General features: G+C 46.7%; 6 protein-coding genes across 11 annotated transcripts in view; 5 read left to right on the top strand and 1 right to left on the bottom strand.

The window, feature by feature from the left end:
* LOC133339157 (uncharacterized) overlaps window positions 1-33,606 on the bottom strand; it is a 59,719-nt gene extending 26,113 nt beyond the window's left edge. Inside the window, exons 1-4 of the mRNA XM_061547298.1 lie at window positions 33,571-33,606; window positions 28,066-28,192; window positions 2,451-2,774; window positions 1-104 (exon numbers count right to left, since the gene is read on the bottom strand). The exon at window positions 1-104 is cut by the window's left edge and continues 175 nt beyond it. Of these exons, the coding sequence (XP_061403282.1) occupies window positions 1-104; window positions 2,451-2,774; window positions 28,066-28,132 (495 nt within the window). The 5' untranslated portion in view covers window positions 28,133-28,192; window positions 33,571-33,606. The remainder of the gene's footprint in view (window positions 105-2,450; window positions 2,775-28,065; window positions 28,193-33,570) is intronic.
* A 1,394-nt stretch (window positions 33,607-35,000) lies between these two features.
* On the top strand, window positions 35,001-41,684 carry LOC133339168 (ly6/PLAUR domain-containing protein 2-like). The gene is made up of 3 exons (XM_061547317.1): window positions 35,001-35,143; window positions 37,066-37,191; window positions 39,583-41,684. Exons 1-3 carry the CDS (start codon window positions 35,080-35,082, stop codon window positions 39,789-39,791), a joined length of 399 nt encoding a protein of 132 aa, XP_061403301.1. The 5' UTR covers window positions 35,001-35,079; the 3' UTR covers window positions 39,792-41,684.
* Window positions 41,685-62,493: 20,809 nt separating this feature from the next.
* LOC133339063 (uncharacterized) lies at window positions 62,494-77,424 on the top strand. Its single transcript, XM_061547185.1, has 8 exons — window positions 62,494-62,503; window positions 63,745-63,915; window positions 63,947-64,321; window positions 65,541-65,582; window positions 66,044-66,109; window positions 66,793-66,849; window positions 73,383-73,424; window positions 76,719-77,424. Exons 1-8 carry the CDS (start codon window positions 62,494-62,496, stop codon window positions 76,793-76,795), a joined length of 840 nt encoding a protein of 279 aa, XP_061403169.1. The 3' UTR covers window positions 76,796-77,424.
* Window positions 77,425-85,364: 7,940 nt separating this feature from the next.
* LOC133339167 (lamprin 0.9) lies at window positions 85,365-92,456 on the top strand. The gene is made up of 8 exons (XM_061547316.1): window positions 85,365-85,528; window positions 86,395-86,454; window positions 87,492-87,605; window positions 88,352-88,408; window positions 90,032-90,106; window positions 90,327-90,371; window positions 90,999-91,040; window positions 91,722-92,456. The coding sequence occupies exons 1-6, from the start codon at window positions 85,468-85,470 to the stop codon at window positions 90,359-90,361; spliced, it is 402 nt and encodes a 133-aa protein (XP_061403300.1). The 5' UTR covers window positions 85,365-85,467; the 3' UTR covers window positions 90,362-90,371; window positions 90,999-91,040; window positions 91,722-92,456.
* An 8,248-nt stretch (window positions 92,457-100,704) lies between these two features.
* Window positions 100,705-107,003, top strand: LOC133339165 (lamprin 1.8-10-like). 2 transcript variants are annotated; one of them, XM_061547315.1, is made up of 7 exons: window positions 100,705-100,885; window positions 101,668-101,727; window positions 102,499-102,651; window positions 105,027-105,101; window positions 105,290-105,334; window positions 105,981-106,022; window positions 106,704-107,003. In XM_061547315.1, the coding sequence occupies exons 1-5, from the start codon at window positions 100,825-100,827 to the stop codon at window positions 105,322-105,324; spliced, it is 384 nt and encodes a 127-aa protein (XP_061403299.1). In that variant the 5' UTR covers window positions 100,705-100,824; the 3' UTR covers window positions 105,325-105,334; window positions 105,981-106,022; window positions 106,704-107,003. The 2 variants fall into 2 exon arrangements, with proteins under 2 accessions (XP_061403299.1, XP_061403298.1); XM_061547314.1 differs by having other exon boundaries at window positions 102,499-102,672.
* Window positions 107,004-113,808: 6,805 nt separating this feature from the next.
* On the top strand, window positions 113,809-143,571 carry LOC133339164 (lamprin 1.8-10-like). 5 transcript variants are annotated; one of them, XM_061547313.1, is made up of 7 exons: window positions 113,809-113,989; window positions 114,771-114,830; window positions 115,654-115,806; window positions 118,185-118,259; window positions 140,726-140,770; window positions 141,410-141,451; window positions 142,157-143,571. In XM_061547313.1, exons 1-5 carry the CDS (start codon window positions 113,929-113,931, stop codon window positions 140,758-140,760), a joined length of 384 nt encoding a protein of 127 aa, XP_061403297.1. In that variant the 5' UTR covers window positions 113,809-113,928; the 3' UTR covers window positions 140,761-140,770; window positions 141,410-141,451; window positions 142,157-143,571. The 5 variants fall into 5 exon arrangements, with proteins under 5 accessions (XP_061403297.1, XP_061403294.1, XP_061403296.1 ...); XM_061547310.1 differs by having other exon boundaries at window positions 115,654-115,827; XM_061547312.1 differs by lacking the exons at window positions 140,726-140,770; window positions 141,410-141,451; window positions 142,157-143,571 and adding exons at window positions 118,448-118,492; window positions 119,139-119,180; window positions 119,862-121,171.
* The last annotated feature ends 608 nt before the right edge of the window (window positions 143,572-144,179 follow it).

Genomic DNA, 144,179 nt, shown 5'->3' with positions numbered 1-144,179 from the left:
GCCGCTTCCGCTGCTTCCGTCGGGCACGCGACAGCTGAGGGTGACGTTGTCGCCCTCGACGATGCGGTTGGGGTGGACGTCGATAGACGGCATGGGCGGTGGTCCTGCAAGGGGAAGGAAATTAAATCAAATGGACAATGACCGTGCGTCGCACGCACTTTCATATGCATTGTATACTACTATACTACACTACACTACTACACACTACACTATACACTACACACTACTTTACACACTACCCTATATTATTATACACTACACACTACTATACACAACACTACACACTACAATATATACTACTTTACACTACTATACACTATACTACTATACACTACACTTTAGACTACATTATACATTTTACATTCCACTACTATACACTACTACACACTACACTACACTACTACACACTACACTACTATACACTACACGCTACTATACACAACACTACACACTACAATATATACTACTATACACTACTATACACTGTACTACTATACACTACACTTTAGACTACATTATACATTTTACCTTACACTACTATACACTACACTATAAACTACTATACACTTTCGTATACACTACACTACTATACAATACTATACACTACACTATGAACTACTATACACTACACTATACACTTCACTATACATTTTACATTACACTGCTTACACTACACTACTATATACTACACGATACACTACACTATACACTTTACATTACACTACTATACACTATACCATTATACACTACACTATACACTACACCATACACTTTACATTACACTACTATACTACGATACACTACACTATGCACTGATGTAGAGACAGTACGGGGCGATAGTGGGGCAGTATGGCTCCCCGGGACCATGGTTACCAGTGGACGTGCTCCTGATGTTCTAGATTTGAAGTTTTCGTGACTGCAAGGATTCATACTCTTTGGTTTTTTCGGTAAAGTCACGTAGGTAGAAAATAAAACAACTAAATTAATTCACGAAAAAATAAAACAACTAAATTAAATCACGACGTTTCGGGCGCAACACAAGCATCCTTCTTCAGGTGGGGACGATGTAGCGAAAGCACAACCGCTTAAGTGTGTCGGTTGTGCTTTCGCTACGTTGTCCCCACCTGAAGAAGGACGCTTGTGTTGCGCCCGAAACGTCGTGATTTAATTTAGTTGTTTTAGTTTTTACCTACGTGACTTTACCGAAAAAACTAAAGAGTATGTGCTCCTGATGATTGATGAGACAAACGTTGACAGGGTCACGTGACGGAGGAGCACGTGATCCAATCGCGGGGGGAAGTGTAATTAGGGCGGCCAGCGACAGAGCCCGGTGCGGCGAGGAGGAGTCGGGGAATAGGGGCGTGGCCGGACCGGGCGAGGCTTAACGGCCGGAGCTGGTGGCTGTCGGTTTGGGGATTCGTCGGGTCGTCTCCGTCGTCCGCGAGTTGTCTTGAGACCGGAAGGGACGTTGTCTCCGAAGAGAGTCGTCCAACTACCCGAGTGCGCAGAGTCACTCCGCGCTTGCACGTTGGGTCGTCACTGGACTTTGTTTATGATAACTACAGTAAAACCTTGGATTGTGAGTAACTTGATCTGCGAGTGTTTTGCAAGACGAGCAATTTTTTAAATAAATATAAATTTGATAAACGAGCGAGGTCTTGCAATACGAGCAGTACGTATACGCTTTGTCTGCCGAGCGTCACATGATCACAACTGATATACGTGTGCTTTGATATACGAGTGCTTTGGATTATAAACACGTTTCCGGAACGAATTATGTTCGCAATCCAAGGTTTTACTGTATACGGAAGACAAGACGGTGTCTCTGAGAGCTACATTACGACTATACACTACACTACTATACACTAACGGTTGGTGCCAAGTTCAACATACATACGTATGTGTAACAGCACTTGCCCTCAATAGCCTGTTAGAGGCTACATGGGGGGGTCCTTTGTCTTTGTGGACATGTTACCAGCGTCGTGATGGCTAGGAGATGTTAACTACCTCGCCTGGTATGCAGGAAGTCGTGGGTTTGATCCCATCCCAGACCATGCCTACTGCTGTATATTTGGAGTTTGTATCTCTCTCTGCGTGGAGATGTTAACTACCTCGCCTGGTCTACAAGAGGTCGTTGGTTCGATGCCATCCCTGACCATGCCTGCTGCTGCTGTATATGTGGAGTCTACGTCCCTCTTCCCGTGGTGGTCACGTGGATTTTTCTCGGTTTTTTCCCTCCACATTTAGAATGAACATCACCACGCGTTTAGAGTTTTTGACTGCTGCTATGTATTCCCACACGATGATGATGATATCAGCCACTTGGTTGAGCTGCTATGATTGGGTCGCTTGTCTGAAAGAGAAGCTACACAGCTGCTCAGTGGTGGGGCCTCTTTACACCTGGCACAAGAAAAAAATACCAATTAATCAATAAACCGACGTGAACGTACCTGTGACGCGCAAATCATACGACTGGCACGTTGTAATATCGTAATTTAGTTTATATTCCGATATGTAGACTCCCCGGTCTCCCTCGCCCACCCCTTTGAGCCGCAGAGACATGTCAGCGGTGAGCTCCACTCGCCCCGTGTAGTTCGGGTTGGGTTCTTGAGACGACCAATCAGACGCTTGGAACAGATCGTAAATGACGGTTTTTTTTTCCTTTCGCATCACGATCCAGCTCAACTTGGTTCCGTCCGGAATGGTGCACCTCCGTGAGAAGGTGACGGACGCTCCGAGGCAACTGGCGACGGATTCGAGAGCGCCCACGGGACCTGCGGAACGAAAGGGGGGAAAAAATTACACGGCACGCATTTGTACGTTACACGATACACTACTATACACTACACTATACACTACACTACTATACACTACACTATACACTACTATACACTACACTATACACTACACTACTATACACTACACGATACACTGTACACTAAACTACTATACACTACAATATATACTGATATACACTAAACTACTATACACTGATATACATTACACTACACACCACTATACACTATACTAAACACTATACACTACAATACTATACACTACACTACTGTACACCAGAGGTGTGGACTCGAGTCATGTGACTTGGACTCGAGTCAGACTCGAGTCATGAATTTGATGACTTCAGACTCGACTTGGACTTGCATAACAATGACTTTGTCCCACCTCTGCTGTACACTGCTGTACACTACACTATACACTACACTATACACTACATGATACACTACACTATACACTACACTATGCACTATACTCTACACTACTATACCACTAAACTACTATATACTACACTACTATACACTACACTATACACTACTATACCACTAAACTACTATATACTACACTACACTACTATACACTACACTACTATACACTACACTAACATAGATTGTTATACATTACACTGTACACTACACTATACACTGCACAACCATTACCAGAGAAATGTCACATCTACTCGAATTTGTAAATGTTGTGGATTTTACTCTCCAACACACAGCAGCCGGTTAGTGTTCTTGGTTGTTTCGGGAAAGTCACGTAGACAGAAAAGAAAAATCTAAATTATAAGCAAAAAACCCCACCGTGGGGTTTTTTGCTTTTGGTTTTCTATCTACGGGACTTTACCGAAAGAACCAAGAATATGAATTCCTGCAGTCACGAAAGTTTTTTAAGTTAAAATGTAGCCGGTTAGTGCTGAACTGGTAAACTTGTCGGCACGTTTTGCTTACGTGACAAACCCCTGACGGATTGGCTGTGTGCCGGGTGGTGGCGGGGTTAACGACACATCTATATACTTACGCGATCTAAACCATAAAAAACTTTTATTATTAACAATACTTGTCGTAAAAGCCTTACTATACACTACACTACTACCCTATACATTACACTATACATTACACTATACACTACTATACACTACACTACTATATACACGACACTACTATATACACTATAATACGATACACTACACACTATATACACTACTATACACTACACTATAAACATAACACTGCACTACACACTACTACTATAAACTACACTACTATACACGACACTATACACTACACTACTATACGCTGATACACTCTATACACTACTATACGCTGCTAGTGGACCGGTGGTTGCCTCAACCAACCACAGGCTGATGTGATGCGCCTAGTGTAAGTGTAGTAGTTTAAGGGGGGTAATTGTACACACGTGCGGGTTGGGAACAGTGGGATCGAATGGGGACATGCTGCTGTTGCTGGGGGCCAACGAGTGAGTCGGAGACGGCCCGTTGGGCAATTAGGGGGCAGGGCAGTGATTGGCCGGTTGTTGTTGTTGAGTACAAGGTGGCGCCTCCAAGTCTGGGAATAGAGACAGGTGGCAGCGTGGGCCTGGGGCGCAGGGCGTTAGGGGGGACACCAACTAATTAATTGGGAATTCATGAGGAGGGGGATAAATAAGGCAGCGTCAGAGAAAAACCGGGAGTTGTGCTGGGAGCTGGACGCAGTCGGTCGGGGCAGAAGAGAATAAGCATAGAGTAGCAGCGGAGAAGAAGAAATGTAGAGTAGCAGCGGAGAAAAAGAAGTGTAGGGTAGCAGTGGAGTAGAAGAAGAAGCATAGAGTAGCAGTGGAGAGGAAGAAGATGTGTAGGGTAGCAGTGGAGTGGAAGAAGACGTATAGGGTAGCAGTAGAGACAGAGAGTGAGACGGAGAAGCCGAACGAGAGCGACAGTCGGAGTGAGACGGAGAAGCCGAGAAAGAGCGACGGCTAGAGTGGGACGAGGAAGCAGAGAAGGGAGTCGGGAGTGACGGAGAGAGAGAGGGAGGAACGGAGCGAGCGAGGCCGGCGGGGCGCGGCGAGCGAGCGGAGAACGCGTTAAAGGATGGCGGCGAAATGTGCTGTGTTGGATAAATAAAGTGACAACAGAAAAGAAAGAAGTTGTCCGCATAAAGTTCAGCACTACATAAGCAATCACGATTAGCTTAGGTGCATGCCCGCCCGCCCGCCTGCCTGTCTGCCTGCTGCTGTGCTTGCATGCCCGCCTGCCAGTACAGAGCCTCTCGACCGCCAAGACTCCTGCTGTGTGTTAGTTACAAACCGCACCTCTCCATAACAAAGGCTCAGTCCTTTGTTATGCAGTCTACTCTTGGTCTTAAGCCTCACCTTACCATATTAATAAAAAAGTGTGCCGTTCCTGGCCCTTCCCCCCTCAACCATTATATATACGGGGTAGTATTTCTTGTGATCTCTCATTTACTTGATACAGCTGTCGTGGCTGTGACGGTTCCACCTGAAGATGGAGGCTTGTGTTGCTTCCGAAACGTCGTGAATTTTTTAATTTGTTTTTATTTTACTTTTATTAATTACATTTTTTTACCTACGTGACTTTACCGAAAAAACCTAAGAATATGAATATCCTGCTGTGCCGTTGGCAGCCCACGGTAACCGGTGTCCCGCAACACCGGGCCAAATCGGTAAGGAGGGGGGAGATATCTCGGAGCTAAAGTGGTCCCTCAGAGGCATCTACAACTTGGCAACCACTGCCCCTACTGCCTTGTGGGTAAACATACGGCTAGGGGAGAACCCACCCTCCCCGCCGACTCCAAATCTGTGGTTGGGGGTCCCGCAACGGCGATGTTCAACAAACCGGATCTCTGGCAGTCCCCCGCAGCTTTGGAAAGTCGTCTGGCCAGAGCTGCGGGGGACTGCCGGAGTCCGTCTGTGCCAGTCTGTCTGGCTGGAGTGAAGACGGCGAGTGCAGGGACTGCGCAACCCTCTAACCCTTCCCTGTTTAAATTGCGATTTAAAGCTTTCGTGACTGCAGGGATTAATCTTCTTGGTTCTTTCGGTAAAGTCATCACGTAGAAGGAAAATAATAAAATAATAAAAATAAAATAGAATAGAATAATTCTCACGACGTTTCGGCCACAACGCAAGCAGCCGTCCTCAGGTGAAGAACAGGTCTGTCGGAAAGACAGCGTCTGAATGAACGATACCAAACTTGGCAGCGTATATTTAAGCTGGGTTGGAGGGGGAAGAGCGCCTTGCGTTGTGGCCGAAACGTCGTGAGAATTATTTTATTATGTTTTATTTACATTACACTATTATACACTACACTATTATACACTATACACTACACTATTATACACTACATTAGTACACACTATACATTACACTATTATACACTACACTATTATACACTATACACTACACTATTATACACTACATTAGTACACACTATACATTACACTATTATACACTACACTATTATACACTATACACTACACTATTATACACTACATTAGTATACACCATACATTACACTATTATACACTATACATTACACTATTATACACTACATTAGTACACACTACACATTACACTATTATACACTACACTATTATACACTATACACTACACTATTATACACTACATTAGTATACACTATACATTACACTATTATACACTATACTCTACACTATTATACACTACATTGGTATACATTATACATTACACTATTATACACTATACACTACACTGTTATACACTACATTAGTATACACAATACACTACACTATTATACACTATACACTACACTATTATAAACTACATTAGTATACACTATACATTACACTATTATATACTATACACTACACTATTATACACTACATTAGTATACACTATACATTACACTATTATACACTACACTATTATACACTATACACTACACTATTATACACTACATTAGTACACACTATACATTACATTATTATACACTATACATTACACTATTATACACTACATTAGTACACACTACACTATTATACACTACATTATTATACACTATACACTACACTATTATACACTACATTAGTATACACTATACATTACACTATTATACACTATACACTACACTATTATACACTACATTAGTATACACTATACACTACACTATTATATACTATACACTACACTATTATACACTACATTAGTACACACTATACATTACACTATTATACACTACACTATTATACACTATACACTACACTATTATACACTACATTAGTATACACTATACATTACACTATTATACACTACACTATTATATACTATACACTACACTATTATACACTACATTAGTATACACTATACATAACACTATTATACACTATACACTACACTATTATACGCATTAGTATACATTATACATTACACTATTATACACTATACACTACACTATTATACACTACATTAGTATACACTATACATTACACTATTATACACTACACTATTATACACTATACACTACACTATTAAACACTACATTAGTATATACTATACACTACACTAGTATACACTACATTAGTATACACTATACACTACACTATTATACTCCACACCATACATTACTATAAACTACACTATACACTACACTATTGAGATTGCGTAGTTAAAATACCGCGTGCATGGCTACCCTGGCTGGGGGGTGGTGGTGGCTGTGGACACAGACGGGGCTTATCTCTCCCAGTCACACACAGCCACTGACACCTGCGGAAAGGAACCGACAAAACAGGGGAACTTGCAACACGGAGTTCTCGAAACAATGAACGTCGGGGTGGCTTTGGCTGAGCCTTGTCAACGATTATTTTCGAGTGATTATTTCGCCACGTGCACTTTCCCCCGCTGAGCAACGTATGAGCCTTTTTTAAATCCTTTATATTAAGTTCGCTTGCTTGCTTGCGTACTTGCTTGCTTGCTTACGACCGTGCAAATCTTTCGGTCGTTTTTTAACCCACTTCCCGTGATCCAATCGAGCTGACATTTTGCACACAGACTCGTTGTGCGAGACAATTAATGTTCGTGAAATTTTTTTCCCAAAATTTTACACTGTTTAGGGAAAACAAATTAAATATTTAATTACCAATTGCTTAATACTGGCAGACAATCATCTGACCCATAGGTGGCAGCCATCTCAAGCCAGCGGACGAGAGGACTCTAGCCGCCACGCATATAAAGAATTTAGAGTGAAAAACTTTGTTTTTACGGGTTATACTTATTTATTGTTTTTGTCGCTCCGTGGACAATGTCACAGCAGCATTGGCCAAATACTCCCAAAGCTAAGTTTCTACAGACTCTCAGAAAGACCCATAGAGACCCACGAAGACCCATAGAGACCCATACTCATAGACCTCCTACAGAGATCCAGAGACTCACATAGACCCACGGAGACCCATATAGACCCATACTCATAGACTCCCTACAGAGATCCATAGACTCACATAGACCCACGGAGACCCATACCCATCGAGACCCATACTCATTGAGATCCACAGAGATCCAGAGACTCACGTAGACCCATAGAGACCCATACTCATAGACCTCCTACAGAGATCCATAAACTCACATAGACCCATAGAGACCCATACTCATAGAGACCCATACTCATTGAGATCCACAGAGATCCATAGACTCACATAGACCCACGGAGACCCATACCCATCGAGACCCATACTCATTGAGATCCACAGAGATCCAGAGACTCACGTAGACCCATAGAGACCCATACTCATAGACCTCCTACAGAGATCCATAAACTCACATAGAGCCATAGAGACCCATACTCATAGAGACCCATACTCATTGAGATCCACAGAGATCCATAGACTCACATAGACCCACGGAGACCCATACCCATCGAGACCCATACTCATTGAGATCCACAGAGATCCAGAGACTCACGTAGACCCATAGAGACCCATACTCATAGACCTCCTACAGAGATCCATAAACTCACATAGACCCATAGAGACCCATACTCATAGAGACCCATACTCATTGAGATCCACAGAGATCCATAGACTTACATAGACTCATAGAGACCCATACTCATTGAGATCCACAGAGATCCAGAGACTCATATAGAACCATAGAGACCCATACTCATAGACTCCCTACAGAGATCCAGAGACTCACATAGACCCATAGAGACCCATACTCATTGAGATCCACAGAGACCCAGAGAAAATAATAAAAGTAAAAAAAAACACAATAAAAATAGTTAAATAAAATTATGAATGAAAATAAATTGCTTTTATTATTTTCAATGTATTTTTATTAAAAAATTAATTTTACGATTTTTTTTATTTTTATCTTGGTTTTGGTTTGCTTTTATTATTTTAAATTTATTACGACTTTTTTTTTATTATTTTAATGAAACAAAATTTTTATTCAAATGTTTTTTTGGGAATTTTTGTTTTCAATCTACGTCAGTTTACCGAAAGAACCCAGAATACTAAATATACACCTTTTGTAAGGAACCACGAGGCTGTATTTTCCACATGTGGTGCTTGTGGTGAGAGTCTACACACGCACGGTTCTGATAACGCTGGTCTACAGTGTCTAGACATTAACCCTTTGGTTCTTTCGGTAAAGTCACGTAGAAAGAGAAAATAATAAATTAAAAACTAACATACGACGTTTTCATTGCAACACAGGCAATCATCATCATCAGGTATAAATGAAAGAGAAAACAAACTTAGTGAACTTAGAAATCTAATGCAATACAACACAGACAGTCGGCTAACATAACATTTAACACCCTCCTTGGTTGATTACGTTCTTCCAAAGATTGCTAAATTTGAGAGAGAGACAAAACACGGAGACACATAGACAGACAAAAAAGCAGAGAGAGATAACACAGAGACACACAGAGAGAGACACACACATAGGCACACAGAGAGAGAGAGACAACACACAGAGACACACGGAGACAACACAGACAGACACACAAGCAGAGGGAGATAACACAGAGACACACAGAGAGAGACACACACAGGCACACACAGAGAGAGAGACACACACAGACACACAGAGACACACACACACAGACACACAAGCAGAGGGAGATAACACAGAGACACACAGAGAGAGACACACACAGGCACACACAGAGAGATAACACACAGAGACACACAGAGAGAGAGACAACACACAGAGACACACGGAGACAACACAGACAGACACACAAGCAGAGAAAGATAACACAGAGACAAACAGAGAGACACACACACACAGAGACACAGAGAGAGACACACACAGAGACACAGAGAGAGACACACAGACACACAGAGAGAGACAACACAGAGACACACAGAGAGAGAGAGAGACACACACAGAGATACACAGAGAAACAACGCCTCTGTTTCGAGGCCTTAAATAGAAAAGAGAGGGGGGCAGAGAGAGAATGGGGGGGTAGATAAATTAGAATGTCAATGAGAGATTTGGAGCTTTCGTGACTGCAGGAAATAAGATCAACAACACGAGGGGAGACACAGAGAGAGAGAGAGCAAACACATTAAATCAAACAAACTTAGTAAAATTTGGAAATGCAATGCAACACAGAGAGTCGGTCAACACACAATTAACGCATAGCCCGGTTAAATTTCGATTCAAAGCTTTCGTGACTGCAGGGATTCACCTTCTTGGTTCTTTCGGTAAAGTCATGTAGTTAAAGTTTTGTGGAATCCCACCCCGTAGTGGCGGTTAAATTTAGATTGAAAGCTTTCGTGACTGCAGGGATTCATCTGACTTTACCGAAAGAACCAAGAAGACATAGCCCGGTTTATTACGTTCTTCGAAAGTCACGAAAACTCCTAGTCAAGTTTTAGACATCGTCTGGCTTTCTTCAAGTCATTGGCACCGCAAAAGGCAGACATTTCCTTTTCATGTTTAACCACTGACCGAAGATTTGTTTTTTTTTTATTCTTGGTTCTTTCGGTAAAGTCACGTAGAAGGGAAGTAATAAAATAATAAAAATAAAACATAATAAAATTATTCTCACGACGTTTCGGCCACAACGCAAGCAGCCGTCCTCAGGTGAAAACCAGGTCCGTCGAGGCGACAGCGTCTGAATGAAACAGCACACGAGCTTGGAGCATATATATAAGCTGGGCGCCTTGCTCCAAGCTCGTGTGCTGTTTCATTCAGGCGCTGTCGCCTCGACAGACCTGGTTTTCACCTGAGGACGGCTGCTTGCGTTGTGGCCGAAACGTCGTGAGAATTATTTTATTATGTTTTATTTTTATTATTTTATTACTTCCCTTCTACGTGACTTTACCGAAAGAACCAAGAAGATGAATCCCTGCAGTCACGAAAGCTTTAAATGGAAATTTGATGTAAGACTAGTTATGATTGCATCATCCATGACTTATAGGAATAACACGATGCAATTCATATCATATATGACGCAATACAAGATTCAGATTGCATCATTCATTGTGTTGCTCAAAAAGCACGTACAGTCCAAACCCAGTCATAAATTGATTCACAGTTCCAGTCAAAGATGTATATTAGTCATTTCTGGTATTAATTGAGATCTCTTCCCTTTATAACTCACTTATCCTCCGCCATTCCCAAGTCAAGGGCCGTATATACTGACTCAGTAAGCATATCTTGAAAACTGGAGCCAATCAGCAATGTTAAGCATCATTTTCATTCTCAGTGACCCAGAATTAATAAAGTTGGATAGCATTTAATTCTAGATTTGAAGTTGTCGTGACTGCAAGGATTCATACTCTTTGGTTTTTTCGGTAAAGTTCGGTGAAGTCACAGTGTGCTTTCGCTAAGTTGTCCCCACCTGAAAATTTAATTTATTTTATGTTTTTACCTACGTGACTTTACCGAAAAAAACAAAGAGTAGGGATAGCAATTATTTCGGAAGCATTTTGGCTTTAGACAAGTGATGAATTGTCTTGAATAATAATGAAACAGAGGTTGATGTGGCCTTGTCGTTGAAATGGATTGGTCTACACCAGTGACAGTAGCCTTCTTCAGGGCCTAGTCTCACCACCAGTGTCTCACTACCCAGTGTCTCACCACCAGTGTCTCACCACCCAGTGTCTCACCACCAGTGTCTCACTACCCAGTGTCTCACCACCAGTGTCTCACTAGCAGTGTCTCACTACCAGTGTATCACTAGCAGTGTCTCACTAGCAGTGTCTCATTACCAGTGTCTCACTACCCAGTGTCTCACTAGCAGTGTCTCACTAGCAGTGTCTCACTACCCAGTGTCTCACCACCAGTGTCTTACTACCCAGTGTCTCACTAGCAGTGTCTCACCACCAGTGTCTCACCACCAGTGTCTCACTACCCAGTGTCTCACTACCCAGTGTCTCACTAGCGGTGTCTCACTACCGGTGTCTCACTACCCATTGTCTCACTACCCAGTGTCTCACCACCAGTGTCTCACTAACAGTGTCTCACTACCCAGTGTCTCACCACCAGTGTCTCACCAGCAGTGTCTCACCACCCAGTGTCTCACTACCCAGTGTCTCACTACCCAGTGTCTCACTAGCAGTGTCTCACTACCCAGTGTCTCACCACCAGTGTCTCACCACCAGTGTCTCACTACCCAGTGTCTCTCTACCCAGTGTCTCACTAGCAGTCTCACTACCCAGTGTCTCACCACCCAGTGTCTCACTAGCAGTGTCTCACCACCAGTGTCTCACTACCCAGTGTCTCACCACCCAGTGTCTCACTAGCAGTGTCTCACCACCAGTGTCTCACCACCAGTGTCTCACTACCCAGTGTCTCACCACCAGTGTCTCACCACCCAGTGTCTCACCACCAGTGTCTCACTACCCAGTGTCTCACCACCAGTGTCTCACTAGCAGTGTCTCACTACCAGTGTATCACTAGCAGTGTCTCACTAGCAGTGTCTCATTACCAGTGTCTCACTACCCAGTGTCTCACTAGCAGTGTCTCACTAGCAGTGTCTCACTACCCAGTGTCTCACCACCAGTGTCTTACTACCCAGTGTCTCACTAGCAGTGTCTCACCACCAGTGTCTCACCACCAGTGTCTCACTACCCAGTGTCTCACTACCCAGTGTCTCACTAGCGGTGTCTCACTACCGGTGTCTCACTACCCATTGTCTCACTACCCAGTGTCTCACCACCAGTGTCTCACTAACAGTGTCTCACTACCAGTGTCTCACTAGCAGTGTCAGACCAGAGAACAACCTCAAACGACGAGCAGTACAGATGTAGAGGTGATACGCGCTGGGATTAAGGATCGTATGCACAGTGCGTGATGATTGGCTGTGTAGGTGGTGACGCGCGCTGACGGTGGAGGATCAGGGGTCAGCGCGGGGTCGTGGGTTACGGGGTACCGATTGGCTGTGGGCGGTGACGCGCTGAGAGAGAGTGCGTCGTGATTGGGTCATTAAGGAACGACGCTCACGTCGACGCCGCATCAGCTCCGTCCCTCGTGAGCAGGGGCTATAAAAGGGGATGCACACAGGCGTAAGGGCAGTGTGTAACCAGCGAAGAAGGAAGACGGGGATGAAGACCTAGAGCCCTGCGGTACCTAGCCCCGCTGTCCTAAGGGGACCGGGACTCTGTGTAACCCAGAGGCGAGTGTAGTGGGTGTAGCCATAGGTCTACACGAGCCGAATGTACTATGTGTAGCCAGGGCATAGGGCTTACACGAGTCGAGTGTATTGTGTAGCCAGAGGCATAGGGCTTACACGAGTCGAGTGTATTGTGTAGCCAGAGGCATAGGGCTTACACGAGTCGAGTGTATTGTGTAGCCAGAGGCATAGGGCTTACACGAGTCGAGTATATTGTGTGTAGCCAGAGGCATAGGGTCTACACGAGTCCAGTGTATCGGGTGTAGCCAGAGGCCTAGAGCTTACACGAGATTAGTGGAGTGTGTCGGAGGAAGAAGAGAGACCACACGTTGTATTGTGATACCTAAAGGATTTAATAAAAGTGTGTTACCCGTCAAGAAGTTCCTGCCGTCAATTCCCATACTTCAACTGGCGTCAGAAGTGAAACGGTCCTCCAAGCATGGATACAAGGAGGAACCGTCGGACCCACGGGATTGACCACGAGGACAACCTCGACGACGCGGGCCAGCGGGCATCAGGGGGTGAGGAAGAGGAGCTGCCCACGGGGCAGGATCCACCGACGGCGCCGGTCGAGCGACGGGGGACTGACACCGTGCTTCGCGAGGCACACTCCCGTCTGGCGGAGCTGCTGCTCGCCGCCGCGTCCATCTTGGCGGAGATCAGCTCGTCGGGAGGAGCGGGGACGGCGGCCGACGTGCTACAGGATCGCCCTGCAGATTCCCGCCAAAACGATTTGGCGATTCCCGCCATTTCATCCGCTCCAACTTTTGGCGGGAACGGCCATCACCACGTGGCAGCGGTTCTCCATGCGCGGCCGCTGACGTCACCAACGCGCGCGGCGGACCGCCATCACACACCCGCCACTGGGGCCGCCATCTTACACACCGACGGGGGGGCAGAGAGGAAGCACGAGGAGGAGGACGACTTTATCTTTCAGCAGCGCCTTCCCACGTTGTCAGCATTCAAGGCGGAAGGCGGGGATTGGAGCCAATTTCAGCGCAGATTTTTGGCGCATCAAGAGATGTCCGCCTGGTCCGACGCTACGGCACTGCGGGCACTGCCTGCCATGCTGGACGACAACCCGCTCGCGGCCTTCACGTCCGCACGCAGGTCGGACCGCTCCACGCTCAAGGATGCGCTGGCTCTCATGGCCAAAGTCTACGGTCCTCCCTCGGCGTGCCGCCATCATTTCTACGCAAGACGGAAGGCGGACACGGAGACCGTGCTCGCCTACCGCACGGCGTTGCTCGCTCTCGCTGACGCCGCGTTCCCTCGTATGGACGAGGAGGGCCAAGATGCGATGGTTTTGGAGCAGCTGCTCAAGTTGGCGCAGGACCTGGGGGTCCCCATCAACACGGCCGACGACACCGATATTTCTTCATTACGGGTCGCCACGAGCATGCAAGCGCACGAGGTCCTTCAACGAAAGCAGGGGGTCGTCTGCAACGCTGCCGTGGCCTCAACTCCGGGTCCGGTTGACACCGTGCCCCAAGTCGTCAGCCCACGAGAGGACGCGTTCATCGCGGGACGAGCGGGGGACTGGAGGTCGGGGGGTCGTTCGCCTCTGCGAGCGGCCCGCAAGCTGGAGCAACCGAGATCTCCGACTACTGTCATCACCTGCTATAACTGCGGCCTTCGTGGCCACGTGGCCTCCGGTTGCCGCGCCCCACGTCAGCGCGCCATGGGACCTCGGCTGGACGACGACCAAGGCCCCAAGTCATCACTGCAAACCCCGGCAAGTCGCGGCACCTCACATGCTTGGCCCGCATACTCGACACGTATGGGTCGTCGCGTTGCGACGAGGGAGAGCCGAGTAGAGTTCGGGGATTCGGTTCGGAGAGGGGGGTTCGGCCGGGACCGGGGAGACATTAAATGGTCGGAATTGGGGCACAGAATAGTGGCTGCCTCAGCGGGTTCATCCGTCGTTACCGGATCGATTGATGGGGTCGAGGTCAGGGTGTTAGTGGACACGGGGGCATCGGCGACTATTATTTCGGATCTCATTTATAATATTCTCCCGGTACAATGTCGTCCGCTTCTTCCGGTGGATGTGCCATTTTACGCCGCAAACGGGGGATCGTTGGGCATTATCGGTCAGATTAGGGCGTCCATTTGCATTGGTGATATCAAATTGTCGGGACCCGTTTTCGTTTCATCTTCCCTGGCGGTTCCTTGCCTATTGGGCACTGATTTTTTGGCGAAAATGCCCATCAAAATTCTCATTGATCAGCGTTGCATTGAACTACCATCGGGTCGCCGTATTTCATTTTTGACGAGCCCTAATGTAATTCGGACGGCGTGCGCTGCCATTCAGGCGTTAGCAACACAGACCGTGCACGTGCCCCCGGGTTCACAAATGTTGATTCCCCTCCGGTTACGGAAGCCATGGGGGAAGGAGGCCTCGGAACAGGCCATGCTTTTGGGTCCTTCTAATAGGGCTGTTGGAGGTCTCGATTTATCGGTGGCTCACACTTTGGTTGGGGCAGACAGGGATCCGTTTGTCATGGTTTTAAACGCTGGGGCGCGGCCGGCCGTCATTCAGCAGGGCACCGTGCTGGCTCACGCGGCACGGGTCCCTGCGGAGGAGAGGCTGGTTGCGCAGGCTGATCCGAGCCCCACGAATAGCGTACCATCAAAGGAGGACCTAGATTGGATTGATATGCTGTGCGCGGACTCTGACGATTTGTCAGCGCTACAGTTGGGTGCGTTGCGCGGGTTGCTGATTGAATTTTCGGATGTCTTCAGTAAACATAAGTATGATATCGGATGCACGGACCTGCTACGCCACCACATTGAAACGGGCGATGCGGCACCGGTCAGGCAAAATCCCTTCCGACTGAGTCCTGCTGAGAAGGAACATGTTCAGTCGGCAGTTAACGATATGCTGGAAGCCGACATTATTTCGCCTTCTTCCAGTCCTTGGGGAGCACCTATTGTGCTCGTTAAAAAGCAGGACGGGTCCCTGCGATTTTGCGTCGATTTCCGCCGCCTGAATAAGATCTCGGTGGCCGACGCGTATCCGCTCCCCAGGATGGACGAGTCTCTCGACGCATTGTCCGGTGCGCGATACTTTTCGACTCTTGATTTATTGTCCGGATTTTGGCAGTTGCCACTCGACGAGGAGTCTAAGCCTAAGACTGCATTCCGGACTCCAGGGGGCCTGTTTCAATTTAACCGGTTACCCATGGGACTTCACTCCTCTCCTGCGACGTTTCAGCGTCTTATGGAATTGGTTTTGTCGGGCTTGCAGTGGGAGACGTGCCTCATTTACCTTGACGATGTCATTGTTTTCGGTAAAACGTTCGAAGAACACCTCCAGCGATTGAGAGGGGTGTTCTTGCGAATGCGATCGGCTAAATTAAAGTTTAAACCGGCCAAATGCCATCTTTTTCGTAAATCCGTGAGGTACTTGGGTCACATTGTCGACTCTTCGGGGATTTCTACCGATCCTGCGAAGACGGACTGTGTCAGTTCGTGGCCGACGCCCACGTCAGTGTCAGACGTGCGCAGTTTCATCGGTTTTGCTTCGTATTATCGCCGATTCGTTGAGCACTTCGCCACCATTGCAAAGCCCTTGCACGCTCTAACGGCAAAAGGAGTGAAGTTCCGGTGGGGACCGGAGGAGGAGGCTGCATTCTGCTCCCTCCGGGACGCCTTGGTAAGGGCCCCACCCTTGTGCTATCCAGACTTTGAGAGTCCCTTCTTGCTAGACACGGATGCTAGCAACACGGGCATTGGGGGAGTGCTGTCCCAAGTCGTTGGAGGGGTCGAACGGGTGGTCGCCTATGGTAGCAGGGTGTTGTCGCCGGCAGAGCAGCGCTACTGCGTCACCCGTCGTGAACTACTTGCCATTGTTTTTTTTGTACAACAATTCAGGCCATATCTCTATGGTCGTCATTTCACGGTCCGGACGGACCATGCGGCGCTCCAGTATTCATTACGGGTTGCCCAGCCCTCGGGCCAATTGTCGCGGTGGTTGGAAGTCCTCCAGGACTATCAGTTCACGACTACGTACCGTAAAGGGTTGCGACACACGAATGCCGATGCCCTGTCGCGGTTGTTGCCTTGTCACAAATGTGCGTGCTTATCGGGATCGGCGCGCTGTAAACCTCCGGTTACGGAAGGTAGGGAGGCGTTGGTTGCGACCGCGAGCACACCAATTGGGGATGGTCCCGCTACCCCAGGGGGTCAGGACTCGCTGCTCTCACTGTCGTTGATTGAGTGGGGCCGTCTCCAAATGGCGGACAGCTCCCTGCTGGCATTGCGCCGAAAGACGGAGGGTTCCGAAGGTAGCCACGACCGAACTGGCTCCTACGAGCTTAAGCAGGGCCTGTTGATGAGATGGGACAGTTTGTCCCGGCGGCATGCGATTGTGGTGCCTTCTGCTGTGAGGGGGAAGGTTGTCTTGGCCGCACACGAACGCCTCTTGCATTTGGGAGTTAACAAAACGCTTGCCCTGCTTCAGCGTGACTATTATTGGCCGGGAATGGGGGGTGACGTGGTGAATATTCTGAAGGGTTGTGTTGAGTGCGCCAGACGGAAACCACCGCCCGTGGCAGCTAATCCACCGCTGCAATCTATTCAGGTCTCGCGCACTAACGAGCTCGTTGCACTCGATATTCTGGGGCCCTTTCCGGTCACGCCTAGGGGTAATAAGTACCTGTTGGTGGGGGTCGAATATTTTACCCGGTGGCCTATGGCGTGGCCACTCGCCAACCAGTCGGCGGCGGCTGTGACGGACGCCTTTGTCCAGGGCTACGTCCTGGACAAGGGGGCTCCCGAACGCTTGCTGACTGACCAAGGGAAAAATTTTTCGAGTAAATTACTGCAGGAGGTGTGCGACCTGTTGGGTACCAAAAAGGTGCATACCTCCCCGTACCACCCGCAGACGGACGGGATGGTGGAGAGGCTTAACAGGACATTGACCTCTATGCTGTGCCAGCAGGTGTGTGAGTCGCATGTTGATTGGGACCTGCAGGTCCCTGGGGTCCTTGCCGCGTATAGAATGGCCCCCCATGCAGCTACGGGGTTTTCCCCGTTTTTTCTAATGTACGGTCGGGAAGCCGACCCGCCCATGGAAACGCAGCTGGGTCTGCCCGCACCACGAACTAATTCTAAATTGGCAGAGCATATTAAATTTAATATTCATAAACTGACAGAGGCAAGGGAGGCCGCACGGCTTAATTCGCGGGCTCGCCAAATTGCGAACGAGCGGTTGCGGGCACGGAAGGTGTCCGTGCACAATTGGGAACCAGGTGACAAGGCCTGGCTGCATTGCCCTCAGGCACCTTTGGCCACGTCGCCTAAATTGTTGAAGCCGTGGCGGGGACCCGTGGAGGTCGTGCGGGTGGCACGCCCCCAGTGCGTTCAGATAAAATGGGGGAAACGCCGTTGGTACGTCCACCCCTCCCGACTGAAACCGTTCTCGCCTCCGTATGGCCTCCCCTTGTGTCGTGAGGGCCGAGCATGTGACGTGACCGACGACCCTGAGGGGGAATTGTCCTTGCCTGCTCCTCACATGTCTCCGCCTGATCCGCTCCCAGGTGTCTCGGAACTGACTGCTGCCGACCACCGGCGGCCGGATCTTCACGGCGGGGCCGGTCCTTCCAGGCCCGACCCGTGCCGTCTAGAGCTGCCGGAGACACCGGACGGTCGCCAACGTCCCGTTCCATACGACGGACCGGCCAGACGGACTCGCGCTAGGTCGCGCTACTTTGTGTAACCTACCACGTGCGGAGTCGAGGCAGCCGGAGCGCCTCGGCACTGCGTGGGTCACAGTGACACTTGGCGCGTTCGTTTTACGGTGTTCGCTTTTATTGTGTTGTTCGTCGGGCTGTATATTGCTTCATATTTAAGGTTGTGTTATGTTGTTGTTGTTGTGTTACGGGGCACACTGGGATGTGGAGTTCTTTATTACTGCGTTGCGTTATGTTGTGTTGTAGGTTAACAGCCGGGCCGGCTGCAAGCTATGTGGGAGGGGGTGATGTAGAGGTGATACGCGCTGGGATTAAGGATCGTATGCACAGTGCGTGATGATTGGCTGTGTAGGTGGTGACGCGCGCTGACGGTGGAGGATCAGGGGTCAGCGCGGGGTCGTGGGTTACGGGGTACCGATTGGCTGTGGGCGGTGACGCGCTGAGAGAGAGTGCGTCGTGATTGGGTCATTAAGGAACGACGCTCACGTCGACGCCGCATCAGCTCCGTCCCTCGTGAGCAGGGGCTATAAAAGGGGATGCACACAGGCGTAAGGGCAGTGTGTAACCAGCGAAGAAGGAAGACGGGGATGAAGACCTAGAGCCCTGCGGTACCTAGCCCCGCTGTCCTAAGGGGACCGGGACTCTGTGTAACCCAGAGGCGAGTGTAGTGGGTGTAGCCATAGGTCTACACGAGCCGAATGTACTATGTGTAGCCAGGGCATAGGGCTTACACGAGTCGAGTGTATTGTGTAGCCAGAGGCATAGGGCTTACACGAGTCGAGTGTATTGTGTAGCCAGAGGCATAGGGCTTACACGAGTCGAGTGTATTGTGTAGCCAGAGGCATAGGGCTTACACGAGTCGAGTATATTGTGTGTAGCCAGAGGCATAGGGTCTACACGAGTCCAGTGTATCGGGTGTAGCCAGAGGCCTAGAGCTTACACGAGATTAGTGGAGTGTGTCGGAGGAAGAAGAGAGACCACACGTTGTATTGTGATACCTAAAGGATTTAATAAAAGTGTGTTACCCGTCAAGAAGTTCCTGCCGTCAATTCCCATACTTCACAAAGACCAAGGCGCTGTCAGGGCATTCATAGCTCAGGCTGAGAAGCTACAAAATGGGACCTTTTAACCGGCATCAAAGTTTGAAAACAACAGGAATAGGTTGTGTTAAAATGTTCCAACACCAGATACAAACCTTTTTTTTCAAGGAATCGTGTCTGCGTTAACCACACACGGTCCTTGTGGCGAACATTCAAATAAAACATGCTCTAGCCCCGAAAGAATGCTTGTCTCTCTGGTGTAGAACAATCAGTTTAAAAGACAATGCATCATCTATAATCGAGGTTTTTTTTGGGTTAGATCGCGTAAATATATAAATGTGTCGTTAAAATCCGAAACCACCCGACACGGAAAATTAGTAAGGGTTGTCACGTAAACAGAACGTGGCCAATTCGTCACTAGTACAGCACTAGTGTGTACTGTAGTAGTGTATAGTAGTGTAGTTTATAGTGTAGTGTATAGTGTAGTGTATAGTAGTGTAGTTTATAGTGTAGTGTATAGTGTAGTGTATAGAAGTGTGTAGTGTATAGTGTAGTGTATAGTGTAGTGTATAGTGTAGTGTATAATGTAGTGTATAGTAGTGTAGTTTATAGTAGTGTAGTGTATAGTGTAGTGTATAGTGTAGTGTATAGAATTGTGTAGTGTATAGTGTCGTGTATAGTAGTGTAGTGTATAGTGTAGTGTATAGTAGTGTAGTGTATAGTAGTGTAGTGTATAGTAGTGTAGTGTATAGTAGTGTAGTGTATAGTAGTGTATAGTGTAGTGTATAGTAGTGTAGTTTATAGTGTAGTGTATAGTAGTGTAGTGTATAGTAGTGGAGTGTATAGTGTAGTGTATAGTGTAGTGTATAGAAGTGTGTAGTGTATAGTGTAGTGTATAGTGTAGTGTATAATGTAGTGTATAGTAGTGTAGTTTATAGTAGTGTAGTGTATAGTGTAGTGTATAGTGTAGTGTATAGAATTGTGTAGTGTATAGTGTCGTGTATAGTAGTGTAGTGTATAGTGTAGTGTATAGTAGTGTAGTGTATAGTAGTGTAGTGTATAGTAGTGTAGTGTATAGTAGTGTAGTGTATAGTAGTGTAGTGTATAGTAGTGTAGTGTATAGTAGTGTAGTGTATAGTGTAGTGTATAGAAGTGTGTAGTGTATAGTAGTGTAGTGTATTGTAGTGTAGTGTATAGTAGTGTAGTGTATAGTCGTGTAGTGTATAGTGTAGTGTATAGTGTAGTGTATAGTGTCGTGTATAGTGGAGTGTATAGCAGTGTAGTGTATAGTGTATAGCAGTGAAGTGTATAGTGTAGTGTATAGAAGTGTGTAGTGTATAGTAGTGTAGTGTATAGTGTAGTGTATAGTGTAGTGTATAGTGGAGTGTATAGTAGTGTAGTGTATAGTGTATAGCAGTGTAGTGTATAGTGTAGTATACTAGTACAGTACACCGGTGTGTTGGAGAGCCAAGCCACAACAATCTGAATATGACGTTTCGGGTTGAACGACGAGTTAATGTACTTACGCGATCTAACGCAAAAAAAATAACCTGTATGACCGACGAAATTGCTCAAGAAAGCCTCCTACATGTTAAACAATGCATCATATCACCATTGGAACCTCCTTTGCCAGTAGCAAAATATAATAATAGTTTTTTTACCCTTTTATCTGGCTACAAAACTGACACCTTTTTAACAAGGAGTCATGTTTGCATTCCGACCGCAGGTATTGTGGTCAATGCAAACATGACTCCTTGTAAAAAAAAGGTGTCAGTTTTGTTGCCGGAAAAAAAGGGTAAAAAAAAAACAATTATCAATGCATCATATATTATCACAGCATGTATTGTCTACATGTTCACCACAAAGTACGTGCGGTTATAGCAGTAGCTTCCTTGGAAAAAAAGGTTTCTATTTGATGTTTGAACATCTTAACACAATTCCTTTTTTATTATGTTTTATTTTTATTATTTTATTACTTCCCTTCTACGTGACTTTACCGAAAGAACCAAGAAGATGAATCCCTGCAGTCACGAAAGCTTTAAATCGAAATACAATTCCTGCAGTTTTATTGCCAAAAAGGGTAAAACCCCGAGCTATAATTATCCCAAGAGTGGCATTATCGTAATAGGTTTTTACCTATTTATCTGGTACAAAAACTGACACCTTTATACAAGGGATCATGTTTGCAATAACCACAACACAAGCAGTCAAAATGCAATAAAAAAGAAACAACTCTGATAATGATATGCACTGTTGATTGGTCCACACCCGAGACAGCTTTTCTTAGAGCCTAGTCTCCATTGGTGTTGGACCAGATGACGCCTTTTGGCGCCTTTTGGCGTCATCTGGTCCAACACCAATGAAGACGAGGCTTTAAGTAAAGCTGTTTCGGGTGTGGACCAATCAACTTCAAGGACAGTGCACATTATCATTATCAGAGTTGTTTCTTTTTGTTTGCATTTTGACTGCTTGTGTTGTGGTTATTGCAAACATGATCCCTTGTATAAAGGTGTCAGTTTTTCTACCAGATAAAAAGGTAAAAACCTATTTCTATATTTTGCTATTGTTTAAGGAGGTCTCATAGTGGCATTGTCTTTGTGCTGTTCGCCTTTTGGTGTCCTCTGGTCTAACACTGTTTGAGACCAGTTTCAAAGACAATGCCATCATCTATTATCAGAGCATGTTTTATGTTTGCATGTTCACCCAAGTTTGCGTGGGTAATGCAGGTACGATTCCTTGCAAAATGTTTCCATTTGGTGTTGGAACATTTTAACACAACTGATGTTTTATTGACAGAAAGGGTAAAACCTATTCTTATCGTTTTCATACTTTGATACTAGCAAATAGTTCCCATTTTGTTCAGAATATTGTTGTTTTGTTATTATTTTCTCCTCTCATGAACTCAAAGGTCTGCCCGCCTTTGCAATTCATACCATTGGTGGTTATTGTTACAGCACAATGCCTAACCGTAACAGCAGCGTATCTACCACCACAAACCCCCAACACCCCACCACCACTACCCACCCACCACCCACACCACCCACCTACCCACCACCACCCCACCTACCCACCACCACCCCACCTACCCACCCACCACCCATCCCACTACCACCACCCATCCCACTACCACACAACACCCCAAACCTACCCACCACCCATCCCACCTACCCCCCGACCACTGCAAACCCACCACCACCACCCACCAGCCCCCACCACCACCCCCACACCACTATCCACCCACTGCCACCACCCACCACATCTAATCTTCGCACAACCTGCCACAAACAAGGGGAACTAGTATGGAGGCAACGATAATGTTGTGGTAGATTTTTTTGGGGTTTTGCTCGTTCCTTTCCGATACACTTTGCCAAAGTTCGCCAGCATGTTGGTTCTAAACTCGAACTACGTTTTGTTTTTTGAACCAGGTATAAATATATGGAGGAAGATGAGAATTCGTCGGGAGATGGGAGAGTAGCAAAATGGCAATTTCCGAAGCTCCGGAATGCCGAACGTGCGTTCGGTTTGAGCGAAAAACGGGAGATGTTAACTACCTCGCCTGGTATACAGCAGGTCGTGGGTTTCATCCCGCACATTATCAGAGTCATGTCTTTTGTTTGTATTATGACTGCAGGTATTGCGGTCTATGCAAACATGACTCCTTGTAAAAGGGTGTCAGTTTTGTTGCCAGATAGAAAGAAGGGTAAAAAACAATTATTTCTAAATCATCTCAATTCGCAAAACCCGGCCATCCAGTCCACCATGGAAATCGAGGTGAATAACACTCTCCCATTCCTGGATATTTTGCTCAGACGCGGCCTTTATGGTAAAATAGCATTTAACGAAAGGAAATGCACACTGATGCCTATTTGAAGGCGAATTCGTATCATCGCCCCGCACAGAAATCCTATCTCATCAAGACGCGTATACGTCGGGATAAAACCAATGGTGAAAGTCTGAGGAGAGAATTTAAACATGTGAAAGAAGCGCTACGATTAAATGGCTACAATAATGCTCAAATTAACAGAGCATTAAATGCCAAACCAAGATCGAACGGCAATACTGCTGAAAGCAATCAGGTTATTAAAACAATTAAAGTACCATGTATCGCGGGAGTAACTGACAAATTAGCTCGAGTTTTGGAACAACTAAAAATCTAAATTCAAAAACTAGTATCTTGTACTATGGGAACCTCATTTGCCAGTAAAAATATGATAATTGGTTTTTTACCCTTCTATCTGGCAACAAAACTGACACCTTTTTACAAGGAGTCATGTTTGCATAGACCGCAATACCTGCAGTCATAATACAAACAAAAGAACATAACTCTGATAATGTGCACTATCCTTGAAGTTGATTGACGCCTTTTGGCGTCATCTGGTCCAACCCATGTGAGACTAGGCTCTAAGGAAAGCTGTCTCGGGTGTGGACCAATCAACTTCAAGGACAGTGCACATTATCAGAGTTATGTTCTTTTGTTTGTGTTATGACTGCAGGTATTGCGGTCTATGCAAACATGACTCCTTGTAAAAAGGTGTCAGTTTTGTTGCCAGATAGAAGGGTAAAAAACAATTATTTCTAAATCATCTCAATTCGCAAAACCCGGCCATCCAATCCCCCATGGAAATCGAGGTGAATAACACTCTCCCATTCCTGGATATTTTGCTCAGACGCGGCCTTTATGGTAAAATAACACACAGCATTTAACGAAAGGAAATGCACACTGATGCCTATTTGAAGGCGGATTCGTATCATCACCCCGCACAGAAATCCTATCTCATCAAGACGCTCATACATCGGGCTAAACCAGTGTCCGATGGTGGAAGTCTGAGGAGAGAGATTCATCATGCGAAAGCGCTACGATTAAATGGCTACAATAATGTTAAAATTAACAGAGCATTAAATGCCAAACCAAGATCGAAGGGCAATACTGCTGAAAGCAATCAGGTTATTAAAACAATTAAAGTACCATGTATTGCGGGAGTAACTGACAAATTAGCTCGAGTTTTGGAAAAACTAAAAATCTAAATTCAAAAACTAGTATCTTGTACTATGGGAACCTCATTTGCCAGTAAAAATATGATAATTGGTTTTTTACCCTTCTATCTGGCAACAAAACTGACACCTTTTTACAAGGAGTCATGTTTGCATAGACCGCAATACCTGCAGTCATAATACAAACAAAAGAACATAACTCTGATAATGTGCACTATCCTTGAAGTTGATTGACGCCTTTTGGCGTCATCTGGTTCAACCCATGTGAGACTAGGCTCTAAGGAAAGCTGTCTCGGGTGTGGACCAATCAACTTCAAGGACAGTGCACATTATCAGAGTTATGTTCTTTTGTTTGTGTTATGACTGCAGGTATTGCGGTCTATGCAAACATGACTCCTTGTAAAAAGGTGTCAGTTTTGTTGCCAGATAGAAGGGTAAAAAAACAATTATAGTATCTTGTACTAAAGATGAATTACCGAAATTATCAACAGAAGGTGTGCATCGGTTTGATTGCTTATGTGGCAGATGCTATATTGGACAGACGGGAAGTCATTAGCGTAAGACTAAAAGAACACCACAGAAATATTAAATACTCTCATACAGAGCTGTCGGCAGTGGCAGAACATGCTTGCCGACAAGGACACTCAATTGATTTTGAAAATGTTGAAGTGTTGTGTAAAAATAATTGTTACTGGCCGAGACCAATTCGAGAATCCATTGAAATCGACAGAAATACAACTTTCGATTTAAAGCTTTCGTGACTGCAGGGATTCATCTTCTTGGTTCTTTCGGTAAAGTCACGTAGAAGGGAAGTAATAAAATAATTCTCACGACGTTTCAGCCACAACGCAAGCAGACCTGGTTTTCACCTGAGGACGGCTGCTTGCGTTGTGGCCGAAACGTCGTGAGAATTATTTTATTATGTTTTATTTTTATTATTTTATTACTTCCCTTCTACGTGACTTTACCGAAAGAACCAAGAAGAGAAATAAAAATTATTTTGACCGCTCTGACAGCTACAGGCTTAGTGCGGCCTGGAAGCGTATCATCAAGTAATACATCTTACAACTACAATTCCTCATAGAGGAAACACATACTAATTAACTGATTACTAATCTAGTATGTAATTACAATAACCCCTTCTGGAATGATGTTGCCAATAAATTGAAACTTGAGTCACTACCTATGAGATCTTCACTCAAAACTGCTCTAGAGGAGTTGTACACCCCTTGCTGCCAGTGCAATTTAGTGACCTAAAATACAATGTTTCGCTCCGGATGATCGCTACAAAGTATGACCTGTGTTTTGATTTAGTGTGCTGATCTTAAAGGTGCATTGAAACATTATAATACTCCGACTGATGCTCCTGCTGTTGTGGAGTTACTCATGCAGCCAGCTGTGGCTGCAGGGTTTTGGTAGTACACGTTGTTTATGCCATTTATTGTGAAAATTCCGTCACAGTTCCTATGATCACTGTTTTATTGCTTTCATGGCTTTATTTTGGTGATTTCGAAAAGTGTATTGGTTTAGCCATGTTTGTGTTGTTGTAGTACAGAGTTAGACTGATGGCCTTAATCTAAGTTGTCTTGTGGTTGTTGTTGTTTGACTTTCATGGCTTTATTTTGGTGATTTCGAAAAGTGTATTGGTTTGGCCATGTTTGTTTGTTGTAGTACAGAGTTAGACTGATGGCCTTAATCTTAGTTGTCTTGTGGTTGTTGTTGTTTGACTTGCATACCACTGGGATTTTTGCACACAGCGTTGGTGTACGGTGTTTGTTTTGCAATATTTTGCTGTATTTTCTTGGATTTTCTGTTTGCACTTAGTCACATATTCACTTTAAGATGTTTTTTGTTTGTTGCGGTTGCACCCGATTCAAGAGTCGAATGGCTCACAGGGCTATACCTAATACATGAACTTCAACTTCCCTCCTCCTTTGATCTCTGCACCTGATTTGGTTCAGTTATTAAGCCATACGTATTACAATTCCGTACAGAGGAAAAACATACTCATTAACTGATTACTAATCTGTCATATTATTACAATGACCGCAACCACCTCTGATGTCTGCAACTGATGGGTTCAGTGATGACATCATCCTGTTCTATTTAAGACCAGAAGCAGGTGGATGGCTTCACTATTCTGGCAAACCGTCCTATGGTGCTGGATGTGATTACCAGCGAAACGTCGTACTACTCAAATTGTAAATATTGTGGATTCATTCTAGATTTGAAGCTTTCGTGACTGCAAGGAGTCATATTCTTAGGTTTTTTCGGTAAAGTCATGTAGGTACCGAAACAACCTAAGAATTGTAGATTCACTCTCCAATACACCGGTGGGCTAAAGTAGTAACTAATTGGCGCGTTGTTTACGTGACGAACCTTACTGGCTGTGTCGGGAGGTAGAGGATCACGACACATTTATACTTAAGCGATCTAACCCAAAGACCTTGAATGTGAATACCGCTATAAGTGTTCACTTGATATAAGTGAATTTTCTGTTTCGATTTAAAGTTTTCGTGACTGCAGGAATTCATCTTCTTGGTTCTTTCGGTAAAGTCACGTAGAAGGGAAATAATAAAAATAAAACATAATAAAATAGTTCTCACGAAACGTCGTGAGAATTATTTTATTATGTTTTATTTTTATTATTATTATTTTATTATTTCCATTCTACGTGACTTTACCGAAAGAACCAAGAAGATAAGGCTACATAGTTCAGTGGGTTCCTACCTGGTAAAATAAAAATGGTTTAGTTTGACAGTATTTAGCTGCATGATGATAATCTACTTCCGTTGAGCTGCGATTATCAGCAAATGGCCGGGTAGCTTTGTTTACAAAATGTAAAAGAAGTCGCACAGCACAGTGGTGGGTAAAATAAAATGTGAAAAAAAAGATTTACACTTAATTGTAATAATGTGGGTCCACTCACCTGCGAGATTCCCCGTCAGGACGAAGAAAACCAACATTGTAGCTCCTGCCGACATTTCGCAGCCCATTTCGCCGAGCGTGCCAAAGAGCAACTAACCGCTCAGTTGCTGTGTGGGTGGGTGCTGAATCTGCGCATGAGGAAGCAAATCAGCGTTCAACTGACGTTGGCTGTAGTTGGCCACGGTCCCTTACGTTATGGCAAGCTTCAGGGCCACTTCCTGGAGTCGTGGAGTTCTGCCATTACTCGTACATTTCATAAAAGCGTGTTTTTAATAAAGTTTGTTTTAATATTACTTATTAAATGTAGGCCACGGACTGCGCGACGGAGCTTTTAGCAGTAAACAAGGCACCGTATTTACCGGGTAATACTTCGCGCTTCCTTTACCCTACCGGGTAATTCTTCTGAGCTACCTTTACCCTACCCTTTACCTTGCCCCTTGGCATGTCGACACCTTTACGCTTTAACCCGGTAAGAAGGGTAAATTACCTTATCTTGCCGAGGCCTAGACACCCATACTAAAACTATCAACGGGGAGTGACAGAGATGCAGGGCCCGGGAATCGGACCCACGACCTCCTGTCTACCAGACGAGGTAGTCAACATCTCCATAGGATAAAGGAGAGAGATGCAAACTCCAAATATTCATCAGCAGGCATCGTAAGGGTTCGGGAATCGGACCCACGACCTCAGTTATGCCAGGCGAGGTAGTCAACATCTCCATAGAAAGAAGGAGAGAGATGCAAACTCCAAATATTCATCAGCAGGCATCGTAAGGGTTCGGGAATAGAACCCACGACCTCCTGTATACCAGGCGAGGACGTCAACATCATGTTAACGTGTACAACGTGGATAACGGTCGGGGCGGGATGCTGTTTTCGTAGCAAATAAACAAGTCAAAACCACTGCTATTAATATCAAGAGGAATTGTTGTTGCACACGTGCTAATTATTTATTTTCTATGTTCCGTATTCGGCGCAAACAGTTCCAGCACAACAACAAAACTTATTTACAATCTCACTGTTGTGTGCATTCGAGTCAGCGATTTCTAATGTTTCTACCACAGAATGCATCAGTCACCAAACAATGCATCAGTCACGAGACAATGGATCCGTTAATAGGAAATGCATTAGTTCACTCACCCACACATTCACTCACTCACCCATTCACCCACCCACCCACACACTCACTTACTCACCCAAAAATTCACTCATCGACCCAGTTACTCATTCACAAACCAAAAAGGACAAAGATCCCCCGCATAGCCTTAACAGACTGTTGGGGCAAGTGCTGTTAGCGAGCACCTATAAAGGTCGGCACGGCACACGAGGGGGTGAGTGGCCAACACCACGCCCGGCCACCTTTATCTCCCCAGTGGCAATGTTTACGCATCGCGCCAGGTACTGATTTGAGGCTGAGTCGACCTAGGGGAGGCCCACGACCGGTTCAGATAATCGTAACCGATGTTTACCGTGAACGGGAATCGAACCCGGGTCGCCAGGTTCGTAGCGCAGCATAGCGCTAACCGCTACACTACCGCTCCTCACCGACCAACACACTAACTCACCAACACACTCATTCACCCATCCACCCACTCACTCACCCACTCATTCACTAACCCACCCATTCACTCACCAATTCACACACTCACTCATTCACTCACTCACCCACCCACCGATTCACTCACTCGCCCGTACACTCACTCACCCAACCACCAACTCATTCGCTCACTCATCCATGTGTAATAATACTCTTGGGAGACGGCTTGTGGAATCGGTCCTTTTATTTATCTCAGTTCACAAGCACTTCCCGTTGCTGGCAGGCAACGGGGAAGTGGGCAGACAGATCGCAAGAGACGCACCGCCATGTGGCACTCGGAGCCCCGCTCGCGCGTGGCCCCTCTCTCTCTTAGTTCCTCGTCTGACCACGAGTCCCTCAGCTCTTCCCTTATTTAATGCCTGGGTCACGTGGTACGCTCCAGCCAATCCTTAATAGCCTGCGCTGAATGTTCCAGATTCTCCATCAACTCCCGGGACCACGCCCCTGACTTGTCTTCCCATTGGCTGAAGCCAAGACCAGCAGAACCAATCACCCTCGCTGACATCCCTCGATCACGCCAGGGCCATGCTCGCAGGCTCTCCCCCCATTGGCTGTAGAGCAGGACCGGCAGAGCCGATCACCACGTGAGCCGGACATAGGCTCTCATTACACATGCGTAGTGGTTCAACGCGCGCATATTCGAGAACTGCTGCATGTCCGCGCTCGGCAGCCAGAAGAGGCGGTTGGTGAGCATCATCATGGGAACATCGACAGCAGGCAGGGTCAGGATGACCGTTGGGGTAATTCCGTTGGGGTAAACAATGGGGGAGGGTTCGATTTAAAGCTTTCGTGACTTACAGGGATTCATCTTATTGGTTCATTCGGTAAAGTCACGTAGGAGGGAAATAATAAAATAATAAAAATGCAAACATAATAAAATAATTCTCACGACGTTTCGGCCACAACGCAAGCAGCCGTCCTCAGGTGAATAACAAGTCTGTCGGGCAGACAGCGTCTGAATGAACACCACCAAGCTTGGCAGCGTATATTTAAGCTGCTGGGTTGGAGGGGGAAGAGCGCCTTGCCAAAGGAATTTGCATATCAAGAGGAATTTAGTATATTTAGGGGAAATGCAGATATGGGATTAGTCACTACTTGTGGAATGCGTAGGAGGTGGGCGGGGGGTTTTCAAAGTCATATTATGCCCGTGCATTATGCAGGATTAGCAGCATCAAAGGGAGGGAGTAGGGTTAGCATTAATAAAGGGAAGGAATGTTAGTAGTATGGAGCTTCAAAGTCATATTATGCCCGTGCATTAAGGGGGGAGGTGGACCGCAATTCAAAAGATCGGTATCTGCAAATCATAGAGAGATCTTCTGGAGAATGTTCTGGAAGGGGTCGCGAGGGATATATAAGACGGGCAAAACGAGCCCGAGGGTCAGTATGATGAAGACAGAAGACGAGAGAAGCTGAAGCCGGACCCGCCAAGCTAGTTAGAGTATTCCTGGGCGAGAGTAGTCCTGTCTGGACCTGGGTAGACTAGGATAGGGTCGCTAGGGACAAGCGCAGTCCGTACGTCGGCACGCTTGACCCCCCCGGGGGCTACCGTGGTATCGACCCGCTGAGACAGCAAGACACGGGCCCCGTACAGATCAGGAGTAAGACGCTAAAGGCGTGAGCGCAGTCCGTACGTCGGCACGCTTAACGCCGCGGTTGAGAGGGGTGAAGAAAGGAGGGTAGAGGATAGGATAGGGACGCGGCGAGTGAGGGAGCGAACGAGCGACGGACGGCGGATCCTCGGCATAACTAAACCGAGTGGTTATATAAACAGACTGTAATGAAGTGATTTGAAGCTTTCGTGACTGCAAGGATTCGTAGTCTTAGTTATTTCGGTAAAGTCACGTATTAATTTTAATAAAAATTTTTACCTACGTGACTTTACCGAAAGAACTAAGAGTATGTAATGAAGTGGCCCGGGAAGAAGACAAGAAGTCGCCCGCCTTTATTTACAACACTACTACTACACGCGTGTAGTGACATAGAATCGGTCACGTAGCAGCATAGCACCGGCTGCTGGCAGGGAAGGGGATCTGCAGCTCACAGCAGCCCTGACTGACGGCAGGCCACGTGATAGGCCAGAGAGGGATCTAGGGGAGAGGTCACGGAAAGGGGGCATGGTCTGGGGGCGGAGCCAGGCCTACGCTGATAGTATAAGAAGAGCCCACGGAAGGGGACCTCGGGGCTGTCGCTTGGAGTGGGATCCCCGTTGTGCTGCTGGAGTCTTCACCGTCTCGGCGTCGCGAGGCAGGCAGTCTACCGGCTGCCCTGACTGTGGACCCTAGTTACCAAGTGTTAAGCTGTTAAGGCCGTGTTAATAAACAGAGTGCCTCGCACTCTTAGTGTCTCTGAGTCAGTCACTAACACATGCACTCACCCACTCATTCACTCACTCACCCAACCACGCACTCACTCACTCACTCACCCATTCACTCACTCACCCAACCACGCACTCACTCACCCATTCACTCACTCACGCACCCAACCACGCACTCACCCAACCATGCACTCACTCACCCATTCACTCCCTCACTCACCCAACCACGCACTCACTCATCCATTCACTCACTCACTCACCCAACCACGCAATCACTCACCCAACCACGCACTCACTCACCGATTCACTCAATTACCCAACCATGCATTCACTCACCCATTCACTCACTTACCCAACCACGCACGCACTCACCCATTCACTCACTTACCCAACCACGCACACACTCACCCATTCACTCACTCACTCACCCAACCACGCACTCACTCACCCAACCACGCACTCACTCACCCATTCGCTCACTCACCCATTTACTCACTCACTCACACACCCAACCACACACTCACTCACCCACTCACTCAATCAATCACTCATCCAACCACGCACTCACTCACCCATTCACTCCCTCACTCACCCAACCATGCACTCACTCACCCATTCACTCACTTACCCAACCACGCACTCACTCACCCATTCACTCACTCACACAACCACGCACTCACTCACCCATTCAATCACTCACTCACTCACCCAACCATGCTTTCACTCACCCATTCACTCACTTACCCAACCACGCACTCACTCACCCATTCACTCACTCACACAACCACGCACTCACTCACCCATTCAATCACTCACTCACTCACCCAACCACGCACTCACTCACCCATTCACTCACTCACTCACCCATTCACTCACTCACCCAACCACGGACGCACTCACCCATTCACTCACTCACTCACCCAACCACGCACTCACTCACCCATTCACTCACTCACTCACCCATTCACTCACTCACCCAACCACGCATTCACTCACCCATTCACTCACTCACCCAAACACGCACTCACTCACTCACCCATTCACTCACTCACCCATTCACTCACTCACCCAACCACGCACTCACTCACCCATTTACTCACTCACCCATTCAGTCAATCACCCAACCACGCACTCACTCACTCACCCAACCACGCACTCACTCACCCATTCACTTACTCACCCAACCACGCACTCACTCACCCATTCACTCACTCACTCACCCATTCACTCACTCACCCAACCACGCATTCACTCACCCATTCACTCACTCACCCAAACACGCACTCACCCATTCAGTCACTCACCCAACCACGCACTCACTCACTCACCCAACCACGCACTCACTCACCCATTCACTTACTTACCCAACCACGCACTCACTCACCCATTCACTCACTCACTCACTCACCCATTCACTCACTCACCCAAACACGCACTCACCCATTCACTCACTCACCCAACCACGCACTCATTCACTCACTCACCCAACCACGCACTCACTCACCCATTCACTCACTCACTCACTCACCCAACCACGCACTCACTCACTCACTCACCCATTCACTCACTCACTCACCTAACCACGCACTCACTCACCACTGCTCCCTTTTCGAGTTGACCAACTGGTTGAACACAAATTCCAAGTCTGACACCCGAAGCCTCGACACCTGACACAACCCATTAACCAACACGATCCATGCCAGGCCATCTTCGTGACTTCTTGCACAAAGGGCACAAAAGACAAAAGACAATATTTGTCGGTATGCTGACGATTGTTTACCTGCCCCGTAATTACCATCGCTTTCGTACACGCACACACACCTGTACACACCAACCAATATCCAACACAACCGCCATTCGCCACGAAGTGACGGTGACGTCACCGCGTCGCCTGTGCCAGGCTAGGTGCAGGAAGTCTCAGGACAGACCCTGCAGGTGCCATGGGTTGACTGCTGTGCCAGGCTAGGTGCAGGAGGTCTCGGGAAAGACCCTGCAGGTGCCATGGGTTGGCCGACTGAGATGACCGGTAGATGCACCACCAGCTGTACCCCCTACTGTGCCAGGCTAGGTGCAGGAGGTTTTAGGACAGATCCTGCAGGTGCCATGGGTTGGCTGACTGAGATGACCGGTAAATGCACCATCAGCTGTAACCCCCCCTACTGTGCCAGGCTAGGTTGCAGGAGGTTTTGGGACAGACCCTGCAGGTGCCATGGGTTGGCTGACTGAGATGACCGGTAGATGTACCACCAGCTGTAATCCCCAACTGTGCCAACTTGCTGCACTTAAGCCGCCCGGCGCTCCACTCGTTGTTGTGAGCATCGCTCCTCTGACGCTGCGTTGTTGTCGCTGGAGGGGCGACTGCCTCCAGCTGCCCAGCAGCAGCGTCCTCAATGTGCACCTAGCCTGGCACTAGCCCAGTAGCAGCGTCCTTCGCGAGCCTCCTCCTGCACAGAGGCCGATCTTGACACCGCTGGTACCGGTCATCGGCAAGTCCACTCAGCTCCACATCCTCCTGTACCACATCACTCAGTCTCTTCTATAGTCCACCTCCACCACCTCCTCCACCACCTCCACCACAACCGCCACCATCACCACCCCCACCTCCACCCCCAACCACCACCCCCACCACCACCACCACCCACCATTACAGCCACCACCACCCCCACCACCTCCACACCCACTCCCACCAACCCCACTACCACCTCCACCACCTCCACCCCCACCACCACCCCCACTACCACCTCCACCACCTCCACCATCTCCCCCACCACCACCCACACCACACCCACACCACACCACCACCGCCACCACCACCACCACCCCCACCACCACCACCCCCCCCGACACCGCCCCCCCCCCACGTTTATAAACCCTAGCGCCTCGCCTCGTCTCGCCGTCAACGCTCGCACCGCGCTCGCGACGAGACAGATCGACGACCGAGAACAGAGAAGCAGAGAGAGAGAGAGGAGGAGGAGGAAGAGGAGCAAGGAGGAGGAAGGAGGAAGGAGGAGAGGAGGAGGCAGAGGAGGAAGCAAGGAGGAAGAGGAGACCAAAGGACCAGGGGGGTGGGTGGGGGAGCAGAAGAGGTGGCAAGAAACAGCTTCCATGGCTGTGTCGAGAATTCTGTCGGTGGTGCCGCTGCTGCTCATCGCCATCTCGGTGCCCGCAGGTAACGGAAACTCAAGCGAGTGCACGAGGCAAAATAAGTGACATTTTAAAAAATGAAATAGAAAAAAAAGCAAACGTAAAATCTACACCGGTATTCATCGTACGCCACGTGTCATGTACGTCACGTGTCACGTACGTCACGTGGTACGTACGTCACGTGGTACGTATGTGACGTGTTTACGCATGTGACACGTTACGTATGTGCCATGTTACGTAACAATGTGGCATCGACTGCAAACTTGGTATACTTATGTCATACTGATGACAATACCATATTCTATCATTAAAAATGAAAAATATATTTTTTTACATTATTTTTTATATGTTATGTTTCGGCTTGGGTCTAATTGTCCACGCTTAACTGACGTTGGCTGTAATTGGCCATGGCCCCTTACGTTATGGCAAGCTTCGGGGCCACTTTCTGGAGTCGTGGAGTTCTGCCATTACTCGTACGGTACATTTCATGAAAGCGTGTTTTTAAAAAAGTATTTAAAAAATAATACTTATTCTACCTGGGTAACTTTACCGAAATAACCAAAGAGTTTACCTCTTTTTCTTGGTTCTTTCGGTAAAGTCACGTAGAAGGGAAGTAATAAAATAATAAAAATAAAACTTTAATAAAATAATTCTCACGACGTTTCGGCACAATGCAAGCAGCCGTCCTCAGGTGAAAACCAGGTCTGTCGGGGAAACAGCGTCTGAATGAAAAAAAACATGCGCTACTACTACGTGTAGGTTAATGCAGATGCGATTCCGTACAAAAGGTTTCTGTTTGGTGTTTTAACATCCACAGCGCGTGTCTTATTGCCAGAGAGAGGGAAAAACCAATTCTCATACCAATACAAAAATAGCCGCCATATCGCCACTAAGTGACGCTGACGTCACGTACGGCGCCCGTGCCAGGCTAGGTGCACTTTGAGGGAGCCACGTGAAGTGTCGAGGGCTCGCTGCTGGCAGGGAGGTCTCGGGACAGAACCAGCAGGTGCCATGCGTTGTACTGCTGTGCCAGGCTAGGTGCAGCAGGAGGCCACGGGACAGACCCAGCAGGTGCCATGGGTTGGCAGACTGAGATGACCACTGGTAGATGCACCACCAGCTGTAACCCCCCCTACTGTGCCAGGCTAGGTGCAGGAGGTCTCGGGACAGACCCAGCAGGTGTCATGGGTCGACTGCTGTGCCAGGCTAGGTGCAGGAGGTCACGGGACAGACCCAGCAGGTGCCATGGGTTGGCAGACTGAGATAACCACTGGTAGATGCACCATCAGCTGTAACCCCCCCTACTGTGCCAGGCTAGGTGCAGGAGGTCACGGGACAGACCCAGCAGGTGTCATGGGTCGACTGCTGTGCCAGGCTAGGTGCAGAAGGTCACGGGACAGACCCAACAGGTGCCATGGTTTGTACTGCTGTGCCAGGCTAGGTGCAGGAGCTCTCGGGACAGACCCAGCAGGTGCCATGGCTTGACCTTACTGAGATGACCACTGGTAGATGCACCACCAGCTGTAACCCCCCATACTGTGCCAGGCTATGTGCAGGAGGTCACGGGACAGACCCAGCAGGTGCCATGGCTTGACCTTACTGAGATGACCACTGGTAGATGCACCACCAGCTGTAACCCCCCCTACTGTGCCAGGCTATGTGCAGGAGGTCACGGGACAGACCCAGCAGGTGCCATGGGTTGTACTGCTGTGCCAGGCTAGGTGCATGAGTTCAAGGGACAGACCCAGCAGGTCCCATGGGTTGACCTTACTGAGATGACCGGTAGATGCACCACCAGCTATAACCCCCCTACTGTGCCAGGCTATGTTCAGGAGGTCACGGGACAGACCCAGCAGGTGCCATGGCTTGACCTTACTGAGATGACCGGTAAATGCACCACCACCAGCCATAACCGCCCCCCCACCCCCCGCGATCTCGCCCCCACAGTTCGCTCCCTGCGGTGCTACCAGTGCGTGTCCGTGGGCAGTCTGATTGACTGCGAACGGAACAGCACCGGGCCGTGCGGTGAAGGTCAGGACGCGTGCATGACCACGGCAGTGACGGCTCTGTCAGGTAAGGGGAGGGGGGGACCCGCACACAGAGACCCATAGATTAATCATGCAGAAACCCATAGACTAATCACACAGAGACCCATAGACTCATCACAAAGAGACCCATAGACTCATCACGCAGAGACCCATAGACTGAAAACACAGAGACCCATAGACTCACCACACAGAGACCCATAGACTGAAAACACAGAGACCCATAGACTCACCACACAGAGACCCATAGACTCACTACACAGAAACCCATAGACTCACCACACAGAGACCAATAGAATCATCACGCAGAGACCCATAGACTCACCACACAGAGACCCATAGACTCACCACACAGAGACCCATAGACTCACCACACAGAGACCCATAGACTCACTACACAGAAACCCATAGACTCACCACACAGAGACCAATAGAATCATCACGCAGAGACCCATAGACTCACCACACAGAGACCCATAGACTCACCACACAGAGACCCATAGACTGTCTACACAGAAACCCATAGACTCACCACTCAGAGACCCATAGACTCACCACACAGAGACCCATAGACTCACCACACAGAGACCCATAGACTCATCACACAGACACCAATAAAATCATCACGCAGAGACCCATAGACTCACCACACAGAGGCCCATAGACTCACCACACAGAGACCTATAGACTCATCACACAGACACCAATAGAATCATCACGCAGAGACCCATAGACTCACCACACAGAGACCCATAGACTCACCACACAGAGACCTATAGACTCACCACACAGAGACCTATAGACTCACCACACAGAGACCTATACTCACCACACAGAGACCTATAGACTCACCACACAGAGACCCATAGACTCACCACACAGAGACCTATAGACTCACCACACAGAGACCTATAAACTGGCATAGATTGAAAAATCCGTTAAGAGGCAAGCAGCACACAGAGTGCGCTGTCCAGGGGCTGAACTCTGAAAAAAATCCTTAACCTCGCCACGCTCTCCAGGAGACACGGGAGACCCGATCTTAGTTTTTATTGTCATAATTTTGCTACTTTAAAATGTTTTTTTTTTCATCACAAATGATCGCTCAGCGAGGTGGCATGGCTTGAGGCGTCACGTTGACTCGGGAGATGTCGACTGCCTCGCCTGGTGTACGGGCGAATCGTAGGAGAATAGGATTTTCCCCTTTTTAAATCCTTTATATTAAGTTCACTTGCTTGCTTGCTTGCGCGCTTACGACCGTGCAAATCTTTCGGTCGTTTTTTAACCCACTTCCCGTGATCCAATCGAGCTGACATTTTTGCACACAGACTCGTTCTGCGTGACAATTTATTTTCGTGAATTTTTTTTCTCCAAAATTTTACACTTTTTAGGAAAAAATAAATTATATTTAATTATCAATTGCTTAATGGTGGCAGGCAATCATCTGACCCATAGGTGGCAGCCATCTCAAGCCAGAGGACGGGAGGACTCTAGCCGCCACGCTTATAAAGGATTTATAGTGAAAAACTTTGTTTTTACGGGTTAATTTTTTTATTATGGCAACAAAAACAGCCGTTTTGAGATGTTAAAACACCAAACTGAAACCTTTTACGAGGAATCATGTCACTGCATTAACCACAATACTTGTGGTCGGAATGCAAGGCTTTTTGGCGTCCTCTGGTCTAACACCGAATTTGAGACGAGGCTCAAAAGAAAGCTGTCTCTGGTGTGGACCAATCAGTTTCAAAGACAATGGATCATTTACTATCAGAGCGTGTTTTTTCTCATATTTTCGTACTGGCAAAGGAGGTCCCATGAGTCGTAGGTTCGATCCGGACCATGACGACTCCTGCTGTATATTTGGAGTCTGCTTCTCTCTCCCCCCCCCCCCACCATCTCCCCCCACCACCCCCCACCATCTCCACCCACCTCCCCCCACCCAACCTCTCCTCCCTTCTCCCTCCCCACCACCACCAAGTCAGCACGTACACGAAATTCTACACAGCTGAGTTGCGGCCTTACTTAATAAAATAAAATTAATTAGTTGATGTTCTTGGGTTTTTTCGATAAAGTCACATAGGTAAAAAATATAAATTAATAAAAGTTAAATAAAAATAAAATAAAAATCACGACGTTTCGGAGGCAACACAAGCTTCCGTCTTCAGGTGGAACCGTCACAGCACGCTTGCTATATCAAGTAAATGATTTTACCTACGTGACTTTACCGAAAAAACACAAGAATATGAATCATTGCAGTCACGAAAGCTTCAAATCTAGAATTATTTAGTTGATAGTTTCACGTTACCTCGTTCTTGTTCTTGCTCCCACCACCTCCCCCCACCTCCCCCCACCATCTCCACCCACCTCTCCCCACCTTCACCCACCCAACCTCTCCTCCCTTCTCCCCCACCCCCCCACCAAGTCACCACGTACACCAAGAGCTGCTCCCTGGCCAGCCTCTGCATCCCCACAGACGTGCACGTGGCCGGGATCGGCACCAAGGTCACCTGCTGCACCACCGACCTGTGCAACGCGTCTGGGGCTGGGCCTGGCTTCGGACGTCGGACACCGACCACGGCGGGCCCCAGCCTCGCCTTGGCTTTGCTGGTGGCGGTGGCCGGCCGATGTTGACCACCTCGCCTGGTGTGCAGGAGGTCGTGGGTTCGATTTCCGTGACCCTCCCGACCCCTGCTCTATGTTTGCAGTTTGCATCTCTCTCTCCCCCCTCTTGGAGATATATTATGATTGTATTCTTGGTTCTTTCGGTAAAGTCACGTAGAAGGGAAATAATAAAATAATAAAATAATCAAACAATTACATTCTCAGAACGTTTCGATTGCAACACAAGCACTCATCATCAGGTGTGAAAACCACGGCAAGGATTTTTTTGTTTAAAAAGTGGCGTTTTTTTCTTAACGTCAGCACCACAGACAGCGACTGGCGGTTGTTCAGATGGACGAGTCCATCTATGTTCGGAAAAGAGGAGGGGAGAGATGAGAATGGAACGCGGTCTGAAAGTCACCGTGAGCGTAAACACAATCAATCAAGACCCCGAAATGTTTGATCACATCCTTCCAATGATTGCTAAGCCAAGAATCCATCTTCTCGGTTCAAATTGTCTCTGTGTTTGTATATGTGGATGGCCTCATGAACGAATCTCTCATGGAGATGTTGACCAGCTCGCCTGGTGCGCAGGAGGTCGTGGGTTCGATCCCGTGACCCTCACGACGCCTGCTCGATATACAGGTGTAATACAGGTCGTTGAGGCGACTTCTGGAATCCGGTCTTTTATTCACTTTTCATTACAGCTCTCCTTCACGCTGACAGGCAGCGTGAGAGGGATAGAGACGTGCCGCCACGTGGCAACCCGGAGCCCCGCTCCCGCGTGAACCCCTCCTCCGTTCGTTCCCGTTCTGACCACGTGTCGTTCGTCTCCACCCCTATTTAATACCCGGGTCACGTGGTACGTTTCCACCAATCCTGGTTAGCCTCTATGGAATATTCCAGGCTCCCTCGTAGGCTCCCGGGACCACGCCCCTGACTCGTCTCCCCATTGGCTGTGGCCAAAGCCAGCAGAACCAATCATCTACTTGCAGCTGTCACCTTCCCGTGACGTCAGGGCCACGCCCCTGACTCGTCTCCCCATTGGCTGTGGCCAAAGCCAGCAGAACCAATCATCTACTTGCAGCTGTCACCTTCCCATGACGTCAGGACCACGCCCCTGACTCGGCTCCCCATTGGCTGTGGCCAAAGCCAGCAGAACCAATCATCTACTTGCAGCTGTCACCTTTCCATGACGTCAGGGCCACGCCCCTAGGCTTCCCCCCATTGGCTATGGACCAGGACCGGCAGAGCCAATCATCGTGACGAGTTGTAATCCGTCAACGACCCGGATACAACCTTACATTACACAGGTAGTCCCCGACTTACAATGGAGATGCGTTACGACGACCCCATCATAAGTCGAAAATATCGTAAGTCGAAGATGGCCTAGCCTACCCAGGAGTCTTAAAGAACGGTGATAATTTAGCAAAACAGAGCAATTTACAGTAGCGTGCTGTATAAACTATATACTGTATGTATTTATTAATTACAATACTGTATTGCACGGTAAAATGTAAAGCAAAAAAAGACAAGGTAAATTCTTAGCCTACCTATATGAACTGCAATTTAATAGAAAGGTTTTGCAGGGAACAATCCTATCTGCTATATATATAAAAAAAAAGTTTTAACATGCATTGAACGTTTCGTATCGTGATAACTCTAAAATGAAATCGCTAAAGCTACGTATCATACATGCCTTGAACGCATCGTAACGTATCATATTGTGCTGTAGTTACCAAGTTTCTGTCCGTCGTCTGCATACTTGAACGATGTTAGGGTTTAATAGTAGGTTTTTACCCTTTTAACTGGTACAAAACTGACACCTTTATTCAAGGCATCATGTTTGCAATGACCACAACACAAGTAGTCAAAAAAGCAAACAAAAAGAAGCAACTCTGATAAGGATAATAATATGCACTGTCCTTGAAGTTGATTGGCCCACACCCGAGACGGCTTTCTTTAGAGCCTAGTCCCCATTGGTGTTGGGCCAGATGACACCAGAAGGCGTACAACTCAAACACAGTGCAATATCAGAGTATTGAGAGCTCGGGGTAAGCATTTACACTGAGATCTCTTTTACCAGTGGCAAAATATAATAGTAGGTTTTTACCCTTTTAACTGGTACAAAACTGACACCTTTATTATCCTTATCAGAGTTGCTTCTTTTTGTTTGCTTTTTTGACTACTTGTGTTGTGGTCATTGCAAACATGATGCCTTGAATAAAGGTGTCAGTTTTGTACCAGTTAAAAGGGTAAAAACCTACTATTATATTTTGCCACTGGTAAAAGAGATCTCATAGTGATGTTAGGGTTGTTGATGACATTTTTGTCGTATCGCTATCGCCATCGTAAGATCGAAATATCGCAAGTCGAACCATCGTAACTCGGGGACTACCTGTACATCGAGTTTGCATGTCTCTCTCTCCTCCTTGGAGATGTTGACTACCTCGCCTGGTGTGCAGGGGGTCGTGGGTGCCAACCCAGACGCTGACACCTGCTGCTGTATCTGTGGAGTCTGCACATCTCATCCCTGTCTCTCTCTCTCCCCGTGGAGATGTTAACTCCCTCGCCTGCTATACAGGGGCTTGCGTGCCTTGTAAACATTAAAACACATTTAATCGATTGAATGCAAGACTCCTCTAGCCTTTCTCTGGGCCCAACACGGTGCCTTGCATGTCAATCCACTGCTGGATGAGTGTGTGGGAAGGGTGCCACGGTGGCTGGGGTAATGTTAACTATCTCGCCGGGTATACAGGAAGTTAAGTGGGTTGTAGGGGCAAGTGCTGTTAGCTAGCGAATAGCAGCAGCAGTGTATATGTACTACACACACCACACACACACAGACAAAGCTACCCCAGGTAGCCTCTAGCAGGGCTGTAGGAGCAAGTGCTGTTAGCGAGCGAGTAGCAGTGTCTATGTACTACACACACCACACACACAAAGCTACCCTACACACACTACACACACTACGCACGACACACACACACGACACACATACTACACACACTCCACACACACACAATACACACACTACACACACACACGGCACACACACGACACACACACAGACTACACACACAAACTACACACAAACTACACACACACAATACACACTCCACACACACACACACTACACACACACACTACACACACACACCACACACACACACCACACACAGACTACACACACACACTACACACACACACTACACACACACACTACGCACACTACACACACACTCTACACACACAGACTACACACACACACTACACACACACACTACACACACACACTACACACTACACACACACTACACACACACACTACACACACACACTACACACACACACTACACACACACGACACACACACACTACACACACGACACACACTACACACACACTACACACAGACTACACACACACACTACACACACAGACTACACACACACACTACACACACCACACACACACTACACACGACACACACATAGACTACACACAGACTACACACACACCCTCTGTCGGCTCGGCCTGCAAGTGGGGAGGGAGAGAGGGAGGGAGAGAGCTGGCCAAGAACAATCCCAGACAACCCTCGTCTAGTCACGCTGCTGCCTCTCTCCTACACAGCTCCCTCCCCCTCCCCCCTCCCCCCTTCATTGCTCCCCCCCTCCCTCCATCCCCCCTCCCTCCATCCCCCCTCCTCCCTCCCTACTCCCTCCCCCTCCATCCCACCCATCCCCCTCCTCCCTCCCTCCTCCCCCCTTCATTGCTCCCCCCTCCCTCCATCCCCCCTCCATCCCACCCATCCCCTCCTCCCTCCCCTCCTTCCTCTCCCTCCCTCCCTACTCCCTCCCCCCTCCATCCCACCCATCCCCCTCCTCCCTCCCTCCTCCCCCCTCCATTGCTCCCCCCTCTTCCTCCATCCCTCCCCCCTCCCTCCCATCCCTCCTCCCTCCCTCCTCCCCCCTCCATTGCTCCCCCCTCCCTCCATCCCCCCTCCTCCCTCTCCCTCCCTCCTCCCCCTCCTCCCTCCCCTTCCTCCCCCTTCATTGCTCCCCCCTCCCTCCCATCCCTCCTCCTCCCTCCCTCCCCCCTTCATTGCTCCCCCCTCCCTCCATCCCTCCCCTCCATCCCTCCCCCCTCCCTCCCATCCCTCCCCCTCCCCCCTCCCCCCTTCATTGCTCCCCCCTCCCTCCATCCCCCCTCCATCCCTCCCCCCTCCCTCCCATCCCTCCTCCTCCCTCCCTCCCCCCTTCATTGCTCCCCCCTCCCTCCATCCCCCCTCCATCCCACCCATCCCCTCCTCCCCCTCCTCCCTCCCCCTCTACCTCCCTGACTCCCTCCTAATCCATCCTCCTACCCCTTTACCTTACACACCGCACGCACACGATCCCATGGCGAGGAAGACGTCAACTAAAACTGCTTCAAACTAAAAAATATATACCGTTGGAACCTCATTTGCCAGTTAAAAAATATGATAATTGGTTTTTTACCCTTCTATCTGGCAACGAAACTGACACTTTTTTTTTTACAAGGAGTCATGTTTACATAGACCACAATACCTGCGGTCATATAGCAAACAAAAAACATAACTCTGATAATGTGCACTGTTCTTGAAGTTGATTGGTCCACACCCGAGACAGCTTTCCTTAGAGCCTAGTCTCACATGGGTTGGACCAGATGACGCCAAAAGGCGCACATTATCAGAGTTATGTTTTTTGTTTGCATTATGATCGCAGGTATTGTGGTCTATGCAAACATGACTCCTTGTAAAAAAAAAGTCAGTTTTGTTGCCAGATAGAAGGGTAAAAAAAACAATTATCATAAAAATGTTTATTTCACCACCTCTAAGGTTCCACTGAGCTATATTTATACTTTTTCAAAAGTGACCCTGAACATCGCAAAATGATAGTAGTCGGGAAATGTCACGGTGGGCTACGTACGGTGCCAACGAAGTTCAACATACATACTACACTGCTATATACTACACTATACACTACACTATACACTACTATACACTGCACTACTATACACTGCACTTCTATACACTACACTACTATACACTACACTACTATACACTACACTACTATACACTACACTAATCACTGCACTGCTATACACTACACTACTATACACTACACTACTATACACTACACTACTATATACTACACTACTGTAATAAAAGGACTTAGACACTTCTTTCTGTCTTCGTGTCCTTTATTTGGGGTTCGCGTTCTCCTTCCCACACGGCACTCCTCCTGAGACTCTCTCCCTGGCAGCCCCACATCTGCCTTCGCTCCCGTAGCCTTCCACGCTCCTGCAGCTCCGCTGCAGGCTCTTGGTGCAGCCCTCCGGCTGCCCCCACAGCAGCTCCATCGCTGCTCCCTGTTCCTCCGTGCGTGGCCTTCGTGGCCTCTATGGCTATCTCGCCATCTCCAACCTCAATCCTCCACTCTCTCTTCCACCCCGCTGGCTGGCGCCGTCGTGAGCCCCTCAGCCACCAGGCTGAGGCACGGCGACCACCCAACGTGTTCACCACCCTTCACTCCCCCGACTGCTCCAGATAGCTTCCTGTCTCCCCGCTATAACTTCTCCCCCACGTCACCCTGACTCCTCCCTCTCGGATCGTCATATCCGCCCCGCCCATTTACGCCCGCATTACACTACCCTCCCCCGTAGAGAAAATCCCAGCCGTCCTCGGCTGAACCAGAACAAAATAATGCGGGCGAAGGCATCACAATCAGGAGTCCCCCAGACACAACGGAGATTATAACAACAACAACACAAGCAACGAAAGGGGAGGTATCAGGAACCGGAACAGAACACCGGCCTGTCCTCCGCGCAACAACAACAAGAATAAGAATGGCACAATGAACAACAACGGCAACTGACACGCAAGAACGGCCAACGCGCACAACCCAGAATGTGATGTTTTAGTGCGTGTCCATGTTGCAGTTCCATCCGCTCGGCTCAAGTCCAACGTCAAAGAGCAAGTGGTAGAGCAGAATGACGAACGGCGCTCAATTGCTCCTTCAAGTCCTCATCCAGCTAGCACACCAGGTAACACCCAGTGCGACGGGAGCTGAAGAATCTGTGACGAGAAGGAGAATCCAATCCCCTGAGGCACAGCACAACAACGCACATCCGCATGTCGTACACGACAGCCACCCGGCCTCAGGGTAGTGGAGATGATGTAAATCCAGCCCGCTTAAAAAAACTCCCCATAAATACCCAAAATAACGCAATGGATGCCCCATTATTTACATTTTAACAACAATATTATTTACACGTCAACAACAACAACAAAATTTTCTGCTCTTACCCACCAGCAGTCCTCCCTTGAGGACCAGCACAGACATCGCACGTACACAGCATGTACCCACGGTCACTCTCAGCAACCCAACAAAACGCCTAATCGCACACCCTCGCGTGGAGAGAGCCACGCTCCCCAGCGGTAATGTTTAACTCGCCCTAACCCCCACCGTGGTCGTCAACCCACAGCAACATCCACTGACCATACTCTCAGCTAGTGCAATTTCGGGGATGAGCAGCAACTCGGCCACGCTCCTCCCTTACTATCCCATCAGAGATGGACACACACCAGCCTCGTATAGTCCGATGCTTTATAGCCCAGGGAAGGTTCATCCCCCAGCAATGCCAGACCCCCTGTACTCCCCCCACGGGGCAATGTTCTCTTATAGAGACAATAACACCCTAACCCAGATCCCGTGAGCCCCCGGCACACCAGGTTCAGTCTGCCACCGCACAACTGAACCATGACTCCCCGAGCCATATGAGCACATGGCCCATTAGTTTAAGACATACCACGGAGGATTCGCCTCCGGGCTGTCAGGTCAGCCATCAGCCATAGCCCGATGTGACCACAACTCGTGCATCACCCAATCAACAATGGCAGGCATAACAGATGGAATATTTGCCCCACCCCGGTTTTTCCCGCGCGCTCAAAATGGCGTCCCCCTTCGCCCAGCGCGTTCGCGCAATATCTCGCGCGCACTCAAAATGGCGGCCCTTTCCGCAAAGCGCATCGTCGCCATACCCCGCGTGCGCGCAAAATGGCGGCCCAACGTGCGAACACGTGGCCAGTTTTCTCCATTCGTGCACCCCAGCTTCCCTTAGCTGGGGGTCACAAGACGCATCTCCCGTCACATTATAACAACCCCACCAACGATAGACGCACAGCCCCAGCTTGCTGCGCACAGCTGTCATATCGTGGAATTTTTAACCAATATTTTACCAACCACATTAGTTACACAACCCAACTCGCCAAGCAACTCGTGGCTGCATGCGATCAACCGAATACGCGACGCCACTTGGCGCCAATTTACGGTCCCATTAGCATTAACCTTTGAGACACCCACAACGGCGTCATCACGCACCCTCAAAGCGCGCTCTCTCTCTCAAAAAGCGCAATTACCCATAATATACACGAAATCTCGTGTGCACAACACCAATACAACCGAATTTTAGGGTCCCCCTCTATAATATACACGCAATCTCGTGTGCACAACACCAATACAACCGAATTTTAGGGTCCCCCTCTATAATATACATGCAATCTCGTGTGCACAACAACCATACAACCAATTATTTGGGTCCCCCTCGAATTTGTTACCAATTTCCAACAGGTACGCACAATATAATAACAATCCCAATTCCAATAATCAACCACTGCATCGCACCCCATAACCATACAGAACGGTATAACAGCACATACAATCAGCATATTGCGATCACACGCGTACATTTAAACACAATAGCAAGCAGATCTGCAGGCAACCAACACACCATTAATCCTGTCGTAACTTTGCAGCAACAACACAATTATTCTCTCTCTTGCAACAATCGCATCGCACACAGCACCTCGCAGCACAATACACCAAAAAAATATATGTTATTTTTTTCCAATTAAGCCCATCGCACAAGGTAACCCACAAATAATACAGCGCAAGATACCCGACGCTCCCAAGTTAATAATTAACTTCACCATTAAGATAACAACTCCACGCAGCAGCGCACACACACAATTTGACACTCAGCAAATACAGCAGACTCTCCGTCCATTCTCAACACACGCACACACTTACATTGACACCATTAACAAGCAGATAGCGCGTTCATCGCTATTACTCACACATACACACAGTCCGAACCGCGCTCCGCACAATCGAGTCATAAGAGAAAACCAAAATAGCCCCCCGGCCCTCGAAAGATGAGTGAGGTGTGTGTTAAGGCCGGGTGCGTATCGTTATGACTCGCCCGGGGCTGCAGCAAGAAGAGGACAGCAGGGTGGCAACTTGAGACGCCTCGCAGAACTCGTTCGGCGACTTGACGGCTCCGTTGTCACGCACCCGAGCCAGGACGGGAAGCTCCCGCCCCAGCAGCTGCAGCATCGGCGTCTTCTCCTCGCAGCACCCCCTCGAAAAACAGCAGCTCACAGCAGGCTCTCACCCCGCGGCACCTCCAGATGGCAGCGCAAGGCTGCCTCTCCGCCGCAATGTTGAAGATGGCGGCGTCCTCCCGCCGCGGTGAAGACAAGATGGCGGCTTCCCGCCGTTTCTCCCCTGCCACGCCCAAGATGGCGTCTTCGTGCCACGTGGCAATGGCGCTGGCAGCGCAGGAAAGGCAGAGGCCTGCGGATCACCACCGGGCCTCCCCGACGTCGTCCTCGGCGTGGTGAACTCACACAGTCGCGCCAGCACGATTTTCAAGGTCCCCATCTGCATCACCATCTGTCTCCATCGTAAGTTGGCATCCTTCGGCACAGACAGGTCCACCGACGCGGCGACACCTTGCTCACCCGGACCCGTACTCGTTCCAGAACGGATCTCCTCTTCCATCGCAGGCAGGTCCACCGTCTGAGGAAGGTCGTCGTCGTCGGATGATGTAGCAGGAATATTCTTTTTTTCTTCTTTCTCTCAGTTGTTTTGAGATGCCGTTTCACTTCTGACTCCAGTGTAATAAAAGGACTTAGACACTTCTTTCTGTCTTCGTGTCCTTTATTTGGGGTTCGCGTTCTCCTTCCCACACGGCACTCCTCCTGAGACTCTCTCCCTGGCAGCCCCACATCTGCCTTCGCTCCCGTAGCCTTCCACGCTCCTGCAGCTCCGCTGCAGGCTCTTGGTGCAGCCCTCCGGCTGCCCCCACAGCAGCTCCATCGCTGCTCCCTGTTCCTCCGTGCGTGGCCTTCGTGGCCTCTATGGCTATCTCGCCATCTCCAACCTCAATCCTCCACTCTCTCTTCCACCCCGCTGGCTGGCGCCGTCGTGAGCCCCTCAGCCACCAGGCTGAGGCACGGCGACCACCCAACGTGTTCACCACCCTTCACTCCCCCGACTGCTCCAGATAGCTTCCTGTCTCCCCGCTATAACTTCTCCCCCACGTCACCCTGACTCCTCCCTCTCGGATCGTCATATCCGCCCCGCCCATTTACGCCCGCATTACACTACTATACACTACACTACTATACACTACTATACACTACACTACTATACACTACACTATACACTACACTAATATACACTACTATACACTACAATACACTACACTACCATACACTACACTACTATACACTACTATACACTACACTATACACTACACTAATATACACTAGACTACTATACAATACACTACTATACACTACACTAATATACACAACTATACACTACACTAATATACACTACTATACACTACACTACTATACACTACACTACTATACAGTACACTATACACTACACTACTATACACTACACTATACACTACTATACACTACACTACTATACACTAGACTACCATACACTACACTACTATACACTACACTACTATACACTATACACTACTATACACTACACTACTATACACTACACTAATATACACTACTATACACTACACTACTATACAGTACACTATACACTACACTACTATACACTACACTACTATACAGTACACTATACACTACACTACTATACACTACACTATACACTACACTACTATACACTACACTACTATACACTACACTATACACTACACTACTATACACTACACTACTATACACTACTATACACTACACTATACACTACTATACACTACACTACTATACACTACACTACTATACACTACACTATACACTACTATACACTACACTATACACTACTATACACTACACTACTATACTGCAACTGAAGGTTGAGCCGCCACGTCGCCGATGGAGATGGCGGGGCAGCTGGGGCAGCAGGGGCAGCAGCGACGGGGAGCTCCTCTTGATCTTCAACACCGACCCAGGCCTCCGATTATATTCGCTCCCCGGCGTCTAAACCCCGCCTCTTGCCACGCCCCTCATAAAAACTTCGGGAGCGTTCCAGAGGCTTCCCGGGTCGCTCCACCATTTTACCTTTGGCCGAGATGTACTACTTCCCCTAAACCAGGGGTCGGCAACCAAAATAACAAGAAGAGCCATTTCTTTCCAATTCGGTACAAAATTCAGTATTTCAAGAGCCGCAATGCATCTGAGTACATACGTACTCATCGTCAAGAAGCAGCCCGTAAAGAGCCGCATGCGGCTCCGGAGCCGTAGGTTGCCGACCCTTGCCCTAAACAATCCATAACTGTATATCACCCCACACCCCACACATACTACAGGAGATGGCGCTCTCATTACACGAGTATAGAAAATTGGCTGTTATTGCGCCCCACAAACTTTGCTTTTGTGACCGGGACTTCGCGTGACGGAATGACACGAATGCACACCACGTTTTCTCAGTGACAATAGGAACATTTAAAAATATCCCTGTCGTGGTCACAAACGCAAAGTTTGTGGGGCACAATAATAATAGCCAATTGTCTGTACTTTTGAGGCATAAGCAATTAGAAAAAAACACTAACTACCCATGAACAAAAAAATATTATAAATTTGTTACAAAGTGCTCAAATCAACGTCGCCACGCTGCGGTTTAAGAGTAATTTTGTCCACTGCTATGCATGTCCACGCAATGATGATGACGATGATACCAGCCAATTGTTGAGATGCTGTCAAGGTGTGATGGCTTGTCTGAAAATTAAGCTACACAACAGCTGAGTGGGGCCTTACAGCTGGTAACGTAAACAGAGTTTAGTGTTCGTATGGGTCTCGATGAGTGTGGGTCTCTATGCGTATGGGTCTCTATGAGTATGGGTCTCTATGGGTATGGGTTTCTATGGGTCGATGTGGGTCTCTGCGAGTTTAAGTCTCTATGGGTCTCTATAAGTATGGTCTATATGAGTATGGATTTCTGTGTTTCTATGAGCATGGGTCTCTGTGGGTCTCTATTAGTATGGGGTTCTGTGGGTCTATGTGGGTCTCTATGAGTATAGGTCTCTATGTGTCTTTATAAATATGGGTCTCTATGGGTTTCTATAAGTCTGTAGGAACGTGGGTTTAGAGTATTTGGCTGCTATGAATTCCCACGTGATGAAATCCGCCACTTAATTGAGCTATCAAGGTGTGATGGACAGTTCGCTTATGAAAAAAAGCTACACAGGGCAGACTTAGCTGGTACAATAAATAAAATAGTTTCGTTTTAGTATGGGTCTCGATGAGTATGGGTTTTTGTGGGTTTCTGTGGGTCTCTACGAGTCTCTGGATCTCTGTGCGGGTCGCTATGAGGATGGGTCTCCATGGATCTCTATAAATATTGGTCTCTGTAGGTCTCGGTGAGTATGGGTCTCTGTGGGTCTATGTGGGTTTCTGTGGGTCTCCATGGTTCTATATGAGTCTCCGAATCTGTGGGTCCCTATGGGACTCGATGAGTATGGGTCTCGATGAATATCGGTCTCTGTGGGTCTCAATGAGTATGGATCTCTGTGTCTCTATGGGTCTCTTTGGGTCTCTATGGGTCTCTATTAATGTGGGTCTTTATGAGTGTGAGTCTCTATGAGTGTGGGTCTCTATGATTATGGATCTCTGTGGGTCTATATGAGTATGGGTCTCTATGAGTGTGGGTCTCTATGAAAGTGGGTCTCTATGAGAGTGGGTCTCTATGAGCATGGATCTCTGTGGGTCTCTGAGTGTGGATCTCTGTGGGTCTCTATGAAAGTGGGTCTCTATGAGAGTGGGTCTTTATGGGTGTGGATCTCTGTGGGTCTCTATGAGTGTCGATCTCTGTGGATCTCTATGGGTCTTAAAGAGTATGGGTGTCTGTAGGTCTCTATGGGTCTCTATGAGTATGAATCTCTGTGGGTCTCTATGAGTGTTGGTCTCTATGAGTGTTAGTCTCTATGAGTGTGGGCCTCTGAGTGTGGATCTGTGGGTCTCTATGAGTGTGAATCTCTGTGGGTCTCTATGAGTGTGGGTCTCTATGAGTATGGATATCTGTGGGTCTCTATGAGTATGGATCTCTGTGGGTCTCTGGGTCTCTATGAGTGTGGGTCTATATGAGTGTGAGTCTCTATGAGTGTGGGTCTCTGAGTGTGGATCTGTGGGTCTCTATGGGTCTCTATGAGTGGGTCTCTACGAGTGCTGATCTATGTGGGTCTCTATGAGTATGGATCTCTGTGGGTGTCTATTGGTCTCTATGAGTGTGGGTCATTTGTGATTGACAGGTCGCTTCTGAAAACCCGCTACACAGTAGCTCAGTGGGGAACTTACACCTGGCAAAATAAAAAATAAAACGTTTGTAGTTTTTGGCTGCTACTACAAATGTCCACGCGACGATTAGCCACTTCGCTGAGCCGCTATGATTCATCACCGAAAAAGAGGCTACTACATAACCCACTAGTGGGGTCTTGCACCTGGCAAAATAAAACACGGTTTTAGTATGGGCCTCCATGAGTATGGGTCTCTATGGTTCTGTATACGTCTCTGGATCTCTGTGAGTTTCTTTGGGTCTCTATATCATTATGGGTCTCTGTGGGCCTCTATGAGTTTGGGTATCTATGGTTATGGGTCTCTGTGGGTCTCTATGGGTCTTTATGAGTATGGATCTCTGTGAGTCTCTATGAGTGTGGGTCTCTGAGTGTGGATCTGTGGGTCTCTATGGGTCTTTATGAGTATGGGTCTCTATGGATCTTTGTGGGGATTATGTGGGTATCTATGGTTCTATATGTGTTCCTGGATCTCTCTGGGTCTCTGAGTCTGGGTCTCTATGGTAATGGGTCTCTGTGGGTCTCTATAGGTCTCTATGAGTATGGATCTCTGTGGGTCTCTATATCATTATGGGTCTCTGTGGGTCACTATGAGTATGGGTCCATGTGGGTCTCGATGAGTATGGGTCTCTATGGGTCTCTGTGGGTCTCTATAACAGTATGGGTCTCTGTGGGTCTATGGGTCTCTATAGTTCTGCATGAGTCTCTGTATCTCTGTGGGTCTCTATGAGTATGGGTCTCTATGGATGTTTGTGGGGATTCTGCGGGTCTCTATGGTTCTCTATGAGTCTCTGGATCTCTGTGGGTCTCTATCAGTATGGTTCTCTATGGATCTTTGTGGGGATTCTGTTGGTCACTATAATTCTGAGTATCTGGATCTCTCTGGGTCTCTGAGTATGGGTCTCTATATCAGTATGGATCTCTGTGGGTCTCTCTGAGTATGGGTCTCTGTGGGTCTCTCTGAGTCTGGGTCTCTGTGGGTCTCTATGAGTGTGGGTCTCTGTGGGTCTCTATAAGTGTGGGTCTCTGTGGGTATCTCTGAGTATGGGTCTCTGTGGGTCTCGATGAGTCTGGGTCTTTATGGGTCTCTGTGGGTCTCTATGGTTCTATATGAGCCTCTAGATCTCAGTGAGTCTCAATGAGTCTGGGTCTTTATGAGTCTCTGTGGGTCTCTATGGTTCTATATGAGCCTCTGGATCTCAGTGGGTCTCTATCAGTATGAGTCATTGTGGGTCTCCGAGTCTGTAGAAGCATCAGTTCCCACTGATGATGATATCAGACACAACAACTACACAGATCAGTATTTGGGGGCCGCACATCTGGCTAAACAAATGTTTTTTTAAACCATTTCTGGTTTAGTTTTTTTTTTAATTCGGGGCGACTTCGCGGGGGAAACTGGGGAAGGAGCGACCAGACGGAAGACATTGGAGGAGTGTCCACAGGGTGGGTGTGGTGATTTGAGTGGAAATCTACGCATGGTTCGACAGGGTAAAACATCGTATTCTTGGTTCTTTCGGTAAAAGTCACGTAGTTATGAAATAAAAATAATAAATTGAAAATAATAAAAGCAAAAAAAAACGCCCACGACGTTTCGATCGCAACACAATCATTATAAAGTAATAAAATATATAATTTTTTTAAAATTACATTTTATTACTTTTTAATTTTATTTTATATCTACGTGACGTCGTGGGTTTTTTTTTGCTCTTCTTATTTTCAACGTATTATTTTTTTTTATATTTAAAATTTAATTCTTTTTAATTTTTAATTTTCTATCTACGTCAACTTTACCGAAAGAACCGAAAATATGAATTCCCGCAGTCACGAAAGTTTGAAATCAAAGGGTAAAAACATTAATTTTTTTCAAACCCCCCCTCCCAGCCCAAACAAAACATTTCAGCGAGGCTTCAATGCCTCCCCTTATTGCCCCAACTCGGGGATGTTGCAAACGAAGCTACCGCCCGGGCACCACCATCACCACCACCACCACCGCCTCAACGTCCGTGAACTCTTTGAACGCAGAAGACATTGGACCCCCATTCAGACAGCCACCCATCACCCCCCCCCCCCCCCCCCAGAGTTGATATTTCGTCTGCCCACTTCCCCGGTGGAGGGGGGGGGGGGCATGGCGAGAAGTGGAGGGCAATTTGGGGGGGGGTGGAGGTAGTCAAAACAGCTACGGGAATAGGGGGTGCCCTTGTGTGCTTTTCTGTGTTTTTTTTTGGGGGGGGGGGGCAAGGGGAGAAAGCCGCCCACATCGATGGCCAAGGAACTCTCCGACGGCCGGGTTGGCAAAGGAGGGCGGTGGGGGAGGGTGTGTGGGTGTGGGTGGGTGGGTGTGTAGGTGGCTGTGTCGGTGTGTGTGTGTGTGTGGGTGGCTGTGTGGGTGTGTGAGTGTGTGAGTGGGTGGGTGTGTGTGTGAGTGTGTGGCTGTGTGAGTGTGTGTGTGGGTGTGTGGGAGAGGGTGTGTGAGTGTGTGAGTGGGTGTGTGTGTGAGTGGGTGTGTGTGTGAGTGTGTGTGTGGGTGGGTGGGTGTGTGGATGGGTGGGTGTGAGGGTGTGTGAGTGGGTGGGTGTGTGTGTGTGAGTGGGTGGGTGTGTGAGTGTGTGTGTGGGTGGGTGTGTTGGTGTGGGGGAGGGTGCGTGGGTGGGTGTGTGAGTGTGGGTGTGAGTGTGTGAGTGTGTGAGTGGGTGGTGTGTGTGTGAGTGTGTGAGTGTGTGGGTGGCTGGGTGGGTGTGTGTGGATGGGTGGGTGGGTGTGTGAATGAATGGGTGTGTGTGAGTGGGTGGGTGTGTGTGTGGGTGGGTGTGTGGGTGTGTGGATGGGTGGGTGGGTGTGTGAGTGTGGGTGTGAGTGTGTGAGTGGGTGAGTGTGTGAGTGAGTGTGTGTGTGGGTGGTGGGTGTGTGGATGGGTCGGTGGGTGTGTGGGTGTGTGAGTGTGTGAGTGGGTGGGTGTGTGGGTGTGTGGGTGGGTGGGTGTGTGGGTGTGTGGATGGGTGGGTGGGTGTGTGTGTGGGTGGGTGTGTGAGTGTGTGGGTGTGTGAGTGTGTGGGTGTGTGAGTGTGTGTGTGTGGGTGGGTGTGTGGGTGTGTGGATGGGTCGGTGGGTGTGTGGGTGTGAGTGTGTGAGTGGGTGGGTGTGTGTGTGAGTGGGTGGGTGTGTGAGTGTGTGTGGGTGGGTGTGTGGGTATGGGGGAGGGTGTGTGTGTGTGTGGGTACGTGTGTGTGGGTGGGTATCTGGGTATGTGGGTATGTAGGTGGGTGTGGATGTGTGGGTGTGGGTGGGTGTGTGGGTGGGTCGCTGTGTGGGTGTCTGGGTGTGTGGGTATGTGGGTGGGTGTATGAGTGTGTGTGGGGTGTTGGTGTGTGGGTGGGTGTGTGGCTATGTGGGTGGGTGTGTGGGTGCGTGTGTGTGGGTATGTGGTGTCTGGGTGTGTGGGCGTGTGTGATCGTGTGTGTGGGTGGCTGTGTGTGTGGGAGTGTGGGTGGGTGTGTTCGTGTGTGTGTGGGTGTTTGGGTGTGTGGGTATGTGGGTGGGTGTGTGAGTGTGTGGATGTGTGTGGGTGTGTGTGTGTGGGTTGATGTGTGGGTGGATGTGTGGATGTGTGGGTGGATGTGTGGGTGTGTGAGTGTGTGGATGTGTGTGGGTGGGTGGATGTGTGGGTGGATGTGTGGGTGGATGGGTGGATGTATTGGTGGATGTGTGGGTGTGTGTGTGGGTGTGTGTGTAGGTGTGTGGGCTGGTGTGTGGGTGTGTGTGTATGGGTGAGATCTGTCGCAGGCCTAGTGTGTGTGTGCGTGTGTGTGTAGGTGTGTAGGTGTGTGGGTGTGTGGGCTGGTGTGTGTGTTGTGACGGTGTTATGATTACGATTCCGAGTTACGCATTTCGCAAAAAGTTGGACATCCGTCCCCCCACACACACCACGCACAGACAAAGCTACCCCAGGTAGCCTCTAGCAGGGCTGTAGGGGCAAGTGCTGTTAGCGAGCACCTATGAAGGCTGGCACGGCACACGAGGGGGTGGGTGGCCAGCACCACGCCCGGCCGCCTTTGTCTCTCCAACCAGTGCTGGCTGGCGATGTTCACTCCACACCGCTCCACCAGGTAACTAATTTTGAGGCTGAGTTGACCTAGGGGAGGCCCAAGTACCGGTCCAGAGAATCGAACCCGGGTCGCCAGGTTCGCAGCGCAGCGCTAACCACTGCACCACCACTCACGATGCACCTGTAACTCGAGGCTCAAGAGAAGATCCCCAATTCTGTTGCTCGATTGCATTGTTCTGCAATCGTGACGATACATGATGGTGATGATTCGCTATAAATCACAGATTCATCGATACGAGAGTATCAGTTCCATCGACTTTGCCATCATCGGGGACTTTACATTTCGCTAAAGATGTATTTTTTGTGTATCTCTCTTTCTGCAAATGTCTGTAGTTACATGCACACCATAATTTTTTTTCTAACGTCGCCGCTTTTAAGATACTTTGAACATGAAAGCCGCGTTATAAAACAGGGGGTTATTATCGCGATTTAATGTATTCGCTTATTTATTTTAAAAGTATGGGGGGAAAGGTGGTGGTGGTGGTGGGGGAGTGGCTGGCTGGGTGAATGGCTCAGTGGACGTTTCAGCACCCAGTTATTTGAACAGCAAATACATTCGGAATTATTTCATTATTTTGCGCGCGCGCGCGCGCGTGCATGATGTCTGTGTGTGGACACCTCGCGTTTAACTTGACGGGGGCCATTTGCCAGCCTCCATCCCTCCCAACCCCCCTATACACTGGCACCTATTGAGAAACCCTAGGCCCCCCCCTCTCTGTTTGCCGGCTGGCTATGGGCGTCTTCTTCACCGAGTCTGGGTGCAAAGTCGTCGGTAGCCCATCTCGGTTCTGATCCACCCCTTTAAAAAGGCACAAGCCGTGAACCTCGAGACCCAGTCACTCCGAAGTTTCAACTTACTCAGTATCCTCGACGACTCAAGGGGTCCTCATCATCATCATCCTCCTCCTCCTCAGCGAAAGGCAGACGACTCACCAAACTAGAAACATGTCTGGAGCCCTGCAAACTCTCTTCCTCCTCGCCCTTCTTCACCTCGCCACCCAGACACGTAAGTTTGGATGGTGATCTCTGCCTGTGTGTGTGTGGTCTGCTGTGTGTGTGTGGAGTCTGGTGTGTGTGTGTAGTCTGCTGTGTGTGTGTGTGTATAGTCTGCTGTGTGTGTGTGTGGTCTGCTGTGTGTGTGTGGGCTGTGTGTGTGGTGTGTGTGGTGCGTGTGGTGTGTGCGTGTGGTGTGTGTGGTGTAGTCTGTTGTGTGTGTGTAGTCTGCTGTGTGTGTGTGTGTAGTCTGCTGTGTGTGTGTGTGTAGTCTGCTGTGTGTGTGTGTGGTCTGCTGTGTGTGTGTGTATTCTGCTGTGTGTGTGAACTGTGTGAGTGCGTGGTGTGTGTGTGGTGTGAGAAGTCTGCTGTGTGTGTGTGTGTAGTCTGTGTGTGGTGTGTGCGTGTGGTGTGTAGTCTGCTGTGTGAGTGAACTGTGTGAGTGTGTGGTGTATGTGTGCGTGTGGTGTGTAGTCTGCTGTGTAGTCTGCTGTGTGTGTAGTCTGCAGTGTGTGTGTGTAGTCTGTGTGTGTGTAGTCTGCTGTGTGTGTGTAGTCTGCTGTGTGTGTGTGGTGTGTGTGTAGTCTGCTGTGTGTAGTCTGTGTGTGTAGTCTGTTGTGTGTGTGTGGTGTGTAGTCTGCTGTGCGTAGTCTGTGTGTGTAGTCTGCTGTGTGTGTAGTCTGTGTGTGGTGTGTGTGTAGTCTGCTGTGTGTGTGTGTAGTCTGCTGTGTGTGCAGTCTGCTGCATGTGTGTAGTCTGCTGTGTGTGTGGTGTGTGTGTAGTCTGCTGTGTGTGTGTGTGTAGTCTGCTGTGTGTGTAGTCTGCTGTGTGTGTGTGTAGTCTGCTGTGTGTGTGGAGTTTGCTGTGTGTGGTCTGCTGTGTGTGTGTGGACTGTGTGTAGACTGTGTGTGTGGTGTATGTGTGGTGTGTGCGTGTGTAGTCTACTGTGTGTGTGGTGGAGCCATGGTGCCTGGGAGATGTTAACTACCTCTCCTGGTATACAGGAGGTCTTTGTGGGGTCCTGTGGGTCTCCATGGTTCTATGTGAGTCTCTGGATCTCTGTGGATCTCAATGAGTATGGGTCTCTATGGGTCTCTGTGGTTCTGTGAATCTCTGGATCTCTGTGGATCTCAATGAGTATGGGTCTCTGTGGGGTTCTATGGGTCTCTATGGTTTTATGTGAATATATGGATCTCTGTTGATCTCAATGAGTATGGGTCTCTATGGGTGTCTATGGTTCTGTGTGTAAGTAACCCGGCAGATACCCGAACTTCGATTCCCGTTCACGGCCAAAATCAGTGACGATTATCTGAACCGGTCCTGGGTCGCCCCGAGGTGAACTCATCCTCAAATGAGTACCTTGTGCAGTGGTGGTGCTGGTGGTGGTGCAGTAGACATCGACACTGGGGAGAGACAAAGGCGGCCGGGTGTGGTGCTGGCCACCCACCCCCTCGTGTGTGTCACAGTGCCGGTAGCCTTCATAGGTGCTTGCTACTCGCTAGCTAACTGTACTTGCCCCGGAAGTATGTCAAGGCTACTCGGGGGATCTTTGGCTTTGTCTTATCACAGCTGTCAGTGCCAAGTCGAAGGTGAGCACTTTCAGGACCGGATTTCTGGGTCACGCAGTCGGTGAGAACTTTACACTCGCCACCACCACCACAACACTCACCACCACCTCCATACTCACCACCACACTCACCACAACACTCACCACCACCACCACACTCACCACCACCACCACACTCACCACCACCTCCACACTCACCACCACCACCTCCACACTCACCACAACACTTCTCACACTCACCACCACTCTCACCACAACACTTCTCACCACCACCATCACACTTAATACGACACTTCTCACACTCACCACCACCACCCACACTCACCACCACCACCACACTCACCACAACACTCACCACCACCACCACACTCACCACAACACTCACCATCACCACCACAACACTCACCACCACCTCCATACTCACCCACCACACTCACCACAACACTCACCACCACCACACTCACCACAACACTCACCACCACCACCTCCACACTCACCACCTCCACACTCACCACCACCTCACCACCACCACCACAACACTCACCACACACTCACCACCATCTCCACACTTATCACCACCTCCACACTCACCACCACCACCACACTCACCACCACCACCTCCACACTCACCACAACACTCACCACCACCTCCATACTCACCACCACACTCACCACAACACTCACCACCACAACACTCACCACAACACTCACCACCACCACCTCCACACTCACCACCTCCACACTCACCACCACACTCACCACCACCACAACACTCACCACCACACTCACCACCATCTCCACACTTATCACCACCTCCACACTCACCACCACCACCACACTCACCACCACCACCTCCACACTCACCACAACACTCACCACCACCTCCATACTCACCACCACACTCACCACAACACTCACCACCACCACACTCACCACAACACTCACCACCACCACCTCCACACTCACCACCACCACCTCCACACTCACCACAACACTCACCACCACCTCCATACTCACCACCACACTCACCACAACACTCACCACCACCACACTCACCACAACACTCACCACCACCACCTCCACACTCACCACCACACTCACCACCACCTCCACACTCACCACCACACTCACCACCACCACCACACCCACCACCACACTCACCACAACACTCACCACCACCACACTCACCACAACACTCACCACCACCACCTCCACACTCACCACCTCCACACTCACCACCACACTCACCACCACCACCACAACACTCACCACCACACTCACCACCATCTCCACACTTATCACCACCTCCACACTCACCACCACCACCACACTCACCACCACCACCTCCACACCCACCACAACACTCACCACCACCTCCATACTCACCACCACACTCACCACAACACTCACCACCACCACACTCACCACAACACTCACCACCACCACCTCCACACTCACCACCACCACCTCCACACTCACCACAACACTCACCACCACCTCCATACTCACCACCACACTCACCACAACACTCACCACCACCACACTCACCACAACACTCACCACCACCACCTCCACACCCACCACCACCACCTCCACACTCACCACCACCTCCACACTCACCACCACACTCACCACAACACTCACCACCACCTCCATACTCACCACCACACTCACCACAACACTCACCACCACCACCTCCACACTCACCACCACCACCACACTCACCACCACCACCTCCACACTCACCACAACACTTCTCACACTCACCACCACTCTCACCACAACACTTCTCACCACCACCACCACCACACTCAATACAACACTTCTCACACTCACCACCACCACACTCACCACCTGAAAGAGCCTATTCTATATAAATAAAAGCGTACACACATATCTTTAAACATATATACGCGCGCACACGCTCTTACTCCGGGTCCTTCGGTTTTTTCCTCCACTTTTAGAATCAACATCACGCATATTTGGCTGCTATAAATTTCCACGCGATAAGCTGCTCCATTGAACTATCATCTGTCATCGCTTCTGAAAGATAGCTACACACAGCTCAGTGGGAACTTACTTGAACCTGACTCCACACACTCTCTATTCTATCCCCCCCCCCCTCTCCTCTCTCGCTCTTACAGGCGGTCTGGGCTATGGTGGTCTAGGCTATCCCGGAGCGGCGATTGCAAGAGGCTACAAGCACCACACAAGTAAGAAATCTCCCCAACCTCCCCCCCACCCACCCCCAACTAGCCCACACTCTCGAACCGGCTCACACAAATCGCGTGTCCCGAACGAGCACCTGAAATTATGCCCGGACAATTTTAGTCTCAGCTGCTCCCTACAACTGAACGTCGAAACTCCACCAACTTTGCATGGCCATGCTCACTCCACCACGAGCACCCCCCCCATCCCGTAGACCACCACCTACTCATCTTCCAGCCTCGCCCACGCCACTACTCAGGTAGGCTCCCTCCCATGCCCATATAAGGGGTTCATTACGAGTCTCAAATAAAACATTTTAGTAGTCCGGTACAAAATAAAAATTTTCATGGGAACAGTCGTTTATAGACCCATCGGGGGACGGTCCCAAGTGACAGCAGGGCGGCAGGCAGGTCAGCAGGCAGCCTTTAGCCGTTTGCCATAAGCCAAAGCCACGACCAACCCTATCAAATCAATCCCTCACCAATCTCACCACTGACCTCCCCCCCCACCCCGTGCATTAAACACGGAACTGTGTCTCCCCGGCAGCTGGACTCGTCCAGTCATATGGTGGGCTCGGATACCTTGGGGGCCCCTACCACCATGGTGGGTATGCCGCCGAATGTGCATGAGCTTGCATGTACCCCCTACCTCGCCCCTACCCCTTCCTAATTAACACATTCCTGCGGAGGGAACTGGTAGGAACGTTGGGTTGCTCGGTCAATGGCCAGGGTCAATGGCGGCGTGGTGTATTCCGCAAATATGGCCGACTGTGAGGGCGGGCACAAGCCGGCGTGAGTGGGTTAAATGTTGAGTTTTATAAGGGCACCACGGGGTGACCAGCCCCTCACCACCCAGCCCCACCCCTCCCACCCCCACCCTCCCACCCAGCCCCTCCCCACCCAGCCCCTCCCCACCCAGGCCCTCCCCACCCTCCCCTCTCCACCCAGCCCCACCCCTCCCATTTTTGCATGCACGACGGACAGATGGACGGACGGACACAATAATCCCCTGTGGGCTGGTGGAACCAGGTGGTTCCTACCAGTAATATTTTAATCCCTCCCCCCACTACCACTACCACGACGACATAGACGACGATGACACCCAAAAGATGAACGCGAGTCGCGAGCAAATTTGCTGCGATCAGTTCAGTCAACATTGAATTGATTACAGCAGAAAGGTGCCTATGGGAATGAGGTGTAAATCCCATTCTTATTCTCGTCATGGATAAAGGTGCACCCCAACAACTGCCACTGGTTCACCAGAGGTAAACTCTTGAGAGGATATTTTCTTTGCCAGACTTAATTTCCACGCCGGCACTGCGGCATCGACAGAGGTGGGAGTCATAATCAGAATACTTATTTGCTCACGCTTTACCTCCACCACACGCATGTCTGCCGATGGGCAAAAAACTCTGCTGAACCCATTCTATATGTCCGGGTGAACAGGGGCAGCGGGGGCATTGAGAAACTGGTCACATTGATTAATTCATAACGGTTAGCGAAACTGGAGTCGTAATCCGGAGGACGCCACTTCCGATTCGATTTTCCGACGCGGCAGTTGAAACGAGAACGAGATTAAACCCTTTCCAAATTTCGATGACGTGCGTACATACGTGTACATCATGCACTTTTCCTTCAGATTCTGTTCTTATGACGTTATATATGCGTCATCGGAATGGAATTGGAGGGCGCGTGGCACACTTCTGGCGCCAGCTATCGTAGAAGTGGGCGGCAGTCATGTCGCTATGGTTTATAAAAACAGCAGTGCTACCACTACTTCGCCTGTCTATATAAAATGAAGGCGGGGCCGCTTGCGCGTTTTGAGATTCGGCGGTGAACGGGACATCCAACATGCAAGTTGCAGACATCTCAGAACGGGAAATGGGTTAAATCCCTCCACCCACTTCCAACCGACTCACCTGCCCACCGCCTCTTGTCAATCCAGAACGTACTCCCAGATGTCGTTGGATATTGAAAGCTAAGCAGAGTTTAGCCTGGACAGCGCCTGATTGGGTCACCAAATACCATGCATGGACCCGGTGTTATAAACTGCTGGAATTGAGTCTGTTTAGTTATTTCTGTGGCAATTAAATGCAATCCCTCAAGCTTGCAGCACTCCACTCCCCCTACCCCACACCCCCCTCTCTCTCTCTCCTCCCTAGCTCCTCTCCCCTCTCTTACCTATATAGCCTATTATTACAGAAACACTTTTGCCCACTTCAGCAATTGTTTCTTGCTGTGGTTGTCCCACCTGATGACGGACGCTTGTGTTGCGCCCGAAACGGCGTGATTTAATTTATGTTATATTATATATCTACGAGACTTTACCGAAAGAACCAGAGTTTGGTTTTTGTTATGCTGCAGAAGTGTGGCTGGTTGAGGAGTTTTAACCTCTGACCTACGTTACGCTTCCGTGATCCCCGACCCCCACCCTCGGCCCATCCCACCCCGTTTTGTCTCTGCACGTTGTAGGCATCGGTGGACTTGGCTACCCCGTGGGCGTCATTGGTGCCGGTGTCGTAGCAGCTCCCCACCTGGTCAGCGGCAAAGTCGGCTACCCCCTGGGCGTCGTTGGCGCCGGTGTCGTCGCTCCCCGCGTGGTCAGCAGCAAAGTCAGCTACCCCGTGGGCGCCATTAGTGCCGGTGTCGTAGCAGCTCCCCACCTGGTGAACAGCAAAGTCGGCTACCCCCTGGGCGTCGTTGGCGCCGGTAGTCGTCGCTCCCCGCGTTGTCAGCAGCAAAGTCGGCTACCCCCTGGGCGCCATTGGTGCCGGTGTCGTAGCAGCTCCCCACCTGGTGAACAGCAAAGTGGGCTACCCCGTGGGCGCCATCGGTGCCGGTGTCGTAGCAGATCCCCGCGTGATCAGCGGCAAAGTCGGCTACCCCCTGGGCGTCGTAGCTCCCCGCGTGATCAGCAGCAAAGTCGGCTACTCCCTGGGTGCCATTGGTGCCGGTGTCGTAGCAGCTCCCCACGTGATCAACGGCAAAGTCGGCTACCCCCTGGGCGCCGGTGTCGTAGCAGCTCCCCACGTGGTGAACAGCAAAGTCGGTGAGGGGTTTCTCTTCATAATGCAGATTTTGTTTATGCGGTAGATCGCGCAAACATATAAATGTTGCGTCGTGAAATCCACCACCACATGACACAGCTAATTAGTAAGCTTTTAGGGTCATGTAAACAGAACGTGGCCAATTTGTTACTGGTACAGCAGCCACACCGGTTGTGAATTGGAGAGCAAAGCCACATTGACAATCTGAGTACGGCGTTTTGCCAGTACTTACGAGCTTCACAGGCGACAGCCACAAATCTAGCTGTCGCCTAATGAAACTAGTTGTAATATTACACGACTATACACTACACTACTTATCAACTAATGGGGGTCTTGAAATGCACGGGAATTTCCCAATGCGTTCTTTTAATTTTTTGTCGTATTTTTTTTTACTTTATCGATAATTAATAACTTAATTGAGTTTAATGAAGCAAATAACTCATGAACGCATGTTTAATAAGTACGTGTTATACGTTGAACTTCTTTTGTGCCGTACATAGATAACCGTGCAAATGCATCAACATCTCAAGAACATTACTTATGGAAATAATAGATATTAATAATATTTAGTTCATTAACAGACTGGCTAAAACGCATGGATTACATCATGTCGGCCATTTTTTAAAGGGGGGACGTCACGGCAGCCATTTTGCATGTGTGACATCATGGTGGCCATTTTGCACCGGTGACTTAATGATGGCAATGTTGCGTTGGAGGTTGTCTTCCTCGTAGCTGATTGGTCGACTGATGATGTAAACTACAGTGTTGCAAACATCACTACAATATTGCCATCTCGATCCGTTTTCTCTTACATTCCAGATTTTTGCTATAATCGTAGCCTTCCAGAACTCAACAGATCTTATGAGCATTGTCTGTATTTAAGACCCCCTGCTGTGGAGTGTTTGTGTGGGTACATACGGGGCTTCCAGAATTTAATTCCCGCTCACGATCAATAACACGGACGAATATTTGTACCGGTCCTGGGCCTTCCCTAGGCTGACTGAGTCTCAAATGAGTGCTTGGTGCAGTGTAAACATTGCCACTGGAGAATCAAAGGCGGCCGGGCATGGTCCTGGTCAGCCATTCCCTCGTGTGCTATGCCGGCCTTTATAGGTGCTTGCTAACAGCACTTGCCCCAATAGTTTGATAAGGCTACACGGGGGGAATTTTTGTCTGTATGGAGATGTGATGTCATGGGATTCTCTCTCCCCTTGTTTGTAGCACAACCCTTAGCTGCTGTGGCCGCTCCCCACCTCCTGCCCGGTGAGTATGGGGTGCATGCACACACCCAGGATCCACTCCTTACATGGTTGGGGACTAGTGGCTAAGTGGGTGGGCCATTGGTAGAGAGGGCGGGGCTACCCCAAAGTGAGTGGGGTTTCTGGGCTGTAGTCTTCATCTACTGAGAAAACAGGTGCAAAGTGTGATGTGGTGAATATTGTATCGAACAAAGACAGTCGCTGCATCACGCGCTTTCAGATGGGCTGTCTGCAATGCTCCTCCTTCCGATATCAGGAAGCCACTGTGAGAGGTGCAATTTTAATTCATTGAGACTAACAAACACATTTTTTCAGAACTGCTTTTTGCGTTTAGTTTGTCTTTCCCTCGCACCTCCGATTATCATGGTTGGCTATGTACGGTGCAAAAGTTCAAAATACATACATATAACAGGCGTGCGTGAATCTTCGTGACCCGTTCAACTTTGCTTGTGGTGGTGGGTGTAGGTGCCGCGTATGCAGCTGCCCCCTTCGCACCCGCTGTTGCTGATCCCGGCCCCGAGGTGGTCGCTGGTAAGTGACGCTCGCAGAGACACAATAGGTTCACGCGGAGACCCATAACTTATCCAGAGACCCACACACGTATACAGAGACTCAAACACGTACCCAGACACCCATACACCTACCCAGAAACCCCATACATCTACCTAGAGACCCACACACTTATACAGAGACTCAAACACTTACCCAGGGATCCATACACCTACCCAGAGCCCCATACTAAACTATTTATAATTGACCAGAAAAGGCCCCTGAGCTACATAGCTATTTTTCAGAAGCGACCTGGCTATCACAAATTATAGCTCAACGAAGTGGCTCGTCACGGGGAAATTGATAGCAGACAAATATTCTAGTCGCATGTTTCTAAATGTGGATGGAAAAACTGGAGGCCCTGGAGAAAAATTCACACGACCACGGGGAGAACATGCAAACTGAAAATATACAACAGGCATCATCAGGGTCGGGACTGAACCGACGACCTCCTGCATACCAGGCGAGGAAGTTAACATCTCATTACCACCATGGCACGCTGAACTGTCGATGATACACGGGGTGGTAAGGATCAAAGTAACAAACATTACATCGCAAGGAATCATGAGAGTTGGCGGAGTGGCTTGTTTGGAGAGACAAAGAAGCGGAGGCCTTCATCCAGCAGTGGATTGACCCCAGCCAACGTTTGATCTATCTCGTTTCAGAGGAAGGCATTGATGTGGAGGTCGAGGAAGAGGCTCCTCTCCCCGTCATCCCTGAAGGTCAGTCTCTATTCGCTACTCCTCTAGAGAACGGATGAGTTGAGAGTATGTGTATAATAGTGTAGTGTATATTAGTGTAGTGTATAATAGTGTAGAATTTTGAATACCCTGTCACACTGTACGTAACCAACCATTGCTAATCGGAGGTGCGAGTGAGTGAGCGAGTGTGCAGTTTTGTGGAGCAATGATGGAATTCATATTCCTGTGATTAAGACCCAAGAGACTCACACAGAGAGACGCACACATGCTGACTTGTACACAAAGCCAAACTGATTATCGTCCATCACTGCACTTGCCTGGTGAGTCCGACTGGAATGGAACCGGTCAACAGTTGTCTGTCTGTTCCCTCCTGCGTCATGGAATGGCATCATCCTTCAGATCTGTCCTTGCAACTTGGTGGGCGAGACGATGATAATAATACGGCCACATTTTGAGCTCTCTTTCGAGTTGGTGGTCTAGACAAGGCCACCCACTCAATCATCTACCCACCCACAACACTCACCCACAGCACCCAAACACCCACCGAATCACCCACCCAACCATGCACCCACCCACCGATTGGTCCACCAACCCCCACCTCGTGTGCGCCAGTGCTGGCCTTCATAGGCGCTGCTGCTGCTGTTCGCTAACGGCATTCACCCCCCCCCCCCCCCCCCCAGCATTCTGTTGAAGACTATACTTTGTGTGTCTTTGTTCCTTGCATGTGCTCTGTCTCGGCTCTGCTGATGTGACGCTGCATGGTCGGGAACAATTGGTTCCGCTTCGGTGCTCGACAAAGATCGCTACTGACGGTGTGTGCTTGTAAACGGACGTCGTCATCACCGTGGTGACCTAACTCCTCGCGCGTCCTTATTTTATATACACAAAGCACTCACCCGCGATTCATAATTAGTTTCTGCCACGTTAGATCGTCCTTAGATCCCTTCTCTCTCGCTCCCCCTCCTTGCACCCCTCCACTGGAGTCAACTTCCCCTGTACGTTAAGCGGCGCTGCCCCATAGGCTTAACGCTCTGATCCATAGACTCAACACTGTGACCCATAGACTCAACACTGTGACCCATAGACTAAACACTGCGACCCATAGACTCAACACTGTGACCCATAGACTCAACACTATGACCCGTATACTCAACACTGTGACCAATAGACTCAACACTGTGACCCATAGACTCAACACTGTAACTCATAGACTCAACACTGTGACCCATAGACTCAACACTGTGACCCATAGACCCAAAACTGTGACCCATAGACTCAACACTGTGACCCATAGACCCAAAACTGTGACCCATAGACTTAACAATGACCATAGACTCAACACTGACCCATAGACTCAACACTGTGACCCATAGACTCAACACTGTGACTGATAGTGACCCATAGACTCAACACTGTGACCCATAGACTCAACACTGTGACCCATAAACCCAAAACTGTGACCCATAGACTTAACAATGACCATAGTCTCAACACTGTGACCCATATACTCAACACTGTGACCCATAGACTCAACACTGTGACCCATAGACTCAACACTGTGACCAATAGACTCAACACTGTGACCCATAGACTCAACACTGTCACCCATAGACTCAACACTGTGACCCATAGACCCAACACTGTGACTTATAGACTTAACAATGACCATAGACTCAACACTGACCCATAGACTCAACACTGTGACCCATAGACTCAACACTGTGACTGATAGTGACCCATAGACTCAACACTGTGACCCATAGACTCAACACTGTGACCCATAGACCCAACACTGTGACCCATAGACCCAAAACTGTGACCCATAGACCCAACACTGTGACTTATAGACTTAACAATGACCATAGACTCAACACTGTGACCCATAGACTCAACACTGTGACCCATAGACTCAACACTGTGACCCATAGACTCAACACTGTGACCCATAGACTCAACACTCTGACCCATAGACCCAACACTGTGACCCATAGACTTAACGCTACAACATAGACTCAACACTGCCCTTGTACATTAAGCAACTTCCCCCCTCCTCCTCAACTTCATTTCGTTCCTCTCTCAAGGCCTAATTTCTTCTCTATCACCCTTTATCTTTCCCTTCCCTCACCTCGCCCACTCCACTCTTTCCCATCCCTCCCCTAACCTTCCCTAACCCCGACATATCTCTCGACCGTGACCACCTTCCCTATCCTGTTCCCTCTATTGTGACCAGCTCCCCCTATTCCTCCCCTACCCTTCCCGATCCCCTTCTCACCCCTATAGCGTGAATACCTCCGCTACCCTTTCTCCATCGCTGTTGCTCGATCCTCGATACTGTAACCCCCCCCCCCCCCCCCAATCAACCTGACGACAGAGCAAATAAAAAAAAAACATTAAAAGGTGTCACGTCATTTGGGCAGGATACGCCAATTGACATTTGTGGCGATATTTGGAAAAGTTCGAGCGGAATTTCCGACTGATTTAATACGAACGGGCATGTTTTGATGTCTTGCCTAGGATTATCACAAGCAGCGTAAATATTCGTGTTAAAACACAAACCCATAACCAAATTGATGTTAAGCTTTCGTGACTGCAGGAATCCATACTCTTTGATTCTTTCAGTAAAGTCACGTAGTTAGAAATAAAATAAATCACGTTTTGATCGCAACAAAGCGGTCGTCATCATCTCCTTTGCCTGATGACGACCGCTTGTGTTGCGATCAAAACGTCGTGATGTTTGATTTTATTTCTAACTACGTGCCTTTACCGAAAGAACCAAAGAGTACATAACCAAATTGGCAATATTTTTTGCCCATTACGTGAAAACTTTGATTTTGTTGGCTCTGTCATTGGGTGCTGGGAGGTTATAGTTACAGAAAAAATTGACATCATAACCTTACACGACGATCTAACCGTAAAGAAATCAATTATAAAATCACACTGGTTTTGAAGGCCTACATATAAAGTAAAGATAAACTTTGATATATATATTTTTTTTCAAAAAAGCAAATGCAGTTGTTGAGTCATTCGATTGTCCAAAGAGAATGCATTGTTTTTATCAGCTGGAATGATGTGGCTTTTAATCAAGTTGTTTAGAATGCAGCAAACCCTTCCCTCTCGCAGGTTTAGCTATCGCGATTTTTTTTGCGTCAAATCCATTGAGGTACACCAATAGGGTTTTCCCCTTTTTTCTGGCAACAAAACTGACACCTTTTGCAAGGAATCATGTCTACATTAACCGCAATACTTGCAGTCAAATGCCAACAAAAACACAATACTCTGGTAATTTATGCATTGTCTTTGAAACTGATTGGTCCACACCAGAGACAGATTTCTTTTGAAGAAGAAAGACAATGCAAAAATTACCAGAGTATTGTGTTTTTGTTTGCATTTGACTGCAAGTATTGCGGTTAATGTAGACACGATTCCTTGCAAAAGGTGCCAGTTTTGTTGCCAGAAAAAAGGGGAAAAACCCTATTGGTATATTTTGGTACTGGCAAAGGAGGTCCCATGATGTAGCTGCTTACCCCGAGCCATTGAGGTACCATTCACCCGATCACGCTTCGACCATTTGAGGCTGACCGCGAGATTCCTGTACGCCTCCTAACTGCACTGCTCACGATGACGCTGCTGCCACGGAAGAAGGCACGCAACGACTTCTTGTCTCCCATCTCGTCTCCATCCTGTCTGTCCTGTCTCTGTCTCCATCCTGTCCCTGTCTTGTCCCCATCTTGCCTCCGTCTTGTCTCTATCGTCTCCATCCTGTCCATCTCCATCTTGTTTTCCATCTAATCTCCATTTTGTCTCTGTCGTCTCCATCCTGTTCCTGTCCCCATCTTGTTTCCCATCTCACTCTTGTCTCCATCTTATCTCCGTCTTGTCTCCATCTTGTCTCTCTATCGTCTCCATCCTGTCCCTGTCTTGTCCCCATCTTGCCTCCGTCTTGTCTCTATCATCTCCATCCTGTCCCTATCTCCATCTTGTTTTCCCATCTTATTTCCATCTTGTCTCTGTCGTCTCCATCCTGTTCCTGTCCCCATCTTGTTTCCCATCTCATCTCCCTCTTGTCTCCATCTTATCTCCGTCTTGTCTCTATCTTGTCTCCATCTTGTCTCTCTATCGTCTCCATCCTGTCCCTGTCTTGTCTCCATCTTATCTCCATCTTATTTCCCATCTTGTCTCTGTCGTCTACATCCTGTCCCCGTCTCCATCTTATCTCTGTCCTGTCTCCGTCTTGTCTCCCATCTTGCCTCCCATGTGGCCCAAGGCCACGCGGTGACCTCCAGCCTCCAACGAGGCAGCGAAATTTGAGCCGTACTGTACACGGATACGTGTACAGTGCTGCACACAGACACTGTACATACAGTACAGCATGCATATACTGTACGTAAATACGTGTACAGTATACTACATAAAAAATTGGACTTAAATGTTTCGTGACTGCAGGAATTCATGTTCTTGGCTCTTTCGGTAAAGTCACGTTGATAGAAAATACAAATAAAATGTAAATTTAAATAAAAAGCAAAAAACACGATGTTTCGATCGCAACACAAGCGGTCTTCATCAAGCTTGTGTTGTGTTGCGATCAAAACGTCGTGGTTTTTCTGCTTTTTAAATTTTTAATGTTCTTGTTTTTTGTCTACGTGACTTTACCGAAAGAACCAAGAATATACTCCATTGATTTTTTTTTTCTCATTCGATAATTTGCCGTACAAGTTGTATTTAACCCTAGAAAACATGAATCGGATTTTACATTCAAAATGCTTTCCTACTTCACGATTGGGTTGATGCAGAGTAACTTAAAACAAAAAGGTAAGAGGAGGTGATGGGTGTCATTACGAACCGTTAACCAAACCTCTAGCTTTCCCATCGACGCCTTTGGATTCACGGATCGCGGATTTTGCCTATTGCCCGCTATTTTCAAGAACGTCACCGGACCCACGTTTGCTGTGCATCTTTTTTGCCGAAGATAAATCTCCACAGCAATAGGAATACCAGTCTGTTCGCCGATGACGCGTGTTTTCATAACAATTCATGTTTTAAGGGAACACATTTTTTTACTACGTAGATGCAAATTGGATACAACGCAATTGCGCGAGGCATTGGGATGCTGCTGGATGGTTCCAGATGCTATCTACGCTTCTCAAATCTTTGTTCGGCCTCCGTACGCATCTCGTGCCTTATCGCGCACTGCACATAACCCTATTTTATATATTCTCATGATAAAGCCATTTTACATAATGCAGTGTTCTTCAGGGTACGCAACTACTACTGCGTTATATGAGAATAGACTATATATATCGTCTTTGGCGGCAGGCTGGCCACACACAGTGGTGTAACACTTAACAGCAAGGAGTCCTGACTCATTTTCTATGCAGAGTTTGCATCTCCTGCCCATGTTGGGCATAGTGTGTCTGATCGATGCCCGGGTGTAGGCAAGAGGATGGCTCCCTCCCTATTGGTCAACCATGTTACATATGCTGATGATCTGGTGATTGCTGCTTACTCTCAGGAGTTGGAGACTCTATTGCTCAATTTGGAGCATGCTGCGAAGAGATGGGCAATTGCCACGAAGCCTGACCAAAACAAAGAACCTGCCTGGGTATTTTATGTCATCACATGATCCCATCTCTCCACTCTCCACGAATGATAAGGCAGAAAGTAGAGAAGTTTATGTACCTAGGGCCATGTGCGTATGACCAGCTCCGGTTTGGCAGCTGAGGTCTCACTCAGAATCAGTTGAGTGGCATTGGTTTTTTTTTTATCAACTGAGTAACGTGTGGAAGCTGCCTGGCCTATCACTCTCGACCACAGGAGCCTTCTAAGAGAACATCTGCGCTGGTTTGAAACATTCAGGTGAGCCTGCCTATGATCCATCCTGGGTTTAACAAGACTGGATCACAGTGTGAGGCGCTCACAGATCCTTCAAATATCTGGACAAAGGCACATCAGTGAGCTCCTCTGACAAGCGAGGCTGTATTAGCTGGAGTCACGTAGCCCGCATGCTTGGCCACTGTATGCCCATGCAGCTTCTGTTTCGCTGGATAGAGGGGCGAGTCCATGCCCCCTCTAAACAATAACGGTGGCGCGGGTTTAGAGAAGAGATGGGCCGATTCAGATTGGCCTCTGTGGAGCCTCGTAAAGGATGCTGCTGGACAATTGGAGGCAGTCACCCTCCAACCACAACGGAGGGCGGAGGAACGACGCTCACAACAACGAGAGGAGCGCCGGGCATCTAAAACGCAACAAGTTGGCACAGCGGGGAGCACAGGTGGTACATCTGCCAGTCTTTTCTGTCAGTCAACCCACAGCACCTATGTATGTACGTATGTATGTTAAACCTCTATCGCACCATACGAAGCCAACTGCTAATTGTAGGTGCGGAACAGTCCTGGGTCTCATGACCTCATGCCAGCAGCAAGAGCCTTCCACACTTCACGTGATGGCCTCAAATGTGCACCTAGCCTGGCAAAAAAACGCTGTGATGACATCACCGCCACTTAGTGGCGATTGGCAGCTGTTGTGTAAATCTGTTGTCTGTGTCTGTCCGTGTACAGTGGCACCAGGATTTCTGGGCAATCCTTGCCTCGCCGCACCAGGTAACTATTCTGTCTCATTGCATTGAATTACAGTCGGCACGCATTCGAAATGTATTGCTGCATGATACAGCATCTAAACTGCACCCAAAGAGTGACCGACTTCGAAGAAAAAGGTTGCACATAGAACAGGGGTCGGCAACCTGCGGCTCCGGAGCCGCATGCGGCTCTTTTGAACCTTGACCGCGGCTCCGGGGCGGATGCTAGCGAGGGGAGGAGGCGCACTGTGACACCTGCTCTGGCGTTGCCGCTGCTGACAGGTCGCCGCTCCGCTCCACACTGCCCGCCCGGTGACAGGCAATAACGTTGCCGAATGCGAATGACAGAATCATTCGCATTCTCTACTGACAAGACTGGTTTACCAGTATGCTTAATATGTGGTGAGAAATTTGCAAACAACAAAAAGTCGAATATTGCAAGACATTTCCAGAATAAACACACAGCCTTTGCTGAAAAATATCCAGATGGAGATGAGAGACGAAAAGCCATTGCAGAACTTATGAGGAAGGTTAATATGAGCAAAAATAATTTCAAGAAGTGGGTGAAGACTGAAAATTCCACAACATATGCTAGTTTTGTGGCCGCTCAGGAAATAGTCAAGCACGGGAAGCCCTTCACAGATGGAGAGTATATAAAAGAAGCATTCATTAATATTTCGGAACATCTATACATGGACTTCAAAAACAAGAATGAAATTGTGCAGAAAATCAAAGACATGCCTCTCTCTGCGAAGACTGTCAAAGACAGAACCCTAAAAATGGCAGAAAACATTAGCAAACAGCAAATTCAAGACATTAATTCAGCTGTGGCGTACTCCATCGCCTGTGATGAGTCCAAAGATAAAGGTGATATTGAACAAATAGCGCTGCTCTGCCGATATGTGAACTCTTTTGGGCCACAGGAAGAACTGATTGAGCTGATACCACTTAAAGACCAAACAAGGGGTGAGGATATCTGTAAGGCTGTCCTGGACTTTTTAAGTGCTAAAAAAATAAACACCAACCACCTGGTCTCAGTGGCTACTGATGGGGCACCGAGCATGAGAGGAGCACAGAAGGGCTTTGTGGCTCTACTGCAGAAGGCGCTGGGTAGAACGCTGCTGTCATTTCATTGCATCCTGCACCAAGAGGCATTGTGTGCTCAAACATTTCCCCCGGAATGCACAAAAGTGATGGATGTGGTCATTCAGATTGTTAATAAGATAATGGCAAAGGGTTTAAACCACCGCCAGTTCCGTTTGCTATTGGATGAGGTGGAAAGCATATATTCTGACCTCCTGCTCCACAACAAGGTCCGGTGGCTGTCCAGAGGCGAGGTGCTAAAACGCTTTGTCACATGTTTGGAAGAAGTAAAAACCTTCCTGGGCAGCAAAGAGCTCACCTTTGCTGAGCTGGAACAGCCAGAGTGGCTGGAAAAATTACATTTTATGGTAGACATGACAGCACATCTAAACACGCTAAATACAACCCTTCAGTGGAAAGGAGGCACAGCCCTGCACATGCTGGAGGAGGTTTTGGCATTCGAGCGCAAGTTGACAGTGTTTGTCAAAGATTTACAGAGAGGTACACTGTCTCACTTTCCCTCTTTGAGAGAGTTCAAACAAAGTCATGATACGATAAATTTGGAATATTTCAAGTCTGCAATCACCACAATGCAAAGTTCGTTTGGGAAACGATTCTGTGAGTTCAGAGAGGAAAAAACGACATTATCCTTCCCTGTCACTCCCCTGGCGATCGATCCATCCCTATTGAATATGACTGCATTTGCAGGTGTAAGTCAACCTGATCTTGAGATGGAACTGGCCGATATAGCCGACAAAGATATATGGGTGTCCAAGTTCAAATGCTTGACCGCTACTCTTGAGGATGTTGCCCGTCAGAAGGCCATTCTGGCTCAGAATCATAAATGGAGTGATATTGAAAACCTTCCCAAACAGGACAAACTTGTATTCGAAACATGGAATGCCATCCCCAACACTTATATAAACATGAAAAAGTATGCATTTGGAGTCCTGTCGATCTTCGGCTCCACATATGTATGTGAGCAGGTCTTCTCCAACATGAACTATATTAAAAACAAACATCGATCACGCCTCACAGATGACAGCTTGCAAGCCTGTGTGAAAATGAAGGTGACGTCTTACAGCCCTGATGTGCAGACACTGTGCACTGAGGTTCAGGAGCAAAAATCCCATTAACCAGGTAATTTAGCTATTAATTTGCAAAAATATATTTTACATTGTTAAGTGAAAAAGTCCTTTTTTATTCAGATTGACAGCTGACTGCACGATCCTGTATATAGCAATAAGGTAAGAAACAATATATGCAGTGTTATATTTGTTTTAAATGTCGCAATGGTTTTGCGGCTCCCAGTTTATTTTTTCCTTCGGAAACGGGTCCAAGTGGCTCTTTATGTCTTAAAGGTTGCAGACCCCTGACATAGAAGAAGAGGAGATGCAGGCAGTGATGAAATGGAAACTGGCACTATTTGGACACAGGACAATTAAAGGTGTTTTTTCGTTTATTAAAAAAACAAAGCGAGAAAGACTTAACAGAGAATGGCTTGACGACAACTCAAGAAACCAGGAAACTCAAAGATCCACAAACTCAGATTCAGATATGTATGAAGTTATAGAGACCCATAGGGACTCGTAGAGACCCATTGCTATCTATTTAGAATCGTACAGAGACTCAGATCCATCAGGAACCAGAGACTTATAGAGACCCATTGAGACTCTTAGATACCCACTGAGACTCAGAGGGACCCATATATATATGTAGAGACTCACAGAGGAAGACCAAACTGAGAATGAGATAAGTGCCAGAAAGATGTGGCCACTATTTGAGCAGATTTGCACAAGACAGAGGAAAGTGGAAACAACACACCGACTGCGGGGCTATGTGCACATGGGCCGTGATCATGATCACGAGACTCGGCACTAGTTAGCCTGTCGCCACAATCTGCGGTGTTACATTTGTGCCACTCGCAGCGCTCATTTTGGTGCTATGTTTTAATTTCCTTAAATCAGTGGTTCTCAAAAGAGCCATCCCCGCTATCCACCAGTGGTCCGTGACGGTCCTCCCGAGTGGGGCCACGGTGGCTGTGATGCAAATGCAGCTCGATCCGGAAATGAAGTCTATTGTACCTTTTGTTTTCAGACTTAAATTTATATTTTACCCTCACGTGGATCTCACCCACGAATCGACTGCCAACGGTAACATCGGAATGGCGAAAAGCCCTCCGCATTTGTTGACCGTGCCTAACCTAACAATGTGCGATGTGTGCGCGTGTGCCCAGCCCTGCGTCCCATCTGCAGTCACTTCGGCCAGAAGTGCTGCCTGTCGAAGGGACTCAAGACTCTGGTGAAGAAGTAACTTGACGACACGTTCCGGACAGATGCCGCCTACCATCCTCCCCATAGCTGCCCGCTTACTCGCTCGCTCACACCACCCCCCACCCCATCCCATGAAGCGCTTCTAATTAGATCAACGTCCAAATCCACGAGCCCCGTCGCCTCTGTAAAGTCACAGCTCAGCCTCAGGAACCGACCCATTCCTGCCGGAGTGTTGAATTGACATGTTCACGATCTGAGGTCACAGCTCTGCGCCAGGTTAGGTGCACTCCCGAGGCCATGGTGCATTGCGATACACCATGCACACACACAAACAGGTGCGCAGGTTCATGTGCACACAGCTCAGAATCTGTTGCTGCCACTGCTGATATCAATAATTCCATTCGAGTTGATTCAGCTGACATTCGATCAGTCTGCGTGTGCATGTCAGTCATCTCAGTCAGTCAAACCCGTTGCACCTCCTGGGTCTGTCGCATGATATTCTCCTGTCAGCAACGAGCCTTCGACACTTCAAGTGATAGCCTGAATAGGTACCTGGCCTGACACAGGTGCTGTGGCGAATGAGGGTTATTGGTATTGGTCTGTGTGTGTCGGTGCATTGCCAAGTCTAAGTTCACCCACCCACCCGCGGACGCAAGCCTTGACTCTCGCACAAATTCTCACCGTGGGTGTGATGGTGTCGCTTCACCGTTCGTTAAGTTCCCTGACCACCCCTGCACGTGGGGCAGCGAGTCTAAATTTACATCCCACCTCCCTCCCCCTCCATTTTGCGATCGGCCTATTGTACCGGGGCTCGCGTTGAGTTGCAATAAAAACGTTTAAAATAAAAAAAAAGTCTCTGACCAATCTATGCCAATTTCGTACGGATCGGACCCTTGAAGTGTGAGTGAGCGAGCGAGCATGCGTATGGATGTTGGACTTCTTTCGCACCGTAATATAGCCAATCGTTGCTAATCGGAGGCGTGGGGGAAGGACAACAAACTTAACATATGTATGTATGTTGAACTTATTTCGCGCTGTAACGTAGCCAACTGCACCAATCGGAGGTACGGGGGGGGGGGGGGGGACAATAAACTAAACACAAAAAGCAGTTTTGAGTGAGCAAGTGAGCGGGCGAACTGGTGTATGTCCATGGAATACAAAAAACTAAAATTTTAAATTAACCCTGGCGTTCATCATAAAAGTCAAAACCTGGTAATGGTGGGGGGGAGGGGGGGGGCTGCATGTCCACGGATTTCCGATTCAGCCATCGGGGGCACCGAATTGATTAGGCGGCTGAAATTAAGTCCTTTATTAAAGATATTTGCGCAAAACAAAACAAAATAGAATATGTAATTCAAATGGGGCATAGGAACTGACCGTGAGACTCATCACCAGAGTTTAACGCAGTCACCTCAGCTTCCTCGGCAGTTATTTCTTACCTTTGTACTGCTGATGTGTACATGCAGAGACGACGACTACACTTTCACATTCAGGTGGGCAAGCCAGCAGACAACCACGTCAGAAACAGCGGAGTGTATCATCGCTGTGATGTCTTTATTAGTCTATGGGACTCTCTCTCTGAGCCTGAGTCAAATAGACTCTGGGTCTGAGTCTCCACGGATCTCTGTGAGTCTCTGAGTCTCTGTGAGTCGCTATGGGTCTGGGAGTCTCTGAACGTCTATGAGTATCTATGAGTCTCTTCCTCGTCCGTACGTCTGCTGATGTAGATGCAGAGACAACTACAATTTCACATTCAGGTGGTCAAGCTAAACAATCCCGTCAGGAGCAGCGGAATAGTGTATCATGGCTGCTGTGATGCCTCCTTCGTACTTGTGGATGGGGCATTGCGTCATTATACATTGTACGGTCTCTGTTCTGGGTGACCCACGGGGGCACACTGAAGGATAATGTCTTAATCTTCCATTTGTGAATCAGGTATCATTTGCATCTTGCTGGTGCCATGGTGAACCAGTCACTCGAAGACGTCCGTACGCCCTGGCTTCCTAAGGCGCCCAGCCTCTCCATCTCTGTACTCTTAGGTTTTTTTGGTAAAGTAACGTAGGTAAAAAATAAAATTAATAAAAAATAAAAAATTCACGACGTTTCGGAGGCAACACAAGCTTCTGTCTTCAGGTGGAACCGTCACAGCACGATTGCTCTCTCCATCTCTGTGTGTGCCCCCCCCCCGCCCGCACTGAGTATACGTCTATCATCATTTAGCTCTCGTCCACTCCAGAGTTTTGTTTTAATGAGTCGAAAAGTGAGGACACCTACAAATTCTCCCCTAAGAATTCGAGAACGTTGCGGGTCAAAGGTCCGGTCGACTTTTGCCCCAAAACTTTGACAGTGGTCGGTAGAAATTTGGCGACACCAGATTGTGTGCGTGTCTGCTAACCCCAAGGGTCAAGAACAGCTCCCGTGGTTTCGCCACTCGCGATTACGACGTCGTTGGCTATGAACATCAATCACATACTGCTGACGACGGAGTCGTTACGTTACCAGTGGCTTCCTTGCGACGATTCGCAGAGGTGAGAGAACCGGTAAGCGACTGGCACTTGGAAGAGCAAACAAAAGAGCCAAATTTTATTTTATATTTTTTTTCTTCCAACTTTTGCCAAAACTACGCTTGGGTAATTGTGTGTACCTCCTCGTATCTGTGGGTTGAACGAGTTGGCATATGAGATTGTACGGGTGTCCGTGTGATAGTTTGAGAAAAGTTAATAAGTCCTTGATTGATCTCACGTGACTTGGGTGGGTGTGTTCTGTGCAATGTCCTTCTTGTGTTCTGGATTAAAATAAAAATCTGTACTCACCGCCCTTACGCGTACCATTGCCTGTGTCGTGCACCTATGATTGCATGTGTGTGTGTGTGCGCACGTGTGTATGTAGAACTTCTTCTGCACTTTACATAGCCAACCGTGCTAATCTGAGGTGTGGGGGAAGGACAACAAACTAACCACAGGAAGTAGTTAAAAAATAAATTAGTTTTAAATCTAGATTTAAAAGGTGCAAAGCTCCCAGTGCCTTCCTATTATCGGAAGAGCATTCCAGTCGGCCGCAGAAGCGCATCCGAAAGCGCGCGTTGCAGTGAACATCAGCGAGGTATTGTGGTTCACTTGTGACAAGCACTGTGTGCGTGATGAGTATGACCTTATAACGCTATATTCCTTCGGTGAGCCCCGGACGGGCACGGTCTGATATTGAAGTACCTCATCACCAAATAATTGAGCCTTGCAAATACTATGCTGCACGCCATCGTGTTGGCTATGATGAGAGGCTTGCCGAGCCCCAAGTGGTTTCACATTGGAGAGGTCCCAGACGCACTCCATATTTTCCGTCCATCTGCAATCTGAGCGGGACCTACATTTATGCTTTATCGACCTGGTCAAAAGCAACCTCCAAATACTACGGTTGGCTACGTACGGTAGAAAAGAAGTTCAACATACATACATGAGTACTGAGTTATTCTTCATGCTCTCAGAGTCCCTGCCCTTTGCTCATAATCACTGTGGAGTCATTTAAAGGAGCATCTGCTTCAATATGAAAGATTCAGGCTGGATGTGTCTACAATAATTGTTTCTGAATAAAGATGTCTAAACGGGCATGGCATTGTCTATCGAAGAAATGGACTGATACTGTAAAAGAGGATATGGAGTTGAGTGGACTTGCCAATGACTGGTACCAGCCGTGTTAAGATTGGCCTCTGGAGGAGGAGGCTCGTGAAGGACGCTCCTGGGCAGGAGGCAGAGGAAAGACGCTCACAAAAACGAGCAGAGTACCGGGTGGCTAAAACCAAACAAGTTGGCACAGTGGGAAACACTAGTGGTATATCTGTCAGTCATCTCAGTCAGCAACCCATAGAACCTGGGTCTGTCCCGTGACCTCCGGCCAGCGGGCGTTTGACACTTCACGTGGCTTTAAAGTGCACCTCGCCTGACACAAGCGCCGTGGTGATATCAAAGAGTATATCACCACCACTTAGTGGTAAATGGCGGTTGTTGTTGTGTGGGGTTGAGAGTGGTGGGGCTGGCCTGATGAGTGTGGGTGTGGTGAGGCTGAGGTGAGAGTGAGGAGGGGGTGTGTAAGTATATTAGTGTGTAGTTAGTTTAGTGTATGTATGTTGAACTTGCTTGGCACCGTACGTAGAGCTATGAAGGGGGAAGGACAACAACATTAAACACAAAAAGCCGTTACAAATACATTATTTTTCAATGTAGATTATATAAAAGTGCACAGTTCCAGTGGGTTCCTGTCATCGGAATTGAAATCATTCTGGACATCGATGCGCCCTAATATGAGTGTCTAATAACCCCTCCACTTGACACTTTATTTTGTTATCACACACCCCGATGAAAACAGCCAATTAAGCTTTGTGCTAGAGGCCCCGGGGGGATAGGAGTTTACGATCCCTTCTGGCCAAAGCCCATTTGACGGAGCCAGACTGAACCTCTCCCCTCCCCCCTTGGGGTTCCTCCAAAAACAGTAAAACCACTTTGGTTGGCCACGTGGAATATCCGCACTCTTACTGCAGAGGAGAGGCTGCCACTCCTCTTCTGTTGAGTTCTGGACCGGTACTACCTGGACCTCTGAAATACAGGTCTGGTGGACTGGTTCTAGCTCCAATCACCACGAGGGGTGGACAGTTCTCCACTCAGGGCAGAAAACTGGGAGCGACATTGCGTTTAAACAAAATAATTATGTTGGTGTGGTGCTTGGAGGTGAGGTGTGAGAAAATGTCAGTCGCAGGCCACTGTGGGCTTGCCTCATCAACAGGAGGCGAGGAATGGTGGTGGTTGCTTAACCCACACCTAAGATGAACATCAAAGGGGGGATGCAGGTAGAGTTGGATGCCTTCTATGACCTCCTGTCACAGGTGCTATCTAAAGTGGCTTCTCCGGATAGTCATCCTGTTGGGTGAATGCAATGCCCGAGTTGGTCAAGATGCAAACACCTGGGACAGCGTGATTGTAAGACATGGGCCAGATTAGCTCAATAACAACGGTAGGAGGCTGCTAGACTTACGTGGAATGAGAAGGCTTACCACAGCCTTCGCTCGGTGGTTCAGAAAGCTGTGCGGCACTACACGGATGAGTGGTGGTCGCAGGTTGCTGAGGAGATACAAACTCCCTCAGTAGCACGCGATAATAAATCACTTTTTAACTCCATAAAAATTGCAACTGACAGCGCCACACTTATCACTATCCTTAAGGGGAAAAACAACGGTAATGTAATCTGTAAGGTATTTGGGGGAGGGGAAACAATGCAAAATCATAGGGCAAGGTGGGGTTGATTCTTCTAGTGTTTCTGTGCCTCAAATATTAGAGAGATTTGCTGCTCACTGTGAGTGGTTTGGCTGAGGTGTCAGTTATTGAGGAGGTTCGAAGGTCGCTCCGGAGCTTGAGACTAAGTAGAGTGCCAAGTAGAGATGACCTCTCAAGCAAATTGCTGAGGGTGACGTCTGTGTGCAGACTGCCGTGTGATATCATTATAACTGCCTGGTCCACAGGACGGGTTCCACAGAATTGTAAGAATGCCCTGGTGGTCCCCATTTTTAACAAGGGGCACTGCACTGATTGCAACAACTACCGAGGAATGTCCCTCCTCAGTGTGTCGGTAAAGGTCCTGGCAAGGAATATTCAACATCGCTTTGCCAGGCACGCTGAGAAGAGGCTTGTGGAGCCCCAATGTGGTTCAAAGCCAGGGCGGTCCTGCGCAAATACGATATTTTCTGTCCGTTTGCTACAGCAGAAGTGTAGGGAATTCCAACATGACCTACATCTCTGCTTTAAATCTATGATATCATCATCAATAGGCCACGGCTCTGGGTTGTTCTTCGTACTTTCAGGCTCCCTGACTGCTCACACTCACTAATAACCTTCATGATGATGGCCAGGCCCGGGTAAAGTTGCGTGGCCAGGAGTCAAGAGTAATTTTGCATTCCAGAATCTTTCCATGGATGTACCGGTGTAATTTCCATCTGCTATATATACAATGGGATCAATGCCCAATAGGGATAGCTCCCGATTGGTCAACCATCTTATGTATGCCGATGATCTCGTAATTGCTGCTAATTAAGAGGAGGAGTTGGAGGCACTGCTGCTGAACCTGGAGCATGCGACTAAGAGATTGGGCCTTGCCATCAGCCCTCTGAAAACAAAGCACCTGCCTGGGTATTTTATGTCATCAAATGCTCCCCTCTCTTTACTTTCCATAAATGATAAGGCAGAGAGTGGAGAAGTTTCTGTACCTGTGCCATGTGCGTATGACCAGCTCCAATTTGGCAGCCGAGGTCTCACTCCGAATAAGTTGAGTGGCATTTTTTTTTTATCAACTGAGTAACGTTGCGTGGAAGCTGACTGGCCTATAACTCCATAAAAAGCTCCGGTTCTTCTAGATCACAGGAGCCTTCTAAGGGAATGTCTGCGCTGGTTTGAAACATTCAGGCGAACCTGCCTATGAACCATCCTGGGTTTATCCAGACGTGATCACAGTGTGAGCTCACAGATCCTTTAAATATCTGGACAAAGTTCCATCAGTGAGCTCCTCTGGCAATTGAGGGTGCGTTGGCTGGGTCATGTAGCCCGCATACCCAAGCAGCTTGTGTTTGGTTGGAGAGAGGGGGCTAAACGGGTGCTGCACGGGCTAAAGAAGATATGGACTAATGCGGTAGGGAAGGATGTGCAGCTGATTGGACTTGCCGATGACCGGTACCAGCGGTGTTAAGAAGGCTCGTTAAGGATGCTGCTGGGGAGTTAGAAGCAGTCACCGACCAGTAACAACGATGGGCAGAGAAGCGATGCTCACAACAACAAGCAGAGCGTCGGACGAATACAATGCAGTAGAGAACAGTTGGTACATCTGACCGTCATCTCAGTCAGTCAACCCATTAAAGGTGGGTCCTTTCTGTGAGCTCCTGCAAGGGGGCATTTGATACTTCACGTGGCCTTAAAGTGCACTTAGCATGGTGAAAGTGCTGGGAGAGATCATCACAATGTATTTTAACGGCAGTTGTTGTTGACTGTCTGCGAATGTGTACGTTTGTCTGTATGTCTTTGTATGTATGTAGAATATTCATGTGTGTGTATATATATATCGAGCCCTTGTGAATGCGTGTGCATAAGTGAAAGTAAATACGTATAAGCATACATACGTGAGTTTGTGTGTGTCTGTGTATATACAGTATGTGTTTATGTGTGATGACTGATGGCCAGAAATAACAGGCCGTGTGTAGACGCGATGAGTGAAGGCGATGAGTGAAGGCCAAACCAGCTCGTGAGTCTAAACTTTAATAAAAGCAATAAAGCATTAAAACGAATTAAAATAATCACACACTATGAATTAAGATGAATTATTTATGGAAACAATGTAGGTGTAAAAAGTATATATAATATATCTATGGGACCTTTTTCCCAGTATCAACGGTTCCATAGATGTATAAAAGTATATTTTGATACTGCCAAAAAAGGTATCCCATAGATATAGCTACTCAACCAGAGCTATAAATGCTCTGATAATTGCATTGTATTTGTTTGCCTTTTGGCGTTCTCTGGTCTGACATTGGTGAGACAAGGCTACACAGAAGGCTGTCTCTGGTGTAGGCCAATCAGTTACAACGACAGCGCATTTATTATCAGAGTATCTTTCGTTGCATGTTTTATCACATGCAAAGAAAGATACGTGTGATTAAGGCAGACCTGACTCGTTAAATATGTTGTTTAAAGATCTTAATACAACTCCTGTTTTATTGCCATAAAGGGTAAAACCTATTCTTATTTTATTGATACGTAGATGTGTATTGAAAAAAACCTGCACCATTGCTCCCCATTCCCCGCAGGCATAATTCCACGTGGCATAAGTTGTTAATATCATACGCTGTGCTGGAATTCACGAAGGTCGGACAAAGTTGCAAAGTTAATAAGCAGCCGACCAAGGCGTCGGAAGTCCTCAGTCGGGGTTTTAATATCGAGGCAAATATGACATTCAGAGATGTCGAGTGTAAATGTACAGAAGCTCAATTCAAAAAACACTAAGCCCAAAAACATTTAGTGAGACTTCAACGCCTCCCTGTTGGCTGTGTTTATCCGCCCAGTGTTCAAATGAAGTCCCTTATACGCGTTGAGAAAAAATTTAAAAGACATGGTGCCCCATTCAGACGCAACCAGTTGACATTTCATCTGCCCAGCCTTTGGGAAAACAGGAACTGAAAGGTCCCTGTTTCTGTTTGGGAACATCTCTCAAAGAGGACGCCTCTTCATCGGCCAATGGCAGTAGTCTGAGGCCGCCCTCCATATTTGTTATGGTATTATTTTTTGTATTAAGCTTTTCACAAAATGTTGGCTCTTCCGCATTTTAATTCTGAATGAATCAACTGGATCCCTTATTTCAATCGACTCCTGAATATTATTTAAAATATGTTATTTATGTTCAGGGGGAAGGAGAGAGAACGTTTCAGCGCTCATATTTTGACAGCAAATAAGAGCGAGCCTATTTTTTGCCTTGCTTTTGCTTTTGGCCTCAGCCAGCACTACACTGCACCTATTGAGGCCAGGCCTTGTCCTGGCTGGGTCACAGCCAAGCCAGCCCCTGGTTGCTGCCTTTAAAAGCCGGGGCTCAAACTCCAGGCTCGTCACTCCGAAGTGAAGCTTCATCAGCCTCAACTCAAGCCCTCCTCTCATCGTCGTCGACAGCGGAAAAAAAATCCCTAAAATAAAAATGGCCGCCGCTATGCAAGCTCTGCTCGTCATCGCCCTCCTTCACCTCGCTACCGCGACGCGTAAGTTGGATGGAATCTCTGCGAGTGTGAGTCTGTGTCTTTGTGTGTCTATCCGTGGATCTCTGTGTGAGCCTGTGTCTATGGATGTATGTGTGTGAATCTATCTTTGACTGTATGTGTCTATGGATGTTTGAGTGTAAGCCTGTGTCTTTGACCTTTCACTTTGTGCGAGTCTGAATATGTGAGTATCCTTGACTTTGTCTTTGTGTCTATGCATGTCTGTGGGTCTCTGACTTTCTGTGTCTATACATGTGTGTGTTTGTGTCCTTTTATGTGCATGTGTCTATGGAAGTCTGTGTACGTATCTGAGTGGGTCTGTGTGTCTATGCACTTGACCAAACAGGTCTATAAGGCTATACGGGGACTCTTTATTTAGTGTGGGGGCGAAGCAATCATGAGATATTAACACCCTCGCCTGATTTGCAGGCGATCGTGATCCTGACGCCTGTATATTTGGAGTTTGCATGTCTCTGTCCTGGTGGTTGTGTGGATTTTATCCGTGTCCTCCAGTTTTTCCCTTCACATTCATAAACATGCATTTAGAGTATTGGCTGCTACTATAAATTTCCACGTGCTAAGCCAGTTTGTTGAGCTACATAGGTCAGTGAACCTCATGTTGTAAAAAAATTGCGTGAAAATATATCTTTGTCTATTTGTGTGTATTTGTGCACGCATCTGCGGACTCTGTCTTTGTGTTAGTCTGTGTGTGTGTGCGCATGTGGTGCTGGCCACCCACCCCTTCGTGTGCTGTACCGGCCTTCATAGATGCTACTCGCTAACAGTGCTTGCCCCAACATGCTATGCAGGCCATGAAGGGGATTGTCTGTGTCTATTTGCGTTGCATGCGTGTCTCTGTCTTACCACAGCTGTCGTTACCAAGCAAAAAGTGAGCACTTTCAGTACTGGATATCTGGGACACCCTGTGGGTGAGTGATATTCATCACACTCAAGACCACCAACACGACCACCACGCTCACTGAATCACGATGCTAAAAGGTTTAAACGGTGTTGCTGCCAGGGCATTGGAAAAATATCAATCACTCGAGTGCCCAATTCGTGTGGCTAAGATGCTCGCATGTCCGATTAGCACGGTTGGCGATTAACGGTGTGAAAGAAGTTCAACATACATAGTGGTGGATACTTATCGTATATTATATTGCTCTAAGGAGATTTCTGAGTTATCGTAGAGCGTGGTCTAAATAGACGAGGGGGCGACGGGGCATGATCAGGAAGTCCAAATAAGTGACTTCCAATTAAATTAAAAAAGCACAAATCTGCGACTAAAAAAAAAAATATCGACTTGTTAAAAACACACACACACAACCCATATAAAGGAGGAACCCCTCAAATATATGAAAGTAGAGCATCCAATAAGTCCAGCAGGCAGCAGAATCTCAATGCTTCAAATGTGGCCAAAGGCCAACACGCACACTCATTCTCACGCATACATCCTAACTTACTCGCATTCTCACGCACCCAGACTCACACACACAAAGACAGCCAACGATCCCCATGTACAGTCTTAACCGACTGTTGGGGAACGTGCTGTTCACGAGCACCTATGAAGGCTGGCATGGCACACGAGGGGATGAGTAACCAGCACCATGTCCGGCGGCCTTTGTCTCCCTAGTAGCGATGTTGTTCGTACAGCACCATATATTCAATTGAGACTGAGTCGACCTAGGAGAGGCCCAGGACAGGATCAAATAATCATGACCAGTGGTGGCCGTGAGTGGGAATTGAAATTGGGTTGCCGGGTTCGTAGCGCAGCACGCTAACTGCTAAACCTCGTCGTATTTCGTTTGAAGCCTGGATAAGCGAGTGGATGGGTGACCGCCATTATGCACAGCACAGGTGTCACAGGCCACTTGCAACGACCACGCAATGTGGGGGGAGAACCTCATCCAGCAGCGGAATGAGGCCGAATCCACATTCTCCAAACTATCCCCTCTCGCTCTTACAGGAGCCCTGGGCTATGGGGGCCTGGGCTATGGAGGTCTGGGCTATGCTGGTCTCGGCTATGGTGGTCTGGGCTATCACGGAGCGGCCCTTGGAGGTGCCTACGCGCACCACGCTGGTAAGAGATCCATACGCTATGCCACACACTCGATCATCCATTCAAAACAAGTCATGGTCAAATTAGCATTGGAAATTCCACACTCCCATGGCAAGGGGCGAGTTGATCCACACCACAAACTATTGTTGATCTTCCCTAATAAGTGTACTTGTTTTAGTCATCAACCAATATTTTAACTCTCAACTTGATGATTGTGAGCTGCTCAGCTCTATGGCGGAGCCACCCGGTCAGTTAGGCTCAGCTGCTCCCTAAACGAACATCAGCTCCCGCCCACTTCGGAGAGCCACGCCCACCCACCCCCTAGCACCACCCTGTTCACTTCTGAGAGAGACGCTCCCCTGCTGACAAAAGGAGTTGAACACGAGGCCAAAACATATTTTTCTTAACTGGGCACATAAACCAGATTTTCATGAGAACATAAACAACCATCATGAACCCATTGGGACTGTGCCAGTCAAAGCAGAGTGGTTTGGTAGGCCCACAAAGATATTTTTAAGAAGCGACCTGGCCACAAATGATAGCCCAACAAAATGTCTTATCACGTGGAAAATTAAATCAGGCAAACTCTCTGAACGCATGTTTCTAAATGTGGAGGTGAAATAAAACCCCCACGCGACCCACGAACCTCCTGTATACCAGGCGAGGTAGTTAACATCTCAAACACTGTTTCACATCTATCCCTCGTCAACCTCACATCGAACCTCCTCCCCCCGCGCATTAAACACGGAATTGTCTTTCCCTGGCAGCTGGGATCGTTCACCCTTATGGTGGGCTCGGATACCATGCGGCCCCCTATCACCACGGTGGGTATGCTGCATGTGCATGAGCTTGCATGTGGCCGCGACCTAAATGTTTGAATAAAGTATGAAAATCCACATCCCCCGCCCCCATTAACACCATCACGACACCCAAAGATGAACGTGAGTCACGACAAAAATTCGTTGCGATGATTTCAGTCAACATTTAATTATGGTAGAAGGGTGTAAAAGGTATGGATGATAAAGGTATTATGGGAATAAGGGTGCAACGAAACCACTGGCACTGGTGGCAGAAGATGCCTTCTCAAGAGGTCAGCTCTAGAGGATCTTTTTTTTTATCCGGCCTATTTTTCCATGCCGGCACGGAGGAGTTGACGGAGGTGGGAGTCACTTCCCACAGTTCCCCTCCACCACACGCAATCTGCCGATCGGCAAAATTGTGCCCGAGTCTATTTCAAATTTCCAGGTGAAAAGATGCAGAACCGCATCCGCCCAATGTCATCATATCTCAGAAGTAAAGCAGATGTTGAGCCTGGATAGTGCTTTGATTGAGCGACAAACCGCCAAGCAAGTACGGGGTGTCCAGGGCTGTTATAATTGTTTCTGTAAAGTTATCGCCACGTTAATTCAGTGGCGACCGCTTCTATTTGAAACGCGAAGGTTCAAACGTTTAGGAATGTCGGGCTGGCGGTGGATGGGCGGGGGGGGGGGATTATAACAAAATAGTCTAATCTTTAACGATCATCATCGATATAATTAATTTCCACAACCACTGCTGTTGTTTTATAATGAGACCTAACCTGTATTTTGTCCGAGGTTATAGCAACAGCAGTGGGGCATGCGCACGAATGATGATACCTGGCGTCGATGATGATTTGTGTTGATCACAATAGTGATAATGCTCTTGTCATTATTGCTATTATCCTGACGGATAACAACACAGCTCGGGTCAATCAGCAGAAATCGTCTTTGCAGTGTTAGCTGTGAGCACCACTAACGTTGTTGCGAGTTTGCACAAGCCACGAGGCGAGCGGAAAGGGAGCCGCAAACCTGCAGCAAATGATGGTGAGAGGGGACAGGTAGTAGTGTGGATGGAGAGAATAGAGCGTTGATTATTTAAATCAGAGGAGCCTCAAGTAGGCCGATGACAAGACGCAAGTCGAACCATGAGTATTTTGTTGATTACCGAAGGCAGAGGAACCTTACATATGCCATCGGGATTAGGGATAATCTGTTGATTCCTAAAAGAGAATGCAAACTTGATCTCTAGCATAACACAAGTACGTATGTTGAACTTCCTTCGCATCGTACCTAGCCAACTTTGCTAAATGGAGGTGCGGAGGAAGGACAACTAAACAAAAGCAGTTCGCTAGAAATTAGTTTTCGATCTAGATGACATAAAAGTGCACAGCTCCAGTGGCTTCCTAATATCAGAAGAGCGTTGCAGATGGCCGCATAAGTGCATCTGAAAGGGCCGGGCGATGATGTGGTGACGGTCTTTGTTCGATGGCCAGCCAAAAGTCGCTGCGAGTGTCTGTACGTTGGAACATTTATCACACCGTACGTTGCAAACCGTGCTAATATGGACGTGCGGAGGGAGTGTAGCTGGGTAAGGTTTAATTTGTAACCACTATTTAACCCTCACTCCTGCGTGTGTGTTGTTTGCAGCCCTCGGCGGACTCGGCTACCCCCTGGGCATTGGCGCCGGTGTGGTGGCTCCTCACGTGGTGAACAGCAAAATCGGTGAGGATTTCTTTTTCCCACCGGCAAATGCCCGGCGCAAAAATGTTCATTCGTTTATACAGCTATGGAGTGTGTATTTAGCGCGTGTTTTGAGGACTGTGTTGGTTGACTGTTGGAGGCGTCATTTCCTCTCAACAAAGTCTGTTGTGGTCAATATTATATTGTAACACGCACGTGAATCTCCGTTAACCTTTGCCTGCAATGTGTGCCGCGTATGCAGCTGCCCCATTGGCGCCTGTTGTTGCTGCCATCTAGGTCTTCACCGGTAAGTGAAGCTCGCAGATACACCAAAGACTCACGCAGAGACCCGTACACTAAGACAGAGATTCATACACCAACCCAGACTCCCAAAACACTTATCCAGAGACCCATAACTGTTCCCAGACATCCATACACTTACAGAAACCCAAAGACCTATGCAGAGATCCTCAAACGTTACAAAATAATAGCCAAAACCTCCCGAACCTAATATAACCTTCCCAAATAGAGTATTGAAGCTCCTGGGTGGATTGGTGGCAAAGCGATTAAAAGTGTAGAGATGCACATTTCTCGACACAGTGGAGGGACACGTGGATTAGAGAACACATGAAGGTTATTGTCCCCCCCCAACGACAATAGGGGGTGACGCTCACAACAATGACCAGAGCAACCACATGGATGATAAAATGTGGTAAGTTAACACAGTGATGAGAACATCTGCAAGTCATCTCAGTTAGTACATAGCAGCTCGGTTTATAACCATGACCTGCCACACATCACCTGACCCCGTCAACGTGCACCTAGCCTGGCAAAAGCATCATTGTGACGTCACCATCACTTTAGTGGTGATTCGACCGGGGCTGTTGTTGCTGTTGTCTAAATGTGTCGTGTGTGTTTGTATGTCCGTGTACAGTGACAGGAGAATTGCTGGGCGATCGTTGACTTGCCACACCAGGTAACTATTCCATGCAAATGTGTTCCATTATTCTTGGCACTAGTTGGCCCATGCCCGCATTTGCGGCGTTAAAAGTTCGTGCTGCCTTCTGCACTTAATTTACGCGATGCTTTAATTTCCTTAGATCAACAGGGAAGTTCGTGGTTCACGAATTCCTCCTCTGTATGCGGAGTTTTATTCCCCAGGCCCGACGCCTTTATCATTATGCCTCACCCATCCCCCCAGACACAAGCATGGCTTGTTCTTTTAAAAGGAAGTGGCAATTATTTTTCACCCCACGTGGGAACTAGCAAACTCTGGGCTAAACCCGAGTCGATTTCAGTGAGAAATTGTTAGAGTGTATGATCGGGGTTGTGGAAGGAGGGGAGGGGACACGTATTATGTATATGTTAAACTTCTTTGGCGCCGTACGTAGCCAACTGCGCTCATCGGAAGTGTGGGAGGACAACCAACTGAACACAAAAAGCTGGTCTAAAGAAATGAGTTATCAATCTAGATGATGTAAAAGTTTATAGCTCCAGTGGTAAAGAGTTCTTATAGGATTCTTAGAGATACAGATTTGGTCTGATCTTTGTGTAGGCCTAACCCACAAATTGATTATTTATAATGCTGGCCATGAAGGCAGATTACGTTTGTTGAGTGCAATTTAATGATCTGTGATGCGTGCGTGTCTGTGCCCAGCCCTGCGTCCCTTCTGCAGTCTCTTCAAACAAAAGTGGTGACTGAGGAAGTGACTCCAGACTCTTGTGAAGAAGTGACTTGATGAAGGTTATGGACAGCCTCCGTCAACCACCACCCACCAAAGGGAGCATAGGTTCACCACCTACTCCCCTCCCATACCTGCTCACTCATTCCGACTGACCCACCCATCCTACCCAAGCCCTTGACTCTTCCTGCAAGTTACGCCATTCGGACCCTTGAGTGCGTGAGTGTGTCATCGTGTGAGAGTGTCGTGATGCAAGTGGGTGGGCGGGTTTGCCGGCATCTGTCCATAATGTTTTTCTGAACTTCTCGGCATTAACACAAATGACGATGAATGAACACGACCTGGAAAACAAAATCTACCACGAATAGCAAAATATATATATTTTAAAAAGAACCCTGACATTAATCGTAAAAAACTAAAAATCTGGTGGCGAGGGAAGCACGCACACGGATTCCGATTCTGAAATTTGGGGGAGTAAATAAATTTGGTGGCTGAAATTAGTCTGTGATGAAAGCTGTTAAAGAAAAGATATTAACATTTTAATCATAATGGGACTTAGGAATCGACTGTTCGACTGGACAGAAACCAAAAATAAATCAGCTGGATTGGGATGGTGGGTGCAATGCCAATGGGAGTTTGATTCACAGATGAATATATATACGAATGATATCTGGGTTCCAAACGCCCCCTCCCCCATCTCTGTGTGTGCCCCCCTCCCACTGCACTGAGTATACACCTATCGTTACTTAGCTCTTGTCAGTTCCAGAGTTTTGTTTTAACCGGTCGTGAAGTGAGGACACCTCCAAATCCTCCTCCAAGAATTAGAGATCATTGTGGGTCAAAGATCTGGTTGACTTTGGCCCCAAAACGTTTGATAGTGGTCGGTCGAAAATTTTCGACACCGGATTGTGTGTGTCTGCTAACGCCAAGGGTCATTAACAGCTGTCCTGGTTTTGTCATTCACGATTATGATTTCATTGGCCAGGAAGTCAGTTGCACTGTGGATAACGGATGTTAAGTTATGAGTGGCTTGACGATTGAATTCCTCGGCCGATGAGATGGGACAGGTGTCTGTATGATAGTATGATAAAGGTTGTTAAGTTCTGGATTGATCGGACGCGACTTGGGTGGGTGTGTTCTGTGAAACGTCCTTCTTGTGTTCCGGATTAAAATAAAAATCTGTACTCACTGCCCTTACGCGTGCCATTGCGTCATAAACCAACTACCGTGTATGTGCATGCAAACGGGTGCGTGAAGTACATTGTTACACACCAACTCTCACGTGACCCAATCGTTAACCAAAGCAACTAAAGTATGAAAATTGTACACAGTAGTAAACCATTTACCTTCAAGTCCATTCACGTATAAAATAGATTAACCTGCCAGACACCTGGTCACCCAGACTCTTCAGTGCAGTTAAACTGTCACGGCTTGAATTACAGATACAGCTAGTACAGATTCAGCATAGCCACACAGCAAATAAGCTTCACAAGAATTCTATGAAGGTAAAAACCAGAGGAATCAGAGAAAAATCCACACAAGCACGGGGAGAACATGCAAACTTCAAATATACAATCGTTAAGAGTCGGTATTGAACCCACAGCCTCCTGTATACCAGGCAAAATAGTTAACATCCCGCCATCATGACGAGATGCTGGGAGACCAGCACTGAGGCTTCAGACCTGCAGTCTCTTCAGGTTGGCAATCAGAAACATGCTGATCCACCCTTATTGGACTTCTGTGAAAAAGAGCTTCATAGCTGATCGCATTCCTATAGTCTAAATAAAGATTCTGATTCTATTGGCATTTGAAATTTATTTCTACTGGAGCCAAAGAGTAACCAATGTCGAAGTAAGAAAAGGGTCGCGCATAAAAGAAGACGAATTGATGATACAGGCAGTAATGAGAAGGAAACTGGCACTATCCGGACACACATGAGGATGGACAAAAGTAAAATGTAAATTATGTTAGGCAAAATTGAAGGAACCAGAAAGAGGAAGACACCCACTACGGGACATCTACCCATGGATCATGATTCTTCTATCGTATATTCTTTGGGTCTTTCGGTAAAGTCACGGAGATAGGTTCAAATTAAATTAAATAAACAAAAAACTATTTTATTTTTTATCAATTTGAACCTATCTACGTGATTTTTTTCTCTCCGCCTGATGACGACCACTTGTGTTGCGATGGAAACGTAGTTTTATTTTTTATTAATTTAACTTATCTACGTGACTTTACCAAAAGATGCAAATAATATTAATTTCTGCAGTCACGAAAGCTTTAAGTCAATATCTTCTTTCGTACATCATGGGAGGCGTGGGGGAGATTGGAAGCAACAGTTTGTACAGATGATGTCTTAGTTGAATGTCAAGGTTTTTCAATTATCCATGGCAGCAGTAGCTGCTGTACGGATTGCAGCGATACCGCCAGGGTGTGGAGTGGAAGGTGCAACTCTTCGGCTATGGGTTTGACGGTTTGGTGCTTCACCACGGTCGCAGTTTGGCGATCCTTTTACATTTTCTATTCATGGAACGACGTGTACGCCTAGCGTCTCCCGTGCTTGCTTCCGAGCGCAATTTAGTGTGGGTTACACAGCTGTCGTCAAAGACAAAGGATCCCGGTTACTTCCACGGTTGGCTGGTCGATTATTTTCTTGTTTGCTACGTTCATAGATGCCCCCACCATTCGGACCAATAGATTGTGACGATGAGACACTGCCCTATGTACGTGTGTATGTTGAACTTCTTTCAGACGGTAGGTAGCCAACCATACAAATCACAGGATGCTGGGAAGAACAAGAAACCAAATACAAAATCAGTTTTAAAGAAATGTTTTTACTACGAGTTTTCCTGTGTTCTCTGCTGCCCAAAGCCATCATGCTAAACCACACAATGGAAAGATGTCGGCGTGGGGTAGAAATAAACTTATTTTAAAAAGTGTTTTGAAAACAACGGTTTTATTCAACGGTTCGATTAACTAACGGTCGAGAAGTACGTCAATGGCGCCTGAGACACGTGGCGCCTGTTTTTGTGCGAGCCGATTCCACAGTTTAGGGACCGCGGCGTTATTTACCTACACAAATATATAAATAATAAGGCGTTCACGCAAAATGTCAATTGATTTAAGTAGCGAATTCATTGATTAATTCATGCCGATTTTCATACAGGCATGCATTGTCACCGGATCTGAGTACGTGTGCAAAATGTGAAATTGATTGGACAACGGTAAGTGGACGAAATTTTGATTTCAAGATTTGACCACGACAAACAGAGGAGTCAAGTAAAGTAAAACCGTTGAAAAAAAACAAGGCGTTGTAGCATAGTATCGGCAATGCTCTATTATTGCAACTTGCTACTCTACCGGGAGTCTGGCAAAAAAATTATCAAGCTGCAGTATATACAAAACTCTTTGGCACGTTTCGTGATGGGTACTTAAAGATCTGACCATGTCCGTCCAGTGCTCGCTGAGCTGCATTGGCTTCCAGTTGCCACAGGAAAATATTATAAGGTCGCACTCGGTACATACACAAAGTGCTTTCCACAAATGAACCACAATACCTTGCTGATTTGGTCAAGGAGCGTAAACCGTCGTACAAACTCCGGTCATCCTCGCAGCTGCTTTTGGCTAGCCATCGAACAAAAATGGTCACTACATCACGTGGATTCAGAAGCTCTTTCGCGGCCATCTGGAATGCTCTTCCATCCGATATTAGGAAGCCACTGGAGCTATATAGTTTTCAATCTTCTAGATTTATAACGTTGTGTCGTTTGTTGCTCTTCATTAGCACATAGAAATTAGCAGGGTTTGCTACATATGGTGCGAAAGAAGTTCAGCATACATACATTTTGGCCAGATCCTTTAAAAATCTGCATTTAAACTGGAGAAATCCGATGAGTTGTGAAGCTCTTTTCACAGATGTCCAGAGTGGATGAGTCAGCAAGTGACAACAAATAATACAAAAACACGATAGCAGTGCGAAATATAGAAAACTGTAAACAAGTCACTGAATACGAATTTATGTTTTGTTAATTCATAAGTCCGATATATCAAGATTGGGCGAGGCAGCAAAAACAACAACAAACCAGTCCCAGACCACACCAAGACAACACAGCAGCAGTAGTCCCTCAATAAAATGCCACATTACCATTGAACTATCGATATACTACACGGGTAATAATCAAAGTGACGAATCACATTTGCAAATATGGCTGTGCTGTATCCAGCACTAATCGTCCTGCTTCAGAACGTCCAGCTGCAGCCTCAGTCAGGCGTCAACAGTTGGTTCAACGAACCAGTCGAGCAAGAATAATCTCAAGTGTCAGATAACCCCCCCCCCCCCCGACAAACTCACAGAGAGAGTACACGGTCCTTCATTTCATCACAACGGTGAAGAATAAATTGCACCCAAGCGGTTAGTCCACGCACCAGTGTAGACATTGGTATCATGGAAGGTGGCAGAATTTTGGTTAGTTTAACACGTAGGCTTTCGCTACCAATAATTTGTATAACACGTGGCTTTCGCTATGTGTCCAAAACAAGTTAATCAACTGCGAACTAAAATAATTTAAAATAGGTTATCACATTAATATAGTTGTTGGCCACGTAAATAAATTGTTACCATTAAAGTAATTCCACCTTATATTGTACCGACAAGTGAAATATCTGGTCTGGGCTCAAAAGCACGTGTGTATGTTGAACTTCTTTCTCATCGTACATAGCCAACCGTGCTAATCCGAGGTGCGCGGGCATTGACAACAAACTAAACACTAAAAGCACTTCTAAAGAAATTAGTTTTCAATCTAGATTATGTAAAGGTGCATAGCTCCAGTGCGTTCCTAATATTGGATGGAAAAGCATTGCAGACGGCCACAGAAGCGCATCTGAAAGTGAACTATGCCAAAAACAAACAGCTGCGGGCCGCGGTGGGCCCTCTACCGCCACGGGAGGCATTCGAACTATCGTTCTCCGCTCGCTAAGCGAACATTTTGCGCATATTGTGAAATAAATTAGGGCTAAATTACAATTGCTCATTATAACGAATTATCGTAAACAAAAACGCTTGTTACGCGAGACGCGCCGGTACTCTTGCAACCAGCGTCATGCGGCTGCTTGATATGACGGGACAGCCTCACGATGAAAAAACATGAGTGGGTCATGCAACACTTATTCAAAAGTACTCTCCTGAGTCACTTTTGTATCTAAAACATTTTTACATTATCAAGAACGACTGAGCAACCTGGCTATCACAGGTCACAGCTCAAGGAAATTACTTATCACATGAACATATATCGCGGCAAAATACTTTAAATGCATGTTTCTACAAACTCAGAGACCCAGAGATCCAGGAGATCAAGACTCATATATAACCAGAGACCCACAGAAATCCAGAGATCCGTGAAGACCAATTGAGACCCATGCTCATCGAGACTCATACTAAAATGTATCTATTTTTTATTTCTACCAGGCAAGGCCATCCACTGGGAGATGATGCTCTTTACCAGAAGCGACCTGGCCACAATATAATCGTTTAACGAAGTGCCTTGTCACGGGGAAATTTATAGCAGCCAAATACTATTAAACACATGCCGATTATGAATGTGGAGGGATACTGGAGGACAGGTAGAAAAATACACGCGACCACGGGGAGAGACATTTAGAAACAAATGATAGGTTAATGAAGTGGCTTATGTGGAAATTTAGAGCAGTAGCCAAATACTCGAAACCCGTTATGTTGATTCTACATCTGGAGGAACCAGAAAAAAATCCGAAAGACCACGGGGAGAACTTGCAACTCCAAATGCGCAGCAGGCCTAAGGGTCGGTCGGTATCGAAGCCACGATCTTCTGTATACCAGGCAAAGTAGTTAACATCTCATTGCCAACGTGGCGTTCTGGAACGGTGGCCAAGAGACATAAGCCGACACGCCACAAACACTACCACTGTTCATTCCCCCAGTCGCTCCCACTGATCCAGCACTGAATGCATGCTAACACGTATATCTCAGACATTCCATATTGGTTTCGCCTAGATGTACTCTTCAAAAACACTATAATTATACGTTAATAAAAATTTACTTGTAATATATCATTTTACACATCTATTAATGAGACAAATAATGTTATAATGAATACATAAAATAAATACTTTTTTCTTATCTGAATCAACAATTAAAGTATTCTGTAACCATCAACGCATTAATCTTAATTTCAAGTCCGAGGCTACAGGGCGTCCATTCTACGCATTTTTACAATGAAAACTGAAAAATTAAAATACAATTGAACCCGAATGGCATGTTTTTATTTGTTCACAAACCATAACGTTATTAATCACCTTCTGATTACTGTATACGCCTCCATTCACCTCCGATTGACCAACAACAACGAAGTTATTGAATGCTTGTGAACGTAATTCAACAAAGGCGGCCATTGAGGGGGATCTCGGACGCCATTTTGTTTTGATACACTTTGGGGGCCAAAAAACGCGGCCCGGCCAATAACACAAAAATAAACACCGAAAGTTAAGATCTCGTCCCTGCAAGTTGCCAAGAGACACCACATCGGTCCAAACGCCAAGCAACATCACGCTGCTCAATCCTCCCATAGACTGACTCAAGCAAAGAGGTGCTTTGTGGATGGACAGTATGTTGAAATTATTTTGCAGTGTACGTGGTCAACCATTTTGAGACCGCCGCTGCAAAAAATCGCCAGAGCTGCACATTCAAATACCCAGAATCGACTGAGGACATATATTCATCATTCATTATGCCTTCCAAGCCTCCCTTGCATCACAGGGGGAAAGGGTGAAATCTGATTAATGCCGGAACACAAGAACGACCCAACAGATGTCACTACTCAATAAAATCAACAGTCAGCATTGCTTTTTATTGAGATATTCTAATTTGACAATATTAATGAGTGTCAATGATGTCCAGTAATTTAGTATGGGTCTCTGCAGCCAAACCGCTAGAGCATGAATCCGTGCAGGTGCCTGTCTGGGCGTGGCCTATACACGTGCACGTGTGGCTCAGGAGCCAATCCCCGAGTCGCCGTTTTGCGTCACGTGACGTGGCACGCGACCGACCCTGACAATTACACACCGAGAACGCAACGGCAGCAAGATGCAGGACAAGCCGAATACTACTGGGCACTGATGGACTGAAATAAAATCCCCAGCTTTGTTCGGTTTAACATTCAGGCCAAATAATAAAGTCTGTTTTGGGGGTTAGATCCCTTGAATATGAATGTCTCATTCAGACTCTGCCTTCTCGACAGACCTGTTCTCCACCTGAAGACGGCTGCTTGCGTTGTGGCCGAAACGTCGTGAGAATTTATTTTATTTTATTATTTTCCTTCCACGCGACTTTACCGAAAGAACCAAGAAGAAATATGAATGTCTCGTTAACCCACCACCAGCCGACAGAATACGTTAACGGGTTTGTCACGCAAACGAAACGTATTAATTAAGTTACTTCGGCACTCGCTGGTGTTGTAAATGTTGTGGATTCAGAGAAAATAGGACTGCGTGTCTTTGTCGTGTGAATATACTTTACGTGTGTGCATTTGGAAATATGACCGCACTGTATATACGCGTTGGTGTGTCCATGTGTATGTTTTAATTAGTGATGTGCACTATAAAAACGTTGCCACTGGTGGAGACAAAGGCGGTCGGAAGTGTTGGCCACAAACTCCCTCGTGTACGATGTGGGCCGACAAGTGCTCGCTAACAGCACTTGCCCCAACAATCTGTTAAGGCTATACGGGGGAGCTTTGTCTAATTAATGTACAAAGCTCATGCGAATATATATTTGCAGTGCGTCTTACTTGAAAAAATGAAAAAAAAATAAACTTTTTTTTAATATGTGAAAGTAAACATAAGCTTATAAAAGTATGTGTACATATACACAGAATGTGTTTATGCGTGATGAACGATGGCCAGGAAAAACAGGTTGTGCGTGGTGGCAGTTACAGAAGGCCAAGTCAGGTTGTGAGTTGAATGGTTAAAAGCAAACCCACCCCCCCCCCCCTAAAAACTAGTGCAAAACTAATATTAAGATCAATGAAATGAAATAGATTACTATATAAAAGGGTGAAAAATATACGAAATAGCAGCCGGCAACAGAGGCATGCTTGCTTCTGCAGCCGTCTGGAACACTATTCCGATACTAGGAAAGCACTGGGAGAGCTGTGCGCTCTTAAATCTCGATTGAAAACCAATTTCTAGAGAACTCCTTTTCGTGTTTAGTTGATTGTCCTTCCCTCGCACCTCTAATTATCACGTTTTCAAACGTACGGTGCAGAAGAAGTTCAACATACATACACACGCTTTGGTTTTCTCAGTAAAGTCACAGTTCCTGCAGTCACGAAAGCTCCAAATCATTCATACACACATTCTTGTCCACGTCCCCTGCTGGTCTCATTTAATTTGGATGATTTCCTAAAACAATAATACCTCGATTCACATCTCCCCCTTTTGCATCGTTTCGCTAAGACGTCATCACTTTATGAATACCACTCCCCGATTTGCGTCACCTCAATCCCATACTTGCGTCGTCCACAGCATCGTTCATCCTTTCTCATTATCCGTCGTCTCTCAGCCTTCGCCTCCACCACCTTACCCTGTAGACCGCTTCATCAGCCACTTCGTTGTACTATCATTTGTGATGGCCAGGTTGTTTCTGAAAGAGCCATATTAACAGTGGACCTTACCTGGTAAAAAATAATTTGGTTTAATATCGAGGCAAATGAGACATTTAGTGGTGTCGAGTAGAAATGTACTGAAACTCAAGTAAAAAAAACCCAAAACCCCATAAATATTTGGAGAGGCTTAAATGCCTCCCGTATTTTGACAGGAAACAGACGCGGTGCTTTGCTTTTGGCGTTTGCCAACGCTACACTGGAGCTATTGAGGCTCGGTCTTGTCTTGGCTGGGTCAAAGCCAAGCCAGCCCCTGGTTGCTGCCTTTAAAAGCTGGGGCTCAAACTCCAGGCTCGTCACTCCGAAGTGAAGCTTCATCAGCCTCAACTCAAGCCCTTCTTTCTTGTCGTCGACAGCGAAAGCAGAAAACCCCGAAAGCAAAATGGCCGCCGCTATTCAAGCTCTCCTCGTCCTCGCCCTCTTTCACCTCGCCACTGCGACGCGTAAGTTGGATGGAATCTCTGTGTGAGTGTGAGTCTGTATTTTTGTGTGTCTATCTGTGGATCTCTGTGAGTGCGAGACTGCGTCTGACTTTGAGTGTCTATGGATGTCTCTGTGCGAGTCTGTGTGGTGGTGAGGATTTTTATCCAGGTTCTCTAATTTTCCCCTCCACATTCAGAAACATGTGTTTAGAGTGTTTGGCTGCTGCTATACATTTCCACATCAGCCACTTTGTTAAGCTATCAATCGTGACCAGGTCGCTTCTGAAAAAGAGCTACATAGCTCAGTCGACCTTATATGGTAAAAAAAAGATTAAGTCTGTGCATCTATTTGTGTGTCCGTGTGTACGCTTCTATGGCTGTCTTAACCTTTTTGATTTCTGTGGTGATGGTCATCCACCTGCTTGTGTGCCGTTACTTACCTAAATAAATTACTACTCGTGAACAACACTTGCCCCAACAGTTTAAGGCTATAGGGGGAATCCTTGTGGGAGCAATGTGGTGTAGTGTGTAGCGCACTGTGCTATAAACCGGTGACCTAAGTTCGATTCCCACTCACAACTAATAACGGTGGAGAATATATGAACTGGTCCTGGGCCTTTCTTTCACTCATCATTAAAATTAATTGTAGGGGTCAGTGTATGAACACCACCAGTGGGGAGACAAAGACTCCTGGCCGTTATGTCTTTTAACAGCACTTGCCCCAATATGCTATGTAGGCAATGAAGGGGATTGTTTTTGTCTGTGTCTATTTGTGTTGCGTGCGTGTCTCTGCCTTGCCACAGCTGTCGTTGGCAAGCAGACTGTGAGCACTGTATCTACGGGATTCCTGGGCCACCCTGTGGGTGAGTGAGGTTCATTACAACTCAGATCCACTACACTCACTCACTGAATCACAATGCGAAACGGTATAAACAGTGCTGTTGCCAGTGCATTGGAAAAATGTGAATGGAGTGCCCAATTAGTGCGGTTATGATGGCTCGAACCTTCGATTAACACGGTTGGCTCTGTAGGGTGCGAAAGATGTTCAACATAGTGACAGAGTCATATCGTATATTATATTGCTCTAAGGCGATTTTAGTTAACGTGTTGCATGGTCTAAAATCTAAATAGACATGTTGATGACGGGGCATGAGGAGAAAGCCCAAATAAGTGACCTCCAATTGCAAAAAAATGGCGACATGTTAAAAACACACACATAACCCAAAGAAATGAAAGCATAGGCCAGCAGACAGCATAGTTCAGCAGTCGTCAGAATCTTAATTCTTTAAATGTGGCCACAGGCCAACACGCACTCATATTCTCACGCGTACATAGTTGCTCACATCCTAATACTCACATTTTCATGCACCCACTCACACATGCTCACAAACACACATTCTTACATGCACATGAACTCTAATTTGTGTACGCATTTGAACGTGTTTTTTTTACAATGTGTCTCCCTACCTCCCGATGTCTCATCGTTAACCCGTGGACAACTTATAGTGGGTAAAGCGTTGGCCCATTTTACTCACATCAGTCTCACGAATAACCCTGTTCTATATACATCTATATGCAACGCATGATAGAGCCTGAACCCACATTCTCCATTCAATACCCTCTCGCTATTATAGGAGGCCTGGGCTATGGAGGCCTGGGCTATGGAGGCCTAGGCTATGGAGGCCTGGGCTATGGAGGTCTGGGCTATGGAGGTCTGGGCTATGGAGGTCTGGGCTATGGTGGTCTGGGCTATGGTGGTCTCGGCTATCACGGAGCGGCCCTTGGAGGTGCCTACACGCACCATGCTGGTAACAGATCCATACACTATGCCACACACTCGACCACCCGTACAAAACAAGTCATGGTCAAATTAGCATTGGAAATTCCACACTCCCATGGCAAGGGGAGAGTTGATTCACACGACAAACCACTGTTGATCTTCCCTACTAAGTGTACTTGTTTTAGCCATCAACCAAGATTTTAACTCTCAACTTCATGATTGCGAGCTGCTCAGCTCTATGGCGGAGCCACCTGGTCAGTTAGGCTCAGCTGCTCTCTAAACGAACATCAGCACCCGCCCTCTTCGGACAGCCACGCCCACTCGACCCATCTGGACCAGTCAAAGCAGAGCGGTTGGTAGACCCACTAAGATATTCAGCTATTTTTCAGAAGCGACCTGGCCACAAACGATAGCCCAACGAAATATGGAAAATTAAATCAGGCAAACACTCTGAACGCATGTTTCTAAATGTGGAGGTGAAATAAAACCCCCACGTGACCACCACGGGGGAGAACACACAAACTCCAAATATACAACATGCATCGTCTGGGTCGGAATCGAACCCATGACCTCCTCTATACCAGGCGAGGTTGTTAACATCTCAACCACCGTTTCACATCAATCCCCTGTCAACCTCACATCGAATCTCTTCCCCCCGCCCATTAAACACAGAACTGTCTTTCCCTGGCAGCTGAGCTCGTTCACCCTTATGGTGGGCTCGGATACCATGCACCCCCTATCACTGCGGTGGGTATGCTGCACGTGCATGCCCTTGCATGTGCCCCCCACCCCTACCTAATTGTTTGAATTAAATCTTAAAATCCCCTCCCCTACTAACACCATCACCACGACACCCAAAGATGAACGTGAGTCACGAGCAAAATTGGTTTGCCATGATTGCAGGCAACATTGAATCTATTACGGTAGAAGGGAGTGGAAAAATGTATGTATAGGAATAAGGATAAATCCTATTCTGAAGAATAGGTTTTCCCATTTTTTCTGGCAACAAAACAGATGTTAAGATGTTAAAACACCAAACTTAAACCTTTTGCAAGGAATTATGTCTGCATTAACCACATGTTCTTGTGGTGGAAATACGAACAAAAAACATGCTCTGAAAATATATGATGCATTGTCTTTGAAACTGATTGGTCCACACCAGAGAAAGCTTTCTTTAGAGCTTAGTCTCAAACATTGTTAGACCAGAGGATGCTAAATCCTATTCTTATTCTCATCATGGATGAAGGTGCAGCAATACAACTGCCACTGGTGGCAGGTGCCTCAATGAGAGGTGAGCTCTACAGGATATTTGATTTATCCGGTCTAATTTTCAATGCCGGAACGTAGGAGTTTACAGAGGTGGGAGTCACTTCCCACAGTTCCCCTCCACCGCACGCAATCTGGCGATCGGCAAAAACTGTGCCGAGCCCATTTCATATTTCCGGGTGAAGAGATGCAGAACTGCACTTCCCCAATGAAATCATATCTTAGAAGTTAAGCAGATCTTGAGCCTGGATAGCTCTTTGATTGGGCGACAAACCGCCAAGCATGGACCGGGTGTCAAACGCTGTTATAATTGTTTCTGTAAAGTTATTGCCACGTTAATTCAGTAGTGACCGGTTCTATTTGTGCGGAATATTTTCGCTTCAAAACGCAAAGGCTCAAACGTTCGGGAATGTTGCGTCGGTGGTGTATGGGGATTTAAATAGTCTAATCTTTAACGATCATCATCGATATCATTAATTTTAACAACCACTGTTGTTGTTTTATAATGAAACCTAACCGGTAGTTTGTCCGAGGTTAAAGCAACAGCAACCGATGACAAGACGGTAGTTGGACCGTGAGTATTTTGTGGAATAAAAATGACGTTTCGATCACAACACAAGCAATGACGATCGCTTGTGTTGTGATCGAAACCTCATAATTTAATTTAATTTACTTTTCGTTTTTATATTTTTTTATATCTACATTACTTTACCGAAATAACCAAGAATATGAATTCCTGCAGTTTTAAGTCAAAACACAAAAAACGTACCTAGCCAACTGTGCTAATCGGAGGTGTGGAGGAAGGACAACTAAAGACGAGAAGCAGTTCGCAAGAAATCAGTTTTCAATCTAGATGATGTAAAATTACCATGGCTCCAGTGGCTTCCTAATATCGGAAGAGCGTTGCAAATGGCCGCAAGAGCGCATCTGAAAGGGCCGCGCGATGATGCGGTGACGGTCCTTGTTCGATGGCCAGCCAAAAGCCGCTGCGAGCGTGTGTATGTTAGAACAACTATCACACCCGTACGTTGCAAACCGTGCTAATTCGAAACGTGCTGGGCGAGGTTTAACGTTTAACCACCATTTAACCCTCCATCCTGTGTGTGTTGTTTGCAGCCCTCGGCGGACTCGGCTACCCCCTCGGCATTGGCGCCGGTGTGGTGGCTCCTCACGCGGTGAAAGGCAAAATCGGTGAGGGTTTCTCTTTCCCGCCGGCAAATTCCCGACGCATAAATGTTCCTTCGTTTATACAGCTCAGCTACGGAGTGTTGTTTAATGCGTGTATTAAGGACTGTGCTCGTTGACTGTTGGATGCGTCATTTACTCTCAAACGTGAATCTCCGTTAACCTTTGTACTGCGATATGTGCTGTGTATGCAGCTGCCCCGTTGGCGCCTTTTGTTGGTGCCATCTAGGTCGTCACCGGTAAGTGAAGGTCGCAGAGACACCATAGGCTCATGCAGAGACCCGTACACTAAGACAGAGACTCATACACCTACCCAGACTCCCAAAACACTTCTCGAGAGACCAATAACTGTTCCCAGACATCCATACACTTACAAAAACTCAGACCTATACAGAGATCCTCAAACTTGAGAAAATAATAGCCAAACCTCCCGAACCGAGTATAACCTTCCAAAATAGAGTATTGAAGCTTCTGGGTGGATTTGTGGCAAAGCGATTAAAAGTGTAGAGATGCACATTCCTCGACACAGTGGAGGGACACGTGGATTAGAGAACACATGAAGGTTATTGTCCCCGAACGACAACAATAGAGGGTAACGCTCACAACAATGACCAGAGCAACCACATGGATGATAAAATGTGGTAAGTTAACACAGTGATGAGAATATCTGCAAGTCATCTCAGTCAGTCAGTACATAGCAGCTCGGTTTGTAACCATGACCTGCCAGCATCAAGTGCCTTCCACATATCACCTGACCCAGTCAACGTGCACTTAGCCTTGCAAAGCACCATTGTGACGTCACCATCATTTTAGTGGTGATTCGACAGGGGCTGTTGTTGCTGTTGTCTAAATGTGTCGTGGGTGTGTTTGTATGTCCGTGCACAGTGACAGGAGAATTGCTGGGCGATCGTTGACTTGCCACACCAGGTAACTATTCCATGCAAATGTGTTCCATTATTCTTGGCACTAGTTGGCCCATGCCCGCATTTGCGGCGTTAAAAGTTCGTGCTGCCTTCTGAACTTATTTGACGCGATGTTTTAATTTCCTTAGATCATCTGGAAAGTTCGTGGTTCACGAATTCCTCCTCTGTATGCGGAGTTTTATTCCCCAGGCCCGACGCCTTTATCATTATGCCTCACCCATTCCCCCAGACACAAGCATGGCTTGTTCTTTTAAAAGGAAGTGGCAATTAGTTTTCACCCCACGTGGGAACTAGCAAACTCTGGGCTAAACCCGAGTCGATTTCAGTGAGAAATTGTTAGAGTGTATGATCGGGGTTGTGGAAGGAGGGGAGGGGACACGTATTATGTATATGTTGAACTTCTTTGGCGCCGTACGTAGCCAACCGCGCTCATCGGAAGCGCGGAAGGACAACCAACTGAACACAAAAAGCTGTTCTAAAGAAATGCGTTATAAATCTAGATGATTTAAAAGTTTATAGCTCCAGTGGTGAAGGGTTCTTAAAATATTCTTAGAGATACAGGTTTGGTCCGATCTTTGTGTGGGCCTAACCCACAGATTCATGATTTATAATACTGGCTATGAAGGCAGACTACGTTTGCTGAGTGCAATTTAATGATCTGTGATGCGTGCGCGTCTGTGCCCAGCCCTGCGTCCCATCTGCAGTCACTTCAAACAAGTGGTACCTGCGGAAGTGACTCAAGACTCCGGTGAAGAAGTGACTTGAGGAAGGTTATGGACAGCCTCCGCCAACCACCACCCACCAACGGGAGCATAGGTTCACCACCTACTCCCCTCCCATACCTGCCCATTCATACCGACTGACCCACCCATCCTACCCAAGCCCTTGACTCTTACACAAATTCTCATCATCGGTGCAATACTATCTTTTCGCCGTTCATTAAGTTCCTCACCCCCTACTCCTATGCCAATTTCCTGCCCAGCCCTGCGTCCCATCTGCAGTCACTTCAAACAAGTGGTACCTGCGGAAGTGACTCAAGACTCCGGTGAAGAAGTGACTTGAGGAAGGTTATGGACAGCCTCCGCCAACCACCACCCACCAACGGGAGCATAGGTTCACCACCTACTCCCCTCCCATACCTGCCCATTCATACCGACTGACCCACCCATCCTACCCAAGCCCTTGACTCTTACACAAATTCTCATCATCGGTGCAATACTATCTTTTCGCCGTTCATTAAGTTCCTCACCCCCTACTCCTATGCCAATTTCCTGCAAATTACGCCATTCGGACCCTTGAGTGCATGAGTGTGTCATCGTGTGACAGAGTGAGTGTCGTGATGCAAGTGGGTGGGCGGGTTTGCTGGCGTCTGTCCATAATGTTTTTCTGAACTTCTTGGCATTAACACAAATGACGATGAATGAACACGACCAGGAAAACAAAATCTACCACGAATAGCAAAAAATATATATATTCTTTTTTTAAAACCCTGACATTAATCGTAAAAAAAATATATCTGGTGGCGAGGGAAGCACGCACACGGATTCCGATTCTGAAATTTGGGGGAGTAAATAAATTGGGCGGCTGAAATTAGTCTGTGATGAAAGCTGTTAAAGAAAATATATTAACATTTTAATCATAATGGGACTTAGGAATCGACTGTTCGACTGGACAGGTAACCAAAAATAAATCAGCTGGATTGGGATGGTGGGTGCAACGCCAATGGGAGTTTGATTCACAGATTAATATAAATACACGAATGATATCTGGGTTACAAACGCCCCTCCCCATCTCTGTGTGTGCCCCCCTCCCCCTGCACTGAGTATACACCTATCGTTACTTAGCTCTTGTCAGCTCCAGAGTTTTGTTTTAACCGGTCGTGAAGTGAGGACACCTCCAAATCCTCCTTCCAAGAATTAGAGATCATTGTGGGTCAAATATCTGGTTGACTTTGACCCCAAAACGTTTGATAGTGGTCGGTCGAAAATTTTCGACACCGGATTATGTGTGTCTGCTCACGCCAAGTGTCATTAACAGCTGTCGTGGTTTTGTCATTCACGATTATGATTTCATTGGCCAGGAAGTCAGTTGCACTGTGGATAACGGATGTTAAGTTACGAGTGGCTTAACGATTGAATTCCTCGGCCGATGAGATGGGACAGGTGTCTGTTGGATAGTATGATGAAGGTTGTTAAGTTCTGGATTGATCCGACGCGACTTGGGTGGGTATGTTCTGTGAAACGTCCTTCTTGTGTTCCGGATTAAAATAAAAATCTGTACTCAATGCCCTTACGCGTGCCATTGCGTCATAAACCAACTACCGTGTATGTGCATGCAAACGGGTGCGTGAAGTACATTGTTACACACCAACTCTCACATGACCCAATCGTTAACCAAAGCAACCAAAGTATGGAAATCGTACACAGTAGTAAACTGTTTACCTTCTAGTCCATTCACATATAAAAAAGATTAACCTGCCAGACACCTGGTCACCCAGAATCTTCAGTGCAGTTAAACTGTTACGGCTTGAATTACAGATACAGCTTGCACAGATTCAGCATAGCCACACAGCACATTAGCTTCACAAGAATTCTATGAAAGGGAAAAACCAGAGGAATCAGAGATAAATCCATGCAAGCATGGGCAGAACATGCAAACTTCAAATATACAGTCGTTAAGAGTCGGGATCGAACCCACATCCTCCTGTATACCAGGCAAGGTAGTTAACATACTGCCATTATGGCGATATGCTGGGAGACCAGCACTGAGGCTTCACGCCTGTAGTCTCTAACTTTAGGTAATATGCTGATCCGCCCTTATTGGACTTATGTGAAAAAGAGCTTCATAGCTGATCCATTCCTCTAGTCTAAATAAAGATTCTGATTCTATTGGCATTTGCAATATATTGCTACAGGATACTGCGTCTAAACTGGAGCCATAGAGTAACCAATGTCGAAGTAAGAAAAGGATCGCACATAAAAGAAGACGAATTGATGATGCAGGCAGTAATGAGAAGGAAACTTGCACTATCCGGACACACATGAGGATGGACAAAAGGAAAATGTAAATTATGTTAGGCAAAATTGAAGGAACCAGAAAGAGGAAGACACCCATTATGGGACCTCTGCCCTTGGATCAAATTAAATAAACAAAAAACTATTTATTTTTTATCAATTTGAACCTATCTACGTGAATTGTTTTTTTCTCTCCGCCTGATGACGACCACTTGTGTTGCGATGGAAACGTAGTTTTATTAATTTTACTTATCTACGTGACTTTACCGAAAGATGCAAATATTAATTTCTGCAGTCACGAAAGCTTTAAGTCAATATCTTCTTTCGTACATCATGGGAGGCATGGGGGACATTGGAAGCAACAGTTTGTACAGATGATGTCTTAGTTGAACGTCAAGGTTTTTCAATTATTCCATGGCAGCAGTAGCTGCTGTACGGATTTCAGCAATACCGACAGGGTGTGGAGTGGAAGGTGCAACTCTTCGGCTATGGGTTTGACGGTTTGGTGCTTCACCACGGTCGCAGTTTGGCGATTCTTTGACATTTTCTATTCATGGAACGACGTGTACGCCGAGCGTCTCCCGTGCTTGCTTCCGAGCGCGGTTCAGTGTGGGTCCATAGCTGTCGTCAAAGACAAAGGATTCCCGGTTACTTCCACGGTTGTGTGGTCGATTATTTTTTTGCTACGTTCATAGATGCCCCCACCATTCGGACCAATAGATTGTGACGATGAGACACTGCCCTATGTACGTGTGTATTTTAACTTCGTTCAGACGGTAGGTAGCCAACCATACAAATCGCAGGATGCTGAGAAGAACAAGAAACCAAATACAAAATCAGTTTTAAAGAAATGTTTTTACTACGAGTTTTCCTGTGTTCTCTGCTGCCCAAAGCCATCATGCTAAACCACACAATGGAAATGTCGGCGTGGGGTAGAAATAAACTTATTTAAAAAGTTTTTGAAAACAACGGTTCGATTAACGAACGGTCGAGAAGTACGTCAATGGCGCCTGAGACACGTGGCGCCTGTTTTTGTGCGAGCCGATTCCACAGTTTAGGGACCGCGGCGTTTTTTACATACACAAATATATAAATAATAAGGCGTTCAAGCAAAATGTCAATTGCTAACACTTTATTCAAAAAAGTACTCTCCTGAGTCACTTTTGTATCTAAAACATTAACCATTTTTACATTATCAAGTAAGACCGACTGAGCAACCTGGCTATCACAGATCACAGCTCAAGGAAATGAGACAAATAATAGTGTGAGACAAATAATAGTGTTCTGATAACGAATACATAAACTACCCTTTTCATTATCTGAATCAACAATGAAAGTATTCTGTACCCATCAACGCATTAATCTGAATTCCAAGTCCGAGGATACAGGGCGGCCATTCTGTGCAGTTTAAAAATGAAAAATTAACCCGTAAAAACAAAGTTTCTCACTATAAATCCTTTATATGCGTGACGGCTAGAGTCCTCTCGTCCTCTGGCTTGAGATGGCTGCCACCTATGGGTCAGATGATTGCCTGCCACCATTAAGCAATTGGTAATTAAATATTAAAAAAAATCCTAAAAAGTGTAAAGTTATGGAAAAACATTTTCACGAAAATAAATTGTCACGCAACGAGTCTGTGTGCAAAATGTCGGCTCGATTGGATAACGGGAAGTGGGTTAAAAAACGACCGAAAGATTTGCACGGTCGTAAGCGCGCAAGCGCGCAAGCAAGTGAACTTAATATAAAGGATTTAAAAACTGAAAATACATAAAATAAAAAGAATTTAACCCGAATAATGGCCTGTTTTTTTGTTTGTTCACAAACCATAATGTATTAATCACCTTCCGATTACTGTATACGCCTGCATTCACCTCCGATTGACCAACAACAAAGAAGTTATTGATGCTTGTGAACGTAATTCAACAAAGGCGGCCATTGAGGGGGATCTCGGACGCCTTTTAGTTTTGAAACACTTTGGGGGCCAAAAAACGAGGCCCAGCCAATTACACAAAAATAAACATCGAAAGTTCAGATCTCGTCCCTGCAAGTTGCCAAGAGACACCACATCGGCCCAAACGCCAAGCAACATCACGCTGCTCAATCCTCCCATAGACTGAATCAAGCAAAGAGGTGCTTTGTGGATGGACAGTATGTTGAAATTATTTTGCAGTGTACATAGTCAACCATTTTGAGACCGCCGCTGCCAAAAATCGCCAGAGCTGCACATTCAAATGCCCAGAATCGACTATGAGCACATATATTCATCCATTCATTATGCCTTTCAAACCTCTCTTGCATCACAGGGGGAAAGGGTGAAATATGATTAATGCCGGAACACAAGAACGACCCAACAGATGTCGCTACTCAATAAAATCAACAGTCAGCATTGCTTTTTATTGAGATATTTTAATTTGACAATATTAATAAGTATCAATGTCCAGTAATTTTGTACGGGTTGCTGCAGCCAAACCGCTTGAGCATGAATCCGTGCAGGTGCCTGTCTGGGCGTGGCCTATACACGTGCACGTGTGGCTCAGGAGCCAATCCCCGAGTCGCCGTTTGCATCACGTGACGTGGCACGCGACAGACCCTGTCAATTACTCACCGAGAACGCAACGGCGGCGAGATGCAGGACAAGACGAATACTACTGGGCACCGATGGACTGAAATAAAATCCCCAGCTTTGTTCGGTTTAACATTCAGGCCAAATAATAAAGTCTGTTTTGGGGGTTAGATCCCTTGAATATGAATGTCTCATTTAGACTCTGCTTTCTCGACAGACCTGTTCTCCACCTAAAGACGGCTGCTTGCGTTGTGGCTGAAACGTCGTGAGAATTTATTTTATTTTATTATTTTCCTTCCACGCGACTTTACCGAAAGAACCAAGAAATATGAATGTCTCGTTAACCCACCACCAGCCGACAGAATACGTTAACGGGTTTGTCACGCAAACGAAACGTATTAAGTTACTTCGGCACTCGCTGGTGTTGTAAATGTTGTGGATTCAGTGAACATAGGACTGCGTGTCTTTGTCGTGTGAATATACTTTACGTGTGTGCATTTGGAAATATGACCGTACTGTATATATGCGTTGGTGTGTTCATGTGTATGTTTTAATTAGTGATGTGCACTATAAAAACGTTGCCACTGGTGGAGACAAAGGCGGTCGGAAGTGTTGGCCACAAACTCCCTCGTGTGCGATGTGGGCCGACAAGTGCTCGCTAACAGCACTTGCCCCAACAATCTGTTAAGGCTATACGGGGGAGCTTTGTCTAATTAATGTACAAAGCTCATGCGAATATATATTTGCATGTATATGTCTGTGTATGCTCTATGTGCGTGTGTGTCAGAATTCATCTGAATCGGTGTATGTGGCAAGCTGTTAACTACCTCGCCTTGTACACAGGAAATCGTGGGCTCGATCTCGACCCTAATGCCTGTATATTTGGAGTTTGCATGTTCTCCCCGTGGTCGTGGATTTTTTTTATCCAGGTTCTCTAGTTTTTCCCTCCGCATTAAGAAACATGCGTTTCGAGTGGCTGCTGCTACAGTTTTACACGTGTTAAGCCACTTCATTAGCCAATCATTTGTGGGCACGTCACTTCTGAAAAAGTGCTACCTCGCTCAGTGCGTCTTACCTGAAAAAATAAAAAATAAACTTTTTTTAAATGTGAAAGTAAATATAAGCTTATAAAAGTATGTGTACATATACACAGAATGTGTGTTTATGCGTGATGAACGGTGGCCAGGAAAAACAGGTTGTGCGTGGTGGCGGTTACAGAAGGCCAAGTCAGGTTGTGAGTTGAATGGTTAAAAGCAAACCCACCCCCCCTAAAAACTAGTGCAAAACTAATATTAAGATCAATGAAATGAAATAGATTACTATATAAAAGGGTGAAAAAGATACGAAATAACAGCAGCCGGCAACAGAGGCATGCTTGCTTCTGCAGCCGTCTGGAACACTATTCCGATACTAGGAAAGCACTGGGAGCTGTGCGCTCTTAAATCTCGATTGATAACCAATTTCTAGAGAACTGCTTTTCGTGTTTAGTTGATTGTCCTTCCCTCGCACCTCTAATTAGCACGTTTTCAAACGTACGGTGCAGAAGAAGTTCAACATACATACACACGCTTTGGTTTTTTCAGTAAAGTCACAGTTCCTGCAGTCACGAAAGCTCCAAATCATTCATACACACATTCTTGTCCACGTCCCCTGCTGGTCTCATTCAATTTGGATGATTTCCTAAAACAATAATACCTCGATTCACATCTCCCCCTTTTGCATCGTTTCGCCAAGACTTCATCACTTTATGAATACCGCTCCCCGATTTGCGTCACCTCAATCCCATACTTGCGTCGTCCACAGCATCGTTCATCCTTTCTCATTATCCGTCGTCTCTCAGCCGTCGCCTCCACCACCGTACCCTGTAGACCGCTTCATCAGCCACTTCGTTGTACTATCATTTGTGATGGCCAGGTTGCTTCTGAAAAAGAGCCATATTATCAGTGGACCTTACCTGGTAAAAAATAATAATTTAGTTTGAGTTTAATATCGAGGCAAATGAAACATTTAGTGGTATCGAGTGGAAATGTACTGAAACTGAAGTAAAAAAAACCCAAAACCCCATCAATATTTGGAGAGTCTTCAATGCCTCCCGTATTTTGACAGGAAATAGACGCGGTTGTTTGCTTTTGTCGTTTGCCAGCGCTACACTGGAGCTATTGAGGCTAGGTCTTGTCTTGGCTGGGTCAAAGCCAAGCCATCCCCTGGTTGCTGCCTTTAAAAGCTGGGGCTCAAACTCCAGGCTCGTCACTCCGAAGTGAAGCTTCATCAGCCTCAACTCAAGCCCTTCTTTCTTGTCGTCGACAGCGAAAGCAGAAAACCCCGAAAGCAAAATGGCCGCCGCTATTCAAGCTCTCCTCGTCCTCGCCCTCTTTCACCTCGCCACTGCGACGCGTAAGTTGGATGGAATCTCTGTGTGAGTGTGAGTCTGTATTTTTGTGTGTCTATCTGTGGATCTCTGTGAGTGCGAGACTGCGTCTGACTTTGAGTGTCTATGGATGTCTCTGTGCGAGTCTGTGTGGTGGTGAGGATTTTTATCCAGGTTCTCTAATTTTCCCCTCCACATTCAGAAACATGTGTTTAGAGTGTTTGGCTGCTGCTATACATTTCCACATCAGCCACTTTGTTAAGCTATCAATCGTGACCAGGTCGCTTCTAAAAAAGAGCTATATAGCTCAGTCGACCTTACATGGTAAAATAAAAAAAAGATTAAGTCTGTGCATCTATTTGTGTGTCCGTGTGTATGCTTCTATGGCTGTCTTAACCTTTTTGATTTCTGTGGTGCTGGTCATTTACCCGCTTGTGTGCCGTTACCTACCTAAATAATTACTACTCGTGAACAACACTTGCCCCAACAGTTTAAGGCTATAGGGGGAATCCTTGTGGGAGCAATGTGGTGTAGTGTGTAGCGCACTGTGCTATAAACCGGTGACCTAAGTTCGATTCCCACTCACAACTAATAACGGTGGAGAATATTTGAACTGGTCCTGGGCCTTTCTTTCACTCATCATTAAAAATAATTGTAGGGGTCAGTGTATGGACATCACCAGTGGGGAGACCAAGGCTGTTATGCCTTCTAACAGCACTTGCTCTAACATGCTATGCAGGCAATGAAGGGGATTGTTTTTGTCTCTGTGTCTATTTGTGTTGCGTGCGTGTCTCTGCCTTGCCACAGCTGTCGTTGGCAAGCAGACTGTGAGCACTGTATCTACGGGATTCCTGGGCCACCCTGTGGGTGAGTGAGATTCATTACAACTCAGCGCCACTACACTCACTCACTGAATCACAATGCGAAACGGTCTAAACAGTGCTGTTGCCAGTGCATTGGAAAAATGTGAATGAATGGAGTGCCCAATTAGTGCGGTTATGATGGCTCGAACCTTCGATTAACACGGTTGGCTATGAAGGGTGCGAAAGATGTTCAACATAGTGACAGTCATATCGTATATTATATTGCTCTAAGGCGATTTTAGTTAACGTGTTGCATGGTCTAAAATCTAAATAGACATGTGGATGACGGGGCATGATGAGAAAGCCCAAATAAGTGACCTCCAATTAAATAAATAAAAACCTGTAACTTGAAAAAAATGGCGACATGTTAAAAACACACACACACAACCCATATAAAGGAGGGACCATTCAAAGAAATGAAAGCATAGGCCAGCAGGCAGCATAGTTCAGCAGTCGGCAGAATCTTAATTGTTTAAATGTGGCCACAGGCCAACACGCACGCTCATATTCTCACGCGTACATAGTCGCTCACATCCTAATACTCACTCGCATTTTCATGCACCCACTCACACATGCTCACAAACACACATTCTTACATGCACATAAACTCTCATTTGTGTACGCATTTGAACGTGTTTTTTTTACAATGTGTCTCCCTACCTCCCGATGTCTCATCGTTAACCCGTGGACAACTTATAGTGGGTAAAGCGTTGGCCCATTTTACTCACATCAGTCTCACGAATAATCCTGTTCTATATACATCTATATGCAACGCATGATAGAGCCTGAACCCACATTCTCCATTCTATTCCCTCTCGCTATTATAGGAGGCCTGGGCTATGGAGGCCTGGGCTATGGAGGCCTAGGCTATGGAGGCCTGGGCTATGGAGGTCTGGGCTATGGAGGTCTGGGCTATGGAGGTCTGGGCTATGGTGGTCTGGGCTATGGTGGTCTCGGCTATCACGGAGCGGCCCTTGGAGGTGCCTACACGCACCATGCTGGTAACAGATCCATACACTATGCCACACACTCGACCACCCGTACAAAACAAGTCAAGGTCAAATTAGCATTGGAAATTCCACACTCCCATGGCAAGGGGAGATTTGATTCACACGACAAACCACTGTTGATCTTCCCTACTAAGTGTACTTGTTTTAGCCATCAACCAAGATTTTAACTCTCAACTTCATGATTGCGAGCTGCTCAGCTCTATGGCGGAGCCACCTGGTCAGTTAGGCTCAGCTGCTCTCTAAACGAACATCAGCACCCGCCCTCTTCGGACAGCCACGCCCACTCGACCCATCTGGACCAGTCAAAGCAGAGCGGTTGGTAGACCCACTAAGATATGCAGCTATTTTTCAGAAGCGACCTGGCCACAAACGATAGCCCAACGAAATGTGGAAAATTAAATCAGGCAAAGACTCTGAACGCATGTTTCTAAATGTGGAGGTGAAATAAAACCCCCATGTGACCACCACGGGGGAGAACACACAAACTCCAAATATACAACATGCATCGTCTGGGTCGGAATCGAACCCATGACCTCCTCTATACCAGGCGAGGTAGTTAACATCTCAACCACCGTTTCACATCAATCCCCTGTCAACCTCACATCGAATCTCTTCCCCCCCGCCCATTAAACACAGAACTGTCTTTCCCTAGCAGCTGAGCTCGTTCACCCTTATGGTGGGCTCGGATACCATGCACCCCCTATCACCGCGGTGGGTATGCTGCACGTGCATGCCCTTGCATGTGTCCCCCACCCCTACCTAATTGTTTGAATTAAATCTTTAAATCCCCTCCCCTACTAACACCATCACCACGACACCCAAAGATGAACGTGAGTCACGAGCAAAATTGGTTTGCCATGATTGCAGTCAATATTGAATCTATTACGGTAGAGGGGAGTGGAAAAATGTATGTATAGGAATAAGGATAAATCCTATTCTGAAGAATATGTTTTCCCATTTTTTCTGGCAACAAAACAGATGTTAAGATGTTAAAACACCAAACTTAAACCTTTTGCAAGGAATTATGTCTGCATTAACCACATGTTCTTGTGGTGAAAATACAAACAAAAAACATGTTCTGAAAATATATGATGCATTGTCTTTGAAACTGATTGGTCCACACCAGAGAAAGCTTTCTTTAGAGCTTAGTCTCAAACACAGTGTTAGACCAGAGGACGCCAAATCCTATTCTTATTCTCATCATGGATGAAGGTGCAGCAATACAACTGCCACTGGTGGCAGGTGCCTCAATGAGAGGTGAGCTATACAGGATATTTGATTTATCCGGTCTAATTTTCAATGCCGGAACGTAGGAGTTCACGGAGGTGGGAGTCACTTCTCACAGTTCCCCTCCACCGCACGCAATCTGGCGATCGGCAAAAATTGTGCCAAGCCCATTTCATATTTCCGGGTGAAGAGATGCAGAACTGCATTTCCCCAATGAAATCATATCTCAGAAGTTAAGCAGATCTAGAGCCTGGATAGCTCTTAGATTGGGCGACAAACCGCCAAGCATGGACCGGGTGTCAAGGGCTGGTATAATTGGTTATGTAAAGTTATTGCCACGTTAATTCAGTAGCGACCGGTTCTATTTGTGCGGAATATTTTTCGCTTCAAAACGCAAAGGCTCAAACGTTCGGGAATGTTGCGTTGGTGGTGTATGGGGATTTAAATAGTCTAATCTTTAACGATCATCATCGATATCATTAATTTCAACAACCACTGTTGTTGTTTTATAATGAAACCTAACCGGTAGTTTGTCCGAGGTTAAAGCAACAGCAACCGATGACAAGACGGTAGTTGGGCCATGAGTATTTTGTGGAATAAAAATGACGTTTCGATCACAACACAAGCAATGACGATCGCTTGTGTTGTGATCGAAACCTCGTAATTTAATTAAATTTACTTTTCGTTTTCATATTTTTTTATATCTACGTGATTTTACCGAAATAACCAAGAATATGAATTCCTGCAGTTTTAAGTCAAAACACAAAACACGTACCTAGCCAACTGTGCTAATCGGAGGTGTGGAGGAAGGACAACTAAAGACGAGAAGCAGTTCGCAAGAAATCAGTTTTCAATCTAGATGATGTAAAATTACCATGCCTCCAGTGACTTCCTAATATCGGAAGAGCGTTGCAAATGGCCGCAAGAGTGCATCTGAAAGGGCCGCGCGATGATGCGGTGACGGTCTTTGTTCGATGGCCAGCCAAAAGCCGCTGCGAGCGTGTGTATGTTAGAACAACTATCACACCCGTACGTTGCAAACCGTGCTAATTCGAAACGTGCTGGGCGAGGTTTAATGTTTAAGCACCATTAACCCTCCATCCTGTGTGTGTTGTTTGCAGCCCTCGGCGGACTCGGCTACCCCCTCGGCATTGGCGCTGGTGTGGTGGCTCCTCACGCGGTGAAAGGCAAAATCGGTGAGGGTTTCTCTTTCCCGCCGGCAAATTCCCGGCGCATAAATGTTCCTTCGTTTATACAGCTCAGCTACGGAGTGTTGTTTAATGCGTGTATTAAGGACTGTGCTCGTTGACTGTTGTATGCGTCATTTACTCTCAAACGTGAATCTCCGTTAACCTTTGTACTGCGATATGTGCTGTGTATGCAGCTGCCCCGTTGGCGCCTTTTGTTGGTGCCATCTAGGTCGTCACCGGTAAGTGAAGGTCGCAGAGACACCATAGGCTCATGCAGAGACCCGTACACTAAGACAGAGACTCATACACCTACCCAGACTCCCAAAACACTTCTCGAGAGACCCATAACTGTTCCCAGACATCCATAGACTTACAAAAACTCAGACCTATGCAGAGATCCTCAAACTTGAGAAAATAATAGCCAAACCTCCCGAACCGAGTATAACCTTCCAAAATAGAGTATTGAAGCTTCTGGGTGGATTTGTGGCAAAGCGATTAAAAGTGTAGAGATGCACATTCCTCGACACAGTGGAGGGACACGTGGATTAGAGAACACATGAAGGTTATTGTCCCCGAACGACAACAATAGAGGGTAACGCTCACAACAATGACCAGAGCAACCACATGGATGATAAAATGTGGTAAGTTAACACAGTGATGAGAACATCTGCAAGTCATCTCAGTCAGTCAGTATATAGCAGCTCGGTTTGTAACCATGACCTGCCAGCATCAAGTGCCTTCCACATATCACCTGACCCAGTCAACGTGCACTTAGCCTTGCAAAGCACCATTGTGACGTCACCATCATTTTAGTGGTGATTCGACAGGGGCTGTTGTTGCTGTTGTCTAAATGTGTCGTGGGTGTGTTTGTATGTCCGTGTACAGTGACAGGAGAATTGCTGGGCGATCGTTGACTTGCCACACCAGGTAACTATTCCATGCAAATGTGTTCCATTATTCTTGGCACTAGTTGGCCCATGCCCGCATTTGCGGCGTTAAAAGTTCGTGCTGCCTTCTGAACTTATTTGACGCGATGTTTTAATTTCCTTAGATCATCTGGAAAGTTCATGGTTCACGAATTCCTCCTCTGTATGCGGAGTTTTATTCCCCAGGCCCGACGCCTTTATCATTATGCCTCACCCATCCCCCCAGACACAAGCATGGCTTGTTCTTTTAAAAGGAAGTGGCAATTATTTTTCACCCCACGTGGGAACTAGCAAACTCTGGGCTAAACCCGAGTCGATTTCAGTGAGAAATTGTTAGAGTGTATGATCGGGGTTGTGGAAGGAGGGGAGGGGACACGTATTATGTATATGTTGAACTTCTTTGGCGCCGTACATAGCCAACCGCGCTCATCGGAAGCGTGGAAGGACAACCAACTGAACACAAAAAGCTGTTCTAAAGAAATGCGTTATAAATATAGATGATTTTAAAGTTCATAGCTCCAGTGGTGAAGGGTTCTTAAAATATTCTTAGAGATACAGGTTTGGTCCGATCTTTGTGTGGGCCTAACCCACAGATTGATGATTTATAATACTGGCTATGAAGGCAGACTACGTTTGCTGAGTGCAATTTAATGATCTGTGATGCGTGCGCGTCTGTGCCCAGCCCTGAGTCCCATCTGCAGTCACTTCAAACAGAAGTGGTGCCTGCAGAAGTGACTCAAGACTCCGGTGAAGAAGTGACTTGAGGAAGGTTATGGACAGCCTCCGCCAACCACCACCCACCAAAGGGAGCATAGGTTCACCACCTACTCCCCTCCCATACCTGCCCATTCATACCGACTGACCCACCCATCCTACCCAAGCCCTTGACTCTTACACAAATTCTCATCATCGGTGCAATACTATCTTTTCGCCGTTCATTAAGTTCCTCACCCCCTACTCCTATGCCAATTTCCTGCAAATTACGCCATTCGGACCCTTGAGTGCATGAGTGTGTCATCGTGTGACAGAGTGAGTGTCGTGATGCAAGTGGGTGGGCGGGTTTGCCGGCGTCTGTCCATAATGTTTTTCTGAACTTCTCGGCATTAACACAAATGACGATGAATGAACACGACCTGGAAAACAAAATCTACCACGAATAGCAAAAAATATATATATTCTTTTTTTAAAACGAACCCTGACATTAATCGTAAAACAAATATATCTGGTGGCGATGGAAGCACGCACACGGATTCCGATTCTGAAATTTGGGGGAGTAAATCAATTTGGTGGCTGAAATTAGTCTGTGATGAAATCTGTTAAAGAAAATATATTAACATTTTAATCATAATGGGACTTAGGAATCGACTGTTCGACTGGACAGAAACCAAAAATAAATCAGCTGGATTGGGATGGTGGGTGCAACGCCAATGGGAGTTTGATTCACAGATTAATATAAATACACGAATGATATCTGGGTTACAAACGCCCCTCCCCATCTCTGTGTGTGCCCCCCTCCCACTGCACTGAGTATACACCTATCGTTACTTAGCACTTGTCAGCTCCAGAGTTTTGTTTTAACCGGTCGTGAAGTGAGGACACCTCCAAATCCTCCTCCAAGAATTCGAGATCATTGTGGGTCAAAGATCTGGTTGACTTTGGCCCCAAAACGTTTGAACGTGGTCGGTCGAAAATTTTCGATACCGGATTATGTGTGTCTGCTCACGCCAAGTGTCATTAACAGCTGTCGTGGTTTTGTCATTCACGATTATGATTTCATTGGCCAGGAAGTCAGTTGCACTGTGGATAACGGATGTAAAGTTACGAGTGGCTTAACGATTGAATTACTCGGCCGATGAGATGGGACAGGTGTCTGTTGGATAGTATGATGAAGGTTGTTAAGTTCTGGATTGATCCGACGCGACTTGGGTGGGTATGTTCTGTGAAACGTCCTTATTGTGTTCCGGATTAAAATAAAAATCTGTACTCAATGCCCTTACGCGTGCCATTGCGTCATAAACCAACTACCGTGTATGTGCATGCAAACGGGTGCGTGGAGTACATTGTTACACACCAACTCTCACATGACCTAATCGTTAACCAAAGCAAGCAAAATATGGAAATCGTACACAGTAGTAAACCGTTTACCTTCTAGTCCATTCACATATAAAAGAGATTAACCTGCCAGACACCTGGTCACCCAGAATCTTCAGTGCAGTTAAATTGTTACGGCTTGAATTACAGATACAGCTTCGACAGATTCAGCATAGCCACACAGCACATTAGCTTCACAAGAATTCTATGAAAGGGAAAAACCAGAGGAATCAGAGAAAAATCCACGCAAGCACGGGCAGAACATGCAAACTTCAAATATACAGTCGTTAAGAGTCGGGATCGAACCCACATCCCCCTGTATACCAGGCAAGGTAGTTAACATACTGCCATTATGGCGATATGCTGGGAGACCAGCACTGAGGCTTCACGCCTGTAGTCTCTAACTTTAGGTAATATGCTGATCTGCCCTTATTGGACTTATGTGAAAAAGAGCTTCATAGCTGATCCATTCCTCTAGTCTAAATAAAGATTCTGATTCTATTGGCATTTGCAATATATTGCTACAGGATACTGCGTCTAAACTGGAGCCATAGAGTAACCAATGTCGGAGTAAGAAAAGGATCGCGCATAAAAGAAGACGAATTGATGATGCAGGCAGTAATGAGAAGGAAACTTGCACTATACGGACACACATGAGGATGGACAAAAGAAAAAATGTAAATTATGTTAGACAAAATTGAAGGAACCAGAAAGAGGAATTTGATTTCTCTCCGCCTGATGACGACCACTTGTGTTGCGATGGAAACGTAGTTTTATTTTTATTAATTTAATTTATCTACGTGACTTTACCGAAAGATGCAAATAATATGAATTTCTGAAGTCACGAAAGCTTTAAGTCAATATCTTTTTCGTACATCATGGGAGGCGTGGGGGAGATTGGAAGCAACAGTTTGTACAGATGATGTCTTAGTTGAATGTCAAGGTTTTTCAATTATTCCATGGCAGCAGTAGCTGCTGTACGGATTGCAGCGATACCGCCAGGGTGTGGAGTAGAAGGTGCAACTCTTCGGCTATGGGTTTGACGGTTTGGTGCTTCACCACGGTCGCAGTTTGGCGATTCTTTGACATTTTCTATTCATGGAACGACGTGTACGCCGAGCGTCTCCCGTGCTTGCTTCCAAGCGCGGTTCAGTGTGGGTCCATAGCTGTCGTCAAAGACAAAGGATCCCGGTTACTTCCACGGTTGTGTGGTCGATTATTTTTTTTGCTACGTTCATAGATGCCCCCACCATTCGGACCAATAGATTGTGACGATGAGACACTGCCCTATGTACCTGTGTATGTTGAACTTCTTTCAGACGGTAGGTAGCCAACCATACAAATCGCAGGATGCTGGGAAGAACAAGAAACCAAATACAAAATCAGTTTTTAAAAAATGTTTTACATCGCGTTTTCCTGTGTTCCTTGCTGCCCAAAGCCATCATGCTAAACCACACAATGGAAAGATGTCGGCGTGGGGAAGAAATAAACTTATTTTAAGTGTTTTGAAAATAACGGTTTTATTCAACGGTTCGATTAACGGTCGAGAAGTACGTCAATGGCGCATGAGACACGTGGCGCCTGTTTTTGTGCGAGCCGATTCCACAGTTTAGAGAGCGCGGCGTTTTTTACATACACAAATATATAAATAATAAGGCGTTCAAAAGTACTCTGCTGAGTCACTTTTGTATCTAAAACATTAACCATTTTTACATTATCAAGTAAGACCGACTGAGCAACCTGGCTATCACAGATCACAGCTCAAGGAAATGAGACAAATAATAGTGTTAGACAAATAATAGTGTTCTGATAACGAATACATAAACTACCCTTTTCATTATCTGAATCAACAATGAAAGTATTCTGTACCCATCAACGCATTAATCTGAATTCCAAGTCCGAGGATACAGGGCGGCCATTCTGTGCAGTTTAAAAATGAAAACTGAAAATACATGAAATAAAAATAATTTAACCCGAATAATGGCCTGTTTTTTTGTTTGTTCACAAACCATAACGTTATTAATCACCTTCCGATTACTGTATACGCCTGCATACACCTCCGATTGACCAACAACAACGAAGTTATTGATGCTTGTGAACGTAATTCAACAAAGGCGGCCATTGAGGGGGATCTCGGACGCCATTTTGTTTTGATACACTTTGGGGGCCAAAAAACGAGGTCCGGCCAATTACACAAAAATAAACACCGAAAGTTCAGATCTCGTCCCTGCAAGTTGCCAAGAGACACCACATCGGCCCAAACACCACGCAACATCACGCTGCTCAATCCTCCCATAGACTGAATCGAGCAAAAAGGTGCTTCGTGGATGGACAGTATGTTGAAATTATTTTGCAGTGTACATAGTCAACCATTTTGAGACCGCCGCTGCCAAAAATCGCCAGAGCTGCACATTCAAATGCCCAGAATCGACTATGAGCGCATATATTCATCATTCATTATGCCTTCCAAGCCTCCCTTGCATCACAGGGGGAAAGGGTGAAATCTGATTAATGCCGGAACACAAGAACGACCCAACAGATGTCACTACTCAATAAAATCAACAGTCAGCATTGCTTTTTATTGAGATATTCTAATTTGACAATATTAATGAGTGTCAATGATGTCCAGTAATTTTGTATGGGTCTCTGCAGCCAAACCGCTAGAGCATGAATCCGTGCAGGTGCCTGTCTGGGCGTGGCCTATACACGTGCACGTGCGGCTCAGGAGCCAATCCCCGAGTCGCCGTTTTGCGTCACGTGACGGAGCACGCGACCGACCCTGTCAATTACACACCGAGAACGCAACGGCAGCAAGATGCAGGGCAAGACAAATACTACTGGGCACCGATGGACTGAAACAAAATCCCCAGCTTTGTTCGGTTTAACATTCAGTCCAAATAATAAAGTCTGTTTTGGGGGTTAGATCCCTTGAATATGAATGTCTCATTCAGATTCTGCCTTCTCGACAGACCTGTTCTCCACCTATAGACGGCTGCTTGCGTTGTGGCCGAAACGTCGTGAGAATTTATTTTATTTTATTATTTTCCTTCCACGCGACTTTACCAAAAAGAACCAAGAAGAAATATGAATGTCTCGTTAACCCACCACCAGCCGACAGAATACGTTAACGGGTTTGTCACGCAAACGAAACGTATTAAGTTACTTCGGCACTCGCTGGTGTTGTAAATGTTGTGGATTCAGAGAAAATAGGACTGCGTGTCTTTGTCGTGTGAATATACTTTACGTGTGTGCATTTGGAAATATGACCGTACTGTATATATGCGTTGGTGTGTTCATGTGTATGTTTTAATTAGTGATGTGCACTATAAAAACGTTGCCACTGGTGGAGACAAAGGCGGTCGGAAGTGTTGGCCACAAACTCCCTCGTGTGCGATGTGGGCCGACAAGTGCTCGCTAACAGCACTTGCCCCAACAATCTGTTAAGGCTATACGGGGGAGCTTTGTCTAATTAATGTACAAAGCTCATGCGAATATATATTTGCATGTATATGTCTGTGTATGCTCTATGTGCGTGTGTGTCAGAATTCATCTGAATCGGTGTATGTATGTGGCTAGCTGTTAACTACCTCGCCTTGTACACAGGAAATCGTGGGCTCGATCTCGACCCTAATGCCTGTATATTTGGAGTTTGCATGTTCTCCCCGTGGTCGTGGATTTTTTTTATCCAGGTTCTCTAGTTTTTCCCTCCGCATTAAGAAACATGCGTTTCGAGTGGCTGCTGCTACAGTTTTACACGTGTTAAGCCACTTCATTAGCCAATCATTTGTGGGCACGTCACTTCTGAAAAAGTGCTACCTCGCTCAGTGCGTCTTACCTGAAAAAAATAAAAAATAAACTTTTTTAAAATGTGAAAGTAAATATAAGCTTATAAAAGTATGTGTACATATACACAGAATGTGTGTTTATGCGTGATGAACGGTGGCCAGGAAAAACAGGTTGTGCGTGGTGGCGGTTACAGAAGGCCAAGTCAGGTTGTGAGTTGAATGGTTAAAAGCAAACCCACCCCCCCTAAAAACTAGTGCAAAACTAATATTAAGATCAATGAAATGAAATAGATTACTATATAAAAGGGTGAAAAAGATACGAAATAACAGCAGCCGGCAACAGAGGCATGCTTGCTTCTGCAGCCGTCTGGAACACTTCCGATACTAGGAAAGCACTGGGAGCTGTGCGCTCTTAAATCTCGATTGATAACCAATTTATAGAGAACTGCTTTTCGTGTTTAGTTGATTGTCCTTCCCTCGCACCTCTAATTAGCACGTTTTCAAACGTACGGTGCAGAAGAAGTTCAACATACATACACACGCTTTGGTTTTTTCAGTAAAGTCACAGTTCCTGCAGTCACGAAAGCTCCAAATCATTCATACACACATTCTTGTCCACGTCCCCTGCTGGTCTCATTCAATTTGGATGATTTCCTAAAACAATAATACCTCGATTCACATCTCCCCCTTTTGCATCGTTTCGCCAAGACTTCATCACTTTATGAATACCGCTCCCCGATTTGCGTCACCTCAATCCCATACTTGCGTCGTCCACAGCATCGTTCATCCTTTCTCATTATCCGTCGTCTCAGCCTTCGCCTCCACCACCGTACCCTGTAGACCGCTTCATCAGCCACTTCGTTGTACTATCATTTGTGATGGCCAGGTTGCTTCTGAAAAAGAGCCATATTATCAGTGGACCTTACCTGGTAAAAAATAATAATTTAGTTTGAGGTTAATATCGAGGCAAATGAAACATTTAGTGGTATCGAGTGGAAATGTACTGAAACTGAAGTAAAAAAAACCCAAAACCCCATAAATATTTGGAGAGGCTTCAATGCCTCCCGTATTTTGACAGGAAATAGACGCGGTTGTTTGCTTTTGTCGTTTGCCAGCGCTACACTGGAGCTATTGAGGCTAGGTCTTGTCTTGGCTGGGTCAAAGCCAAGCCATCCCCTGGTTGCTGCCTTTAAAAGCTGGGGCTCAAACTCCAGGCTCGTCACTCCGAAGTGAAGCTTCATCAGCCTCAACTCAAGCCCTTCTTTCTTGTCGTCGACAGCGAAAGCAGAAAACCCCGAAAGCAAAATGGCCGCCGCTATTCAAGCTCTCCTCGTCCTCGCCCTCTTTCACCTCGCCACTGCGACGCGTAAGTTGGATGGAATCTCTGTGTGAGTGTGAGTCTGTATTTTGTGTGTCTATCTGTGGATCTCTGTGAGTGCGAGACTGCGTCTGACTATGAGTGTCTATGGATGTCTCTGTGCGAGTCTGTGTGGTGGTGAGGATTTTTATCCAAGTTCTCTAATTTTCCCCTCCACATTCAGAAACATGTGTTTAGAGTGTTTGGCTGCTGTTATACATTTCCACATCAGCCACTTTGTTAAGCTATCATTCATGACCAGGTCACTTCTGAAAAAAAGCTACATATCTCAGTCGACCTTACCTGGTAAAATAAAAAAATATTAAGTATGTGCATCTATTTGTGTGTCCGTGTGCACGCCTCTATGGCTGTCTTCATCTTTTTGATTTCTGTGGTGCTGGTCATTCACCCGCTTGTGTGCCGTTACCTGCCTAAATAATTGCTACCCGTGAACGACACTTGCCCCAACAGTTTGTTAAGGCTATAGGGGGAATCCTTGTGGAAGCATTGTGGTGTAGTGTTTAGCGCACTGTGCTATAAACCGGTGACCTGAGTTCGATTCCCGCGCACAACTAATAACGGTGGAGAATATTTGATCTGGTCCTGGGCCTTTCTTTCACTGAGCATTAAAAATAATTGTAGGGGTCAGTGTATAAACATCACCAGTGGGGAGACAAAGGCGGCTGGCCGTTATGCCTTCTAACAGCACTTGCCCTAACATGCTATGCAGGCTATGAAGGGGATTGTTTTTGTCTCTGTGTCGATTTGTGTTGCGTGCGTGTCTCTGCCTTGCCACAGCTGTCGTTGGAAAGCAGACTGTGAGCACTTTATCTACGGGATTCCTGGGCCACCCTGTGGGTGAGTGAGGTTCATTACAACTCAGCGCCACTACACTCACTCACTGAATCACAATGCTAAACGGTCTTAACAGTGCTGTTGCCAGTGCATTGGAAAAATGTGAATGAATGGAGTGCCCAATTAGTGCGGTTATGATGGCTCTAACCTTCGATTAACACGGTTGGCTATGTAGGGTGCGAAATATGTTCAACATAGTGACAGTCATATCATATATTACATTGCTCTAAGGCGATTTAGTTAACGTGTTGCATGGTCTAAAATCTAAATAGACACGTGGGCGACGGGGCATGATAAAAAAGCCCAAATAAGTGACCTCCAATTAAAAAAAAACTAATCTGTAACTTGCAAAAAAATGGCGACATGTTAAAAACACACAAACAACCCATATAAAGGAGGAACTCTTCAAATAAATGAACGCATAGGCCAGCAAGGCAGCATAGTTCAGCAGGCGGCAGCATCTTAATGTTTCAAATGTGGCCACAGGCCAACACGCACACTCATATTGTCACGCGTACATAGTCGCTCACATCCTAACACTCACTCACATTTTCATGCACCCACTCACACATGCTCACAAACACTCACACATTCTTACATGCACATAAACTCTCATTTGTGTACGCATTTGAACGTGGTTTTTTACAATGTGTCTCCCTACCTCCCGATGTCTCATCGTTAACCCGTGGACAACTTATAGTGGGCAAGTCGTTGGCCCATCTTACATCAGTCTCACGAATAATCCTGTTCTATATACATCTATATGCAAGACATGATAGAGGCTGAACCCACATTCTCCATTCAATACCCTCTCGCTATTATAGGAGGCCTGGGCTATGGAGGCCTGGGCTATGGAGGCCTGGGCTATGGAGGTCTGGGCTATGGAGGTCTGGGCTATGGTGGTCTGGGCTATGGTGGTCTAGGCTATCACGGAGCGGCCCTTGGAGGTGCCTACACGCACCATGCTGGTAAGAGATCCATACGCTATGCCACACACTCGACCACCCATAGAAAACAAGTCATGGTCAAATTAGCATTGGAAATTCCACACTCCTATGGCAAGGGGCAAGTTGATCCACACGACAAACCACTGTTGATCTTCCCTACTAAGTGTACTTGTTTTAGCCGATCGCTTGTGTTGTGATCGAAACCTCGCAATTTTAATTAAATTTACTTACATTTTTTCTTTTTTTTTATATCTATGTGACTTTACCGAAAGAACAAAGAATTTGAGGAAGGACAACGAAATATGAGAAGCAGTTCGCAAGAAATCAGTTTTAAATCCAGATGATGTAAAAGTACCACAGCTCCAGTGGCTTCCTAATATCGGAAGAGCGTTGCAGATGGCCGCAGAAGCGCATCTGAGAGAGCCACACAATGATGCGGTGACGGTCTTTTTTCGATGGCCAGCCAAAAGCCGCTGCGAGCGTGTGTATGTATGTTGGAACATCTATCACACCGTACGTTGCAAACCATGCTAATTCGAACGTGCTGGGCGAGGTAAAATTTTTAACCACCATTTAACTCTCCCTCCCTCCTGTGTGTGTGTTGTTTGCAGCCCTCGGTGGACTCGGCTACCCCCTAGGCATTGGTGCCGGTGTGGTGGCTCCTCACGTCGTGAACAGCAAAATCGGTGAGGGTTTCTCTTTCCCGCCGGCAAATTCCCGGCGCAAAAATGTTCCTTCGTTTATACAGCTCAGCTACGGAGTGTTGTTTAGTGCGTGTTTTGAGGACTGCGCTGGTTGACTCTGTTGGAGGCGTAATTTCCTCTCAACAAAGTCCGCTGTGGTCAATATTATATTGTAACACGCGCGTGAATCTCCGTTAACCTTTGTACTGTGATGTGTGCTGTGTATGTAGCTGCCCCGTTGGCGCCTTTTGTTGGTGCCATCTAGGTCGTCACCGGTAAGTGAAGGCTCACGCAGAGACCCGTACACTAAGACAGAGACCCATTGCCCTACCCAAAAAACCCATAATATCCAGAGACCCATAACTGTTTCCAGATATCCATACACTTACAGAAACCCACAAACGTATACAGAGATCTTCAAACTTGACAAAAATAATAGCCAAAACCTCCCGAACCGAGTATAACCTTCCCAAACAGAGTTTTGAAGCTCCTGGGTGGATTGGTGGCACAGCGGTTAAAACTGTGGAGATGCACACTTTTAGATACAGTGTAGGGACACGTGGATTACAGAACACATGAAGGTTATTGTTCCCCCCAACAACAAAAATAGATGGCCAACGCTCACAACAATGAACGGAACAACCAGATGGATGATAAAACGTGGTAAATTAACACAGTAAGAAGCACATCTGCAAGTCACCTCAGTCAGTCAGTGCATAGCAGCTCGGTTTGTATCCATGATGTGCCAACAGCAAGTGCCTCCCACACATCACCTGATGCCCTCAACGTACACCTAGCCTGGCAAAAGCACCATTGTGACGTCACATATCACTTAATGGATTCTTAGAGACACAGGTTTGTTCCGATCATAGTTTGGGCCTAACCCACAAATGGATAATTTATAACGCTGGCTGTGAAGGCCGACTACATTTGTTGAGTGCATCTTAATGATCTGTGATGTGTGTGCGTCCGTGCCCAGCCCTGCATCCCCGTCTGCAGTCACTTAAAATAGAAGTGGTGCCTGCGGAAGCGACTCGAGACTCCGGTGAAGAAGTGAATTGACGAACGTTATGGACAGCCGCCGCGACCCACCACCCATAAAAAGGGGCATAGGTTCACCATCTACTCCCTTCCCATACCTGCCCATTCATACCCATTGACCCACCCATCCTAACCAAGCCCTTGACTCTTACACAAATTCTTATCATCTGTGCAATGTCCTTCTTGTGTTCCGGATTCAAATAAAAATCTGTTCTCACTACACTTATGCGTGTTATTGCGACGTAAACAAACGACCGTGTGTGTGTGTGTAAACGCGTGTGTGCAGTACATTGTCACACGTCCAACTCTCACATGACCCAATAGTTAACCAAATCAACCAAAGTAGGGAAATGTACACGGTCATAAAGCGTACATTTCTCTCCAGATTACCTTCCATTCTATTTACGTATTAAAGAGATTAACCTGCCTGACACCTGGTCACCGAGAGTATTAAGCGCAGTTAAGCTGTCACGGCTTGCATTACACGCACAGCCTGCACAGATTCAGCATAGCTGCACAGCACATTAACTTCACAATAATCATATGAAGGGAAAAAAACAGAACCTGGAGAAAAATCTATGTAACCATGGGGAAAAAATGCTAATTTCAATTATACAGTAGTCAGGGTCAGGATCGAACCCACAGCCTCCTGTATATCAGGTAAGGTAGTTAACATCTCACTACTGCGGGGAGATCCTGGTTGGCAGTCGATAAACATGCTTACCCGCCCCTACTGGACATCTGTGAAAAAGAGCTTCATAGCTGATAGCATTCATCCAATCTTAAACATTTAGATTCTATTGACATTCGAAATATATTGCTACAGAAGGATACTGCATCTAAACTGGAGCCAAAGAGTGACCAACGTAGAAGAAAAAGGTTGCATATAGAAGATGACCTGATGATGCAGGCAGAGGAGAAGGAAACTGCCACTATTTGTACACATAGGTAGGATGGACAATATCACAATTTGAATAGTTTCAGGGTTCATGTGGAGTGTGATTTCTTGAGGAGGGACATAACACACCAAGCGGGTTTGTCGTTTTGCCACACTGTTATAGGTGCTACTTTAATGCACAATTATAGACAGACTCCCACAAGTATTGTCTGACTTGTATGCTCTGTATGGAACTTAATGGAGGAAAACCCGTATGTACATGCAATGCAACCGAATGACTCAATCCCCCATAACCACCCACCATCGCTCTCGCTTACAGGGACCCACGGTCCTGAGTGTCCCAGTTTTTATTAGTCAGCCTATCGCAATATGCAGAGCTTTACTGCCTTCTTTGTAGTATCTCAAGTCTAGTAGTAGGTAGAGCAATTGTGGCTCCCTCTGTGTGGCGTGTCCACCTTCCAGTAGTAAGGAGAGCACTGCTGTCTCACTTGGTGTGGTGTATCCAACACTTCAGCGGTAGGTAGAGCAGGTGGCTCCCTTGGGGATGGTGGATGCAGAACTCAAAATTCTTGATGTTTTCCTACACATGAAATTTGATAATGAGGCCCTTGCAGCTATTGATGTCCTCGTTCTTGGCACTCCGTAGAGTCGACACCACTCACCCAGCTCTTGAAGTGGTCTCTCCGCACTCCAACAATTGATAAATCCCTCCTCGTGGCCCTAGGTGTGGCATAAAGGACAAGTTGCCTGTGTTCTCTGCTGCTGCCCAGACCCATCCTTCTATACCACACAATGTGAAGATGGCTGTGTGGTTGTAAAAAAAAACAAGGCACTGTGGCATAGTATCGGTAAGGCTCTATTTTTGCAACTCCCGACTCTACGAGACCTCTGGCAAAAAAAAATGCCATGCTGCAGCATGTGTAGAGGTGTAATTGTGTATGGGCACGGATGGCTAACAAACACAAGGGGCGTGGTTAGGGCCGTACACAGAGGAGGTGCTCACACCGACGTCCGCACCTGCATCCCCCACGGGGCCCTCCCGGGGGCCGAGTGCTATAAAAGGTGGTGAGCCGGAGGGCTCGAGGTCGGGTATTAGCTTAAACCAGCGAAGACTGAAGACCAGCTAGAATAGGCCACGGAGCTCCCCTGGCTCGCTGTCCTTGTCAGGGCCGACCAGGGCAAGCCGGTGGCGTGGCCCCGAGAGCCCAGACTGACGTTCTTATAAGTGCCGGTCTGGAGACTCAGGGTGCCGGGATCCCAGCTTGACCAGGGCTGGGATAGGTAGCCTCCCCTAGCTCCGTAGTGGAGGACTCGGGCGTAGGTTAGCGGAGTTAGATGTTGTGTCTCCCTGTTAGACGAGTGAAGGGGACGATACCCCTTTAAGTACTATGTGTACCCGTTACTGTGCACAAGTTGGTGTTAATAAATAAGTGTGCCTCCGACTCCATCGTCAAAGCCTCCTGAATACTTACTACACATGTACAAAACTCTTTCGCACGTATCGTGCTCACCAAGCAGCATTGGCTTCCGGTTTCCACGTGACTATAATATAAGGTCACATTAACTCAAAATACCTGCCACAAATGAACCACAATACCTTGCTGAGCTTGTCAAGGAGCATAAACCGTCATGCAGATTCTGGTCATCCTCGCAGTGGTTTTAGGGTAGCCATTGAACAAAGAAGGTCATTGAATTGCGTGCATTCTGAAGCACTTCCACGGCCATCTGGAAGGCGCTTCCTTCCGATATTAGAAATTCACTGGAGCTATACACTTTTGAATCTTCTAGATGGAAAACTAATTTCTTTAGAACTGCAATAGTGTTTAGTTTGTGGTCCTTAAATTAGGATGGTTGGCTACATACGGTACGAAAGAAGTTAAACATATATACATTCTGGCCAGATCTTTATTATATTTGTATTTAGACTGGAGGAATGCAATGAGATATGATGCTTTTTTCACAGATGCCAAGGATGGGCGTGTCAGCAAGTGACAACAAACAATACAAAAACACAATCGAAGTGCAAAACAGAGACACTTGTAAGCAATTCACTAAGTACAAAGGCATTTTTTGTTCACTTCAAAATATAAGTCCGATTTATCAAGATTGGGCAAGGCAGGAAAAACAACAACAAACCAATCCCAGACCACACCAGGACAACACAGCAGCATAAGTCCCTCAATGAAATGGCACATTAGCATTGAACTATCGATACAGGTAATGATCAAAGTTACGAATCACATTTGCAAATGTGGCTGGTTCGATATTCAGCACTCATATTCCTGCTTCAGATCTTCAGCTGCAGACTCAAGTCAGGCGTCAGTAGTTGGTGCAAAGAACGAGTAAAAATTATTTCAGTGTCAGAGAACTCCCTCCCCATAGAAATTCACAGAGAGAGTGCACGGTCCTTCGTTTCATCACAACGACGAAGGTTAAATTTCACCTGTGAATCACTGTCTCCAAGCGGTAAGTCCACGCACCAGTGTTGACATACCAGAGAAGGTGGTAAAACTTTAGAAAGACAGATTAATTTACATGTCCAAAACACGCGAATCAATTGTGAACCCCAATCATTTCAAATGGTTAAACCATTAAACCCTTAAGGTAATGACACCTTTTCTAGTACCGACGAGTGACACCTGGGCTGGGCTCATATGTACGTGTGTATGTATCTTGAACTGAATTCTCATCGTACATAGCCAACCGTGATATTCGGAGTTGCTGGGTACAGACAACAACCTAAACACTGAAAGCACTTATAAATAAATAACTTTTCAACATAGATGATTTGAAAGTGCGTAGCTCCAACGGCTTCCTAATATCGGATGGAAGAGCATTGCATATGGCCGCAATAGCGCATCTGAAAGAGTGGTGCAAAAAAACAAACAGCTGCAGGCCACGGCTTATCCCCTGCCGCCACAGGAGGCATTTGATTTATCTCCCCTCATAATGCGATAATTTTGCTAGTTTTGCGAAAAAATGTGGGATAAATTAAAATGACTCGTTAGAGCGAATTCTCATTAAAAATAACGCTCGTTATGCAAGAAACGTCTGTACTCTTGAAACCAGCGTCACGTGGCTGCTTGATGTGACTGGACAGCCTCACGATGAAATGACATGAGAGGATCATGTGATGGCAACACCTTATTCGCAAGTGCTCTCCTGGGTCACCTTTGTATGTAAAACTAAAAAAGAAGATTATAGCACTAGGTAAGACCCACTGAGTGACCTGGCTATCACATGAGAGCTCAAGGAAATAGCTTATCACGTGGACATTTATAGCAGCCAAATTCTTCAAAAGCATGTTTCTACAGACTTATTGGGACCTAGTGATCCATAGAGGACCACAGAGATCCAGAGACTCATATAGAACCATAGAAACCCACAGAAATCCACAAAGACCCATGAAGACCAAGTAATATCTAAGCTCATCGTGACTCAAAACGAATAAATAAATATTTTAAAACGCAAAGCACTCCACTGGGCTATGTAGCTCCTTTTCAGAAGCGACCTGCCCACAAATACTAGCTCAACGAAGTCTCCTATCACGTGAAAATGTTTAGAAGCCAAATATTCTAAACGCATGCCAATTATGAATGTGGAGGGAATAACCAGAGGACAAGAAGAAAAATGCGCGTGAACACGGGGAGAGACATGTAGAAACAAATGATTGACTAATGAAGTGGCTTATGTGGAAATTAATAGCAGCAGCCAAATACTCTAAACCCGTTATGTTGATTCTAAATGTAGAGGAAAAAAGTCGCAGGACCCAGAGAAAAAAATCTACACGACCACGAGGAGAAGACGCAAATCCAAATACGGTATCGAAGCTACGACATTCTGTATACCAGGCGAGGTGGTTAATCTATATATAAGGGAAATAAGTGAATATGTGTGTCTGTTCAAAATGTTTAGCGTACTTCCCGATAAGCAACAAACTTGACGTCACATCTGTGATGTCACCCGCAATGCGGAAGCGTTACACAGTGTACCTGCTGACGTCATCCTCCCCCACCCTCGGCGTAGGCCGTGTATTAATCCAAGACAAAAATCTAAGTCTCGGGCGAAGCCGGGTAGTAAAGCTAGTTACCAATATGTCCCACGCGTGACGTCACTTCACACTTGCCCCCCCTACCCCTTATGAATAATCAGCTGAACAATGTTTCTATTGAACATATCAGATTTACTGCAATACACCCGTTCTTGGACGGGCAAACAAGCTAGTATCTGATAGCCACCGTCGCGTTCTGGAACAGTGACCAAGAGAAATAAGCCCACACGCCACAAATACTACCACTGTTCAATCCTTGAGTCGCTCCCATTGATCCAGCACTAAATACATATTGACACGTATATCTCAGACGTTGTATATTGGTTTAGCGTCGATTTACTCTTCAAAAACCACTATCGTCATTCATAAATGTAACATTTACTTGTAATATCTCATTTAACGCATCTATTGGGGCATATAATACTGTAATTAAAATAAATGCATAAAATACATATTTTTCTGTCTGAAGCAACAAATAAAACGTTCTCTACCAATCAACGCATCAATCTCAATGCCAAATCCGAGGTTCCACATTAGCTATTGTTTTAACCATAAACTCTGAAAATGTAATAAACATTCAATTGAACAAACTACCCGAATGGCCTTATTTTTTGTTTACCATCCATAACGTATTAATCACCTTCTGATGACTGTATATGTCCTTAATTCGCCCCAAAACAGCGAAGTTATTCAAGCTCGTGAACGTAATTCAACAAAGGCGGCCATTGGGTTGGATCTCGACCGCCATTTTGTTTTGATACACTTTGGGGGCCAAAAAACGCGGCCCGGCCAATTCCACAAAAATAAACACCGAAAGTTCACATCTCGTCCCTGCAACAGTTGCCAAGAGTCACCACATCAGCCCAAACGCCACGCAACATCCCGCTGCTCAATCCTCCCATAGACCGAATAGAGCAAAGGGGTGCTTTGTGGAAGTACAGTACAGTGTTCAAATTATATTCTTGGGTCTTTGGGTAAAGTCACGTAGATAGGTGACTTTACAGAAAACCCTAGAATATGAATTCCTGCAGTGACGAAAGCTTTAAGTCAAGATCTAGTGTTCAAATAATTTTGCACCCTTCATAGTCGAGACCCCGCTAGCTGAAATTGCACAAGCTGCACACTAAAATTATCAGAATCGACTTTTACATCACAGTTTAATTTACATATATTCATTATCCTTTATGCCCTGCAAAATGTATCCATTTGGTTTTTAATATCGGAATGCCTCCCTTGCATTATTGCCAGAAAGGGTAAAAGCCGACTATTAATGCCGAAAAGAATATCCATTATCATTACTCAATTAAATAAACAATCAGCATTGATTTTTTTATCGAATAATTATGATTTGGCGACATAAACATGAATATCAATGATTTAACTTTGGACTGTTCGGGGAAGTCAAACCTCTGAACACGAATCCGCGCGTGGTGCCTGGGCGTGGCCTGTACACGTGCACGTGTAGCTCAGGAGCCAATCCCCGAGTCGCTGTTTTTCGTCACGCGATGGAGCACGCGCCCGAGCTTGCAAATTACACACCGAGAACGCAACGGCAGCAAGATGCAGGACAAGACGAATACTACTGGGCACCGATGGACTGAAACAAAAACCCCAGCTTTGTTCGGTTTAACATTCAGGTCAAATAATAAAGTATGTTTTGCGGGTTAAATCCCATGAATATAAATGTCGTTAACCCTCCACCAGCCGACACAATAAGTAAACGGGGTTGTCACCAAAACGAAACATTAAGTTTCTACTTCAGCACTCACTGGTGTTGTAAATGTTGTGGATTCAGCGAAAACAGAACTGCGTGTCTTTGCTGTGTGAACATACTTTAGGTGTGCACATTTGGGAATATATGACAGTACTGTATATATGCGTTGGTGTGACCATGTGTACGTTTTAAATATTGAGGTGCACTATAAAAAACGTTGCCACTGGAGAGACACAGGCGGTCGGGAGTGTTGGCCACAAACTCCCTCGTGTACGGTGCGGGCCGAGAAAAGTGCTCGCTAACAGCACTTGCCCCAACAGTATGTTAAGGCTATACGGGGGGGGGGGTTTGTTTTTATTAATGTTCAAAGCTTATGCGAATATATATTTGCATGTATATATGTCTATGCATGCTCTATGTGTCCGTGTGTATGTCAGAATTCATCTAAAGTTTGCATATTCTCCACCATGGTCACATGGATTTTTTTCTCCGGGTCTTCTGTTTTTAAATCCTTTATATTAAGTTCGCGTGCTTGCTTGCTTGCTTAGGACCGAGCTGACATTTTCCACACAGACTCGTTGTGCCAGACAATTATTGTTCGTGAAAAAAAATTCCCAAAATGTTACACTTTTTAGGCAAAAAAAAATTTATTTTACATATATTCAAATAGAACGCATTCATGGCTTTGGCTGAACGTCAGAGTGTAAGAACCCAGAGCGTAACCCATCCACAGGCCGTGGCGGAGTAGCGCAGTTGGTAGCGCCCTCGCTTCCCATGCCAAAGGTCGCGGGATCGATCCCCGCGTCCTCCACAGGCGAATATATTTTTAAATCCTTTATATTAAGTTCGCCGCCACGCATATAAAGGATTTATAGTGAAAAACTTAGTTTTTACGGGTTTACTTGTTTGTCCTCCACATTTAGCATCAACATCACGACATTTATAGTATTTACCTACTATACATTTCCACAAAATGACATCAGCCACTTCGTTGTGCTTTCATTTGTGATGGCCAGGTTGCTTCTGAAAAATATCAATATTAGCAGTGGACCTTACCTGGTAATTTGTTTGTTTAGTTTTAGTTTAATATCGAGGCAAATGCGACATTTAGCGGTGTCGTGTGGAAATGTACTGAAACTCAAGTTTAAAAAAACCCAAAAATATTTAGAGATGCTTCAATGACTCCAATATTTTGACAGGAAATAGACAGGGTGGTTGCTTTTGGCGATTGCCAGCGCTACACTGGAGCTATTGAGGCTAGGCCTTGTCCTGGCTCGGACAAATCCAAGCCAGCCCCTGGTTGCTGCCTTTAAAAGCCGGGGCTCAAACCCCAGGCTCGTCACTCCGAAGTGAAGCTTCATCAGCCTCAACTCAAGCCCTTCTCTCTTGTCGTCGACAGCGAAAGCAGAAAACCCTAAAAGCAAAATGGCCGCCGCTATGCAAGCTCTTGTCGTCCTGGCCCTCCTTCACCTCGCCACTGCGTCACGTAAGTTGGATAGAATCTCTGTGTGTGCATCTTTGTCTATCTGAGGATCTCTGCGAGTGCGATTCTGCGTCTGACTTTGTGTCAATGGATGTCTCTGCGAGTCTGTGTGGTGGCGTGGATTTTTATCCAGGTTCTCTAATTTTCCCCTCCACATTTCCACATCAGCCACTTTGTTCAGCTATAATTTGTTACCAGGTCGCTTCTGAAAAAGAGCGACATGGCTCAGTCGGTCTTATATGATAAAATAAAAAAAGATTAAGTCTGTGCATCTATTTGTGTGTCCGTGTGCACGTGTCTATGACTGTCTTTATATTTTTGTATCTGTGGTGCTGGCCATCCACCCGCTTGTGTGCCGTTAATTGCCTAAATAATTGCAACTCGTGAACGACACTTGCCCCATCAGTTTGTTAAGGCTATAGGGGGAATCTTTGTGGGAGCATTGTGGTGTAGTGTTTAGCGCACTGTGCAATAAACCGGTGACTTGAGTTCGATTCCCGCTCGCAACGAATAACGGTGGCGAATATATAAAATTGTCCTGGGCCTTTCTTTGACTCAGCATTAAAAATAAGTGTATGGGTCAGTGTATGAACATCACCAGTGGGTAGACAAAGGCGGCTGGCCGTTATGCCTTCTAACACGACTTGCCCCAACATGCTATGAAGGCTATGAAGGGGATTGTTTTTTTCTCTGTGTAAATTTGTGTTGCGTGCGTGTCTCATGCCTTGCCACAGCTGTCATTGGCAAGCAGACAGTGAGCACTTTATCTACGGGATTCCTGGGCCACCCTGTGGGTGAGTGAGGTTCATCTCAACTCAGCACCACTACACTCACTCACTGAATCACATTGCGAAACGGTCTAAACAGTGCTGTTGCCAGTGCATTGTAAAAATGTGAATGAATGAAGTGCCCAATTAGTGCGGTTATGCTGGCTCGAACCTCCGATTAACACGGTTGGCTATGAAGGGTGCGAAAGATGTTCAACATAGTGACAGAGTCATATCGTATATTATATTGCTCTAAGGCGATTTTAATTATCGTGTTGCATGATCTAAAATCTAAATAGACAAGTGGGCGACGGGGCATGATGAGAAAGCCCAAATAAGTGACCTCCAATAAAAAAAAACACAAATCTGTAACTTGCAAAAAAATGGCGACATGTTAAAAACACACAAACAACCCATATAAAGGAGGAACCCTTCAAAGAAATGAAAGCATAGGCCAGCAGACAGCATAGTTCAGCAGGCGGCAGAATCTTAATGCTTCAAATGTGGCCACAGGCCAACACGCACACTCATATTCTCACGCGTACATAGTCGCTCACATCCTAACACTCACTCACATTTTCATGCACCCACTCACACATGCTCACAAACACTCACACATTCTTATATGCACTTAAAACTAATTTGTGTACGCATTTTAATTTCTTTTTTTACTGTGTGTCTCCCTATCTCCCGATGTCTCTTCGTTAACCCGTGGACAACTTATAGTGGGTAAGTCGTTGGCCCATCTCACTCACATCAGTCTCACGAATAACCCTGTTCTATATACATATATGCAACGCATGATAGAGCCTGAACCCACATTCTTCATTCTATTCCCTCTCGCTATTACAGGAGGCCTGGGCTATGGAGGTCTGGGCTATCGTGGTCTAGGCTATGGTGGTCTAGGCTATCACGGAGCAGTCCTTGGAGGTGCCTACACGCACCATGCAGGTAAGAGATACCACCCCCCCCCCCCCCCTTATGCCACACTCTCAACCTCATACCAAAAGAGTCGTGGTCAAATTAGCATTGGAAATTCCACACTCCTATGGCAAGGGGCGAGTTGATCCACACGACAAACCACTGTTGATCTTCCCTACTAAGTATACTTGTTTTAGCCATCAACCATGATTTTAACTCTCAACATGAATTCCTGCAGTCACGAAAGTTTTAAGTAAAAACACAACACACGAATGTATGTTGAACTTCCCTCGCATCGTACCTAGCCAACTGTGCTAATCGGAGGTGTGGAGGAAGGACAACTAAACACGAGAAGCAGTTCGCAAGAAATTAGTTTTCCATCTAGATGATGTAAACGTTCTACAGCTCCAGTGCCTTCCTAATATCGGAAGAACATTGCAGATGGCCGCAGAAGCGCATCTGAAAGGGCCACGCGATGATGCGGTGACGGTCTTTTTTCGATGGCCAGCCAAAAGTCGCTGCGAGTGTGTGTACGTTGGAACATCTATCACACCTTACGTTGCAAACCATGCTAATTCGGACGTGCTGGGCGAGGTTAATTTTTTAACCACCATTTAACTCTCCCTCCCTCCTGTGTGTGTGTTGTTTGCAGCCCTCGGCGGACTCGGTTACCCCCTAGGCATTGGTGCTGGTGTGGTGGCTCCTCACGTGGTGAACAGCAAAATCGGTGAGGGTTTCTCTTTCCCGCCGGCAAATTCCCGGCGCAAAAATATTCCTTCGTTTATACAGCTCAGCTACGGATTGTTGTTTAGTGCGTGTATTAAGGACTGTGCTGGTTGACTCTGTTGGATGCGTCATTTACTCTCAACAAAGTCTGCTGTGGTCAATATTATACTGTAACACGCGCGTGAATCTCCGTTAACCTTTGCCTGCGATGTGTGCTGTGTATGCAGCTGCCCCTTTGGCGCCTTTTGTTGGTGCCATCTAGGTCGTCACCGGTAAATGAACCTCGCAAAGACACCAAAGACTCACGCAGAGACCCATAACACTTTTCGAGACCCATACACGTACCCAGACATCCATACACTTAGAGAACCCCACGAACATATCCAGAGATCCTTAGACTTGACAAAATAATTGCCAATACATCCCGAAATGAGTATAACCTTCGCAATGAAATTATTGTGACTTTCATTGGGAAAGTCTTGAGACTTTCATTGGGAAGTCTCAAGACTCCACCAATCCTGGGTGGAGATTCACATTTCTCGACAGAGTGGAGTGACACGAGGATTAGAGAACACATGCAGGTTATTATCCCCTCCCAACAACATCAACAACAGAGGGCCAACGCTCACAACAACGAGCAGAGCAACCAGATGGATAAAATATGGGAAGTTAACACAGTGGGAAGCACATCTGCAAATCATCTCAGTCAGTTAGTGCATAACAGCTCGGCTTGTAACCATGATCTGCTAGCAGCAAGTGCTTTCCACACATCACCCGATGGCCTCCACGTGCACCTAGCCTGGCAAGAGCACCATTGTGACATCACTATCACTTTGGTGATGATTTGACAGCGGCTGTTATTGTTGTTGTGTAAATGTGCCATGTGTGTGTGTTTGTCTGTCCGTGTACAGTGACAGGAGAATTGCTGGATGATCGTTGCCTTGCCGCACCAGGTAACTATTATACTAGGCACGTTGCATTATACTTGGCACGAGTTGGCCTGTGCCTGTGCCTGCAGCATTAAATTCGTGCTGTCTTCTGCAAATATTTGACGAAATGCCTTCATTTTTTTAGATCAACAGGGAAGTTCGTGGTTGACGCATTCCTCCTCTGATGCGGAGTTACTTTTTTTCCCCGAGCCCCGCCCCTCTGGAGGCCCCAACCTTTCATCATTAGGCCCCACCCATTCCCCCAAACACAGGGATGGACTTGTTGTTTTTTAAAGGAAATGCCAACTTAGTGTTTACCCGCTGCAGGAATTAGCAAACTCTGTGCTAAACCCGAGTCGATTTCAGTGAGACATTGTGAGAGGATAGTGATCGGGGTTGTGGAAGGAGGGGAGGAGGTACGTATTATGTATATGTTGAACTTTTTTGGAAACATACGTAGCCAACCGCGATTATCGGAAGTGCGGGGAAAGGTCAACGAACTGAACACAAAAGCTGTTCTAAAGAAATTAGTTGTCAATCTAGATGATTTAAAAGTGTATAGCTCCAGTGGTAGAGGGTCCTTAAAGGGTTCTTAGAGACACAGGTTTGGTCATATATTTTTGTTGGCTTTACTCACAAATGGATGATTGATAATGCTGGCCCAGAAAGGCTGACTACGTTTGCTAAGTGTAACTTAACGATCTGTGATGCGTGCTCATTCGTGCCCAGCCCTGTGTCCTGTCTGCAGTCACTTCAACCAGAAGTGGTGCCTGCGGAAGTGACTCAAGACTCCGGTGAAGAAGTGACTTGACCAATGTTATGGACAGCCGTCGCCAACCACCACCCACCAAAGGGGCATAGGTTCACCACCTACTCCCCTCCCATACCTGCCCATTCATACCGACTGACCCACCCATCCTACTCAAGTCCTTGACTCTCACACACCTTCTTGTCATCGGCGCGATGGTATCTTTTCGCCGTTCATTAAGTTCCTGACTCCCCTAATCCCAAGCCAACTTCCTGAAAATCAAGCCCTTGAGTGCGTGAGTGAGTATATGAGCGTGTGTCAGAGTGAGTGCGCGACGCAAATGAGTAGGCGGGTGTGCCGGCGTCTGTCCTTAACGTTTTTCTGAACTTCTCGGCATTAACACAAACAACGATGAATTAACACGACCTGAAAAAACGAAATATACCACGAATAGCCAAAATTTTAATATATATTTTAAAACGAACCATGGCATTAATCGTAAAAAAATCTAAATCTGGTGGCGAGGGGAGCACGCACAGATTCTGATTCTTCAATCAAGGGGAGTGAATCAAACGGGCGGTTGAAATTACTCTGTGATTAAAGCTGTTAACGTTAACTAAAATATATGAAAATGTTAATAATAATGGGACTTAGGAATCGACTGTTCGACAGTAACCAACAAGAATTCAGCTAGATTGGAACGGTGGGTGCAACGCCGATGGGAGTTTGGTTCATAGATAGATATATATACACGAACAATATCTGGTGTCATTTTACGGCAAGTCGATACCATCACGGTGGAAAAACCTTAGCCCTAATTCACGATGTCGCCACCGTTTAACACGGAGTCACCTTAGCGCAGCAGTTACACTCAGCTGTAAGCCCTGGCTTCCCAAATCCCCCTCCCCCGATCTCCATGTGTGCCCCCCTCTCCTCGCACTGAGTATATGCCTATCGTTATTTAGTTCTCGTCAGTTCCAGAGTTTTGTTTTAATCGGTTGAAAAGTGAGGATACCTGAAAATTCTCCCCCAAGAATTCGAAATTGTTGCGGGTCAAAGGTCTGGTCGACTTTGGCCCCAAAAACGTTTGATAGTAGTGGGTCGAAATGTGTGTGTTTGCTAACGCCAAGTGTCATTAACAGCTCCCGTGGTGAGTTCACTCACGATTTCAATTTCATTGGCCGGGAACTCAATCGCACTGTAGATAACGGATGCTGTTATGTTACGAGTGTTTTCACGATTGAATTACTTGGCCGATGAGATAGGACAGGTGTATGTGTGATAGTTTGTGAAAGGTTGTTAAGTCCTGGATAGATCCGACGCGACTTGGGTGGATATGTTCTGTGCAACGTCTTTTTTCTGTTCCGGATTAAAATAAAAATCTGTACTCACTGCCCTTATGCGTGCTATTGCGACGTAAACAAACAACTGTGTGTGTGTGGGTGCGAACGCATGCGTGCAGTACATTGTCACATGTCCAACTGTCACGTGAGCCAATAGTTAAGCAAAGCGACCAAAGTACAGAAATCGTACGTAGTCATAAAGCGTGCATTTCTCACCAGTTTATCTTCCAGTTCATTCACGTATAAAAGAGATTAACGTGCCAGCCTCATGGTCACCCAGATCCTTAAGTGCAGTTAAGTTGTCACGGCTTGCATTACAGATACAGATCCGCACAGCTTCAGCATAGCCGCACAGCACATTAACTTCACAAACATTCTATAAAACTAAACTTTTTTTTACCAGGTGAGGCCCACTGAGCTATATAGCTCCTTTTCAAAAGTGAACTGGCCAAAAGTGATAGATCAATGAAGTGGTTTTTCATCATGTGTAAATTTATAGTCGCAGCCAAATAATCTAAAAGAATATTTCTAAATATGGAGGGAAAACCCAGAGGACCCGGAGAAAAATCCACGCAACCACGGGGAGAACATATAAACTTGAAATATACAGGCGTCGAAGTGGGGATCAAACCCAATACTTCCTGTGTACCAGACGAGGTGG

Source organism: Lethenteron reissneri, unplaced genomic scaffold (assembly GCF_015708825.2).
Source record: "Lethenteron reissneri isolate LAM-NWPU_2019-01 unplaced genomic scaffold, ASM1570882v1 scaffold_1640, whole genome shotgun sequence".
In the NCBI taxonomy this organism is placed as follows: Eukaryota; Metazoa; Chordata; class Hyperoartia; order Petromyzontiformes; family Petromyzontidae; genus Lethenteron; species Lethenteron reissneri.
This window is presented reverse-complemented; position numbering and strand designations above follow the sequence as displayed.

Bases quoted from the DNA above. Each gene is read 5' to 3' on its own strand.
- LOC133339167 (XM_061547316.1), top strand. From the start codon at position 85,468: ATGGCCGCCGCTATGCAAGCTCTGCTCGTCATCGCCCTCCTTCACCTC. The intron at 85,529-86,394 runs GTAAGTTGGATG...GTCTTACCACAG, and splicing joins TCACCTCGCTACCGCGACGC to CTGTCGTTACCAAGCAAAAA. The intron at 88,409-90,031 runs GTGGGTATGCTG...TGTTGTTTGCAG, and splicing joins TGCGGCCCCCTATCACCACG to CCCTCGGCGGACTCGGCTAC.
- LOC133339165 (XM_061547314.1), top strand. From the start codon at position 100,825: ATGGCCGCCGCTATTCAAGCTCTCCTCGTCCTCGCCCTCTTTCACCTC. The intron at 101,728-102,498 runs GTGAGTGAGGTT...TCGCTATTATAG, and splicing joins ATTCCTGGGCCACCCTGTGG to GAGGCCTGGGCTATGGAGGC. The intron at 102,673-105,026 runs GTAACAGATCCA...TGTTGTTTGCAG, and splicing joins TGCCTACACGCACCATGCTG to CCCTCGGCGGACTCGGCTAC.
- LOC133339164 (XM_061547310.1), top strand. From the start codon at position 113,929: ATGGCCGCCGCTATTCAAGCTCTCCTCGTCCTCGCCCTCTTTCACCTC. The intron at 114,831-115,653 runs GTGAGTGAGATT...TCGCTATTATAG, and splicing joins ATTCCTGGGCCACCCTGTGG to GAGGCCTGGGCTATGGAGGC. The intron at 115,828-118,184 runs GTAACAGATCCA...TGTTGTTTGCAG, and splicing joins TGCCTACACGCACCATGCTG to CCCTCGGCGGACTCGGCTAC.
- LOC133339168 (XM_061547317.1), top strand. From the start codon at position 35,080: ATGGCTGTGTCGAGAATTCTGTCGGTGGTGCCGCTGCTGCTCATCGCC. The intron at 35,144-37,065 runs GTAACGGAAACT...TCGCCCCCACAG, and splicing joins CGCCATCTCGGTGCCCGCAG to TTCGCTCCCTGCGGTGCTAC. The intron at 37,192-39,582 runs GTAAGGGGAGGG...CCCCCCACCAAG, and splicing joins GGCAGTGACGGCTCTGTCAG to TCACCACGTACACCAAGAGC.
- LOC133339063 (XM_061547185.1), top strand. The intron at 64,322-65,540 runs GTGAGGGGTTTC...CCTTGTTTGTAG, and splicing joins CGTGGTGAACAGCAAAGTCG to CACAACCCTTAGCTGCTGTG. The intron at 66,850-73,382 runs GTCAGTCTCTAT...GTCCGTGTACAG, and splicing joins TCTCCCCGTCATCCCTGAAG to TGGCACCAGGATTTCTGGGC.